The sequence below is a fragment of the Littorina saxatilis genome, linkage group LG12 (assembly GCF_037325665.1).
Source record: "Littorina saxatilis isolate snail1 linkage group LG12, US_GU_Lsax_2.0, whole genome shotgun sequence".
NCBI lineage: Eukaryota > Metazoa > Mollusca > Gastropoda > Littorinimorpha > Littorinidae > Littorina > Littorina saxatilis.
The window spans coordinates 79,463,332-79,607,510 of NC_090256.1; the positions used below are offsets into that span (position 1 = coordinate 79,463,332).

At 42.6% G+C, this 144,179-nt stretch overlaps 6 protein-coding genes and 1 long non-coding RNA gene across 13 annotated transcripts in view; 5 read left to right on the forward strand and 2 right to left on the reverse strand.

Annotated features, from left to right (window-relative positions):
* The window catches only part of LOC138982869 (hephaestin-like protein), a 34,235-nt gene extending 29,820 nt beyond the window's left edge, over positions 1-4,415 (reverse strand). Inside the window, exon 1 of the mRNA XM_070356257.1 lies at positions 4,164-4,415. Within this exon, the coding sequence (XP_070212358.1) occupies positions 4,164-4,330 (167 nt within the window). The 5' untranslated portion in view covers positions 4,331-4,415. The remainder of the gene's footprint in view (positions 1-4,163) is intronic.
* An 8,798-nt stretch (positions 4,416-13,213) lies between these two features.
* On the forward strand, positions 13,214-30,802 carry LOC138982870 (mitotic checkpoint protein BUB3-like). Its single transcript, XM_070356259.1, has 7 exons — positions 13,214-13,288; positions 13,660-13,891; positions 15,888-15,957; positions 18,359-18,510; positions 19,326-19,509; positions 23,062-23,281; positions 25,820-30,802. Exons 2-7 carry the CDS (start codon positions 13,688-13,690, stop codon positions 25,977-25,979), a joined length of 990 nt encoding a protein of 329 aa, XP_070212360.1. The 5' UTR covers positions 13,214-13,288; positions 13,660-13,687; the 3' UTR covers positions 25,980-30,802.
* A 658-nt stretch (positions 30,803-31,460) lies between these two features.
* On the forward strand, positions 31,461-44,139 carry LOC138982871 (nucleolar protein dao-5-like). Its single transcript, XM_070356260.1, has 2 exons — positions 31,461-32,337; positions 32,487-44,139. Exons 1-2 carry the CDS (start codon positions 32,138-32,140, stop codon positions 36,463-36,465), a joined length of 4,179 nt encoding a protein of 1,392 aa, XP_070212361.1. The 5' UTR covers positions 31,461-32,137; the 3' UTR covers positions 36,466-44,139.
* A 164-nt stretch (positions 44,140-44,303) lies between these two features.
* LOC138982872 (solute carrier family 49 member A3-like) lies at positions 44,304-66,111 on the reverse strand. The gene is made up of 10 exons (XM_070356261.1): positions 65,939-66,111; positions 59,858-60,016; positions 59,029-59,245; positions 58,123-58,199; positions 57,007-57,141; positions 55,406-55,522; positions 54,851-55,003; positions 51,225-51,382; positions 47,304-47,440; positions 44,304-46,764 (listed from the first exon to the last, which is right to left on the reverse strand). The coding sequence occupies exons 1-10, from the start codon at positions 66,098-66,100 to the stop codon at positions 46,565-46,567; spliced, it is 1,515 nt and encodes a 504-aa protein (XP_070212362.1). The 5' UTR covers positions 66,101-66,111; the 3' UTR covers positions 44,304-46,564.
* Positions 66,112-70,460: 4,349 nt separating this feature from the next.
* On the forward strand, positions 70,461-116,244 carry LOC138982873 (cytosolic purine 5'-nucleotidase-like). 7 transcript variants are annotated; one of them, XM_070356262.1, is made up of 19 exons: positions 70,461-70,592; positions 81,432-81,613; positions 81,867-81,940; positions 82,359-82,476; positions 87,015-87,110; positions 87,415-87,503; positions 87,780-87,837; positions 89,500-89,593; positions 90,023-90,102; positions 91,073-91,133; positions 97,582-97,617; positions 98,158-98,262; positions 99,201-99,267; positions 100,229-100,451; positions 102,085-102,135; positions 104,885-104,945; positions 111,979-112,036; positions 112,364-112,482; positions 114,273-116,244. In XM_070356262.1, the coding sequence occupies exons 2-19, from the start codon at positions 81,483-81,485 to the stop codon at positions 114,555-114,557; spliced, it is 1,806 nt and encodes a 601-aa protein (XP_070212363.1). In that variant the 5' UTR covers positions 70,461-70,592; positions 81,432-81,482; the 3' UTR covers positions 114,558-116,244. The 7 variants fall into 7 exon arrangements, with proteins under 7 accessions (XP_070212363.1, XP_070212367.1, XP_070212366.1 ...); XM_070356265.1 differs by lacking the exon at positions 70,461-70,592 and adding an exon at positions 80,284-80,377; XM_070356264.1 differs by lacking the exon at positions 70,461-70,592 and adding an exon at positions 80,577-80,790.
* Positions 116,245-125,558: 9,314 nt separating this feature from the next.
* On the forward strand, positions 125,559-127,239 carry LOC138982875 (uncharacterized). The gene is made up of 2 exons (XR_011460994.1): positions 125,559-126,649; positions 126,713-127,239. It is a non-coding gene; the product is annotated as an uncharacterized lncRNA (long non-coding RNA).
* Positions 127,240-133,485: 6,246 nt separating this feature from the next.
* LOC138983214 (probable chitinase 10) overlaps positions 133,486-144,179 on the forward strand; it is a 34,686-nt gene continuing 23,992 nt past the window's right edge. Inside the window, exons 1-6 of the mRNA XM_070356626.1 lie at positions 133,486-133,754; positions 138,229-138,334; positions 139,951-140,155; positions 141,002-141,094; positions 142,630-142,789; positions 143,860-143,984. Coding sequence (XP_070212727.1) covers positions 138,289-138,334; positions 139,951-140,155; positions 141,002-141,094; positions 142,630-142,789; positions 143,860-143,984 — 629 coding nt within the window. The 5' untranslated portion in view covers positions 133,486-133,754; positions 138,229-138,288. The remainder of the gene's footprint in view (positions 133,755-138,228; positions 138,335-139,950; positions 140,156-141,001; positions 141,095-142,629; positions 142,790-143,859; positions 143,985-144,179) is intronic.

A 144,179-nucleotide genomic window follows, 5' to 3' on the forward strand; every position in this document is an offset into this window, starting at 1 on the left:
TGGTGTAACTGTTGATGAAGAAATGAAATGGCAAACACACATAAGCAACCTGTGCAAAGTGTTATCAAGGAATTTGTATTTGTAAATGTTCGTTCATGCTCATATAATGCCTCATATTAATTTTGCTTCGACATTGTGGGATGGCTGCAGTGATGTTCACTTATTAAAACTCAATTCTCTGTACCGTCGTGCTGCAAAACTTATCCTGTATGAATCGCACATGTCTACAGAAATGAAGTTAAACAGCCTTAATTTCCTTCCCCTAAAAACCCACCTTGCATACAATAAGGCTGTCTTTATGTATAAATTAGTTCATGGTGATGTGCCCAGTTATGTGCAATCCTATTTTACACATGTTACGAAGAGGTATGGGTCTCAAAATTTGCTTCCTCCAATTCCTCGTATAGATCTTTATAAATCCAGCTTAGCTTTTTCAGGATCATCTCTGTGGAATTCTTTGCCAATAGAAATCAAACGATCCGCATCATTAAAGGCCTTTAAAAGGCAGTTGCACACACATTTGATCACACTATAAACTGCCCCTGATGTCTAGTTTCCATTGTGTACTCGGATAATGCATGCAATGCTCTTAAGTGCTTTGTTTTTTATGTTTATACTCGATCATTATTTTGATGTTTTACTAGTTTAATACTTTGATTAGATACTGTTCCTTTTAGGTATGAAATGATAGCATGTGCATGTGTGTAGGTAAGCGAGCGCACGCTCGCGCGCGCGAGCATATGTGTGTGTATATGTGTGCATGTGTGTGTGTGCATGTGTGTGTGCGTGTGTGTGTGTGTGTGTGTGTGTGTGTGTGTGTGTGTGTGTGTGTGTGTGTGTGTGTGTGTGTGTGTGTGTGTGTGTGTGTGTGTGTGTGTGTGGATGTGTGTGTGTGTGTAAGTGTATGTGCGCAGTCTTCGCTTTCGTTTACAATTATTCTCTGTAGTATGTTCCAAGGACAGGTTGGAAGATTAGGCTAAGCCTAAAACCTTTATCCTTATGTAATAAAGTTCTGAGTTCTAAAGTTCTGAGTTCTCTCTCTCTCGCTCTCTCTTCTGTAAATCAAAAAAAATTTCCTCTCAGCTAAATATTACTCCGCTTACGGTGCCTGAAGTATTTCAAGCACTCACTCATTTATAGCAAACCGGGGGATCGACGGGCTTGATGGAAGGGTGCTTAAGTTATCAGCCCCTATAATTTCCGAAACCCTCACTTAGATTTATAATCTCTGTAATACTCTCTGTTTAGACAAAACATATTTTCCAATAGCCCTCAAGCAGGCTAAAATATTTCCTCTGTTTAAACCTGGCAAAAAGAAAGACCCCTCAAATCATAGGCCTATTTCTATACTGTCTGTATGATCAAAACCACTTGAAAAACATATAAACAAACACATATTAGCGCACTTTGACCACAGTCAATTATTTCACCCTAACCAGTCTGGATTTAGAGTTCATCACTCGTGTCACACTGCCTTAGTCTCTCTTGTTGATCAGTGGTTGGAAAAGATCAACGATAATGAATTTTGTGGAGCTGTTTTTGTAGATTTTGCCAAAGCTTTTGATGTAATCGACCACAAGTTGTTGCTGAGGAAACTCACATTATATGGACTCGGGATTGATTCAGTTAAACTTATTACTTCTTTTCTCAGTGACAGGCAACAGGCTGTATACGTAAACGCCTCGGCATCAAGTATGCAGGGTGTACGATATGGCGTACCACAAGGGTCAGTTTTAGTCCCTTTCCTTCTCTCTACATACATAAATGACCTTCCCCTTCACATTGGGAATTTGTGTGAGCTTTTTGCAGATGACACTACCATACATTCTAGTAACACCAATTTAAGTCGTTTATTAGAATCACGGCAAGAAAGTTTAAACCAATTGAGTGAATGGACCGAGCTAAATCACATGCCCCTTAACCCGCAAAAAACAAAATGCATGATAATAACAACTAGGCAAAAACGCCAGAACATAACCTCAACATTTCACGATCTAACGATTATTGATAAACTTGTTGAAAAAGTCGATCATCATAATAAAGTTTTGGGAGTGACCATTGATTACAACCTGCCATGGTCACTTCACATCGAACAACTTTTTAAACTCGTGTCCAAGAAAGTTGATCTATTATCTAGAATCAAATGCTTTCTGAATTTGGAAGCCAGGAAATTATTCTTTAATGCTCATATTCAGTCTGCTATTGATTACGCATCTAGCTTGTGGGACTCGGCAAGTGATAATTCATTCAAACCACTTATTAGATTACACAAACGAGCGCTCAAAAGACGTCTTATCAAAGAAAACAACCCTATCTGAGTTTGACTACATACACTTAGGCATTCTTCCTCTGAAGGCAAGGCTAGGTTATAATAAAGCATACAATTATTCATGGATGTGTACCTGAAACCATATTTTCCAAATTCACGTTGAGAAATTCACGCCAATTGATGAGATTGAACACTCCTCTACCTAGGATTGACCTATTCAAGTCTAGTTTAGTTTATTCAGGTAGCAGTCTCTGGAACACTCCCGAGAAGAAGAAGAAGGAACACTCCCGACAATCCTGTGGCAAACTACCAGCATAAACGTTTTTAAGACCATATATACATCTTATCTCATGAAGTCAAAACAAATATTATGTGTCGCTAGAAAGGTTGTTAAAACCAACAACCGGTGCTTGTCAACAATGTATTATTTTATTCTTTTGTTGTTTTCTTCGATTCCAGTGTATGTCAATGGGCATGGTGTTTACAGCTTTGTTGCGTCAGTGCAATATACTCAATACTACTTTACTCACGTCAAATGAACTCACATGTTTCACTTATGCAATGTATTGTATGTAAATGTATAATATGTTCTTACTTCAGTATATTCATACACATGTAACAGTTGTTTCCTTTACTTGCTTATTCTTTAGCCATTTTAGACTAGTCCATCTTTAGGGCGAGAGCCAATTGTAAAAAAAACACCCAGATCACTGCTTACTCTATTACCCTGGTTAAATAAAGAATTGTTCTTGTTCTTGTTCGTGCCCCCCACCCCCCCCCCCCCCCCTCTCTCTCTCTCTCCCCCCTCCCCCCATCTCTATTATTCGCTTACAATCACGTAATCAGTTGTGAAACTCAAATCGAGCTGTCAGTTTGTGTTTGTTCTGGCCATTCTTGTTGTGAGCCGTGACTATGTGAGGCACGCATTGCCTTTTCTGGGCTTCAGCTAGCTCAAACAAGGGAGTATTCGTCTTAGGATTTCAATCAATTTCGACAGAAGCTTCACTCAAACCCATTGTGCTATTTTGTTAGTCCTGCAAGATCATTGTTACACAGGCCCAAAGTTCTACTTTTATATTTATTGTGAATTTTTTTTTTAAAGAACATCGCACATCGGGCCTATATTCAAGTGCTAAAATGTTTTCGAGTGCGCAAAAAACAGACAAATTGAAAAAAATAAGCAGAAGAAAAAATCATAGAAAAAAAAGTATTTCGAATCCTTGAATTTGACTACCAAAGTACCATCTCCTGGTTGTCGATATGACGGAGTTTTTATGAAGTTGCTCGAAGATTACATCGTGGTCGACCGTTGGTGGTTCAGAACCAAATATAAACCATACAGATAAACACACAAACAAACACAGTCACGGACACAAACAAATAAGATCACCGCCAATGTTAAAAAAGCCAAAAAACAACAACAACAAAACAAAAAAGTGAACTATAAACTGAGTTTATAATAGCTGTTCTCTGTCTTTCCTTTTAAAAGATTTAAACAATCCTCCTCACGACATCTTAAAACAGGAAAGAACATTTTAACTCATTTTGTAAATTACTACATGTATCACATTGTTCTCAAATACGTAATACTGCGAGGTTTTTTTATAGAAAATGCTTAACATTGTCCTTACCAGGACACGAAGTTCTAAGTAGGTGACTAAATGCAATGGTGGTGCAATGGAATGCAACAGGATATCATCAGTTCACAACGCGATAAAAATATAATTATGCTGCATTTCACGACTTTTCAAAGGTTCTCTTTTCGATCAGTACATAATCCAACCCTACCTCCAACACATACAACCCCACACCTCCCAGAAAAAAAAGGGACGAACTTGTCTTTTTTGTCAACAACCACAAAAATCGGTCGCTCATTCAGTCATCTATAACTCACGCCTTGGCAGGGTCGGAAGACCGAAAGGAGGCGAGGTCCCCACCCCCAGGGGCGTAGTCCCACTCCTCTTCCACCACACCCACAAAATACTCTCGCGTCCTCCCCTCCACCGCCAGCGTCGAGAACACGACGACAGCGCAAACACATCGGAGACACCGCAACAGCATCTTGGTTACGGCGAATTTTCTTCGAGTGAAAAGGGCCCTTTCTCGGGAGAGAGAATACAGCTGATTCGCTGTATGAGAAGGAGTTGCGAAAAGCGAGCGTTTATATCCTGATTGCTGCCACTGCGAGTGTCTTGATGAGAGTTCCTTTAAAGACACAGTCCTTCCTGTGCAAACTGAAGTTTGGCTCACTATCTGGAAAGTGAGAATGCTTTGCTAAATATTTCGCCTCTTAAGGACATGATATGGGTTATATGATAATTTGAGGTTTTGTTTTTTTATAAGAAACACAACTGTATGCGTGTTTAGGTGGTATCGGCCATCTGCACTTATGGCAGAATGACCGAGATCTTTTACGTGCCATTGTGGTGACACGGGGGTGGGACATGGCTTCCGTCTCTGGGTCTTCACAAGAGTGACGTTGCCGTTGGTGGGGAAGACGCCCGACAACTCAGCACGACGACAAGTGACAGTGATCTTTTTTCCCTCTCACACAGTCGGGATTGGGCCTTTGCGAGCCGTTCCCACTGGAAAATGGAGCAATTTGTCGTCGTCGCCAAAACGGAAGATAGAAATTGCTCTTTGCTGTTAAGTCGAGTTCACTTTAATCCAAATATGTGTTATGGACATATAGATTTTCATTTTGTAAATAGCTTTTGAAGAGAAAAAAAGTCTTTGATAGGCGTGGATTTTCAGGTTTTTTTTCCGGGTACCATCTCAGATGCTCATAAGTGAGGGCCCCAAAGGGGGGGTATCATCACGATCACGGGAAGGGAAATTTTAGCTTTCACGATCACAGTTACCTTGATTTTTGTTTTCACGATCACGAACACCAGTGGCAAATCACGGTCACGGTAAAAGTTGCAGGTACAGAAAGCACGTGTCAAAGTAAACACAACCACACAGTTATTCGCTCCTCTGGATCTATTGTTTATTCAACACAAAGTGACAACTGTTGCACTTTTTTATTTTATTTTTTTAATTATCTTTCATTCACACATAGAAATACATACGTATCATGATTTGTAATCAGTAACAAGAATGTTGTTTTCATTGGGTTTTTTCTCTCGCTCTCTCGCTCTCTCTCTCTCTCTCTCTCTCTCTCTCTCTCTCTCTCTCTCTCTCTCTCTCTCTCTCTCTCATATCATACAGACACTCACAGGAATATACACTCCAGGGGCGGAGCAGTTAAGCCAGGGGGGGTTACAACCTGGGGTCCAGGGGTAGACCATGTGGGGTACATGGGCAAGGCCCCGTTGGGAGGTCTGGGGGCCCTAGCCCCCCAGAAGCTGAAGAGTTTTAGCTATTTTATGAACAATTTATGGCTTATCCTTGATTTTAAACATGATCAACTCGTGTCAGCAGCCACTCATTTTTTCTTTTAAAGTTAGTATTAAATTTGGTTTTGACAGCCGGGGGGGGGGGGGGGGGGGGTTCCGGAACCCGGAACCCCTGTAACCCCTCCCCCCTAATCCGCCCCTGCACTCATACACATTCAACTCCCTCACTCACACACACATATACATATATATACTTGCACAATTTCACATTTCACATTTCCAGAGCTAAATCTTTTAAACCCATTTTCTCAAAAACTATTGGGTGGATTGAAATTAAAGTACATGTATGTGTGATGGTAGAGTCTATAATCCTGACTAAAGGTCAGTCTTGGAATCATGAAGGTGGGTGAAGGAATATACACTCATACACATTCAACTCATACACATTCAACTCCCACACCCTCACTCACACGCAAGAATACATACTTGCACAATTTCACATTTCCAGAGCTAAATCTTTTAAACCCATTTTCTCAAAAACTATTGGGTGGATTGAAATTAAAGTACATGTATGTGTGATGATAGAGTCTATAATAACAAAATCCCCAACGAACATGACTTTGATCGACTTTGACATGAGGATCAAGTGACCCAAACTGGCACGTCTCCCCGCCATAGTTCCTGAATTTAACCCATTGATAATAAGTTTACAGGCGCTAAAATAAATCCAAGCTTAATGCAAAGAAGCGACAATTAGAATCTATGCCAAGCGTGTCCACGTTGCTGGGATGAAAAACACATTTTTAGTTTCGGTTTTGGCTACACCATAGACCAAATAGCCTGGACCGCCGAGAAATCGCACCTCTCACTCCCTTTCGAAAGACATTTTTCTTCAACGATTTTTGTGATGAAAAGTATGAGTCCTTACAATCTCAATTCTTCTTCATTGCCTATACAGCTTGCTGTCGAATTTACCTTTTTCGTTCAAGGAGAGGCTTCCTTTCCCTCCAGAAACATCAAAAAACGTTCAGCTTCACCCCTACCAAGGGGGCTTCGCCCCCTGGACCCCCACCAAGGGGCTATGCCCCCTGGACCCCCATCTGTAACCCCCCCCCCCCTAGTACCTTCCTAGTCCGGCCAAGAATAGATCAACATACCTTGACATTTCGTCTTCGGAAAGACGGACCCGTAGCCTGACCTTTCCATCAAGGAAGGCATTCTCGCCGCCTGCTTTGGTCTGGTTTGAATCCACAAAATATAACAGAGGTTCGATGACAGTACCGCTGCACGCCATTTTTGATCTTCGGATTCGAATTTGACTGAATGCACTCAAAAGGCTTTAGCACGAAGCCCTTCCATTGGATGAAGTTTGGCAGACCTTTGCAATTAGCCTTCTGATTGGATCTCTTTTTTGTGTGTGATTAGTTCTCTTAAAGGGAAGCAATCGCTGTCAAAATCATATTTCTGAATGTGTTGTTGCTTCCCTTCAATCAGGATTGGCTCCTTGACGAATAGAGGATCATAGAGTGATACAGCTGTGAAAAATGTACGTTGAAAATAAAATGCTTTGCAATAATGCCCATCACGATCACGAAAACAAATGACGATCACGATCACGAGACTTGATTTTTTTGTCATCACGGATCACGGGCAAAGTCCCATCACGATCACAGAAATGGAAATTTCGGCAATCACGGTCACAGAAAGGTCAAAAAACGCCAATCACGATCACGATTTTAAACCCTTTGGGGCCCTCATAAGTCTTTGCAAAGTAGCCGCTATAAAACCAAGACTAATGTGACGTCACATTTCCGCGCAGAGGTCCGGGACGCGTGTAAATCAACGCCTGCGAAGGCAAAATTTGGTGTTTTTCACGTCGGGGCCGAACGAATGCATACATGATTCGTTTTTCGTTGACTCAAGGGTGTTTGGGTGGTGTTTTCAATTCTGTTTTAGGTTCCATCATTATGTGGTCTGTTAAAAAGTAAAACATGTTTTTGAAGGGGCAAAAAGCGGACTTATGAGGTGGGTGGCCAGGGTACCTTTCATTGTGGTAGCAGGGATATTCAATTATATACTGTTCGGTTATTTAGTATGAAAAGAAATCTTGAGAAAAAGGCCAGAGAGGGAACTAGGTTTGTTTGTTTGTTTGTTTGTTTGCTTAACGCCCAGTCCACCACGAAGGGTGATATCAGGGCGGTGCTGCTTTGACATTTAACGTGCGCCACACACAAGACAGAAGTCGCAGCACAGGCTTCATGTCTCACCCAGTCACATTATTCTGACACCGGACCAACCAGTCCTAGCACTAACCCCATAATGAAAGACGACAGGCGGAGCAGCCACTAGATTGCCAATTTTAAAGTCTTAGGTATGACCCGGCCGGGGTTCGAACCCACGACCTCCCGCTCACTGGGCGGACGCCTTACCACTAGGCCACCGTGTTGCGGTAACTAGGTGATTATACTAATAATAAATAATAATAATGGACATTTGCTATAGCGCATAATCATATATATGCTCAATGCGCTTTACAATAACTAGAATAAGTTAACGCAACTAATAATAAAACCATACACAATGAACAAGACCCACAATCTACATAACATAGCATACTCAGCATACTCCATGCAAGTAAACACAAAAGTTTAACACACTCCAAGCACGCAAGACCAAGCAAATGGGGTAAAGACAAAATAAATGGACGTTGTGCCAAAACAAAGGCAATTAACGTTGTAACTGGATATTATTAATGAGAGAAATGAGTACAAATGTATTCGACATTATTGTATGGGTAAGGATGGTTTGGGATCGCAAGCGGGGGTGTGGGGCTGGGGGGGAGGGGCGTTGGTTGGGGAGGGGAAGAGGACTCCTATGGCTCATAAAGGGACAGTAAGCTTGCTGAAGTTTAAATTGTGATCATTTAACTGATGTTTCTACTTGGTCATTCATCTTTCACTGTATATATAAACTCATTTTTCTGTTCACACACACACACACACACACACACACACACACACACACACACACACACACACACACACACACACACACACACACACTAACACACACACTAACACACACACACTAACACACAAATACACACACACACAAACACATACACACACACACACACACACACACACACATACATACACACAAGCACACACACACACACACATACACACATTAAACACAACGCGCGCGCAAACAAACAAACTAATGAACGAACAGACGCACAATTTCACACGCCGCGCAGGAACGCCCGAACACACAAGCAGGCAGGCACTCACACACATACGCACATCCACTCTCCATCCACTCCCCCCCCTCCATTCGTCCAACAAAAAACATTCTGCACGAAAAGCATCAAGTATGTTGATTGGTGGTATGTGTACAAGTAGAAGAGTGGTCTTATTCCATGTAAAAGCCGGGACAGATCTGACTAGAACAGTGGTCTTATTCCATGTAAAAGCCGGGACAGATCTGATAGGAGAGTGGTCTTATTCCATGTAAAAGCCGGGACAGATCTGATAGGAGAGTGGTCTTATTCCATGTAAAAGCCGGGACAGATCTGATAGGAGAGTGGTCTTATTCCATGTAAAAGCCGGGACAGATCTGATAGGAGAGTGGTCTTATTCCATGTAAAAGCCGGGACAGATCTGATAGAAGAGTGGTCTTATTCCATGTAAAAGCCGGGACAGATCTGATAGGAGAGTGGTCTTATTCCATGTAAAAGCCGGGACAGATCTGATAGGAGAGTGGTCTTATTCCATGTAAAAGCCGGGACATATCTGATAGGAGAGTGGTCTTATTCCATGTAAAAGCCGGGACAGATCTGATAGGAGAGTGGTCTTATTCCATGTAAAAGCCGGGACAGATCTGATAGAAGAGTGGTCTTATTCCATGTAAAAGCCGGGACAGATCTGATAGGAGAGTGGTCTTATTCCATGTAAAAGCCGGGACAGATCTGATAGGAGAGTGGTCTTATTCCATGTAAAAGCCGGGACAGATCTGATAGGAGAGTGGTCTTATTCCATGTAAAAGCCGGGACAGATCTGATAGAAGAGTGGTCTTATTCCATGTAAAAGCCGGGACAGATCTGATAGGAGAGTGGTCTTATTCCATGTAAAAGCCGGGACAGATCTGATAGGAGAGTGGTCTTATTCCATGTAAAAGCCGGGACAGATCTGATAGGAGAGTGGTCTTATTCCATGTAAAAGCCGGGACAGATCTGATAGAAGAGTGGTCTTATTCCATGTAAAAGCCGGGACAGATCTGATAGGAGAGTGGTCTTATTCCATGTAAAAGCCGGGACAGATCTGATATTGTGAGTCAAATTGTTTTCACTACAAGGAGTATGCCCTTATTGAGTTATCGGCGACTACAAACGATCTGCTGGACTTTGACACTAAGGCATGATTTCAAATACTTCAGTTTGAAGTCGTTGACAACATTGGTATGGGATACGTGCCTTGAAACAAACGATGCGAAGGTAACGCTTGCATGGATCAGAACTCCTTCCATGTGGCATGTAAATCAAGCTCAAGAACCTAAACTCTGTAAACCTTCCAGTATTTTTTAGCACAATCGTTTGAATGATTCCACGATACTGCACCAGCGTTTTGGACACACAAAAACCACTTCCACAGGCAATATCTCGTTAAGATTTTTGTTTCTCTTTCGTAGTCTTCGTACATTTCTATTCCAAAAGAATGATGTGTGCATGGTAGGCCTATATAAACTTAAGGCCTTGATGAGGAACTTAAACAAACATGCACTCGACAGTTTGCAGGGATACCCGGATGCAAACAGAGGTGCAGTTATGGAATAAACAGGCTATCCCACTTGAATTAATGGAAGGGGGGAAATGCCCAATTGTGTCACTGACTTAAAGGCTGAGTCAAGGACTACTTTAGTAGTCCTTGGGCTGAGTCCTTCCAGTGTAAACAATTCGACTCACCAACTCAGACCGCTGCTCAGGCTTTTACATGGTATAAAACTATTCCTTCACTTGGACATATTCCAAAATTTAACAGCCTTGGTGCTTTTTCTGCAGTCTGGGAATTTGTTCATGATAAAATCTATGAAATTAATTTATTAAAAAAAAATCTGCGCAGGGACCAATCAGGACGTTGAATGTTGGTATATGTCCAAGTGGGTCATGTTCTTATCCATTACCAAACGCGGCCTGTCCAGATCTGAGATTGTGGGCGGATTGGTGCTAAGTGTATACCGATAGAGCCAGCCTACATTATGTAAGCTGCACAAGATCGCCACAATAGTAAGTAGTATTGAAACAGCAGTTTTCCGCTCATGGTTTTGCTTGTGAATGCTCCCTCGAAATCGGCGTATGCTGCCTGAATGGCGGGGTAAAAACGGTCATACACGTACAAATCCACTCGTGTGAACATGGAAGCCTAAGCCCATGAACGAAGAAGAAAAAAAAGAAGAAGCTTCTGAATGCATATTTCATACCACCATATCATTTGTTCCACTCTACATGAGCCTTAACGGCGCTCAGTGTGCAGACAGCGGTGTGCATGTGGCTCGGTGAGATAAACGCAAGGAAGGAAGTCAGAACGGACGTTAGGATTGTGTTAAGAGTGCTGCCATCAAGCCTGGCTTTTCAACATGCATGACTGACGACTCGACACACACACACGCACGTACGAACGCACACACACACACGGCACACGCATGAACACAGACACACGCACACGCACACACACACGCACGCATGAACACAGACACACGCACACACACGCACGCACAAACGCACGCACGCACACACACGCATGCACACACACACACACACACACACACACACACACCGTCACACACACACACACTCCCACGCATATACACACACACACACACACACACACACACACACACACACACACACAAACACACCATCAAGCCTGGCTTTTCAACATACATGACGGACCTCCAGGAATAAACCCTCTTGCTGAACGAGGCGGGGAGTCCATACTAAGCTTGGTACTGTTCTAGCTTTTGAACCCGAGTCACGACCTCCACAAATTAAACCTAAAGTCTATAGGCCTACCCTGTGTAGCCTGACCTTGGAACCTGCAAGCATTTTTTCACGAATTATTTTAAGCGACAATTGGTTTAAATCAAATGTTTTTTAGAATACATGACAATATACAGACTTTTTAAGACTTGATTTTTGTACTTGACATTGATGGAGGTCTGAAAGGGGACTCCACTCCACACAGGGGCGGATCAGTTCATTTTATGGGGGGGGAGGGGTTCAAAAGTATATTGTGAAGATATGGGTGTGAACTTGGCGCGAAGCGCCGAGCCGACGGCGCGAAGCGCCTATAGCTTGCTCAGTTTGTGCTAGGGGGGTTTTGAAAAAAAAGGATGCAAAATGGTGCAATCTGGTGCATTCTGCAGGATATGATCATTACCAGTTTCAGGCAGCAGATTTTGTCACTGATTAATACCCCCAAAATTGAAACTCAATGTAAAATAAAGAAATGCACCATACAAATATTTTTATTTTTCACTGAGGGGGAGGGGGGTTCCGGAAACCCCGGAAACCCCAGAACCCCCCCTCCCCCCCTCGTCCGCCCCTGCCACATCAAACCCATCAGCCAAGCAGGATGACGCCAGTGATAGGAAAAGAATCTATAGGGGAGTGGGGGTAGGAGTACAATGGGGAAAGAATTCGAAGAGAGGAGTAAGGACGAGTGATTACAAAGAGTAATTGTGGTCATGTGAGTGCCCTCTCAAGTTTAGTAAAACGCACAAAATGACGTCATCACATGAAGCTATCCAAAAACTGAGAAATACGGGATACAAGTAAATGATCCCAGGAATGTGTGGATAATTTTCTTGTCAAAAGTCAATCATTTCAATTCAAGTCTTTATTATTTAGCACATTTTTGTTCAGATACAACAATACTCTATTTTTCGGATACAAGAAGTAGTAAGCAACACAACCAATGTAATTCAAATTCCAATTCACCGTTAATACAGGCTTAAATTAATGCCGCTTGAATTCGGATCCTCATATGATGTCATATTATTGTGTCACAAGAACCGAAACTGACGAAAAGGTAAGAGAAACGGCGGCGCGCACACACACACACACATACACACACCTCACCTCCAACTGACCCCGGACCCACCGGGCCCGGCCGCCCCCCCCCCCCCCCCCTACCCCCCCATCCCCAACCCCGCAAAACATAAAAGCAGAGACATAGATAGAATAAAAGTAAAGAAATCGGCAAACTTTGAGTGAACAGTCCATAAACGGCGTATTAACCTCAAGGTACCAAGCTGAAATTCAATCCCATGGTCCGGATCGAACCAATTAAGACTATTTGGTAAAACTAAAAACTTCGCACTGAAAATGTCGCCGCTGTATTTTTTAAAACGCAAAAATGACGTCTTCAAATAGCGTTGTTAACAAAGGGGCTAAATGGCACGAGCAAATAACCTCAAAAATGTATGCATTTATTTTCAATACTAAAAACGAACACGTTTGGTAGTTTTTAAAATCGTTGTACACAATTGGTTCGCTTCGGGTTCTTTTCAGTACCGGAAAGGAGGGCTGTTAATGTTATTCAGGAACGGTTACTCTTATTGCAACACGCTCAAAAGACCGACGGCGTTCAAATTTGTGTGATTCTTTCTTCGATTTACCGAAGTAAGTAGCATACATCCATAGGAACATTGATAATAATTAGGGGTGATGTTGACAAGTATTACCTTCAGATAACTAAGCATGATCAGAAATGCTGGGCAGTCCAGGAAACGTCATACCGTTCGTCTGATCGCAACACGATGAAGAAAAGTACAACTACAACTTACAAGTCCCCAAAATATTTTATTTTAAATTTGACTAAAGTTATAGTATTTAAAATATTTTTGCTTCTTGTGTAAATATTGAATCCCTTCTTAACTCAAGGGAGTTATATAATATGTAGGAGGAGAGAGTAAATGTGGGACACTGTACTGTGTTCTTGATATGTATAATTTACCACTGTTGTATGATTCTGATTTGTTTTCGATCAACAGTTAGCGCAAACGATCTTCACATTTCATCATGAATATGGGCGAGTCTCCCCATGAGTTCAAGCTGAATAACCCACCCGGGGATGGCATTTCGGCGGTGAAGTTTGGACCAACCTCCAGTCAGTTTCTGTTGGTGTCCTCTTGGGATGAGAGTGTACGACTGTATGATGTGGTGGCCAACACATTGCGGCTGAAGTACAACCATGCTGCTCCTGTTCTAGACTGCTGTTTCCAGGTAAGGCCAAAAAAAAAAATGCTTTGGTTACGGTTTCATGGCCAAAAAAAATAGGGTAGGTAGGTCGATTAAACTTTTTTTGTTTTTTGTTTTGTTTGGGGGTGTTAAACGCCTGGATCTGTCAAATTTAAAAGTTTTTGTTTGGAGGGGGGGGGGGGGGGTAACGCGCGTTGTTTTTTAAAAGTACAAAAAAAGACCGTTAATAACACGGGCGACGGGGCGCAGCCGCTAGTAGCTATTTAAATTTGAACTCACCTGGAAACTTTCAACGAAGGCAAAGATCGTACTTTCGCTGCTACCATCAGTACATCAAATGCAGATTTTTGCTTCGTTTTCTGCACTTCTTCTGCAGCTAGTTCGTCCGCTTCACTGCCATCAGGAGTCAAACGAACACACTTGAAGTGAAGTGATTTGATGTGGAAACTTTCCAAGTTTTCGAGAGTCATGCCAAAGTCCAGTTCGAAAGAGTCTTCGGGCTCGGCACTTATTTTCGTCGACCCAACACATTTTATCCCGAACAGTTTGCCGTCCAAAGTTGGATGAAAATCATGAAAAATGTCCACCAAGGTTGCACTCTTCGAGTACCGACTTATCAGTCGTGTTTGTTCGATATGAACGCACTTTCCGAATACGATTGCAAATGCAGACGACATCTTTTTACGTTCGCGCAACGAACGAACGCACGAGACTGACTTCCCTTGGATATGGGAGTTGTAAAAAGCGGAGTGGTGTCCCTTGTCGGGCTTGTTGTTGTCTGCTCGCCGGCGATCGATGTTTTCTCTGTGCCGTGGTGTTGTCGTTTTCGGTGGGTTTTTGTGTGTGTGTGTGGGTTTTTTTTGTGTATGTATGTGTTTGGTTCATTTTATTTTTAGCTTTAGGACCAAAAAAAAAGTTTAGGGTCGGCCCAAAAAGTTAGGGTCGGTTGGGAAACCGTAACCAAAGCATTTTTTGTTTTGGGCCTAAATGAATAACAGATGATATGTAATAATACACCTGTCCCCTCTTTGTTTGACCCAAGATTTGTCAAGTGGGCAGAGGAAGTAGCGTTTCTTCAGGAATTTTCGTCGTGTTGAACCCAAGGATTTGGCAAGAGTAGACGGGCATGCCTTGCTACATGAGAAAAAATGGCGGCCACACAACTGTCAATCCGATTTACTGATCAAGGCGGGCGTGGTGGTAAGACATTGGCCTCCTAATCGGGAGGTCGTGAGTTCGAATCCCGGTCGCTGGTGGGTTAAGAGTGGAGATTTTTCGATCTCCCAGGTTAACTTTGGTGCAGACCTGCTAGTGACTTAACCCCCTTCGTGTGTACACGCAAGCACAAGTCCAAGTGCGCACGGAAAAGATCCTGTAATCCATGTCAGAGTTCGGTGGGTTATAGAAACACGAAAATACCCAGCATGCCTCCCCCGATATCGGCGTATGCTGCCTAAATGGCAGGGTAAAAACGGTCATACACGTAATGCATCAGAATCTTCAATATGCTGAAGGCGGGTGTGAACTAGAAGAAGAAGAAGAAGTGGCTGTTTGCTGACCAGTGCAGATGACCTTTTCAGTATCACTATCAACCAAAGGTGTTTAATTCTTCCGTAGCCATCCATCAAACCGTTTCGATCGTATACACTCTCGCTGTTTTGTATAGTGAGACTCAGTCAGTGAGAGGCTAAAATATGAAGCAATTCTCATGTATGACCTATGCAGGCTAGATAAATACCTCTCTTTAAGGAGATGTCCAAGAAGTTTATCTTTGTAAAGTTTGCAAAGTACAGTTTGGTAATTTTTTTAGTTAACTTTTGTTGTTGTTGACAGGTTAAAAAAAAGTTCTGGAGTCTGGGAACCAAAAGTTGGTCTGAGCACCATATTATGAAATGTTTAGGATGACTTATTAAGTTATTATACTTCTTGGGTATGTGACAATGTGTTGAGTCATTAATTTTTATTTTGGATAAAGTACTGCGATACTTATTTATTCAATGTGTCATTTTCTTCATAACAGGATGCAGTTCATGCATATAGTGGAGGCCTTGACAAGCTGTTGAAAATGTATGACTTCAATACCAGTGCAGGTAGGTACACGCCTGAGTTTGAATCTGACTTTATTTGTTTTTACAAATTTGTAATAATTTCGTATAAGGCCAAAAAAAAAAAAGGTCTGTTTACGGTAACATAGGCCAAAAAAATAGGGTCGGTAGGTCGGGATTTTCTTTTTTTTTTTTTCCCAAAAAAACTATATTTTTACGTTATTTTGCAAAAAAAAACAAAGAATTTTTTTTTTCCCAAATGCCAAAAAAAAGTCTAGGGTCGCGCGAAAAAAATAGGGTCGGTCGGGTTACCGTAAACAGACTATTTTTTTTTGTGTGCCTAAACTCAGTAAAACTTGGTATTTTTAAGAATGATAAGACCCTGTTTCCCCCAAAAAATTCCCCAACAGTATACGTGCAGACACTACAGTGAAGTTAACGGCTAGCAAAATTGTTCAGAAATGTTTTGTCTCAAGAGTAAGACAATAATTCTGTATGATTATGAAGACTTGAAGAAGCTGCACACAAATCTTCTTTGTATAATTTCGTTTCATGAACTTGTAGTTGGTTTTAAGTGCCACAATCTTGATATGCCATATTGTGAGTTAGTCTTGAAGGGGGAGAGGGGGGCAACTGTCTGAGACAAATATAATTTTTTTTTATTTTATCAAAAATACTTAGGCGAAAAAAAAAAAAGGTCTGTTTACGGTAACATAGGCAAAAAAAATAGGGTCGGTAGGTCGGGGTTTTTTTGGGTTTTTTTTCCCAAAAATCATATTTTTACGTTATTTTGCCAAAAAAACCAAAAATATATATTTTTTTTCCCAAATGTCAAAAAAAAAGTCTAGGGTCGCGTGAAAAAAATAGGGTCGGTCGGGTTACCGTAAACAGACTTTTTTTTTTTTTTTTGCCTAAAGACAACACTTTGTACAGCAGTCCCTCTCATGAACGGACACCCTTGGGCCATAGCAAAACTGTCCGTACATTGCAGGTGTCCGGTCACGGGAGGGGTCACCACACCACCCCCTCCCCCATACACTCACAGAGACACACAAACAACAGGATTGAGTCTATGCTAATCACTTCTTGTGGCTACTAAACAATAACAAGAAACTCCTAATACTTCTTTAAACGTTCTGTAAAAATGATTTGTATGAAAAGTGTTGAAAAGAAGAGATAAAATAAATCCTCAAGGTAGTGAACACACTCACCATGCACTGACATACGAAAGCAGCCACACAAACACAGCACAGAGGAGCGTGTGCAGATGCTTTGCAAGAATAAGCTTGAAAACCAGTTTGAATAAATAGCAGCAGATAGAGCTGCATGTCATAATCATGTAATTTATTTTTTTCTTGTCTGGCTTTATTGACTGCATGCCGATCATGTGGCATGGCAGTGACTTTTCACTCTTCAGTCGGAAATACACTGTACATAACACAGCTCCCACTCTCCCTCACTAATGCCTACACCAAGCCGTGACAACTGATGCTTGGAAATTGTGTGGAAGAGTACACCTCTCTATTTCTCTCCAATGCTCTTCCTGCTGACATGCAGTGACACCGGATACCCACAGAGTTTAGCCAGCTACCCCTCCACCCCCCACCCCCTCCCTCTCTCTCACTCCCTCCAGCCATGTACTGTTGGGGACTGTGGACAGAGAGGCCAGCTGCACTGTTCACTCAGAGCAAAACCAGTTGACTGTGTCGTAACTTTTGACAAAGCAAGACAACTGAAGGGTTCATAGATTAGGCAACCGACTCACTGGTCAAGGCTGAGGGGAAACAAGAGTATCTTGTCAATGAAAGAGGTTACACACAGACACACGATGCTGAGAACTGTGGCCGGTTTTTCACTCTCTTTCGCTCAGGACCTTTATCGACTGTGGTTTCTGTTGTTTACGTCCAACAGACAAGAATAAAGAGCTCAATGCAGTTTCATGTTGGCATCTTCGCATGTACTCCACTCCTGCCCAAAACTACCCCCCCCCCCCCCTCCAGATGGGTACACGGGCGCTCAAGTTATCAGTGACTGTCATCACGCCATTGCGGCTGTGATCTTTGTACCAAGAGCCGGACTGCTCTGTTATCGAATTTGTTGTGGTGAAAATTTGACGATGGTCTGTCCGTACATTGGAGGTATGACCTGCTGTTGGGACCGAAAATGAGTGTCCGCGTCCACGTTTTGCAGGTGTCCGTTTAAGGGGGGGCAAATATAGAAGGAAAACACTCCGTGCCCAGCAAATGTGTCCGTACATGTCAGGTGTCCGCTCACGCCGGGGGCCGTACATTGCAGGGACTGCTGTATCACTTAATATTTTTTGAGCATCTTTGCCAGTTTTTTTTAAAATATGGATGTTTGAACTGGTCTTTTATATATATATATATATATATTTGTGGCTGTAAGGTTTTATGTTGATGGATGCACATCAATCTGTCTCACACAGAAATGACAGTGGGCAGCCACGACGCTGCTGTTCGTTGCGTGGAGTTTGCGCCTGACGTAAACGTGGTGGTGTCAGGCAGCTGGGATTCTACCGTTAAATTATGGGACCCAAGGGGACCCACAGCCGCTGGTACATTTAACCAGCCAGATAAGGTAATCCTAATCATGTGATAATCTGATCTAACTTGGATGACTGTTTTTAAAAAAATAATTAGCTGGGTAAAACAGACATTGTTCAGAGAAGTTCCTAGCAGCAGAGATTGTAATGCCAATATGGCTATAAAACTAAAAGCCTTGTTTTTCCCTACTTTGTCCCAAGGTCCATGTTCTTTATTTTCTGTGCAGTCTGTGAATTTGTACCTAATTCTTGCTGACATCACTAGCACTTATAAAAGACTGCTGTGTGTACTGTATGGCATATGCACAATCTGAAGGATGGGTTCAACCATTTCATATCTTGAAATGGACCATAAGTGCACTCAGGGCTTTAAGGACTACTTGCAAGCACAAGACTTAGAAATGGACTACATCATCAACAACTGTAGAATGATGCTTTGGTCTTTGAAACAGTTGTTGCAAATTTTGTTGTGGACTATTAATTAGTTCATGTAGCCTACATTGTTCTCAAAGACAGCTTGACGCAATTTTCTGAAGATGATGTTTGCACATGGTTTTGAACAAAAACACAGCATGATCCTTGTCTAATGAAGTATTACCAGTGCTATATTAATATTATCATTTTACCTTTTACCTTTGAATGTGACTTGATGATATTTTAACCTATATTACAGGTGTACACAAAGTCATGTTGCCTGCACTGTTTTCAGACAACTTGACGCAATTGTCTGACGATGGTGTGTGCGTCATACATGGTTTTGAAAAAAATGCAGCGTGTCCTCGACTTATGAAGTATTACCCATGATGTATTAATGCATGTATTATCATGATCATGTCAACCTATATTGCAGGTGTACACGCTGTCTGTGTGTGGCGATCGCTTAGTGGTGGGCACAGCTGGGCGGCGGGTGCTAGTCTGGGACCTGCGAAACATGGGCTACGTCCAGCAGCGGAGGGAATCGAACCTCAAGTACCAGACGCGCTCTATCCGCTGCTTCCCCAACAAGCAAGGCTACGTCCTAAGCTCCATTGAAGGTAACAACTCTGTGAAGCATTAGCGGGTACTTATTTTCTCCGAAAACCCCCGAAAACATTATCTGAAATAACTAAATCTATCTTCAAAGTGAAGTTTTGGACATGCTTGCGAGAAGGCATGCTTGATTCATACTTCATGTACCCTTATTTTTGGGTTTAGAGCCGGATTTTCGACGAAGTTGATGCAACAATTTCAATGCAAGGGACGTAACTCTTGTTATCATAAAACACAAGTATTGATGACGTAATACACAAATGGATACATACACGCTCGCGCACGTAAATGGATAACTTTCATCAGCGATAAACCAAAAGATGCTCTCTTTTTTCTGTCGAAAACCATGTTCAAATCATAAATGAAAACGACAATGACGCTCGCATCGTCTGGTTTCAGTGTTTTTGTGCCTTAGAGTTCACTTTCTTCAAATACTTCTGCACCTGCGTCACTCCTCTCACGAACACGAAAACACAGCCATGGACAGTGAAAGTTGCAGATTTTAGTTAGATTTCAATCAAACATGTCAATAAAACACGATATAAGGACACATTTTTCAAATTTCTCATGGGGTTTTCGGAGAAAATAAGTACCGGCATTAGCTACTGTCATTGTATTATTATTACCTCCCTTGGATCAAAGCTTGTCTCTTGTCTGTGATTTTCAGACCGGGACATGTAAATCTTGAAACAATACAGCAGACTTCCACTAACTCGCGGTCCACTAAATCGCGAATTCGGCTATATCGCGGAGACCTCTTGGACCCCGAAAAAAACAGGACCAACCTTTTTTTTAAAAAATTTTTTTTTTTGTTTTGTTTGTACAAAATTAGTCTCGTAAAGGCCAAAAAATAATACAGATCATGAAAAAATGTTCTATCATAACCACGCTATCTCTCTCTGGGTTCGATGGCCTTTCATCATGCAGTAAATTGTCATTTCATCTTATCAGTCTGTCTGTCTTTCTCTCCCTCAGTCTCTCCAAATACTGTTCTACGTGTGTGTGTGTTTTCAGGTTGTGTACATTATGGGTTGATCGAGACTTGCGAACAAAAGAAAAACAAACCTTTCCCGCGCACGTGCCCCACTCAGTCAAGAACTTTCATGCCACGATTGGTATCGTCAAATTGGCCACGTGCCTATAGAGGTTAAGTGTCTGACACTCGAGTCCAGCTAATTGCGATCTTTGTTAGACGGTCCGGGTGGCCACAGGCGCCAATCAAGTGCTTAAACTGCGCTTCAGTCTTCTGCAATCTAGTCAGGCATGCAATTTAACACTCGAGTCCCGCTAATCGCGATCTCAGCTAGACGCCCCGGATTTTCTACAGGCGCCATGAAGTGCTTCAGCTTCTTGCGTTATAGCAGGTTGTAGAAAAAGCAAACAATCAAAGAAGAAATCTACATGCTTTCTGCCAAAGACAAAACGCGTGTCAACTCAGACTCACACAAAGCAAAACAAAACGTGCGTGCGTGCGTGTTGATAATGTAACAAGTGCTCGTTTCCAAACGAAATAAAATAATGTGGTAATTCACCATGGCTTGCGTTCTGTTCATTGTCAGTTAGTGTGTGTGTGTGCAGCAGTGAGTCACTATACGCGTACAGTGTACGTCTGTGTCTGTCTGTGTCTGATTAACTAATAAGTTTGTGACGACGTATGAGTCGGAGAAGAAAGAAAAGAAATCGTCATCTGCTGATAAAAGAAAACGTGTCATCGCAGTTAATCTTTTGAGAACTTAGTTGCCAACAGAAGCGTCACACTTGCGAGAAACGCAGTAACACATACACATGAACATTGTAGCACAACCACATGACAGGCGTGCGTGCGCACGCGCCCACACATGCACGCACGCACATACACACATGCACGCACACACACACATGCACTCACACGGCAAACGCACACACGCCAACATGACGCTCACAGGCTTTTTGTGACCAACAAGGGAAATAACCGCGTTTTCTCTGACTCAGAAGAGAACGCGGTTTCTTCCCTTTAATTGGACCCCAAACTGCATCGCGAATCGGATATATCGCGATCAAAAATCTTTGGACCCCAAAGACCGCGAGTTAGTGGAAGTCTGCTGTAATTAGTAATGTGGAACCCCCTTTTCAGACTTTCTGTGTTTTATAACCTTGCTTTTCGGGTTTTCGATTCACAATATCTGTGAATATACCTCAATTGTAAGACTCCCTTCCTTTCAAAACCTGATTGTTTACGATTTTGGGCAGTCTTAAAAAGGGTTTCCACTGTACGTGGATGTTGCTAAGAATTATTTTCTTCGACAAGTTTGCTGAGATAGCAAGGAAAGTTTTTACATAAGCATTAACTACGTCCAGAAGTGGTTATTGTTGCCGACACGATTGTCAAATGATTGTATATTGTTTTGTGAGTATATAAAGAAAAACGAAGAAAAAAAATTGTTGCAATGTATTTTCTGTACAGATGCCTCCAATCGTTTGGCAATCAGCAGTCCTTCAAGTGCCTAAGCTTCTTTTTGATCACTGAAAATGTTAACAAAATATTGGCATTGATACCAAAATCTTTTTCAAAAAGGAACAGTTGTCGCCAAGGAATGCCTAAACTTACAGTCACTTTTCCTTTTATAATATCTTAAACCTTGATGTTGTGTTATTGTTGAAACCAGGTCGTGTGGCAGTGGAGTACCTTGATGTTGTGTTATTGTTGAAACCAGGTCGTGTGGCAGTGGAGTACCTTGATGTTGTGTTATTGTTGAAACCAGGTCGTGTGGCAGTGGAGTACCTTGATGTTGTGTTATTGTTGAAACCAGGTCGTGTGGCAGTGGAGTACCTTGATGTTGTGTTATTGTTGAAACCAGGTCGTGTGGCAGTGGAGTACCTTGATGTTGTGTTATTGTTGAAACCAGGTCGTGTGGCAGTGGAGTACCTTGATGTTGTGTTATTGTTGACACCAGGTCGTGTGGCAGTGGAGTACCTTGATGTTGTGTTATTGTTGAAACCAGGTCGTGTGGCAGTGGAGTACCTTGATGTTGTGTTATTGTTGACACCAGGTCGTGTGGCAGTGGAGTACCTTGATGTTGTGTTATTGTTGAAACCAGGTCGTGTGGCAGTGGAGTACCTTGATGTTGTGTTATTGTTGAAACCAGGTTGTGTGGCAGTGGAGTACCTTGATGTTCTGTTATTGTTGACACCAGGTCGTGTGGCAGTGGAGTACCTTGATGTTCTGTTATTGTTGAAACCAGGTCGTGTGGCAGTGGAGTACCTTGATGTTGTGTTATTGTTGACACCAGGTCGTGTGGCAGTGGAGTACCTTGATGTTGTGTTATTGTTGAAACCAGGTCGTGTGGCAGTGGAGTACCTTGATGTTCTGTTATTGTTGACACCAGGTCGTGTGGCAGTGGAGTACCTTGATGTTGTGTTATTGTTGAAACCAGGTCGTGTGGGAGTGGAGTACCTTGATGTTCTGTTATTGTTGACACCAGGTCGTGTGGCAGTGGAGTACCTTGATGTTGTGTTATTGTTGAAACCAGGTCGTGTGGCAGTGGAGTACCTTGATGTTGTGTTATTGTTGAAACCAGGTCGTGTGGCAGTGGAGTACCTTGACCCGAGCCCAGAAATTCAGAAGAAGAAGTACGCATTCAAGTGTCACAGGATCAAAGAAGATGGCATGGAGAAGATTTATCCAGTCAACGCCATAGCTTTTCACAATCTCTACAACACCTTTGCCACCGGTGGCTCTGATGGCTATGTTAACATCTGGGACGGGTTCAACAAGAAACGACTCTGCCAGTTTCACAGGTTTGTGTTGCTGGGCTTACACCTGCTCCACTCTTTTGCACTTATTTGTAATCAATACCTGGAATAACAGGTGATTTTTCATCTTTTTGTCCTTGTATGATATGGTGTTTTATGTTGTACTTTCTTTCTCTTCATCTATATCTATATACGGCTTGTCTGTGTCTGTCTGTCTGTCTGTCGGTCACTTCGCGATGCACGGCGAAAGTTCTCGATGGATCTGCTTCAAATTTGGTGGGCATATTCAGGTAGACCCAAAACACAATCTGGTCGAAGAAAATTTTCAACATGTGCTCTCAGCGCGCAGCGCTGAACCGATTTTGGTTTTTCTGTACATCTATTCGGCTCTACTTCTTCCCGGCAAAGCCGGGTACCCGGCGAAGTGGGTATTCATCTAGTAACTAATATGCGTGTTGTACAACTGTAGATATGATGTGTCTTCAACAAATACCACCTTTCGTATTTCACCATTAGGATGCTGACTATGCCGTTTTCAAATATAGTAATTTGAGTAAAATGCATTTGTTACTGTTAAAAACTGGATTTTAGTTAAACTAATCTGGTAGTCTTCGTAAACTGTAAAACAAAATGTCTTATCTTCTTTCTCTTCTTGTGCTTCTGGTCTGCTCAATAATCCATAAGTAAGTTGCAGAATTGATTTTACAGTGTAGATATCCAAAATATTTTTGCATAAAAAGACCAAACAAGTCGCGTAAGGCGAAAATACAATATTTAGTCAAGTAGCTGTCGAACTCACAGAATGAAACTGAACGCAATGCCATTTTTCAGCAAGACCGTATACTCGTAGCATCGTCAGTCCACCGCTCATGGCAAAGGCAGTGAAATTGACAAGAAGAGCGGGGTAGTAGTTGCGCTAAGAAGGATAGCACGCTTTTCTGTACCGATCTTTGTTTTAACTTTCTGAGCGTGTTTTTAATCCAAACATATCATATCTATATGTTTTTGGAATCAGGAACCGACAAGGAATAAGATGAAAGTGTTTTTAAATTGATTTCGACAATTTAATTTTGATAATAATATTTATATATTTAATTTTCAGAGCTTGTTTTTAATCCGAATATAACATATTTATATGTTTTTGGAATCAGCAAATGATGGAGAATAAGATAAACGTAAATTTGGATCGTTTTATAAATTTTTATTTTTTTTTTACAATTTTCAGATTTGTAATGACCAAAGTCATTAATTAATTTTTAAGCCACCAAGCTGAAATGCAATACCGAAGTCCGGGCTTCGTCGAAGATTACTTGACCAAAATTTCAACCAATTTGGTTGAAAAATGAGGGCGTGACAGTGCCGCCTCAACTTTCACGAAAAGCCGGATATGACGTCATCAAAGACATTTGTCAAAAAAATGAAAAAAAACGTTCGGGGATTTCATACCCAGGAACTCTCATGTCAAATTTCATAAAGATCGGTCCAGTAGTTTAGTCTGAATCGCTCTACACACACAGACACACAGACACACGCACATACACCACGACCCTCGTTTCGATTCCCCCTCGATGTTAAAATATTTAGTCAAAACTTGACTAAATATAAAAATACGAAGACAATACAATGAAATGACAATGTTCCATTTTTCAACCCTAGGGTCTTCCTCTGGAACACAAAACACGAAACAGAGCATATAAAATGACTTTATGTTACAGCATGCATTGTACAGTGGAACTCCCCAATTAAAGCTCCCTCTTTTTTAACCCCTTCACTGCCCACCCCGTATGTAATACGTGGTCATTTTTGGTTTGTCGTACGCCCATAACCGTATCTCATACGTGGGATTTGTGTCACCAACATTTCAGGACATTTCTGAAAACTATATGGGAGGTAACCTCTGTCCAAGTACTTGTAGGGGTTCTAAACACAGTTCTTTCCCATAGACCGTTCGGATAAGCTACTATACCATGTGTTGACAGCTCACCACTTTGCCAAGACATGTTAGTATTCACAATGGCGGCGGAAAGTCCGACCTTAACTCGTAGACCTGTTTTCAAGCGATACAGTGTTCTGGAAGCTCTACAAGATGTGATTTATGGATTACCACACAGAAGAATACTTTTATGGGCTGTAATGTGAGTACCTGATGTTTGACACCAGTTTTAGCAGTGTTTTGCATGGTTTTATGTGCTGCAATGTGTGTGTGTGTAAGTCCGGAAACTGTCATTTTTGACAAAAATGGTCATTATATCAATTTTTACTATAACAATCACAAACAAAGTCCAATGATCATGTCATCCTATAATAGCCAAGGGTATAAGCAAAACACATGCCAAAGATCTAAGAGATATCTCAATAAATGATCGAGCAGTGAACAGATTAGTGAACCTACCGAAGAAAGCTCAATTGGTAGAGCCCTGGACTTGTGATCGAAAGGTCGCTGGTTCGAATACGGGCAGGGACGGACACGGGTCAACTTTATGTGCAGACCCAGAGACGGAAGCCATGTCCCACCCCCGTTTCATCACAATGGCAGGTAAAAGACCTTGGTCATTGTACCATCCAGCCTGTTGTGGTTTGCAGGTACCCCACAAGCATCGCATCCCTGGCGTTCAGCAACGATGGCAGCGCCCTTGCTATCGCGTCATCTTACATGTATGAACAGGATGAGAAGGACAACGCCCCAGACGACACCATCTTCATTCGTAACGTCACGGATCAAGAAACCAAACCCAAATCATGAGACTTCTCCCACAGTGTACACACATCAAATATTGTTCTTTGAGGGACCAGTTTGTTTCTTGTTTTACAGAAAGATGTACATAGTCTACCCTCCAACAGACTATTTCATCAGACGGAACTAATGAGATTGCTTACTGCTCTTCAGAAGTTTACAAAAGACTTATTTTAAAAAGTGACCCGTTTATTGTGTTTATATTTTTGTAGCTGTTGACTGCCAGCTTGTGCACAAGAGACTCCATGTATATAAAGTAGTGTGGACTGATCTTAAGGAAAAGGAAGCAAACATGCGAAATAAAATTGAGACAGCCTTTTTATCAGGATACCAAGTCACAGTACTGTGAAAAGCACATCGAAACATGATGTAAAATAAACAAAGTTAGGCAGACAACAAAAACGGAAGCAAGGTCTCCAGCAAAATTGTTATTATTGCATTTCTCCTTTCCAGCATGTTTTGTTTGTTAGCTTGTATGATTTTACATTTAGCAAGTTTGGACTAAATGAATTCCGTTTGACTGGGAATTGAGACGAGGGTGGTAATGTATGTGTGTGTGTTCGTATATATGTAGAGTGATTAAACTACTGAATAGATCTTCATGAAAGCTCACAGAAAAATTCTTTCAGATGATATTGCCCCCAGTTTCTGTGAACACTGTGTTACTATTGTTGATGTGCTTTAAATGTGTAGTAATCAAAAAAACAAACTAAAAAGTGGATAAAAATACTAGTAAAGCATTTACAGGTACATACATATGTATGTACAAACAACTTCAGAGGGGCTTCAAAACGATTGCATCTGAAGTATAACAAGTCGCGTAAGGCGAAATTACAACATTTAGTCAAGCTGTCGAACTCACAGAATGAAACTGAACGCACTGCACGACCGTGTACTCGTAGCATCGTCAGTCCACCGCTCGTGGCAAAGGCAGTGAAATTGAGAAGAAGAGCGGGGTAGTAGTTGCGCTGTGTTGCATAGCACGCTTTTCTGTACCTCTCTTTGTTTTAACTTTCTGAGCGTGTTTTTAATCCAAACATATCATATCTATATGTTTTTGGAATCAGGAACCGACAAGGAATAAGACCCCCCGCGGGTTAGGGGGAAGAATTTACCCGATGCTCCCCAGCATGTCGTAAGAGGCGACTAGCGGGTTCTGTTTCTCCTTTTACCCTTGTTCAGTGTTTCTTGTATAGAATATAGTCAATGTTTGTAAAGATTTTAGTCAAGCAGTATGCAAGAAATGTTAAGTCCTTTGTACTGGAAACTTGCATTCTCCCAGTAAGGTAATATATTGTACTACGTTGCAAGCCCCTGGAGCGATTTTTTGATTGGTGCTTTTGTGAACAAGAAACAATTAACAAGTGGCTCTATCCCATCTCCCCCCCTTTCCCCGTCGCGATATAACCTTCGTGGTTGAAAACGACATTAAACACCAAATAAAGAAAAGAACAAGGAATAAGATTGTTTTTAAGTCTTCTTCTTCTTCTTCCAATAATGTTCAGCGATCAATGAATTGACCATTACTAACATGTTGGCGAAGTGCAAGTGTGTGTCCTTAACATAAAAATAAAATAAAAAATAAAAAAAAAGAGAAAAAAAATAAAAGGAGAAAAATAAAAAATAAAATAGAAAATAAGAGAAAAAATAAAAGAGGTGGGGCAGGGGGAGGGCGGTTACTGTACCTGTATGGCCCTCATTGCCCTCAAGCAGAAGGCATTATAGGAGGGGGCCTCGACAACATCTGATGGGAGGGAGTTCCAGTCGACAGTGGTCCTCGGGAAGAAAGAAAACTTTCTGTAGTCTGTGCGGCACGGGATTTTTCCCAGCTGTTGGCTGTGGTTGCTGCGACGTCCACTTCGAGGTTGCCGCTTGAGGCCGACGCAGGAGACGCAGGCTTGATCGTTGAGAATCTTGTGGAGCATAGCAAGTCTGGCGCAGCGACGTCGTTGTTGTAGCGTAGGCCACTCGAGTAGCGTCAGCATATCTGTGACACTAGTGGTGTTATGGTAGCGGTTTGTGACAAATCTGGCTGCTCTGCGCTGGACCTTCTCAAGGGTTGTGATGAGCCTGTCGGAGTGTGGGTCCCATTCTGTGCAGGCGTACTCAAGAATAGGGCGGACCATTGTCTTGTAGGCCAGCATTTTGGTGAGGCTGGAGCATACCTTCAGGTTTCTTCTCAGGAAGCCCAGCGTCTTGTTGGCCTTGGCACAGATGTTCTCGATGTGCCGGGTGAAGTCTAGTTTAGTGTCTAGAATGACCCCAAGATACTTGGTGGAGGTGACTCTCTCCAACGTCTGGCCGTGGAGGGTGTAGTTGGAGAGAGGGGGAGAATGGCTTCTGGTGAAGGGCAGCACACAGTACTTGTCTGGGTGGAAGGCCATGTCCCATTCTTTTTCCCATTGTTCTAGGCGTTGGAGGTCCTCCTGAAGCTTGGCTGGGTCTTCTGCGCAGGTGATGAACCTGTAGACGGCTGTGTCATCAGCAAAGAGCCTTGAAGGGGAAGATATCTTGGAGGGGAGGTCATTGATGTAGCAGAGGAAGAGGCAGGGCCCTAGGACAGAGCCCTGGGGGACTCCGGTCTTCACTTTGACAAAGCTGGATTGCACACCATCCACCACGACTGACTGCGTGCGGCCGCTGAGGAAGTTTGCGATGAGGCTGTTGGTCTTTCCTCGTATGCCGTAGTGGTAGAGCTTGTGGCAGAGCAGACTGTGGTTTACACGGTCGAAAGCTTTGGCAAAGTCTAACACCACTGCCTCCGTTGTAGTACCACGTTCCATGGCTGTAGAGACTTCTTCGATGAACTCGAGTAATTGTGTCTCGCACGAGCGGTGTTTACGGAAGCCGTGCTGTTGACCGGTCAGGATGTTCTTGGTTTCGAGGTGGTTCATGATGCCACTCACTAAGATGTGTTCCAAGAGTTTTGAGCAGATACAGGTGAGCGAGATGGGGCGGTAGTTGGAGGGCTTGTAATGCTCACCCTTCTTGAAGACGGGGGCAACTGTGGCTATTTTCCAGTCAGAGGGGACTTGTCCGGAGTGTAGAGATGAGGAGAAGATGGAGGTAAGGATGGGGGCCACTTCCTTTGCGAGTTCTTTGAGAACGTGGGGTGTGAGCCCGTCAGGTCCTGTGGCTTTGTGGACATTTTATTTTAATCATAATTTTTTATATTTTTAATTTTTAGAGCTTGTTTTTAATTCAAATATAACATGTTTATATGTTTTTGGAATCAGAAAATGATGAAGAATAAGATGAACGTAATTTTGGATCGTTTTATAAAAAAATAATTTTAATTACAATTTTTAGATTTTTAATGACCAAAGTCATTAATTAATTTTTAAGCCTCCAAGCTGAAATGCAATACCAAAGTCCGGCCTTCGTCGAAGATTGCTTGGCCAAAATTTCAATCAATTTGATTGAAAAATGAGGCTTTTACAAAAAGCCGGATATGACGTCATCAAAGACATTTATCAAAACAAAAAAAAAACGTCTGTGGATATCATACCCAGGAACTCTCATGTAAAATTTCATAAAGATCGGTCCAGTAGTTTACCGTACTCTGAATCGCTCTACACACACACACGCACTCCCCCCCGCGGGTTAGGGGAAAGAATTTACCCGATGCTCCCCAGCATGTCGTAAGAGGCGACTAACAGATTCTGTTTCTCCTTTTACCCTTGTTAAGTGTTTCTTGTACATGTATAGAATATAGTCCATGTTTGTAAAGATTTTAGTCAAGCAGTATGTAAGAAATGTTAAGTCCTTTGTACTGGAAACTTGCATTCTCCCAGTAAGGTCATACATTGTACTACGTTGCAAGCCCCTGGAGCAATTTTTTGATTAGTGCTTTTGTGAACAAGAAACAATTAACAAGTGGCTCTATCCCATCTCCCCCCCTTCCCCGTCGCGATATAACCTTCGTGGTTGAAAACGACGTTAAACACCAAATAAAGAAAGAAAGAACACACACTCACACACTACGACCCTCGTCTCGATTCCACCTCTATGTTAAAACATTTAGTCAAAACTTGACTAAATGTAAAAAGGAAAGATACTTCATCAGTCTTGCATACTGTGACCGATCATGTTAATTTCAGATGCATTCCCCCCGCGGGTTAGGGCAAAGAATTTACCCGATGCTCCCCAGCATGTCGTAAGAGGCGACTAACGGATTCTGTTTCTCCTTTTACCCTTGTTAAGTGTTTCTTGTATAGAATATAGTCAATGTTTGTAAAGATTTTAGTCAAGCAGTATGCAAGAAATGTTAAGTCCTTTGTACTGGAAACTTGCATTCTCCCAGTAAGGTAATATATTGTACTACGTTGCAAGCCCCTGGAGCAATTTTTTGATTAGTGCTTTTGTGAACAAGAAACAATTAACAAGTGGCTCTATCCCATCTCTCCCCCTTTTCCCGTCGCGATATAACCTTCGTGGTTGAAAACGAAACACCAAATAAAGTAAAGATCAGATGCATTCAGATTATGTCCAGACTGACACAGGGTTTCAGAGAAGCAGCATTACTTTGGTATCTCCTGCATTACTCTTCAGCTTTCCATACATTGGCTGGCTCTGGTTGTATTTTAACAACATAGAATATTTGAATGACAGTTTTTGTTTTTATTGAGAATTAAGTGAATGGGAATCAGTCCAAGTGTTAGTTGGTTATGTTTTCATATTTGCTGTTCCTGTTCTTTCAGTCACATGCCTTGTACAATTTGTTTGGTTGACTTATTGGCAAATTTAAACTTTTTATAGTTTAGGAACAAGGGAAATGATTATGAAGTGATTATAAAGTATGAATGAATTAATAAACCTGATTTGTATTGAAGTGTGAACGTTTTGTTTTAAATACTCCTTGATCGTGTCATGTATGAATGGGAGATGCATGCAGTGACAAAACATTACAACATTAAAATATACAGTGCAATATTCAAACATAATCAGTTTCACGGGATCAACAAAAGCGTACATAATCTCTTGAGGTCACATTTGCATGTATGGACCACAAAAAACAATGTTATGAAAACGACTACAGCAAATACTGTGATGAGAGTACATGCACCTCCCAAGAATAGACATTTTCTGTTGTCCCTTTGGATACTAACCTAACAAAAATGTACCTGTAATGAAAGACCAACTGCAATGTTGGGACTTATGGCTAGTCCTGAGAGTGTCCTTTCATTATAGGTACCACTGTATGTCCATTTTTTACAGCCTTCAAAATCACACAGAAAAAAGTTCAACTTCAATGGCTTACACATCTCCAAAAACCTTGAAGACAAGTCCTCAGATTTGCAAAACTAATAACCTTCAAGAAAACACACCAAGATTCATTGCAAAAGCTTTTATACTTCAGAAATTGTGATAATGAGGACAACAAGATGAAAAACGCGTAAAATAAAAATTCTCCTTGTGCTTTTGCAAGCCGGCCTAGTTTGCCAAACAGAACGATCAAACAACTTACACGCAAACACCATAAAAAAAAAGAAGGCTGACTGACAGTATGTTGTGTGGTCTTTACATGTGTGTGACTATCTTATTCTGCTATTAATCATGTAGTTATTACTATTACATTGTAACAAATTGGCATCTGCCAATAAGGCAAACAATCTGCTGACCGAGGAAAAATGGCCTACTTTAAAGGGTCCCGTTTGCCTCACTCGATGTGTGCACTCTCATGACAGGTACCACTGTAGTTGAGTGTATATTCTGCAAAAGGGGACGTAAGCGCATGCTGCAGCTTTTTTCTTTTACGCGCTGGTTGTTTCCCTTGAACTGTGATGCACAAAAATACAAAAGAATAAATGAAGCAAAGAAGCAAGGTAGTTGCATATTTTCATAACTAGAAATTGTGCGTCTCAAAGGGCCTTTACACTACCAACAATGACTGATATGAAACAGAAATTCCTCAAACCACCTGATACACGTTTATTTCGTTCGTCACAAAGGAAGGGTATCTTGCACAAGCACCTGTGACTGAGTTACGTCCCCTGTTAAATATTTTGCCATCGAATTTCAGAGAAAGGCGCAATATTCTGGGAATGTGTCTATTTCTCGTTATATGTGATCACACTTTCTGTCGATTGGAATGCATTTAACAATAAAATACTGCTGTTTGTGTCCAGTATCTACCGCACAAAATCCGACGTTCCTCTTCACTGCGCATGCGTAGTACTTCTTGTTACATCAATGTGGAAGAGAAGTCGAAAGAGAAAATGGCGGATCTAAGGCGAATGCACCTTACGATTTCAAAAGGAATGAAACTAACATGTACAGTCGAACAAGCACTCGAAGACGTCATCGTCGTTTCCCTGAAACATAAAGCTAAGGAATTCCGCGGGATTTTGATGGACGCAAGCGAAAGGTAAGCTAATAATTTTGTTGCAATTCGGTAAAAATAAGGAAATTCCCAGATGTTTTGCTTAGTTGTTTTGGTCAGTGCCCTTTGAAAAATTTGTTGACATCCTCTCTAACAGCAAAAACAGAAGCTAAAAAGTGTTCCTCCTATTTCAGGCACCTTCCGCCAGGGTTATGCTTCAATCAAGACAGTGGTTCTATCAAAACTGAAGGAGAAAATTCAGGCAACAGCAGTACAGATGGCCCAGAGCAACCTCAGATCAAGGAATTGAGAGGTGTTACCCTAGACTGCAGGTACTCCTACAACAATGATCCTGCCAAATACAACGAACAACCCCTTCCTGCCGCCTCAGCAATCAGCATCAGACCTGCTCGCGGCAAGCAGGTACGCAACATTCGCCTTAGACCCCGACAAACTTTGTGTTCTAAGTGCAAGGCTGCAATTCATGATTCCAAGTCCAAGTCTCCAAACAAGAACCCCAAAACTGAGGGTGAAGGCCAGGACCAGGAGGCCCACCCTCACAACACCCGATTCAGAGCAGCACAGTCAGGCAAGCCTACAGACGGAGCAAACGCTGCAGCGGGGCCAACTCTGCGATCAGGCGCCAAAAATAGGCGTTCTGACTCCACTCCCAAAGTCCTGTTAGAAAACATTCGACCAAAACGTGACGTTAAACCAACAGCAAAGAAAAAAGATGCAGATGCAGCAGCTCAGAGGAAGCAGTCAGAGAGCACTGCAAGGAAAAGTGCTGCATCAGAGGAACAGTCTAGTGACAGTAGTGGTGCAAAAAGTGACTTGTTGGTGAAGCAGCAAGATAGGGTGAACTTTGGAAAGAGGGAAGATGAGACTTTGCGTGTAATGATGGAACGTTCTGTCAGTTTAGACAATCCCTCAGCGCTCAGCCAGTATAACAAACAACCTGTTGTCAGACTTGACAAAACAGCAGTGAACAACATGAACTATCGTCCGGAAGTTAAAGAGGAGAAGCAGGAAAAAGCTCCCACGATATCCATTGTGAATATCAGGTCCACACCAGCAATCAAGATCTCCTATGGTGGTGCTGGTGATCGTGATGTGGTGAAGATACCGCCCCGCTTGCCGGGAGCTGAGCTGAAAAGTCCTGACAGTCAAAGCACAGCTGATGAGTCCCCTGCACCGGTTTCACCAGCCCCACCCCCCTCCCCACCCCAGAAAAAGACTAAGAAGGCCTCTAAACGAACTCGCGACAAACAGAGGTATCGTATTGTTAATGAGGGTGATTCAGCCTCTGAGATGAACGCTCAAGGTATAAAGATTGTTGGTCATCACAGAAAGCATAAACGAAAACACAGGCACCGTCATGCTAGCAGTGAAGATGAGAACTTTAACTCAGAAGTGGGTGCGCCACCACCTGCAAAGCAGCCTGCTATTATCACCAAGTTTTCTGTGGTGCCGCCTGTGAATGACATGAATGGGAATGAAAAGAAGAGTGACTCAGAGGTGTTGAAAGACAGTAGCAACGAAACACCCACGCGGCAAGACGAACCAGGGGAGGGGGTCAATAAATCTCCTCGTGAGGGGAATGAGTTGCATAGCCAGGTGCGATCAAGAAGGGAGGGTGCCGCAGAATTTACTTTTAACAGTGATCCACTCAGCCTCAGGGCTGAATTTCTGGACGCTGTACCACATGACACAAGCTCTGTGCTTAAATCCCCAAGCTGTGGTATAAACAGGCCGAAGGAATTCATCAATCAGTTCAAAGCGGAGATCAGGGATGGGTCACCTGCTAGAAGCGATACCAAGGCATTTGAAATGTGGGGCTCACCAGCCAAAATAGAAGCTCCAACTTTTGAAATGGATGGCTCTCCAGACGGCATTGAAGCACCACCTTTTCAAAGTGATGACTCGCAGGATGGACTAATCATTGGGCCTCTGACACTGGGGAATTCTCCGGGGAGAGAGGATGACCAGTTATCTTGCGATAGTTTGTCTGTAAGTCCGCCTCCTGTGCGAGAAAGCAGGGAAGACAGAGAAGTGAAGGAAGGAGATGGGGGTAGGAAGGAATCTGTTCCGTATGGTGTGGGCGTGTTTGAAGATCTGACACCAGACGAAGATGAAGATGATCACCAAGACCACAACGTAAGTCAGCCCATGTATCAACTGCCGCTAGCAAAGAAACCCCGCATGATGTATGGGGGATGGGCCAGGGAAAGCCTGTCTCCTGCGCCCAGCGTTCCCAGCTATTTGTCCAAGAAATCGGCAGCAGTTTTGTCTGAGAGTTACCCCAACAGATCTCGCATGTACCAGAACGGTCCTAGCTCCTACTTTGCTCCTAGCCCAGGATCGTCATCCATGTACCCCCCTGACCCCTCTACAGTTTTCCCCCACAACCCAGCTCCCAGGATCCAAAACAGCCCCACCCCAATGATCCACAAGAGCCCTGTGCCCATCTTCAACTACCACTCCTCACGATACCAAGGCAGTCCTAACCGACGCTTTGGAAGCAGTCCATCTCGGCGCTACCACTCTATCAATGAGAGTGCATCTTCACGCACTCATTCCATCATCGAGGGAACTATACGACACTCCAGCCACGGGTCGCATTCTCGGTACCAGGGGCATGAGAGTGAGCCGTACACAGCAGCACGGGACAGTCATTCCTCGTCTTCAGGCCGATACGTGAGTCGAGCAGAGAGTGAGATGCCTCATCCCGCGTCGTCCAGCAGATTTCACCCCAACAAGTTTGAGAGTCGGTCAACCATACGGTACCAGCCCCCCAGCGAGAAGAGCACAGGGTCCATATTTACATCTCCACCGGAGAGTAGCTCCGTGCCCAGACTCTCTGCGGTTGAAGACACGTCTAGCTCCGGCACCAAGCCCTACAGGGCCGGAGAGAGGAGCTCTACGCTACAGTACGTGTCATCTCCAGGAGACGCTGGTTCTGTGCCAAGATTTGCCGTCCCCAGGGACAGCAACCACTTAGCGTCTCAGTACCCCAGTCAGGGCAGCACTGGTTCGTTGCAGCGCTACCCTTCCCACCCCGTGGAAGGCAGCTTACCTAATCAGTATCCATCTCTAGGCAGCACAGACTCTAGGTACCAGCCCCACAGTGACGGTAGATACAAGCCTCCTAACAGTGCAAACATACCTTCCCCCCTTTCATTGCAGAGCAACAGTCGAAGCTCGTCAGGGTCGATGTATCCCCCAGAGAAGGACAGAAAGAACAGCGCATCGTCAGCTGCTTGTTACGAGACTGTTGATACATCAGCACTGTTCATGACTCACAGCCTCGGCCACAACGCTGTTCCTTCAAATGACAATAGTTCTGTGCCAAATTATCTCAGCAAGCCTTTATCACAGTCGTCGTCGTCGTCGTCTTCACAGATACCTGCTGCCAGGGTACCTAGTTCAGAATCAGCGAAGTCCAGTCACATGTTCTCAGCTATCCCTGGTCAGAGCGCCTCTGTCTCATTTCTTCGTCAAGACCCTTCCATCCCTAAACTTGTTGCAGGTGGTGATGGTGGGCAGAGTGTGGTGTTTCACAGTGCAGGCAGCAACAGCAGCAGTGGCAGCAGCAGCATCACACGTCACGCTTCCTCCTCCAGTCTCTCACAGGGTCACCTGCCTGTCATGCTTAGTGATTCTGAGGATGACTCGGACAACGCGGTTCCCGGGTTTGTACCAACGCCAGGCATGCTTGGCTCAGGCTCTCGGTCAGAGGACATCTCCCGCATGCCTATGATGAAGATCCACTCTCAGAACTTGTCCAGCTGCATGACAGGGGAGGGGCGGGAGATTCGTGTGGGGGACGTTCAGTGGGGCAAGGTCCAGGGGTTTCCGTGGTGGCCGTGTCGCATCATGACCATCAAGATGACGCACCGCGACCATCGGGAGCAGGACCTGATCGTAACTCAGGTGTGTCATGTGTCGTGGTTTGGATCTTCCACAGTCTCAGACCTTCCGCCGTCAGAACTGCGCCCGTTCAGAGAAGAGTTTATGCGACGCCACAACAAGAAAAAGCGAGGGCCGTACCAAGTGGCCGTGCAGCAGGCCATGATGGCAACAGAACTGACAACACTGTCAGCGCCCGATGCATCTCGCGCTCACTCCCAGCAACCTCTCAGCCTGGGTTTGATGCATGACTTGGTTTCATAGCCTTAGTTTGCTGGCGTGTCAGACTTTGTTGTTAATACGGTTTTGTGTGCATCAGAGTTTATTTGTGAATAATAGTGAACATTGGTTTGATTTTTGTTATACTCTTTCTCACACAAAGAGAGTGCAAAATTTCACCTATACATTTGCAACGGTGCATGTGGTTAATGCATAGTACTATACTGCTATGAATGCGAGTGTTAGTAGAGCTGGAAGCAAATGGAATGGTACAAATGTGGTTCTGTGTTGAAATCACATTAAGAGACGTATGCTGTCTACTTAGTAAAAACGGGTTCATTGTTTTCATTTCATCGTTGTGTTCTTCTCTCTGACATAAAAAAATTAATTGTTTTCGTCCCATTAAAAGTAAAGTGCTGTTGTTTTTGTTTTCAGTTTCATTGAGTATCTGTTTTTTTGTGTGCTGAAAGATGCCTTCATGGATCATTTTTTAGAAATTCAATGGTATTAATTATGGGACATGTGGACTCTTCCACAGAACTTGTTCGATTATATAATTATAATTTACCTGTATAATATTAGTCAATGAGCATTTGTTCATTTCTATTTCTAACAGTAACACTAACACTAACAGAGTAATCCATTTCAGATATATGCTGTGCAGTATAATACAAATTTCAGAATAATGGCGTGTATCTGTTTCTGCTGACTTCTACTGTTTACCATTTCTGTTCAGCTGATTGGTCAATATGCTTTACTTACCAAATTCATTCATATTAGTTGTACTTTAGGCACATTTTATACATGTGCGTAAAACTAAAAGAACAGAATTTGGTGCCACAGAATATACCAAGTTTAATTTTATTTAGAGACACTTAATAAGGTCAAATAACAGACGAATTACGGAAATTATAGCTCTGTCGTTTATTTTTTTAATTGGTTTTGAAAGAATGTTTTTCCTTGCTTTTCCATAGAGAAACACTGAGGAAAGCTACATGTGACACTGTAGGCTTGCCTCAGTTTTTCTATGGAAACAAGGGAAAGCAAATCTGTCACAACCCATAAAATTAAAAACTTGACACAGTTATTTCTGAACATCTCTATTGGAAGGTATGTAACCCAATTACCTATGCATGTACCCTTACTGTTGGGGAGTTAATTCTGTTGTAACTAAGCGCACCAGTAAACTTGAGCAGATGCAGAAATATCTCAAAGAACTCGGTCTGTTTTTATGCATTTTCCAAACAGGCTGTACATTTTTTTACAAACTACTATACATTTTTACACATAAGTTATTACTAGCAGAGGAAGTCGTTGATTTATTTTAATAACATATTCTGCTGAATCAGGAAATGTTGATGTGAAAGTCTGAAACTGAAAGCAGTTTAGTGAATAATGTGTTGCAATTTATTTATACTTGTGTTTAGTTCTTGTTACTGCGGACACTATCATGTGATAAAATCTGATAAGAATAGCACAGCATTCGGATCTAAAAGTTATAGTTTTTTTTTCTCTCCTGTTTTTACTTCTTTTTTTCCCTTTTTTCTGTTCTTTCTGTTGTTTCTTCAATTTTGTCAGCATATTTTCTATGCATATAATTTCTGTTAATATAACTGCTTGTTTAATTTGATACAATAACAGTTTTCTGTTACAGATGTCATTTCAGAAACTTCTTTGAGCTCTAACCTATTATAAACAACATCTGTGTGAGCCTTGTGTTCAAGTCAGGAATACATGTATACATGCTAATCTGATCTGCATTTGCAATGATAAATGGAATTAGTTTGAGACACACCTACCTCTTCTGCTCAAACTGAAAGCCCCAACATTTTATGGTTAAGCCTAAGGATTATCCCTTCAATGTGTAAAGGTGTATGATGAGAATTTTCAATAGTGGTCACTTATAAACCTAACAAGTCAGCATTTCTTATGTGCAATTTTGTTCGTTGTAGTTGTTGTTGTGATGAAGCGTACAATCTGCGTGAGTGTTTGGTTTGACTGGATTTCAACACGCAAAGGAGGGGAAAGAAGTTCACTTTCAGCTTCAGTCCACCCCAATTTGTGATCAGTCTCAAAGTCGGCTGTAAAGGGAGATAACCTGCAAAGTTAGCAGTTTCTGCATGCATCTCTTCATGTTCTAACAGTTTCTAATTACACTGCTGATTTCCTGTGCTAAGTTTTGATGCAAAAAAAGCACCAATGAGAGAAATGTATGAGTAATTTCAGGTTTATTGCAGGAGGCATTTTTTTTTAATGACTTGAAGCTAATTGTTCAAAATGTTACTGCTTTGGAATTTTGGCAGGCAAAAGACAATGTCATGGTAAATTGAAGTGACTAGATTAATTTAAAATCTACAGTACAAACTCTCTCTCTTTCTCTCTCTCTCTCTCTCTCTCTCTCTCTCTCTCTCTCTCTCTCTCTCTCTCTCTCTCTCTCTCTCTCTAAATCATTTCAAAGCAAAATTGTACACAGATGGACATGAAATTCAATGATAAAGTATTCATGCGTTTTCGGACACAATAGCAATATGAAATCCTCTAAGTATGACAGCCTGAAAGTAAAAGATCTACACTGAAAACCTGGGATCAGCAATCATGAAGACTACCTATGCTGGCTAGCAAAATCCATAAACCAAGATTTTATTTTGGTTTGGGGGATATGGTACTGTTATATATATATGTTACAGTTAATCTGTGAAACCAGGGAATACGTGTATTAACTAAACTATTTTAGGTAATACATGAATTAACTGTTTTTTTCCGTCAGTTAATTCATGTATTACCTAGTTAATACACGTATTCCCTGGTTTCACAGATTAACTGTAACATATATACAGAAAGCTTTTATAGTCTTTCCAGCTTGACAGATACTTGGATTTATTTGAAGAAATGTGGCAAGTAGCATGCTGAAAATGAATTATGTGTGTACATGTAGTTCAAATCTTCATATTCCTTTTTGGATTTCTGTCTGTCTTTTTCTTTTTCTTTGTTTATTCCCCTGGACAAATTACATAAGGGTGGTCAGGTTATTCAGTTTACTTTTTTGTCAGGGCAAGTTTTAGCTGACAGTCACACTATCGTGATTCTAATCAGCCGCATTATCATGAGTCTAATTAGTCATATTATCATGAGTCTAATCAGTCAGCAGTGCCTTTTGAAAAGTTGCATCACAGGATTGTCATTCACAGTTCAGCGAGTAAATGTTTGAGGAGTACATGTAGTACATGTAGTATAAGTGTTTGTGTGAAGTGAAAGACAGTATGCCGAGTGTTATGAGTATATGTGAGGAAATAGATGAAAAGGAAATAAGAGCTAGCATAATTCTGTTTGTGGGTGATGTCAGTTTCTGTGTATGCAGCTTTGCAACTTTTTCTCTCTTTATTTTGTTTTGTGTTTAGTTATTGTTGGATGAGTTGAGTCAGAAATCTATTCTCGTACTTACATCATCTTCAGGCTGTGTGAACATGAATTTCATAACGGTGGTACTGTACACACGATGTGTTTGTGTGTGTTTTTGTATGTGCCTACATGTGTCGGTGTGGGTGTGTTAGTGCAATCATGGTGATCACAATTAGTGGTTTTTGAATATATATACATGTCTGCAGCTTGTTGTGATAGGGCGTGTACATGTAACATGATTGTGTTTCTTAACTTTCTCACTTTCTCTGGTCATTTACATTATGATTAATAAAAACAATGAAAATCATTTCAAATTTGTTGGTCTCCCCATTATAACATGAATATTTGAGAACAGATTCTTCTTTTTTCTATAAAGTGATTATTCCGCACAGGTTACACATTGATCAGGAAGGACAGATATCATGTACATGTAACACATTTATCTCATAGGAAATAATCAGTTTATATGATAGTACTGTTGTTAAAAGAAACTAACACTCCTGAAATGCCTTTCTTCAATTCTTGAACAAAATCATGGTCAATTTTTCTTCTGTCCCAGTCAAATCAGAATTCTTGGTTTTATTTGTCACACATTAAAGTACTTCAACATAATAATTTCAGACTGATTTTGTGCATGGTAATTTTTTGGCTACAATACTGTATAACATTCTTCCAACATCGGCAAAAGGTTAGCTTGGATTTACGCCTGGAAGAGTGGGGAAAAGAGATAGCAAATAAAAGGGTCTGCATTCATGCATTTTATTGGGGAAAAAACCGCACTTCTACAGAACTGCTTCTAAGGGCTATGATCCATTTTGTATTTGAGAACATGCATTTGCTATGTATGTTTCTATGAGTTGTAAATTGTTAGCTGTATTTTGTGTTCTTGACTGCAAGTCTCGCGAGTGTTCAGTGTTTGTGTACGTGATAATTAACAGTGGTACCTGCTGTAATCGGCGGCTCCTCCAATACGAAGACATCTCCCTGTGAAGGAAACGGGTTGTTACTTTGTCTAGTGGTATTATAATGACTAAAGTACATACCTGTCATGCCAAGACACCTGCAATGTAGGGCCACTTTCGGCTGTTCCTAAGGGTGTCCTTTCATCATAGGTACCACTGTATCAGGAACCATCAGTGTTTCATGATCTGGTTTTGGCGTTGAAACTTTGTATGTGTGATCCTAGAGTTCAATGTAGTCAGCACAAGCTGCCTGCCAGATAAGAAGAGCATTTTGTAAGTCTTTCACAATGTATTACCATACCTCAGAATGGGTGTATGTGTGTGCGAGTCAGAGTTTCTGTGTGTTTGTTTAAAAAAAAAATGTTTTGTTAAATTTTTATTATGCAGGCCTGCATTGCTTAATCAGACCTGGGAACTGATACGATTTCGCCATATACGCTTGATTGTCTAGAATACGATCAGTACGGTCAGTAGATAAAACATACACTGAGAAAAATTCCTAGACTACTTTTCTTCACAAGCGCATTCCAAATCCGATCCAGTTTTTTGACACATGATTACAATTTCGTCAGTAAATCTTGAAATAAGCATTTTTGAGTCACTTGAGAAAAAGTGACTCTATGTAATCGGTCAGTGTTAGTCTGTCCGGCCGGCCGTCCGTCCGTAGACACCACCTTAACGTTGGACTTTTCTCGGAAACTATCAAAGCGATCGGGCTCATATTTTGTTTAGTCGTGACCTCCAATGACCTCTACACTTTAACGATGGTTTCGTTGACCTTTGACCTTTTTCAAGGTCACAGGTCAGCGTCAAAGGAAAAATTAGACATTTTATATCTTTGACAAAGTTCATCGGATGTGATTGAAACTTTGTAGGATTATTCTTTACATCAAAGTATTTACATCTGTAGCCTTTTACGAACGTTATCAGAAAAACAAGGGAGATAATTAGCCTTTTCTGTTCGGCAACACACAACTTAACGTTGGGCTTTTCTCGGAAACTATAAAAGTGACCGGGCTCAAATTTTATGTGAACGTGACTCATTGTGTTGTGAATAGCAATTTCTTCCTGTCCATCTGATGCCTCATATAATATTCAGAACTGCGAAAGTGACTCGATCGAGCGTTTGCTCTTCTTGTTTTTAAATGTATTGGTAAACGTAATTCATCAGCAGGCCTAACATTATAAGGGACACGAACGCTGAAGAAGAAGAAGAAGGTAAACGTAATTAACGGTGCGACTTCCCCCCGCGGGTTAGGCAGAAGAATTTACCCGATGCTCCCCAGCATGTCGTAAGAGGCGACTAACGGATTCTGTTTCTCCTTTTACCCTTGTTAAGTGTTTCTTGTATAGAATATAGTCAATGTTTGTAAAGATTTTGGTCAAGCAGTATGTAAGAAATGTTAAGTCCTTTGTACTGGAAACTTGCATTCTCCCAGTAAGGTAATACATTGTACTACGTTGCAAGCCCCTGGAGCAAATTTTTGATTAGTGCTTTTGTGAACAAGAAACAATTGACAAGTGGCTCTATCCCATCTCCCCCCTTTCACCGTCGCGATATAACCTTCGTGGTTGAAAACGACGTTAAACACCAAATAAAGAAAGAAAGATAACGGTGCGACTGACGCATGCGGTCCAGCATGTTTGAATCATGGATGTTCAAATGGTCTGTGGAGTACGCTCATTTTTCTGAAAATACACCAAGGTTGTTTGAGAATACTCTTTAGTGCAAAACAGGGGTTTCCAGGTCTGCTTAATCCTCACATTGGGCCTTTGATGGTTTCTCATACTTGTAGAATCTTTTCATCTTGTCGTTTTCCCCTCAAAGTTAAGTGTTTGCTGTATTGATTTTTATTCAGAAGAGACGAAGAAAAGTAGAAACTAGCTAAACATAAATTTCCTCCAAGACAAACTGATAACAATGTGATGCCAGGCTTTGATCCAGTGAACAAATGGTAAGATTAAGGAGGTTGGATTGGTGAGAAGGGGCTTGGAGAGGAAGAAAACTAGTATGATGATAGTAACCATCAGTCTTTAAATGGCTGATAGGTATGCTCTTTCTCAAAATTAAAGGAAAAAAATCAAGCCGGATTTCATAAGGAATGTTCCTTTTATTTTCTGCTTGACCTTGCCTTAATGACAGACTTAGTATGGCTGAATAGATGTGCAGTATATGGTGTACAGAGCATGAATTTAAGTTCTAAATGATGTTATTGACCCTGTCCTTCAAATCAATAGAAACACATAGTTGACAATGTGGCCATTTTGAAGCAGTCAGATATTTCTTCATTTTTGGATCAGTAACTTTTTGACTTTTCATGCAGGTGTTAACTAATTTTGGATTGTGCATAAGAATTATAAAAGGAAGATTTTTTATGATAGAAAGATTTACTTCTGTATCATATGTCAGTACAAGTTGCAGTAACTGGGTGATCTAGAACTTTTTGTATGTTGTCAAGAGCTTACTTGTTGCTGGTCTTGCCAATTTGGAGAAAAAACACAGTGCAAATAATATTAAATGTACTAATATACACATTTTTCATAAAATGATCATAGAACTTTTTGACCCTCAAACAAGTGATGAATGGGTCTTTGCTTTCATTCAGATTTTCTGTTCCTGAATATGTGCTGCTGAGTCATTAGTTAATAATTTGAAGAAACACTACACAAGATAACCTGCATAGGTTTCAAACAGTCTCTCGAATCATGGTACCCCTTAAATAAATGAAGCAAAATGTTTAAACCGGCAAAAAATCAGGATATGCATAAATGAAAAGTCAATGTTGCTTTAGTCAATTTTCTTAACTTGTGGCGGAATAATTGTTAAACAAAAAATAACTTCCTCATGTTACTCTAATACTACTGTCTTTATGGTTACTAGCTGATTTTGTTCCTGTCATTTGTTTATTGAATGTGATACAGACTGCTCCCGAGGTGAATCTTCGTGTGCAGGTCTGAAAGTTGTGTATTGTGGACAGATTGGTTAACTGTGTGTGCAACGTTTTCTGGTTCCTTTGTCAAAGGTTTTCTCGTTGTCATGAGTAAGTGCTAATACAAAACTGTGTACATAGATATATGCATTGATTTAATAGGAGTGAGGGTATGTAAGTGCTGCCACTTGAATTCTTTGTACATTTTATACAAAAGATTTGTTTGTATGAGTGCATGGTACCTTTCTTGTTCAAAGTGTTATCTTTAACTGTGTGCATGTGTAAAGACAGAAACAAATGTGCGAGATTTCTATGGTACTGTATGCTGTTGTCTGAAGAGTTTGTGTTAAGTTACTGTGAGTCAGTTTGTGCTGTTTGAAAAGTTTTGCTTCAGTAAATGAAGCAGTCATTAAACAGATTGAATCATGGTTTGGTTTATATGATTTACTTTCCTTTTTAGTTGCAGGTAAAAGGACAAGAGAGAGTGTGTGAGAGTGTGTGTGTGTGTGAGAGAGAGAGAGAGAGAGAGAGAGAGAGAATGAGTTCCCCCTCCCCAAGACTTTCACTCTTTTTCAGACAAAACAATTGTGCATTTACTTATGCTCTGGAAGACTTCGCAGATGACTTTTCATCGTAAATTAAAAGTAACCAAATTGTACAAGGTATACATTCTTCAAAAATCAAGGACTGTGCCAAACATTATTTTCATCAGCTTGAAACATCTAGTCAGTAGCAAAAAAAAATAAAAAATGAAGGAACTTTAAAAAAAAACACCACAGGAATCTTACTTCCTCATGACTGCATAATTATTTTTTGAATGAAAAATGTTTACACCCACCTTACAAACGACAAAGTAAAAGCAAGCAAAACACCCTGCTCCAAGAACAGTTCACGCATACACACGCACAGACATAATCACACACATTATAAGGTTGAGCAATGCCAACAGTCATGGGTGCATCATGATTGCGCAAAACATTTTTTTCATCAGCATAAAACAGACAGCAGAAACAACAACAACAACAACAAGATGTAAATTAACAAAAACCATCAGGAATCTTGCTTCTTCATAACTGCATAATTATTTTCTTAACGAAAGGTTTTTACCCTTCTTACAAACGACAAAACTTGCTGTCCAAAAACAGTTTGGGCACACGAGAACACACACACACTCACACACATTTAACAGGTTGAGCACTGCCAACTACTATGGTTCATTTTTGCACCACAGAAAAACAATGACATCTACAAATTAAAATTGAGTAAAAAAAAGTCCATGACTGATGGTGTCTGTAAAAGGTTGCCAGTGCATAGTATAGACGTCTGCCATCAGTCTTTGCTTAAAAGTTCTCAAACGCTAGTGCAAATGTCTTTCTTTCTTTCTTTATTTGGTGTTTAACGTCATTTTCAACCATGAAGGTTATATCGCAACGGGGAAAGGGGGGGAGATGGGATAGAGCCACTTGTTAATTGTTTCTTGTTCACAAAAGCACTAATCAAAAAATTGCTCCAGGGGCTTGCAACGTAGTACAATATATTACCTTACTGGGAGAATGCAAGTTTCCAGTACAGTGCAAATGTGGGTCATTTCAGTAGAATGAGATCCGAAACAACAGTTTGTCTTGAAAAAAACAAGACAAAACTGTTTGAAATGGCTATAAACATAACAAGAAAGCTCCAGCCACAAAAAGGACAACACAAAGGACAGACAATCAAAAACACCTGAGGATCATGTTTACCAAAGGACAGACAATCAAAAACACCTGAGGATCATGTTTACCAAAGGACAGACAATCAAAAACACCTGAGGCACATGTTTACCAAAGGACTGCACCCAGGGGACTGTAATTCAGCAGTAGAACTGATTTTGTCACAAGCCGTATGATACATAGACATCAACAAGTAGATGCTGTAATATAACAAAAGTAATAGGTTTGTGTTTAGACATGCCTTTTTAGACAGACACATACACAGTAGGAGAAATCAATTATTTCACAATGTCTGTGTAAACCCGTACAAACAGACTAAGAATGACACATACATGTGTTTCTCACAACCACACACATAAATATGCCCACATGGAATAAAATAAAAAGCACACACCATTAGTCATTACAAGAAAACCAAATTTCCTTTCTCTTCTTCATTTTCACACACACACATACTGTAACACACACACTGTAACACACACACACTGTAACATACACTGTAACACACACACATACTGTAACACACACATACTGTAACACACACTGTAACACACACACTGTAACACACACACTGTAACACACACATACTGTAACACACACTGTAACATACTGTAACACACACATACTGTAACACATACTGTAACACACACACTGTAACACACACATACTGTAACATACACTGTAACATACACACACTGTAACACACACACACTGTAACACACACTGTAACACACACACTGTAACATACACTGTAACACACACACACACTAAAATAAAATCTGACATAACTAATCACACACTCAATTTTTCAATCACAGTTGTATTTTGTTAAGGACAGACAAATACCTCTCAATCTTGTCACATGCCAGTCACAACTTTTCTCATAGGGTGGCACTTACTATAAAAGGACACCCTTGGGACCAGCCAAAAGCGTCCTAACAATGCCAGGTATGTTATGGTAAAGATAATAGACAAGGGGACAAGAGAAGGCGTCCCTTACTGGGGGGTAAACCTGGCATCAAAGGAGCCTCACATCACAGGCTGCACTGTACTTCATCAACATTTCACTTGCTAAACATGCATTTCTCAAGTACACAATTGTATGCAAATACACACACACACAGTCACAGTCACACGTTACTGCCTAACTTGTGTAACCATCTCTCTCATCCTCTTGTATTCGTTGCTCATGAGCTTCTGTATCTGAAGTCTCCACAGTCTGGTTCAAAATTTTGTCGTCCCCTGCTATACGCTCGGCCAGCAAGCGTCGGTACACAGGACGGAAACACAGCAGGAAAATGATGGTGAAGAATGTCATCGTCCCATCCAAGAACAAGCCAGGCACTAGGAGACAGAGACAAAATATACACAGCATGGACAAACATCAGAAAAATGTAAAATGTCTCTAAGAACCTCACTGCCCCATTCAAAAACAATCGAGCCAGGCACCAGAAAACAAAGAGACAACAAAAATGGACTAAATTTACAAACATACACATGGGAAGAAATAAAACCCAGAAAACTGTTGTGAAGAACATCAATGTACCATTCAAGAACAAATCAGGCGCGAGAAAACAAAGAGTAAAATATCTGATTAACAAAGGGAAGTAAGCCCTTTAAATGCAGACGACATGTGTAATGGAGTAAGTGTGAGTTATCCTGAACCAGTCTCCTGGCAACTGAGAGAATAACAAGCACTGAAATGAACAAACGACTTTCATCCTCATTTTTTTCCTTAAAGAGTAAATTATACACAGCAAGGAAAAAAAAGAAAATTGTGGCAAAGAACATCACACACACACACAAACACACACACTCATGCCCGCACACACACACACACACACATGTTCACACACATACACAATGTACCAACAAAAGTATACCTGTCCAGTCTTGGGGAATGAACTCAGCTGTGGCGTTGCCGCTGGTGCCACAGGCATTGGATAGTCCCTGTTCCGCCAGCGGTAATGGTTTAGTCAAAAACTGGGCCACCACCATGTAGATCACACCCTGGATTTGCCTGCAACAGTTGACACAGATGTGGAAAACTGCAGAGCTGAATTACATCAACTGCTCTGATGTTCTGACTTTTAATGATACAGTCGAACCTGTCTATAACGATCATCGACCACCCACTGATCATTATAGAGAGATGGCCACTATGGAAAGGTTAATGATATTTAAAAAGGGCTCGTCAGTATCGTTTGGGGTGGTCCTTGTGGGCAGGTGGATGGTACTGAGAGGTGGTCGCCAGGGTAGGTGGTTGGTACTGAGAGGTGGTCGCCAGGGCAGGTGGTTGGTACTGAGGTGGTCCCCAGGGTAGGTGGATGGTACTGAGAGGTGGTCGCCAGGGTAGGTGGTTGGTACTGAGAGGTGGTCCCCAGGGCAGGTGGTTGGTACTGAGAGGTGGTCCCCATGGCAGGTGGTTGGTACTGAGAGGTGGTCCCCAGGGTAAGTGGATGGTACTGAGAGGTGGTCCCCAGGGCAGGTGGTTGGTACTGAGAGGTGGTCCCCAGGGTAGGTGGTTGGTACTGAGAGGTGGTCCCCAGGGCAGGTGGTTGGTACTGAGAGGTGGTCCCCAGGGTAAGTGGATGGTACTGAGAGGTGGTCCCCAGGGCAGGTGGTTGGTACTGAGAGGTGGTCCCCAGGGTAGGTGGATGGTACTGAGAGGTGGTCCCCAGGGTAGGTGGTTGGTACTGAGAGGTGGTCCCCAGGGCAGGTGGTTGGTACTGAGAGGTGGTCCCCAGGGTAAGTGGATGGTACTGAGAGGTGGTCCCCAGGGCAGGTGGTTGGTACTGAGAGGTGGTCCCCAGGGTAGGTGGTTGGTACTGAGAGGTGGTCCCCAGGGCAGGTGGATGGTACTGAGAGGTGGTCGCCAGGGCAGGTGGATGGTACTGAGAGGTGGTCCCCAGGGCAGGTGGATGGTACTGAGAGGTGGTCGCCAGGGCAGGTGGATGGTACTGAGAGGTGGTCCCCAGGGCAGGTGGATGGTACTGAGAGGTGGTCGCCAGGGCAGGTGGATGGTACTGAGAGGTGGTCCCCAGGGCAGGTGGATGGTACTGAGAGGTGGTCCCCAGGGCAGGTGGATGGTACTGAGAGGTGGTCCCCAGGGCAGGTGGTTGGTACTGAGAGGTGGTCCCCAGGGTAAGTGGATGGTACTGAGAGGTGGTCCCCAGGGCAGGTGGATGGTACTGAGAGGTGGTCCCCAGGGCAGGTGGTTGGTACTGAGAGGTGGTCCCCAGGGTAGGTGGATGGTACTGAGAGGTGGTCCCCAGGGCAGGTGGATGGTACTGAGAGGTGGTCCCCAGGGCAGGTGGATGGTACTGAGAGGTGGTCGCCAGGGCAGGTGGATGGTACTGAGAGGTGGTCCCCAGGGCAGGTGGTTGGTACTGAGAGGTGGTCCCCAGGGCAGGTGGATGGTACTGAGAGGTGGTCCCCAGGGTAGGTTTGATTATATTTTTTTGGTTTTGTTGCTTGTTTCTCTTGTTCTTTTCACGGTTGTGTCAAAACAGCCATTGTACATGAATAGGTCATAAGTCTTATATTCAAAGCTATATTTTCTCAATGTGATTCAGTCTTACAAACTTTACAAAGGTACCATTTAGTTAAAAAAAGGAGAAAAACGAAATAATGAAGGGATGTAAACACTCAGAACTACAGCCTGTCTGTCAGAACACAAAAACAACAGTAAGTGATAGTTGTGCACAGCCATTGAGACAATCTTCTAGCACCTCAGGCATATTAAAAACATTAAAAGCACACTCCTTCTGGTGAAAACAGCTCGGTTCACCCGCTGACATCTAGCTAGGCTTTACATAAGATGAGACCATCCCTCAGTATTCTAAAACAATCGACCAGCCAATTTGACCGACCAGTCTTGGGGAGTGAAAAACAAAGGTCAAATTTAGACTACACACGGAAGACATTGTGGGGCCGTGCGGACCCATGTTTCTCAAACTGAAGGAACTTACATAAAAACTAGGGAGAGAAGTCACAAACCTTCAGGTATTGGCTCTAAACATCATTTTCTACGATCTGTTTAATTTTGGAGTTAATAAGCAAGTCGCGTGGAGCGAAATTAATACATAACAATGTGGGTCCACACGGCCCCACGACGTCTACAGAAGGGTATTCACGTTTTTCCTTTTTTGAGAAGCTTTAGTCCGCACGGTAATAATTAAATTAATAATTTAATTTAATTACTTCTCGTGGAAGGGGATGCACGTTTTTGCTTCTTTGGAAAGCATGGGTCTACGGAAGGGCATGCATATTTTTCCTTCTTTGAGAAGCATGGGTCAGCACGGCCCCACGATGTCTTCCGTGTGTAGTCGATTACCCGGTCGGGCAAAGGTTAACATCCATGATTCAAACATGCTTCGCATGCGTCCGTCACACAGTTAATCAAGTTTACCAATACATTTAAAACAAATGCTTCTTTCAATGTTTACTGACAATAACTGTAATCATGTGTCAAAATACTGGATTGGTTTTCGGGATACGCTTGTTAAGAAAAGTAGTCTAGGAATTTTTCTCGTCGTATTTCTTTCTCACTGACCGTACTGATCGTATTCTAGACAATCATGCGTACAAAATACGGCAAAATCGTATGGGTTCCCAGGTCTGATCCCTCCACTTGGTCACATACTGAAAATGAACAACCTGTATGCTCTCTGCGTGCACAGTTTGAATTCATTGATGAATTGATTATTTAAAAAGCCACGGGTGGCTTTATGAAATTAATTCATGAAAAAAATGTCAACTCACCACAGCAAGCAGTAAGGGTGATTATTTCTGGTATGTATATTTTGTATGTTCTTATCCCATGTAAAAGCCTGACTAGACGGTGAGCCCAACAGTTTCCACGAGAAGGAGTGTACATTTAAGTTATAACACAACAAGTCGCGTAAGGCGAAATAACTACATTTAGTCAAGCTGTGGAACTCACAAAATGAAACTGAACGTAGTCCGCCGCTAGTGCAAAAGGCAGTGAAAGTGACGAGCCTGTTTGGCGTGGTAGCGGTTGCGCTGTGCTTCATAGCACGCTTTACTGAACCTCTTTTTGTTTTAACTTTGTGAGCGTGTTTTTTATCCAAACATATCATATCTATATGTTTTTGGAATCAGGAACCGACAAGGAATAAGATGAAAGTGTTTTTAAATTGATTTAAAAAAAAATATTTGATCATAATTTTTATATTTTTAATTTTCAGAGCTTGTTTTTAATCCAAATATAACATATTTATATGTTTTTGGAATCAGGGAATGATGAAGAATAAGATGAACGTAAATTTGGATCGTTTCATAAATGTTTTGTTTTTTTTACAATTTTCAGATTTTTAATGACCAAAGTCATTAATTAATTTTTAAGCCACCAAGCTGAAATGCAATACCGAAGTCCGGCCTTCATCGAAGATTGCTTGGCCAAAATTTCAATCAATTTGATTGAAAAATGAGGGTGTGACAGTGCCACCTCAACTTTTACAAAAAGCCGGATATGACGTCATCAAAGGTATTTATCGAAAAAAAGAAAAAAACGTCCGGGGATATCATTCCCAGGAACTCTCATGTCAAATTTCATAAAGATCGGTCCAGTAGTTTGGTCTGAATCGCCCTCGTCTCGATTCCCCCCTCTACGTTAAAACATTTAGTCAAAACTTGACTAAATGTAAAAAGACAACCAAAAATTGCTTACAGAAGAAATTATTTACATAAATATTCACTTTGCAGCTACAAAGTAACACTAATAATATCGTTTAAAATTCTGGTAAATTGAATAATTGAACAATAGCTTCCATCAGTATTACCCTGAGATGAACAGCAGCCCCGAACTGGTTGCCTCAGCAACAGGGTAGGTTATTTCCACAGCCATCTCCATGCAGACAGGATACGCACCAAATCCGAAGAATCCAAATGTTCCTATTGCAATAGCTATAGGAATTTCGTTGTCTCTGTATCGACTGATCTGTAATAAAGGAAAACAACATGCAACGGCTTGTGAAGTATCAAGTGGAAATCATGTACAGAAGAACCTGCAATAAAAGGAGCAAAATTTTATTATGAAAAACTACTACAGGATGGAAAGCGTCCAAATTGTTGTACAAAATGGGAAGGTAAATTAGAAGGCGATATTGATTGGAAATTATGTTTTAAATATATAACGAACATTTCTGAAGTGAAACTTAAATGGTTTCAAATTCGAGTATTACATAGGATTTTGGCAACAAATGTGATATTAAAACAAATGGGAGTAGTAGAAGACGTGATGTGCCATTTATGCCGAGACGAGAGGGATAGTATTCAACATTGTTTGTGGGCGTGTCAATACGTAGTCATTTTGGAATGATTTGTTAAACTATGTTAAAAATGAATGTCACAATGTTGAGAACATATTTTTTAGTGAAAAGTTTATTTTGTTTGGTATTGATAAATATTTCAAAAGTAGTACAGTTTTTGATTTTATAATATTAAATGCCAATTTTTTTATTTACAAGTGTAAGTATGCAAAAGCTGTTCCTACAATGGCTGCATTTAAAAGAGATCTGAGAAAAAGGTATTTGGTAGAAGAATATTTAAGTAAAATTAATTTTACATATGTGACCCTCCACCACGAAATGAGTCGCATGTCACCACACGCGGTTCTGCGCAAGGCTTGATATAAGTCCGGAGAGTGTATGGTAACAGCGTGAGGGTCACCTTAGTCATAGGATTATAACTCAAACAGTTTTCGCTTTTTTCTAAAACGGTTTTCACCACTGGATAGAGCATAACAAACTCTTAAGGAAAATGTAAAAATATGAAAATCATGCAAAGGTGACATGCGACTCATTTCGTGGTGGAGGGTCACATATAATAAGTTTCTCCTGGAGTGGTACCCATTTAAACCTCTGATATTGTCAAATGATTGATTGTCTTTCTGATTGAGCTTGTAGGGATGAAATTTGGTTTTGGAGTTAATAGGAGGTTAAAGATGTTTTTCATTTTAGACTTGAACATAAACATTGTCTGTATATTTTGCAGCAGCTTAACGGAGAACAGGACTTGGTGGTATGAGTAGTTTTACAAAATAATCAAATAGAAACATAAACAAGAAGGGCAAAGCCCATACGACTCACATGCTTGACCTTGACCTTTACATGACCTTGACCTTCAGGGTCAAGGTCAAATAACTAAACCTAGCAATGACATCATACACTAAGAACTGCTTTACACATTTTTCCTACCAAAATACATGTGACCTTGACCCAAGGTCAAGGTCATCCAAGGTCATGCAACACAAAGCTGTTAATTCAAGACATAGGAAGTACAATGGTGCTTATTGGCTCTTTCTACCATGAGATATGGTCACTTTTAGTGGTTCACTACCTTATTTTGGTCACATTTCATAAGGGTCAAAGTGACCTTGACCTTGATCATATGTGACCAAATGTGTCTCATGATGAAAGCATAACATGTGCCCCACATAATTTTTAAGTTTGAAACAGTTATCTTCCATAGTTCAGGGTCAAGGTCACTTCAAAATATGTATACAATCCAACTTTGAAGAGCTCCTGTGACCTTGACGCAAGGTAAACCAAACTGGTATCAAAAGATGGGGCTTACTTTGCCCTATATATCATATATAGGTGAGGTATTGAATCTCAAAAACTTCAGAGAAAATGGGAAAAATGGGAAAAATAGCTGTTTTTTAGACAACATTTATGGCCCCTGCGACCTTGACCTTGAAGCAAGGTCAAGATGCTATGTATGTTTTTTGGGGCCTTGTCATCATACACCATCTTGCCAAATTTGGTACTGATAGACTGAATAGTGTCCAAGAAATATCCAACGTTAAAGTTTTCCGGACGGACGTCTGGACGGACGGGACGGACGGGGGGGACGGACGGACGGACGACTCGGGTGAGTACATAGACTCACTTTTGCTTCGCATGTGAGTCAAGAAGGAGACGAAGAGCTTGTTTACATAAGTTAGAAATGTATTGAATATGGGCTGTGTGATTGTATGCTTTAGTGTGTTTTCCCGTTGTTTTTTTACTTATTTATTTATTTTTTATTATTTTTTTGAAGATGCATAGTTTTGTATGGTTGATGTTATTTTATGTTGCTGTCTGATGTTGATGTCGTGTACCAAAAAGAAATAAAAACGTGTAATCAAAAAAAAAATAATAAAAAAAAATGCAATGAATTAATACTATGGGGACAAAAACGAAAAGTGTCCCTGCATTGCATTTGCAGGTGGCCTGTTATGTCAGGGTCTAATTTGGTAGAGAAATTAGACGAAGGAACAACAGAAGGTATCCATTTTTGAAGGGTGTTCTTTCATCGGATGAACCTTGCATTGCAGGTGCCACTATAATCGACTATTCTACTCAGTAACTTTTGAAATTGTTTTACTGTTTCCAATTCCATTGATGAAATTGAGTGCATTGTAAAAGCAGGAATCCTTGGCATTCTTTAACCCTTTTATTAGAAAAAATAGTGGCAGCTACAGATCAGTGAGTAACCTGTGTTTTGTACATCAGAAAAACCTGTGTACGTAGCCAAAATACTTATGAAGCATTGTTTAATTCTTACTAAAGTAGCACTGAAACAAGAGGCGAAGCCTTCAAGGCTCACGTAAGAAATAGACAAACAGTAACACAAACTCAATCACTCCGTCACACATACACACCCACACACACAGTAAGCTTAGGTGACACTGTGCAAGAAAGAGAGACACTAGATCTAGATCTGTCTGTCTGCATGTAGCCTACTTACAGGGACACGACTGCCAAATAGTCTCGGCCCGCTCAAAATAACAATGACCGAGACCACACACACCACGCGAGAGAGAAAGACTACAGGGAGGCATGCCGTCATGATGCATTAATTGACGTCAAACACTTTTGACCGTGACGTAATCTTATGCGAGCTTTATCCAGTCTTGGATAACCACTCACACATAGACTCGGAAATGTTAAAGTTTCTACCACAGACATATACACACGCACAAACACACACACACACACGCACACACACACGCACAAACGCACAGACAGACAAAGTTACGATCGCATAGGCTACACTTCGTGAGCCAAAAACCGTACACACTGTACTACTTTTACAAAAAAAGTAACTGTCTCTATCCGCCTCCAAGATAAACACACACATACACACACACACAGACTAATCTGTTACATTCTGTTGAAATTTCCACTTGGAACTGGAAGTGAAGTCCTTTGTTTTTGTCCTCTGTTTGAAAAATTCTTTCTGAGGTATTGTTTTCCAAAATTTATCTTCCTTACATTCTGTAAACTGACCTCTGTTTAGAGTTTCCTTCTATTTGTTTTCAGACCTTAATTTCATAGATATTTGGACATTTTAACACATAGGGAGCACTGTATGAACATTTTAATACCATGAAGATATATTACAGCACAATAAAGTGAACTACCTCAGTGAAAACGATACCCCCAAACAGGGCCACGACGTAGCAACCTTTGGCCACCTCCTCAAAGCGTTTGGTTTTATCCACAATGGCCCCACATGCGACAGCACCAACAGCACCACACACGATCAACAATGCTCCACACAGACCAGAAAATGACTGCAACAAATTGAAGCAAAGAAATAAATAAATAATAAAGAGGACCGACAAAAAATGAAATGAACATGATGATGGATACAAAGAATTCCAATTCAATCAATATGGTGTCTTCAAAAGCTATAGTTCTTGTTCTTTTCAACGGTTTTTAAATTTACATGTTGGCATTTATTTGCAAACATTCTTCTGTAATTTTTTTCAAACTTGATCCCTTACTCAGCTAATCTTATTGTTGTCAGTTATGAACAACAAATGTTTCTTTTTCTTTTTTTTAATAAAATGCACTTTTTCTATCAGGTATCCATCCACCTTTGTTATCCTGCCATTAATTTTGGGAAATAAAATATTTGTCATCATTGAATAACATTGTGTTTGAAGTAAAGAAATATGTTGCTGTATACTCACATTGCTGTAGCCTCTAGGACAGAGCATCTGCTCCAGGAAGGTGGTAAAAGCTGTGAAGAGGGCCAGCCCACAGCCAAACACCATGAACAGGATCCAGTAGGATTTCACCTTCAACAGCTGATCACACAAACACACAGCATGCACGCACGCACATACACACACACACACACACATAAACGTGCATGCACACGCGCGCACACACACACACACGCACACACACACGCAAACTTTTTACATGTCCTTTCTGTATCAAGATGTCACAAACAAAATTCCATCAAAACGAATATTGAGGACTTTACTAACAAGTTGCTTCAAACTTACAGTTAAAGTTGTCTGCTTTTTAGTAACTTGTACAATAATTTTTAGATTCCTATTTTGAAAAGTAAAGCATGACTTCAGAAAAAGTATTTCACAAAGAAAAGCCACCAAAGCACATGTAAGATGCATCATATGTCCACCTCAATAATACTGTAGTATTTTAATGGATAGACTTGCAAAGGCCAAAACAAAACAAAAATTGGTTCTGATGACTAGGCAATAGGCATACAAAAATTAGGGTCGGTAGCTGGATAACAGTTACATTTTGTTTAACTTTGTTGTTATTTAGTTAGGATTAAACCCTTTTTGGCTCACGTAAGTGTAGCCTATGCGATCGTAACTTTGTCTGTCTGTGCGTGCGTGCGTGCGTGTGTGCATGTGTGTGTGTGTGTATGTCTGTGGTAGAAACTTTAACATTTCGTCATTTGAAGACGTCACATTATGGCGTAAGAGAGTTAGACGTCACGCGAAGGAATTACTGAAAGTCTCGGTCATTGTTATTTTGAGCGGGCCGAGACTAGTTGGAAGGCACTATGGCGGAAAAGAGTTATCTTTTCATGTCTTGGCGTCTCAAATCTTATTAGTCAGAAAGCGCATGCACGTAGTCTCGACCAGCGCGTGCTGTGCTTCTTTCTGAGTACTTTACGTACTTGATGCTGACGTAAGTTAATTGTATGTGTTCTATTTCGTTGACTGAGCACGGCCGGGACCAGTTGGCGTGAGCGCTGGGATTTCGAGTTTCATTCGACATGTCAATGCATCGCAGTATGAAATAATACAGGTAGGAGGTTAGTTCTTGTACTTTGGGTCAACCAAAGTCGATAAGTGCATTCTTCACTATGGTATTGAGTCTGATTTCGTCGTCCATCTTGAATCAAAAAGCACTCTTCTTACAAAAAAACCCCAACAACTTCGTTGCGAGCTACAGCGAAGCTTCGCATGTCAAAACTTGAGAAGCGATGTTGGGGTCAAAGTACCACGCCGTAGCTGCGGGTTTTTGGTATTAAGACTTTGCGAAGCTTCGTGTAGTCGACTACGGGCTCAATTAAGGACAGGCTTAAGTAGGCTAGATCTAGATCTAGTGTCTCGCTTTCTTGCACAGTGTCACCTATGCTTACTGTGTGTGTGTGTGTGTGTGTGTGTATGTGTGACGGAGTGATTGAGTTTGTGTTACTGTTTGTATATTTCTTACGTGAGCCTTGAAGGCTTCGCCTCTTGTTTACCATTGTTTTTACCTAGGTGCTTTTGTGGTTTTAACTGGCAGGAACATGGCTTATACTGACCTGTTTGAGGCCTAAAAAGAAAGGTTCTGTCCCTTCTGCCGCACTAGCAGAGGGAGGGGTGGGGGGCCTGCTGCTGCAGATACCAAATGTTGCTAGAATTGTGCCAAAGGCTGCCGCTCCTGTGCATACCCACAGCTGAAAACAATCAAGCATATGCATTATTTTGTTATTTCGAGTTTCAAATCATCAAATAGGTTATCAAAGCAGTAAAAGCCATACACCCCCCCCCCCTCCCAAACCACTCACACACATGCGTGCGCATTAACACACACTTACAGACAGACACACACACGCACACAGACATCAACTATCTACTATTTTTATTCGACAATCACCATTCGAAATAAGCAAGGAGAACAAATCCTTCCTTTTTGTTACTTTGTACATATATACATGTAGTACAATGTCAGTAGAATAAGCATGCTGTACGCTCAACTGTTATTGCGTTGTCATTATACCCCCGGTATAGGGGTGTGTATAGGTTTCGGTCGATGTGTTTGTTTGTTTGTTTGTGTGTTTGTGTGTTTGTGTTCGCATATAGATCTCAAGAATGAACGGACCGATCGTCACCAAACTTGGTGAACAGGTTCTATACATTCCTGAGACGGTCCTTACAAAAATTGGGACCAGTCAAACACACGGTTAGGGAGTTATTGGTGGATTAAGATTCTACAAGGACTTATAGAGAAACATATTAATGGTCAAAGGGAAATAACCTTCTCAGTTGGTGGCAGTGAGAATGGGTGCAGTGAGAATGGTTATTTCCCTTTGACCAACGGGGGTGTTTTTCCTACCTCGAAGGAATTTCTTGTTTTTATTTTGTTTCTTAGGTGTTACTACAAAGCATGCAGTGGTTTGTGCAATGTCAATTTTGAGCAAATAATATCATTTATGATTATCATCATGTCGTATTTACTGGCACACACAGCTATTGCCCAGAGAAAGGAGTACAGTATGGCCTTTTGATTTCTTACTCATTCATATTCCTGCTACATGTACCCTAAATAGCAAGGACACAGTATGGGCTAGCTACTTCATGCAGCTAACACTATCACATGCATATGACTTAAGAATGGCCAAGACATTCATTCTCATAAAAAAAATCTCCAGACTCACCAGTGTTGGTAAATCCTGCACAGACTTCACCATAGCTGGAGCTATCAGGTTGGCCACCATGATTCCCAGGGGATTTGCTGTAACAACATTTTGTGTGTGTTAATATGTTTTTAAGTTTTGTCAGAGCCGTCTTGGAGTTAGTGATGATTATTGGTAATTACTGGCAGTGAACTGAACAAAATCAGTTCCACATACAAAGATAGGATGTTTATCTTTTTCAGTAAATACACCAGAAAACAATCTTACAAAACAAAAACAAACAAATCCCTTATGAGAAACCCTGACAAAATCAACTGTGCTGCAGTTACAACATTCTGCAATGACCATGTAGAAATGTCCAAATTTGGCTGATTCCAACTGATAAAGGGAAGTAACAAGGGTTAAACACATGTGCATAAAATGCATTACATTGCTTTAGTCTCTTAAATACTGAGGAGAGGCATTCAGAAGTAGATATATCGTTAAAACTTCAATGCTTATAAGGCAGCCCTCTGTATTTATTGTCCCGGTCATTTGTTCTTTGTTCATGGGCTGACACTCTAACGTACACTCCTTTTTTCTGCACGAGTGGGGTTTTACAAGTATGACTGTTTTTACCCACAGACATATGCTGCTTTCTGGGGAAGCTTGCTGGGTATTTTCATGTTTCTATAACCCACCGAACTCTGACATGGATTACAGGATCTTTTCCATGCTCACTTGGTCTTGTGCTTGCGTGTACACACGATTGGGGGATAAGGCACTAAAAGGTCTGCACATAAGTTGACCTAGGAGAGTGGTAAAATCTCCACCCTTAACCCACTAGGCGAACCCACAATCTTTCACTTGGGAGGCTGGCATTTTAATTCTTATCCACTAGGCTACTGTGCCCGTCGTACCAGAGCCTTAGAACACAAAACCACTCACACATGGAGGCCAATGTATTAGCTGTAGCACGCTGGGTGTCGGGAAACCACACAGCAGCCAGCTTGGTGGGGACGAACATGATGAAAGGCTGAGCGCATGCTGCCAGAAACTGACCAAACATCAATACTGGGAACTTGGAATCGTGTGGAATGAAGTCATATGTCGTTAAGTTCCGGAAGATGGAACCCACTAGATTCAACCATGCTGCCAAGATGATCTGTGAAAAAAACAGACACAGTTGATTAATTAAAAAGAAACCGAGAGATCGACTTGAAAAAAAAGTTATGAGTACAAAATTGACATACTGACCAGGTTACCATCAGACCAGGCTAACGTTCCAGTGAATTTTTAGGTTTGATAACTTGAATATATTTATTTTCTAGACCAAAGAAAAACATGTTTCTGATCAAATGTCTCACAAATATAGGGTCACTTGGTAAGATGAAGTTCTTCTCCTGATGGTATGCTGGTTTTCTTACTTTTTTTTCAAACAATTTCCCCTCAATTCTGTAGCACACGCGCGCACACACACACACACACACACAAATTGGCTGATGACTGGCAGCAGCAGGTATATTTCAGATTGCCACAAACTCAGATTTGTCCTTTGACATGGTGTGTCCAATTCCTAGTATGTGTAGACCGCATGACACCTTATAAAGAATCATTTGGTACGCGTACGACTGAAACAAACGTAACCTGTACTCATACAGACATACGAACACAAAAACAAACAGACAGGCAGATTGAGAGACCGATAGGCAGACAGACAGCAACAGAGACAATACACACAAAGACTGAAAGAGGACAGAAACCAACAAAGCCTTACACTTGCTCTCAGTCCAAGTGTATCAAGCAGCCAGGTTGCCACCAAACCAAAGGGTATAGTGGCCACCACGTATATTAGTGAAAGCCAGTTCACTTGGGTATCATTAATATCATAATATGCTGTGGTGTAGTTGGTGATAGGTGAAAAGCAGATCCATATCTGGAAACAGAAACACAACACAATCATATTACTTATTTATTCAATTATAGATGTCTTAACATAACAAGCAGAAACAACATTTTCAGTTTTCCAGAGTCAAGAGACTGCAGGTTCTGATGTACAATCATATATATGAGTATTTGGTGTGAAACTTCAGAATTTTTACAATATTGTTATACTCGTAGAACTATCGCTCACCATTACCTTTTATTCTGTGTGCTATTAGTATTAGGCTCTCTCTTTCCACTTGCTATTTCCTCTCAAAGAGTACATATGACAGTACTGCCAGGAGCAATAACGTACTATTGATGATATCAACACAAAACTTCTGCTGGAGGACAGAATCACTTTAACATACTCAAAGAATAAAAATAAAAAAATAAATAACAAGTCGCGTAAGGCGAAATTACTACATTTAGTCAAGCTGTCGAACTCACGGAATGAAACTGAACGCACTGTATTTTTTCACCAAGACAGTACAGCTTCGTCAATCCCCGCGAGAAGGAAATCGCTCACCTCCCACGTGCAAAACGCAGTGAAATTGACACGCCAGAATAGCGCGGTAGCGTATTGTGCTAAGCAGAAAATCGCGCTTTTCTGTATTCTTGTTAACTTTCTGAGCTTGTTTTGAATACAACCTATCATATCTATATGTTTTTGGAATCAGGAAATGATAAAGAATAAGATGAAATCATTTTTGGATCGATTTCTTACATTTTAATCGTAAGACTAATTAATCTATTTTCGTTAATTGTGATTATATTAATTTAAGAGTAAACATGACATCTATCTATCTATATATATATACGATGTGTGTGTGTGTGTGTGTGTGTGTGTGTGTGTGTGTGTGTGTGTGTGTGTGTGTGTGTGTGTGTGTGTGTGTGTGTGTGTGTGTGTGTGTGTGTGTTCGCGATGCACGGCCAAAGTTCTCGATGGATCTGCTTCAAATTTGGTGGGCATATTCAGGTAGACCCCGGACACAACCTGGTCGATGAGAATTTTCAACACGTGCTCTCAGCGCGCAGCGCTGAATCGATTTTGGTTTTTCTGTTCATTTTCCCAGATCCATTCCCAGTAACTCTTCCTTATCTTCTCCAGTGTTTAGCGTTTGATCTCCCTTCCTTCGTGTGGCGTCAATCCATATTCCCATTACTATTTTTAGAAGGTCACTGTCCACAACGCTCAATCCATATTCCCGTTACTATTTTCAGAAGTTTTCCTTCGTGTGGCGTCAATCGCGTACAGTGCGCCACTCACCCGGCAAAGCCGGGTATTCGGCTCTACTTCTTCCCGGCGAAGCGGGTATTCATCTAGTATGTATATATTTTTAGATTCAGAAAGCGATGAAGAATACGATGCAATCCATTTTAAATCTGTTTGCAAGAATTCGATTTTAATGACAACTTTAATGAGCAAACTCATTTATTAATTTTTAAGCCTCCAAGCTGAAATGCAATACCAAAGTCCGTCCTTCGTCGAAGATTACTTCACCAAAATTTCAAACAATTTGGTTTAAAAATGAGAGCGTGACAGTGCCGCCTCAACTTTTATAAAAAAAACGGATATGAAAAAAACTTCTGGGGATGCCATATTACTCAGGATTTCTCATGTCAAGTTTCATGAAGATCGGTCCAGTAGTTTTCTCTGAATCGCTCTACACACTCATACACACAGACACACATACACCATGACCCAGGGTCATCTTGATTCCCCCTCTACGTTAAAACATTTAGTCAAAACTTGACTAAATGTAAAAAGCACATTCCTCTTGCAACAAGCTGCTGCTGATGAGATCGCAGTTTTGTTCGAGTGTACTTGTATCAATTCATGCATGAAACAAACTCACACTATTAATTTACATTCTGCTTCTGTACAAAAGGATTAAATACCATCTCATTAAACACCCTTTATTCTTCCTGACTGTGAAAAAAACATTCATTGTTATAATTATTTGATAGCATGAATGCATCCCAATATTAAATGTACCAGCATTGTTACTGTCACATGTTGTTACACAAAGCCCAACGACATAAAAGCAGAACAAAACAACAACAATATAAGCCATGATCAGCACATTCTAATAATTTAAAGAAGTGTTCCTTGCCGCATGAACATAATCCTGTTAACCATTTCAGTTCAGTTCAGGCTTTTAGAAATTACATTCTAGGAGCAATAATATTCCTTTTGACTTTGCAAAAATACCAGAAATTAACAGCCTGGCTACTTTTGATGCAGAGTAGGAGTGTGTGTGTGTGTGTGTGTGTGTGTGTGTGTGTGTGTGTGTGTGTGTGTGTGTGTGTGCATGTGTGCGTGCGTGCATGTGCGTGAGTGTGTGCACATGTGTGTGTGTGTGTGCATGCGTGCATGCGTGTGTGTGTGTGTGCGTGCGTGCGTGTGTGTGTGTGTGCGTGCGAGCGCGTGCCCATGTGAACTCCGTAGCCACAACCTTCTCGGGTGATTTCAATCTCAACACTTTCTCATGTATTACTTTAATTCTGCACTGAATTATTCTTGAGTGGTAAATGGACTTGAAAATGTTGTCGTTCAGCGCATGTTTAGAAGCCGCATTCCATCATTGTTTGACTCAAAATGTTAAGTGCTAACATTTCCTGTCCGTCCCTACCCATGATCTTTGCAGACCCCTCTTAGGCCTAAAAAAAAAAAAGGTGTGATTACGGTAACCCGACCTACCCTATTTTTAGGGGCCGACCCTATAACTTTTTTTTACATTTGTCAAAAAAACAACAACAAAAACACACAACAAGAAGGGCAAAGCCCATACGACTCACATGCTTGACCTTTACATGACCTTGACCTTCAGCTAAACCTAGCAATGACATCATACACTAAGAACTGCTTTACACATTTTTCCTACCAAAATACATGTGACCTTGACCCAAGGTCAAGGTCATCCAAGGTCATGCAACACAAAGCTGTTAATTCAAGACATAGGAAGTACAATGGTGCTTATTGGCTCTTTCTACCATGAGATATGGTCACTTTTAGTGGTTCACTACCTTATTTTGGTCACATTTCATAAGGGTCAAAGTGACCTTGACCTAGATCATATGTGACCAAATGTGTCTCATTGAAAACGACGTTAAACACCAAATAAAGAAAGAAAGAAAGAAAGAATGATGAAAGCATAACATGTGCCCCACATAATTTTTAAGTTTGAAACAGTTATCTTCCATAGTTCAGGGTCAAGGTCACTTCAAAATATGTATACAATCCAACTTTGAAGAGCTCCTGTGACCTTGACCTTGAAGCAAGGTAAACCAAACTGGTATCAAAAGATGGGGCTTACTTTGCCCTATATATCATATATAGGTGAGGTATTAAATCTCAAAAACTTCAGAGAAAATGGGAAAAATGTGAAAAATAGCTGTTTTTTAGACAACATTTATGGCCCCTGCAACCTTGACCTTGAAGCAAGGTCAAGATGCTATGTATGTTTTTTGGGGCCTTGTCATCATACACCATCTTGCCAAATTTGGTACTGATAGACTGAATAGTGTCCAAGAAATATCCAACGTTAAAGTTTTCCGGCCGGACGGACGGACGCCGGGACGGACGGACGGACGACTCGGGTGAGTACATAGACTCACTTTTGCTTCGCATGTGAGTCAAAAAACCAAGAAAACGAGTGCAGAAAACGCAATGAAAGCGAAAGCGCCCGAGTCGCACACTTATTTCGCTGTCAAGTAGGTTTAATTTGTACACATTAGAAAAAAAAGTAAAAAAAAAAAAAGTGATTGCCTACCTTCCTACCCTATTTTTTTTGGCTATGTTACCTTAACCACACCTTTTTTTTGAATCACATGAAATAGATTGAATATACGGACGTTGAATATATACAAGTCATCGTCACATTTCTCTCTCTATGATCATTGTCGCTGACTCTCTGTCTCTGTGTGTGTGTCATTCATAACAGTTCCTGCAGAACCAGAACTTGGTTTTTGGTCTTGAGCGTCAGTTTCCAGCGCATTGCAGATGGAGGGATCTGAGACATGAATCACATGAAATAGATTGAGTATTCAACAAGTCATCGTCACATAGTGCACACACAGTACGGAGAGAAGACCGTACAGCCGAGTAGACGTGTTGGATGGCTGTCCAACCGTCCGTGTGGAAATATCGCCGAACTTTCATGATGGATATGTTCACGTCCAGTACTGCTGTGGGTACTGCCGAAGGTACCTGCTCCGCGGATTCTTCTGAAAGAAGTTCGCCTTTCAGAGCACGGATTGTGTCTGCCTCACCGACAAAGTAGCTCAGAATTTGTCTGTCTCGATCCACCGAGGACTTCTTTGAAATGGGAACCGGTTTGTCAACCTTGCATTTTTTCCGGCTAGGCAGTCCAATAGCATTTACTACTTTTCCTTTTGGTCTGCCTCTCTTCCGGGATTTTGGTGGTAACGTCACATTATCAAGAGACGTCGACGTAGGCCTTGGTGCGGATGAACCCTCCTCGTCAGACGTCGTAGGCCTTGGTGCGAATGAACCCTCCTCGTCAGACTGTGGTGTTGTTGTTGGTGGTAGTGGGTTTGGGGCGACTGTCATATCATACACAAGTTCCACAACCGCTACATGAGACGTCGTAGGCCTAGGTACGACTGAACCATCCTCTTGAGACGTCGTAGGCCTTGGTGCAAATGAACCATCCTCGTGAGACGTCGTAGGCCTTGGTGCGGATGAACCCTCCTCGTCAGACTGTGGTGTTGTTGTTGGTGGTGGTGGGTTTGGGGCGACTGTCATATCATACACTAGTTCCACAACCGCTACATGTTTTCCAGATCCCCACATTTTTACAACAGAATCTAACACGCTCAATTTCTCTTGGAAATCAAAGTTGTTTTCTGCAGCTAAAGAAGCCAATTGTTGTCCGAGGTGGAGGGCTCGCTGGTATTGGTCGTTTGCTGTGACAATGCGTGGACGAGGCGTCGTTTCGACTGTCACAGGTAGTCGTTCTTCAACAATGTCAGAAAGTGGCTGAAAGAATCGATGGCCGCGTTCGTAGTATTCAAGTGTCCACCGTTGGGCAATCAATTCAGTGTCGAATAAATCACGACCGCATATCTTTCTCACAGCGAAGATAATTATGTCGACACGGTAGCGACATGGACTTGTAGAAAGTACAATCACAGGATATTGGCGTCACGCAGATTTCCCCTTCTGAACTGGTCACAGAAAAGTGCCCGTTATGGCTTTTATTCGTGTATAAGACAAAGTTTTAAAAAAGAGAGAGAGAGAGAGAGAGAGAGAGAGAGAGAGAGAGAGAGAGAGAGAGAGAGAGAGAGAGAGAGAGAGAGAGAGAGAGAGAGAGAGAGAGAGAGAGCCTCTACCGTAACATATCGTTATTTTGCCGGTACCGGCAAAATAGCCATTTCGTTTAAGAAAAACAGTTGATGAAAGTATAACTATAACCTGATGTGTAACAGCGTGTTAGGTTTGCTTTAAAACAAGCCTGTGAAAGCTTCAAGTTCAAAGGATGTCCAGCCTTTCAAAATATTCATCATGCATGGATAGTGTTTTTAGTTTTGCAAGTCTGATCCATTTCACTTATGTTATACCTAGCTAGTTTTTACCTAGCTCAAAGTTAGGCTAGGATAGCAACTGCTCAAAAGATCAGACAAAGGCTCAACAGCCTAAGTACCAGTCTGTCAACACACACCTGTAGCAATAGCATGCAACCTGGGTCTTGCTGCCCTACATGGCAACCGGCATAATGGGCAGTAAGTAAGTAAGTAATGCAACCTAGGTCTGTTAATTAAATAAAGCAAGCGTAACAATTTAAGGACTTACTATCGGCTGTATGACCAGTTGTCAAGGGGGACTTTAGACTGACCAACACTTACACAGACTACAAGTAGTAGTACACACCCGGGCTAATTAGCTCAAATCGTCGCTTTCCCTTCTCACCATTGCATTCGCCATATTGATAATGCAGACGACGAAGATCACGAACCATCGCCGTGAATACACCTTGTATTCTCTGTGCGACCATGGTTGGTAATGATTTGTACTGTTGTATAAGGTCACTGTACTGTCAGAAGTTTCTGCATGCTGCGATGGCGTCGCCATCTTGTATACAACTGCTCATGTGACTCATGAAAACACCATCACGTGATCGGTTAAGGTCAGTGAGGGGTCAAGACTGAAAACACGGCGCCTGGGGGAAAAAACCACACACACACACAACTTCAGTGAAAAGAAAGACTGACAGACTAAATAAACAAAAATGATCAAACAAATACTGAAACAAACACTGAAACAAACAGACAACCAAACGTCGGAACGCCGGAATGACTGCCGCGATCAACTTGACCACTGAAACTGGCATAATTATAATACATAGAAGCAATAAAAAGAAAATAACGACATTATATTTTTTGAAAGGATGAAAAGGCCTATACAGTGAAGTTCACGGTAATTAAACGGCTGCTGAGGACGGACTGATCAGCAGAGTGAATCCGCAACTCCAGTCACTTATCTATATATATATATATATACGACTTGTGTCTGTCTGTCTGTGTGTGTGTGTGTGTATGTGTGTGTGCGCGATGCACGGCCAAAGTTCTCGATGGATCTGCTTCAAATTTGGTGGGCATATTCAGGTACACCCGGGACAGGACACAACCCGGCTGGTCGATATTTCAACACGTGCTCTCAGCGCGCAGCGCTGAACCGATTTTGGTTCCACCTCAGCTACCCGGGCCCCCATACCGACACACCAAAGCCAAAGTTCTCGGTGGATCTTTTTCAAATTTGGACACCGTATTCAGCTACACCCCGGACACAATATCATCGATGAGATATTTCAACACGTGCTCTCAGCGCGCAGCGCTGAACCGATTTTGGTTTTTCTGTTCATTTCACCATTCCCAGTAACTCTTCCTTATCTTCTTCATGTTTTCAGCGTTTACCTCCCTTCCTTCGTATGGTGCACTATAGTATGAGGGGGCATCTTCGGATATTCCCGGCGTTCTGTTACTATTTTTAGAAGGTCACCGCAGTGTCCAGAACGTAAATTGGACCCGTAAAATATCCTCACTGTAAAAGTGCAAAGGTCGAATCAATTTATAGCCACGCGAAAAATACACTGTCATCTATCTCTCTATATATACGGCTTCTCTGTGTTTGTGTGTGTGTGTGTGTGTGTGTGTGTGTCTCTCTATGTGGGCAACACCTGTGGATTGTTCAGTTCTGTTTGTGATGTGGTCTGGCGGCTTTTATGGAGTTGTACCACTGTACATAAAGGGAAAGTTTGTGTGCGTGCCTGTATGTGTTCTTAATCTAAGACAAATGTCGCCAATGTTTTTACAGAGTGACGTTAAATAAACGATTTTATCATCATGTAGTTGTATGTATTGGCCTTCCTTTGAGAAGCCATAACAGTTCAAAAGGGCTTAGAGATAAGCTCTAAATTGCTCAATCCTGTTTGAGTGGAGTTCGCCTCCAAAGGTGATTAACACGGTTACATTCGTCGACAAGGATGGGACTCGATATGGTCAGGATTGGCATTATGGCCACTGAATCATTTTCGTGCTGTTCCCATTCCACGAATCTGGGAGGGACCTAAGCTTGGCGGGTCCATTGTTCGGACCCGGCGAAGCCGGCGTACGGCTCTAAGTACTTCTTCCCGGCGAAGCCGGCTACCCGGCAAAGCCGGCTACCCGGCGAAGCGGGTATTCATCTAGTATATATATATATATATATATATATATATATATATATATAATTGGTTACACTGACTGACTGAAGCCACGAAACACTTTGATTTGACAAAACTAGTTGAATAAACATGGGAAATAAAATTTAAAAAACAGAGAGCAAGAAGAAGAAGAAGAACTAGTAAGAAAAGAGAGAGAGAGAGAGAGAGAGAGAGAGAGAGAGAGAGAGAGAGAGAGAGAGAGAGAGAGAGAGAGAGAGAGAGAGAGAGAGAGAGAGAGAGAGAGAGAGAGAGAGAGAGAGAGAGAGACTGAGAGAGAGAGAGAGAAAGATACGGAGAGAGAGAGAGAGAGAGAGAGAGAGAGAGAGAGAGAGAGAGAAAGACAGAGACAGAGACAGAGACAGAGAGACAAGACAAGACAAGACAAAATCTTTATTATCGAGGGTAATAGATAAGCAAGAATATTGCTTTTTTTACATCCAGCCCTCGCCCTAATATAGGGTCAACAAGAACAGAAAACAATATAATCAAAGAACTATCACATCAAACTTAATACATTATAACTGTATATACAGATACAAATTTAAAAATAAATTGTCATACTGCATTTTAAGTACAATTTCCAATGATAAAAAGTGTCAATTTTTAACATAACTTAAAGGCAGGGTAAGCCTCCCGTAAACCATCACAGATACGGTCAGGCTTTTACACACAGTACAAACACCCTTTCATTTAAACACTCACCAATTGAGAACATCCTAGGTGCCCTCCGTAAAGAGCGAACAATTTTCAAAGAATTTATTTTTGCGTGGTTTATCTTACCCCTGAGCCATCGTGAACCCGTGTGATCCAGTTTTCCCTTTTCACAATGCAGTCGTCATAGTTAGTCATTTGAATGCGACTCGACGTGAGTTTATCTACAATAGCACGTTTTTTTATGCACGAAACAACGGCTGTGGTTCACAAGAACTCTAGCGATGGCTTTTGACTGTTGAGAGGAACGGCGATTTGCACTGATAAACCGGCCGTCGTCTGCTACGACCCTTGCGTGACCCTGCTTCCGGGCTTTTCTTTTTTTAAACTTTCACAACTTCGAATTGTTCTGATCTTGTCTTGATGAAAAACGAATTCTTTTATGATTAAAGAATGTTTGTGTAACAAGCTGTCAATTTATTATTTAGATTTTAAAAGTTAGGTCTAGCGCAAAAACGAGGCGCCGTTGTTGTTAACGGAACAAGTCTACGAAAATAAATTCTTGGAAAATGTCTCACGCTCGACAGAAAGCAGCCAGGATGTTCCCGTTCGGTGAGCGTTCAAATGGAAGTATGCTTGTACTGTATTTAGACGCTCGGGGAGCTCTGTGATGGTTTACGGGAGGCTTACTGTGCCTTTAATTTAGATCTGCATATTATTATAATTTTGTTTAAACATGCACATACATTTTAAATGAATTGATGAACCATTCAGCACATGTTGAGTTGCATTATGTGCGACATAAGCCTATACTTTTTTTTTTAAGCTGTCTGTGTTTGTTTTGTGCTTTAGAAAAATAGGCAGTGAGTTCCATAGGACCGCACCTGAATAAAGAAGGCTTGAGTTTGAAAAGGTCAATACGTGGAGTCGGTGTTATGATTTCAAGTTTAGTCTGTTATAGTTCAAAATAAAATTATCACGTAATGTCTCCGGTGCATATCCTGACATCACTTGTTGATTGTTTTTTGACATCTCATAAAATAGAGAGAGAGAGAGAGAGAGAGAGAGAGAGAGAGAGAGAGAGAGAGAGAGAGAGAGAGAGCGAGAGCGAGAGAGACAGAGACAGAGACAGAGACACAGAGAGAGCAAGAGAGGCGGGAGAAAGAGAGAGAGACAGAGAGAGAGAGAGAGAGAGAGAGAGAGAGAGAAAGAGAGAGAGAGAGACTCAGAGAGAGAGAGACTCAGAGAGAGAGACGCGCACTGACATGACTGTCCAGTTTGCCCCTCTTCGGCTCTTGTGTAAGATAAAGAATGAAAGAAAACAATTTTTTTTTAAACTTTAAAAAAACAGTGCTCGTTTGTGTTTTTCTTTGTGCCTGTAAACGTTCTGACAAGAGCACTTCCAGTGACTAAGCACTGTTTTTACATTTAGTCAAGTTTTGACTAAATGTTTTAACATAGAGGGGGGGAATCGAGACGAGGGTCGTGGTGTATGTGTGTGTGTGTGTGTGTGTGTGTCTGTCTGTCTGTGTGTGTAGAGCGATTCAGACTAAACTACTGGGCCGATCTTTATGAAATTTGATATGAGAGTTCCTGGGTATGATATCCCCGGATGTTTTTTTCTTTTTTTCGATAAACACCTTTGATGACGTCATGCCCCCGGACCCCCCCTAGTAAGGCTAGGCGCTTCGCGCCGTCGACTTGACGCTTCGCGTCTTCAGTTAGAAATGTTCAGCCTTTTTTACAATTTTCAATTCCCATGCCTTAGCCGTCCGAAGACTGAGGCAAGAGCTGGGATAGAGCTTTTTCCGCAAGCACCGTCTACTTCGCAGTTTCCACTGTGATATTTAGCAGACGCATTTGCACTATTTTTGGCATTGAACCAAGCGAACTATGATTCTTCCAAGAATTTGAAATGAATATAATTAAAAACACGTTCCAAGGGATCAATGAAAAAATGAATACACACGTAAACAAGACGAATTTGAGCATTTTTTTTCTGTAGTTAGTAAGAGTATCCTGGATGAATTTTGTTCCTTGTAACATAGAAAGGATGTAGTGCGTACATGTTTACAATGTATTCCTACGCTCAAACAGCTGGTTGGTGAAAGATCGTCTGAAATCGCCCAAGCTAATTTCATAAATTTTGAGCTCATTTAAAAGAAACATTCCTTGAGATTTGGTTCATTCACAGAAGAAGCAGCATTTGACGTAAGTGTTGTGTTATTTGTATCAAATACGATAAAATAGCCATTAAATTTCCAGTTACGCGAGCCAAAAGCGTAGTTGCAGAGGAACAACATAGAGAATGCTCGTTGAACTGCGTCTGGTAGTAATATCGATGCGGTAGCAATGTCGCCATCCTCCTTCAAATTTGAGGAGTGTTTTCGATGAATATGAATTATTCAGACCCTGAACTTTACTCTTTTTAGAGAAAAGTGAGACTGGAAAGGTTTTTGTCTCCAACTGCGACATGCAGCTTCTTTTTGACTTGAATTTCAAATTGAAAGAAATTATCGTCTGCTCTGATCGATATGATTGAATGAATTTTCATTGGAACTGAAAGTTGGTGCCAATTCTAAAACTGTGCCGTGTTGATGTCGGAAAGAATGAATAAATCAGAAGCCTGCTGTTTTGTCTATTCCAATCAGTAATTAGGGTCAGGTGGACCAGATCATATGCATGGTTCTGGGTAGTAAGCTTACTGCAACATTTTGGGAATTGCAATTTGCACTCTTGTAGTTGTACTTGTTGTTGTGCTCTGTTTGTTGACCTTTGCATCTATATCTATATACGGCTTGTGTGTGTCTGTCTGTCTGTCTGTCTGTGTCACTTCGCGATGCACGCGTACAATGCACCGGCTGAAGCCGGGTACCCGGCAAAGCCGGGTATTTGGCTCTACTTCTTCCCGGCGAAGCCGGGTACCCGGCGAAGCGGGTATTCATCTAGTAATAAATAACTGAGCTCATGATTTACCCTATTGAGAAGGAATAGACCCTATCGGTATTCCAAGCTGCGAAAGAAAAGGTTCGAAGTTCTCGCGACGTTCAAAGCGTAACAAAGAGCGTGTCTTGCTTGAGCTGCTCAAATACCAAAAAGGTCTATTATATATTTCACGAGTGGGCATGACCAATGTTCTATTGGTTAGAGAACATTGGAAAGCAGCTGCATGTGTGTCTGAGCTGAATGTTAATGCTGATAAAACCCCATCTGACAGTAAAAATAAAATACACTCATGATGCATTGTGATGCTGGAACAGTGGAAGTTGGAGGTATATGCTCAATACCACGTAGATTAGTTTTGATAAAAGGTGACCCTAAGTCTAATGCTTGAAATATTTTTGTGTGAAATAAATACCAGCTACAATACCTTGAATCGATCGCAAATTTATGTTGAGCACTTTAAAAGTATTAGGTATATATATTGCAGTATAAGTACTATAACTTAGAATGGAACAGTTTAACTTTAATGCATTATATATATACTTCAAGTGTCCTGCAAATTGCGAGTATATGAGATACCAAGCTGAGGCAAATGGATCATCCAAGCTTACAAAATTACAGTTCAATGATCATTGGCTGATCTCCCTGATGTAAATTGTAACATTGTTAGTAGCAATGACACATGAAATTTTGAAATTAATGGTTGAATGACAAGAAACAAACCATTTTAAAGAGATCAAAATTCTGAGCACATAGCAATTTGTTTTATTTAAATCGGTGCAGTAGTTCTCGAGATATGGTCATTTTAGTTCGAAATCACTTTGCTTTGAGCGAGCCGAGTTCGCAACCTCTTCAGGCTTTAGATCGACCGAGTTTCGCATTTTTCGGGTCCAGTTTTGGGCAGCAAAATCGTTGGGAATAAGTAATTTCTTGCTCGATTCTTTTGATTTTTGGCTTAACTGAAACAGAAGTTAATGTTTTATAAACTGCATTTTAATCGTGTGGATGGAAGTTTTCAGACTAAATTTTAATGAAACTCACACGAGTAATACTCACCGACATGCTGACGGAGATGTAGCTTCCGGTGGTTCGCGGTTTTTTGTATGGGAAAGATGTAAGGCTTTCTCTGATTGGTTGCAAAATATCACAGCCCTCCAATGAAAATTACGGTATTCCGAGCAGTTTGAAATGAACTGGTCGTCTGCTAAGACTAAGAGTGACGCGAAAATGGCCGCGAGAGGCAGTGAAGACGAACACGCACTTTCACACTCAAAATATTCCAAAACACATCTTTTATTAATTTCATACAGTAAACTTTGTTTTTGAATCATTTCTTTATTCATTCCTTTTTTATTTGATACATAATATGTGACTTACAAAAATCAATTATGCCAATTATTTTTCACTCAAAGTGAAAAACAAAGTGCCTTTTCACTGTGTCCTCAGTTGACGCTGCAGCGCTGAACCGATTTTGGTTTTTATCGTTTTTCTGTACATCCATTCCCAGTAACTCTTCCTTATCTTCTCCAGTGTTTTGCGCGTTTATCTCCCTTCCTTCGTGTGGCGTCAATTGCGTACGGTGCGCCACTCACCTGGCAATGCCGGGTACCCGGCGAAGCCGGCGTACGGTGCGCCACTCACCCGGCGAAGCCAGGTACCCAGCAAAGCCGGGTATTCGGCTCTACTTCTTTCCGGCAAAGCCGGTACCCGGCGAAGCGAGTAATCATCTAGTATTATATCTATATCTATATATATATACATACATGTCAACCCCTATCAATGTTTTCCTGTATCACATTACCAAAAAACTGTATCATCAGGCCAAAAAACTGTACATAGCGCGCGGCACCGCGGTATTACCGCGTAAGGCAGAATTTGAAAGTTGTGTTTATGGTAGTGAGGTGCATAGTATAAAGATCAATCAATTTCATCATAAAATGCCAATCAATACTGATTTCAGTGCTTCTGTTCTGATAATGAACTAAAATCAGTATTGATTTGAATTGTATGAAAAAGTGATGTGTATTGAATATGCTTTCTTATTATCATTTCATGATTTATCTATAAACTATAATGAACACAGGCAAAATCCATTCTTCACATTCCTGATTTTATGTCCAGTCCCGGATTTTCCCGAATAGTGCAAAAGTTTCCCGATTAAACATTTTTCGAGTATAAATAATGACTGGAGTGTATTTTCAAGCGCCTGTACTCGGCGTAGTTTCACTTCTGAAATCTCGTTTAGCGCGAGGCTTCGTCACACAAACGCTGTGATCAAAATCGAAACTAAACGAGAATAGGCGAGATTTGTGGCTAGCGCATGCGCTTCAGTCGAATGTGGATGAGAAGCAGAAGAAGAAGCAGCAGCAGACGACCACAAAATGAAGAAAACAACGGTCCAGCGCCCGAAAGTTCTTGTAAAATTTGAAAAGAGTTACAAACAAGAGTATGACTTCATCTCCGAATCGACAAGACGCGGCATACATTTCGCGTTTTGCACCAAGTGCCGCGAAGATATCAGCATCGGACATGGACTCGGAGGCCGGGGGAATATTGAAGCTCATTCAAGAACAGCAAAACATGAACGGAACCGTGATCGGAAACCGATCTCACGCTTTCGTCCAATCGGAATATTTCTCCCCCTCTTTTTTTTTTTACAAATGTCATTTTTGAAATTTCCCGTATCAATGAAGTTTTTCCGTATCAATCCCCGTGATACGCCGTATCACTCGAAAATCACGAAAAATCCGTATCCGATACGGGAAATCCGTATCAGTTGGCAACTCTGTATATACGACTTGTGTCTGTGTGTCTGTGTGTGTGTCTGTGTGTGAGTTCGCGATGCACGGCCAAAGTTCTCGATGGATCTGCTTCAAATTTGGTGGGCATATTCAGGTAGACCCGGGACAGGACACAACCTGGTCGATATTTCAACACGTGCTCTCAGCGCGCAGCGCTGAACCGATTTTGGTTCCACCTCAGCTATTTTGGTTCCACCTCAGCTACCCGGGCCCCCATACCGACACACCAAAGCCAAAGTTCTCGGTGGATCTTTTTCAAATTTGGACACCGTATTCAGCTACACCCCGGACACAATATCATCGATGAGATATTTCAACACGTGCTCTCAGCGCGCAGCGCTGAACCGATTTTGGTTTTTGTGTTCATTTCACCATTATATTAAGTAACTCTTCCTTATCTTCTCATCTTCTCCAGGTTTTCAGCGTTTACCTCCCTTCCTTCGTATGGTGCACTATAGCATGAGTGGGGCGTCTTCGGATATTCCCGGCGTTCTGTTACTATTTTTAGAAGGTCACCGCAGTGTCCAGAACGTAAATTGGACCCTTAAATTATCCTCACTGTAAAAGTGCAAAGGTCGAATCAATTTATAGCCACGCGAAAAATACACTGTCATCTATCTCTCTATAGATACGGCTTCTCTGTGTTTGTGTGTGTGTGTGTGTGTGTGTGTGTCTCTCTATGTGAGCAACACCTGGGGATTGTTCAGTTCTGTTTGTGATGTGGTCTGGCGGCTTTTGTGTATTTGTATGTACTGGCCTTCCTTTGAGAAGCCATAACAGTTCAAAAGGGCTTAGAGATAAGCTATAAATTGCTCAATCCTGTTTGAGTGGAGTTCGCCTCCAAAGGTGATTATCACGGATACATTCGTCGACAAGGATGGGACTCGATATGGTCAGGAATGGCATTATGGCCACTGAATCATTTTCGTGCTGTTCCCATTCCACGAATCTGGGAGGGACCTAAGCTTGGCGGGTCCATTGTTCGGACCCGGCGAAGCCGGCGTACGGCTCTAAGTACTTCTTCCCGGCGAAGCCGGCTACCCGGCGAAGCGGGTATTCATTCTAGTATATATATATATACGACTTGTGTCTGTGTGTCTGTTCGGGATGCACGGCCAAAGTTCTCGATGGATCTGCTTCAAAATTGGTGGGTATATTCAGCTAGACCCCGGACACAACCTGGTCGATGAGAATTTTGAACACGTGCTCTCAGCGCGCAGCGCCGAACCGATTTTGGTTTTTCTGTTCTTTTCACCATTCCCAGTAACTCTTCCTTATCTTCTCCAGTGTTTTGCGTTTATCTCCCTTCCTTCGTGTGGCGTCAATCCATATTCCCGTTACTACGTTACTATTTGTAGAAGGTCACTGCACGTTACTATTTTTAGAAGGTCTCCAGTGTTTTGCGCGTTTATCTCCTTTCCTTTGTAAGCCGGCGAAGCCGGCGCCGGGTCCCAGGCGCAGCCTGGTATTCGGCTCTACCTCTTCCCGGCGAAGCCGGTACCCGGCGAAGCGGGTAATCATCTAGTATATATATTATCAACAAAAAAAAATCTTTATTATTTTTACAGACTGAGCAGTAACCAAAATGATATTTAGCACACAGAAATTCTGCCAGGCAGTTGAATTTTGGTATGTTTCTAAGTGGAAGGATGTTCTTATCTCTTGTGAAATGCTTGGGGGATGTGTGGTGATTCATAAGATTATTTACAGGGGAAGGGAGGAACGTTTAAACTTTCAGTCTGACTGGTATGGTTGTCTAGATGTAGGTCTCCTTCTCAGTGAACCCGCCTGACCTTGCCATGGTGAAAACGTGCTCTCAGTCATATATTGTGCAGTATAAGAAAATGGGGAACAAAAAGAAGAGGAGTGTGGCGTCACTTTGTGTTGACATTAGTGGAGTATGTTAGGATGTCATAGCCTGTTCAAGTGTATTTGGGCATTTTGGGATGGTCGGCCATGAACAAAGCCTACAATACCAATGTATCCTGTCAGAAGTCTTTTTAAGTAACACCCACCCGAAATTGTACAGGCAACCATAATCAGAGGATTAAATCGGCTCGCGTCCTAAAGCTATTCCACTGCTATGCTAGTTTGCTCTTACAATCGTGTAGTACCTACGTAAGTAAAAGCCAGCCCAACCAGCAGTCCTAGTATATATGTACAGTTCCATGGACTTTGTTACAAGTTCCATTTGTCACTGCAGCCCTTGTCTTGTCAGATGGGTCAAGTGCTAGCACAATCACTTTTCTATCTCGGCCTCTCATGTTCTTTGGTACTCGACAAGGGCTAGGTTGAACTTGAAGCAAATTACAGTTTTTACCTTCCGATAATGCTTGTGTAATAAAGAATAACGACTGTATATAATTTGTATATATAAAAAAACAACCTGGGAAAACACTATTACGTATATAGCTTGCGTGTTGTTACTGCAGTTATAAAAACACACCAAAAAACAAGGTCGCTTTGCTTGCTAAAAAACACAAAGCGAGAAGAGGAGACTGGCTGAACTGACGCTGCTTGCACATTCTTTCTCTCTCTCTCTCTTCTCTCTCTCTCTGAAATTTTTGTCTTTATTGATTTTCTTTTAAGTAGAGAAAATGTGACGCACGTAATTTATGCATGGCACGTACGGAACGTACCTTTGACAAGTTGTCCACGTGAAAGACTAACAAGTCACGTAAGGCGAAAATACCACATTTACTATTTAGTCAAGCTGTGGAACTCACAGAATGAAACTGAACGCATTGCATTTTGTCACAATGACCGTAGTCCGCCGCTCCTGCAAAAGGCAGTGAAACTGGCGAGCCTGTTTAGCGCGGTAGTGGTTTCGCTGTGCTGCATAGCACGCTTTACTGCACCTCTCTTCGTTTGAACTTTCTGAGCGTATTTTTAATCCAAACATATCATATCTATATGTTTTGGAATCAGGAACCGACAAGGAATAAGATGAAAGTGTTTTTAAATCGATTTCGGAAATTTAATTTTAATGATAACTTTTATATGTTTAATTTTCAGAGCTTGTTTTTAATTCGAATATAACATATTTATATGTTTTTGGAAATCAAAAAATTATGAAGAATAAGATGGATCGTTTTATAAAAAAAATTATGAAGAATAAGATGGATCGTTTTATAAAAAAAATAATTTTAATTACAATTTTCAGATTTTTAATGACCGAAGTCATTAAGTAAATTTTAAGCCTCCAAGCTGAAATGCAATACCAAAGTCCGGCCTTCGTCGAAGATTGCTTGGCCAAAATTTCAATCAATTTGATTGAAAAATGAGGGTGTCACAGTGCCGCCTCAACTTTTACAAAAAGCCGGATATGACGTCATCAAAGACATTTATCGAAAAAATGAAAAAAAACGTCTGGGGATATCATACCCAGGAACTCTCATGTAAAATTTCATAAAGATCGGTCCAGTAGTTTACTCTGAATCGCTCTACACACACACGCACAGACAGACACACACACACACACACACACACACACACACACACACACACACACACACACACACACACCACGACCCTCGTCTCGATTCCCCTCTATGTTAAAACATTTAGTCAAAACTTGACTAAAAGTAAAAACAAGTCGCATAAGGCGAAAATACAACATTTAGTCAAGCTCAGTCGAACTCACAGAATGAAACTGAACGCATTGCATTTTTTTCCGCAAGACCGTACACTCGTAGCATCGTCTGTCCACCGCTCGTGGCAAAGGCAGTGAAATTAACAATCCAGAAAAGCGCGGTAGCGGTTGCGCTGAGGAGGATAGCATGCTTTTCTATATCTCTATTCTTTTTAACTCTCTGAACGTGTTTTTAATCCAAACATATCATATCTATATGTTTTTGGAATCAGGAACGGACAAGGAATAAGATGAAATAGTTTTTAAATCGATTTCGCAAATTTCATTTTAATCATAATTTTTATATTTTTAATTTTCAGAGCTTGTTTTTAATCCGAATATAACATATTTATATGTTGTTGGAATCAGAAAATTATGAAGAATACGATAAACGTAATTTTGGATCGTTTTATAAAAAAATAATTTTAATTACAATTTTCAGATTTTTAATGACCAAAGTCATTAATTAATTTTTAAGCCTCCAAGCTGAAATGCAATACCAAAGTCCGGCCTTCGTCGAAGATTGCTTGGCCAAAATTTCGATCAATTTGATTGAAAAATGAGGGTGTGACAGTGCCGCCTCAACTTTTACAAAATGCCGGATATGACGTCATCAAAGACATTTATCCAAAAAATGAAAAAAAAAGTCTGGGGATATCATACCCAGGAACTCTCATGAAAAATGTCATACAGATCGGTCCAGTAGTTTACTCTGAATCGCTCTACACACGTACACACACACACACACACACACACACACATACACATACACCACGACCCTCGTCTCGATTCCCCCCTCTATGTTAAAACATTTAGTCAAAACTTGACTAAATGTAAAAAAAGACTCCACACTTCGTGGCTGGGTTTCTTGTTCCAGTAAGTCGAGCTGTTTGAACGAGGGTGATGAGAGCTATGGAGAGAAATACGTAATCAGTCGCGATGACACAGGGGGTGGGTGGGGGTGTCGGTTCCGCGTTTATCCACTAGCCGTGCCATTTTAATCTTGACAGAAACGGGACAGTCTGTTGTTTTAGACTCAAAATCCTGGCATTATTTTATTCAGTATTGTCTCAGTTGTCAATATGACTGTTTTATATGCATTTGTATTGAAACTGAAATAAAACTTAAACAGATATACAGGAGAAAGCTCTCCATAAATATTAATTTGCCTCTACGATTTAGTTTCTCACTCGATATCTGATTTTGAACGAAGGAAAGCGACTTGAGAAGTAACGAGTGAACATGAGCACAAACAAGACATTTTGTGTGTGTTGTTAGTGCGTACTCGTTCAGAAGAGAAGTCTATTAAGAAAAGGTGCGCTAGTACCACTATTTTGCGATGTTGTCCTGAGAATACTCACCCTGTCAATGTTTGTTAAATTGGCATGCTGATAAGATGCGATATGTAAGGACAGATTTTCCAAAAGATAAGACAATGTGCGTAAACAACTTCAGAATATTTTAATTTGACCCCTCTCCTTGTTTTCATGTCACTGAGTTTCTAGATTCTTTTGTTTACTCCTTCTTTTGACCTTTTTTCTGAATGTTGTTTTGAAAGATTACTTCAGACAGCCAGTGAACACAAATCGAAAACCGTATCAGTCTCACGGATCTGTGTAATTACGTGTGTATTGTTGAATGTTTGAATCCAGTCCGCAGAGTGGGTGTCGGCAAGCAACTTTCATAATGTTGCTCAGCTTTTCTCGCGAATGACAAGTGCACCATTTACCCCCATGAATGCAGACATTCAGTTCCTGTTGGTTTCAAAAATGTTCGTTTGATAAAGGAGAGAAGGGATTATCAGTGGTGGGAAAGTAATTATGTGTTTGCGGCATGCCATCAATCCTCCGCAACAAAACTTTTGTATGTTACAAAATCGCCATATTTATAGGTAATTATGGGTTGCATTTGAGACATAGAAATGTCAGAATGACCAAGTTATTTAATGAGAGGGTTGAGTTTTAAGTGACAGTAAGAGTGGAGTGTGTGACCTTTTGCTTGTTTATCGTGTCAACATGATAAGTCTGCGTCGTCAACATGTTGACATCGTGAGTCAAAAGAAGTTTGCGTTGGTGCATACAAACCTGTCATCATCATTTTGCCGTGAAAAGAGTAGGCTAGGTATCTGCTTGAAACTATGATGATCGTACTGAAAACTAGAATTACCTGTCTCTTAATTTGTAAAGGGCAAATTAAGAGCGAACAAAGAATCCTAATACTCGTGATCCTATTGTATTGGAATGAAAGGAGACGTTTCCTAAGTATAATTTTGACCTGATTTGTGTCTACTTTTTTTCCCCGTTTATCAAAGGGTTTATAAAAACCGGCTTAGCGTTTTTGATGTCGGTGCACATTATTTGTACTGGAGATTTCAGGTCGGCATAGTATGCTTCTTTCTGCAGTTGTCAGGTTTTTTTGTCACGGCTGGTAACCGAGTTTTGACGAAATTGACAGAAACATTATCGCGTTATCACTGATGCTTTAATTGTTGGTTGCCCTAGATGTTTTCTGTGACCGGGTAACTGCGTCCTAAAGCAATGGCAGTGCCAAGGCAGGCGTTCGTTCATTCGTAGTTCTTGACTGAATGAGCACAGTTTACTCGAGCAGCTTCATCATAAGGAGTGAGTGGCGCGCATTCTCTTTAATGACTGACCACAAACGTTGAACATTATTCCGCTTTGAGATTTACGTAAATGCCACATAGTTTGGCGACGGAGGGTGGTATGATAATTATATAGGCTTCGTCACTAGTGAAGGTGGGGGTCCATCAGTCACGGGTAATAAATAGGAAGGTATGCGAGCGCAGCGGCCAGCCGGCAGTTCAGCGGCTGTTGCGGTTTGCTTATACTCACGTGAAACACTGTTGCTGTGTAGGTTTTGTTGACGATGGGCTACTGATGGTCTCGTGCTTTCCACTCAAAACTTGGCCGTCTGACACCTGCCTCTTTTGGCAGCAGTTGGGATTGGATAATCTGTCTTGAGAAGTTAGAGGTCACTGCTCTGAGGGCCGGCTACAGCGCTTGCAGATATAGCAGTTAGTCTTGACGTATTTGTATTCAGTCAGTGGGATCTTTTTTCAAGTACTTCGATCTTTTTTCAAGTACTGCATTTGTAAGTTCATACTGTAAAATTATAAATACTGCTGGGATAGTTTGAAGATCGTGTTCTGCAATAATCATGTTGACATTTGTGTTTTCTGATACTGATACTGATGTGACTTGATGACTGGATGAATCACTTGAAAGCACGGTAGTGGACAGGAAGAAAGAAAGAAAAAAAGGTTTAAAGAAAAGAAGAAAAACATTGATTTGGAATACCCAGCAGACATGAGCATTACACTGCTGACTGTTAGCAAATTTTCAATGGTTGGTGAAAAAAAAAGTCTGCCAGTGCCAGCAGTTTTATTTTGAAGCTTGTTTCATATAAGGTTGCTCTAAGAAGCTGCATTATGAGGACACCATTCACGGCAGGCTCTTGATTGACATTTCTTGAACTGTTGCCTGGATGGTCAGATTGTCTACCATACTACCATGCTTATTCCTCCTGCCGTATTTTATGTTGAAAAAGAAAGTTGTGAAGGTGAATCTCAATGTCAGGAGTAGACATTTCTTGAGGTTTTTCCCTTTTGAGTGGCAGGCCACTTTTCATTTTTGTGCTTAATTTGAAATGTTTCAGACAAGGACCGTACAACTGAAAGACTGGTGTGAGAAAAACACCAAGAAGAGAATGATGAGTCAGACGGAGGTTACAAAGACTTTTCCCCACCCTGAAAATGGTGTCTGCAATGGGGACAACGGGGCTTCTGCGCTTTTTGAAGCAAATCAGAGCAAAATCTTCAAACGCGAGCCACGTAACAGGTATGCTTGATATACACGTAGAAAAGTTGGCTGGGGGGGGGGGGGGGGGGGGGGGTGTAAGATATTGGTGAATGATGAAGTTATATGGAGGAAAAAGGTGGTGAGAGATAAAGTTGGGAAGGATTAAAATGACAACAACAAACAGATGTGTTCATGTTTGTGTGTGTGTAAGTGCGGGTGAGAGTGTGTGTGTGAGAGTGTCTTTGTCGTCAGGTTCAGTCCAGTGTTGTTGAAATGTTATTTCTGTTTGCAGAATATTTGTCAACCGCAGTTTGCACCTTCAGAAGATCAAATTCTATGGTTTTGATATGGACTACACACTTGCAGGTATGTTCACACAGGAGAAGTGTATGTGTGGTGTGCGTATGAAAAGTAGGAATAATTACATGTTTGTGTGGGTGGATGAGAGAGAGAAAAAGAGAGAGAGAGTGAGTGTGTGTTTAAGTGTCAGAGTGCATCTGTTGTGGAGGGAACCGTGCTTCTATTGATGACGATTGTGTGTATTAATTAATGCTTTCTGATAAGATGGTTTCTGCAGAAAGATTGAAACAAGTCTTGTTGCTATAATTCTTCTTTTGCTTCAGCGTTCAAAAGCTGCTATAACTTTATAAGTATAATTCAGTTTGCCTCATGAATAATGTGTTTTTATTCTTTTAGTTTATATGTATGTGTGTCTGTGGTGAGCAAATGCCAGGTCTGTGTGTCTTGATGTACTGACCCTGCATTTTCATTCCTTTTTTTCCAGTGTACAAATCCCCAGCCTATGAATCAATGGGCTTCGACTTACTGAAGGAAAGGCTTGTATCCATTGGCTACCCGGCTGCCTTGAGAGAGTTTGACTACGACGCTACTTTTCCTGTCAGGTTAGTACAATGTCAATGTATTTGTGATTCTACACTCCCCTATGAAAACAACTTTTATAAGTTTTGACGAGCTGCATTTTCTAAGTCAACAGTTATATTTTGCTACATGTATTTGAAAGAATTAAAATGGTGTTTCTGCTCTCTTTCAGGTTTACTGTAAGTGAGGTTTTCTTTTACATATATTTATTAGCCCAGCTTCATTGTTGGCTTTGTAACATTGATGGTGAAAAGAGTTTCAAATAATAGAAGGACCACAAAAAGTTAACTACTGTATGACATTAACTTGGACAAACTTTGAAGAGAAAAGGCACTTTTAAGTTAGAATGTCCTTTTTTTTTTTTTTAACAAAGAGTGGCGTATACCTAAATGGCTGAACAAATTTGAGGGTGATGATGTTTGTTTAGGTACTCAGATAATAGAGTGATGCATGTATGTTGAAATATATATACAGGGGAACCCCCTCCCTTAAAAGACCTAACACAATCTGCAAAAATTAAGTCTTAAAAAGAAAGGAGTCTTAAAATGGGGGTTATTTTACAGAGGTTATGAAAAGAAAATCTGAGAAAACAAGGTCTTAAAAAAGGAGGGGGTCTTAAAAGGGGGGTTCCACTGTATTCACATAATTTTCATCTTGCCAAATTCACATATAAGTTGAAGTGTGTTTGATTTTACTAAGCAGGGCCTAGCATTGTAAGCCGTTCGGCGTATTTTACGCCGAAATAACATCTCCAGTACGCGGAACTCGATTTGGTGTACGCCGAAATGCAAAAACCTGTTATTCCCAAACGATAAATCCAAACAGTCCCAGCTTTCGTTTTGTGCGCCGTTCGGTTCAATTCTTAATCGGTTTGACAGTTTGCTTGAGCACGCACTTCCTCTGGCATCGAGTGAGCATGCTTTGTGCCGGTGTTTTGTGGCTCGATCTAGACTTGAAATAATGTCTCGAAGCGACATTGTTGAACGTGGTCAACCATTCAGTGACAAAGATCATTATCATGACCGTGGGCATCATTGGAAAGAAGAAGAAGAATCCAGGTATTCCTGGAAGTGGGAATGGCTGGATTTCGTTCCGAAGGCGGAAGGCAAGTCAGAAGAAGTAATGTGCCGATACGGACTATGGACCATGGACTATGGCATAATTTAGTTGCTCAATCTTCTTTGGGGGGGGGTCATTTTAGGTAAAAATCTCTAAAAAATCTTCAAATTCGGGGGGCTCCTGCGGCCCCCAGACCCCCGCCTTTGTAAGCTGAACTCACTTTTTCCAATGCTAGGCCCTGACTAAGAAAAACAGCATGAAGATTATGGTGTTGTTAAGAGACAATGTTTTAAAAAATTTCTTATTCTATTTATTCCTTTCACTTAATTGCTATATAAACACTTATTTTTATAACGAGGCTTTTACTTTAGCACTTTTCAGTTGGGAGCTGCAGGCTCATGACTTCTTTTGATGTGGCACGATTAAAAGTTAAAGTTGTCTGGGTGAACCTGTAAAGTTTGGCATAACTTTCAGTTCAAACCTCTTCCACAACTAATGAGTTTTCCCCAGGTCCATGCACTTACATACTCAGAGGATATACAAGTTAAGAGACCGCAATGGCATCGAGGATGGAGATGCTTTTTCATAGGAATAATGCAGGGGTGGTGGTGGAGGGGGAAGCTGTACCACACATTTAAAAAAAGTTACAATCTTATTTTCGTAAATGTGATGGAAGACTGTTGAGGGAAAATAGTAAATTTTGCTTCACCTGCTCGGTGCGGAGACGATAAAAATTCAGATGTGGCACTCTCGAAGAAAATGTAGCCCTTTCCAAAATAACCCATTGTCTCGGTGGTTGGTTTGTGATGACTTTGCCAAGAGAAATGTCAGGCAGTGAGAACAACATTATGCAGAGATCTTGTTGCCAGTAGAAACACAAGCAAGGATATTTGTTTAATGCTCAGCAGGTGAGCTGAGCTATTTACAGCTAGCCTTTGAAAGGATTTGGAAGCTCACCATGATTTAGGACTTAACTTTGTTTTCTATGTTCTTCACTCCAGCGTAAGACTTCTGTGTTTTGTAGACTTATGGTTTACATAATGTCCTGAAGCCGTGCAAGTGAAAAGATTTGCTGTGTAATTCTAAGGCTTGCTCTTCCTTTCAAACTTGCATTTTCAGTGTTATAAAGAACTGTGCTGAGTCAGTGTTAGCAAAGCCAAAGAGTAAAAGTAAAACATAACAAACGTGTACAAATGGATAGAACAATATGAATAAAAGAATACTGGTCGCCAGCAGATGTTTGGAAAGAGATAGAATGAGAGAGAGAGATCAGTGGATGAGAGAGATTATGTGTGGTGTGTGTGTGTGTGTGTGTGTGTGTGTGTGTGTGTGTGTGTGTGTGTGATGTATAGGATACTGTTTTAATGATGATGCATACATTCATATTATGTGTTCATGTATACATGTATCAACTTTTTCATCTGTGCATGTTTGTGAACAGCTGCACTAAAGACACAAGTGAATACATTCAATTTCATATATCCTGTCAGGTTGATGACATCACTCTATTTCCACCCCCCCGCCACTTCCTCACCCCAATAATAAACTTTTCCAGTTTTCCAAACTTGGCTCTCACCCAGTTCGGTGATGTCCCACTAATGATCAGCTGAAAAAAGTCCCCTAACGTTGAGTTGGTTACTGTCCCCCTAATGGTGTGTTGATTGTGAGTGAAAGGCACTAAGTAAGGGCCCGGTGGGGCCGCTTTCTCTGACCACTCGTGTATAATGTGCCAGGAAAGGGTCTCTGTGCCTGTGGCTCACTGGCTAACCGTTGTCAAGGGATGATGTACGCCCTCTGCTTCTTCGCCACCTCTCAGCCCATCATGCAGCAGCCCAGAGCAGTCTCGCACTCTGACTTTCGCTGCCAAGAGTTTCATCTCGCGCGAGCTTAGCCCACTTCTCTGTACAGCCACAAGGTTACAGGGTAGACCCTTTGATGATGTTTGCATTTTTTTTTTTTTTTACACAAGGGTAGACTCTATAATAGTGTTTTTACCAACTTTTTGTTTTTACAAAGTTTTTTTTGTTTTTTTTGTGAGGATGTGGGTGTGTAGAAGAAAAGAGTTCAATACATTACAACCTACTAGTTTTTTGTTTACAAATTCATGCCTTGCAGAATGCAATACAATAGATGCTTCAAAATGTCAAGCTGTTGCATGGTTGTTGCCCAGCTGAAATATCAAAATTTGGCACAGTTGTTGTGGCATTTAGACCGAAGCATTTTCTTCTGTATAGGTATTGTGAGTGTCTAATTTTTGTATGTAATTTCCATTATTCTAAGTTCAAGACAGTTTTGTTTTACACGAATGGTTTTTGTGTACTTCACTACTACTACTAGAATTGATAAAATCAAATTTCAACAGATATTTTGTCACTTAATATTTGGTAGTGTTTCAAAATTTTAACTCTGTTTGAGTTTTGCTAACAGGCCATACAGTTTCGTATGTGCATGTAAGAGTTTAGTACAAGTTTACCTCCTTGCATTGTGAGCTCTGGTCACATGTGCTGTATTGACCAGGTCATTTTGTATTGCCTATGCACAAAGCCTGTCTCTCCGTGGGCTCATTTTCAAAGCCCTGCAGAGTTGATATGAATATGGTTACTTTACTGAAGCTCTACTGTGACTGAAGATGGGCGTCAATATTCACCTCGCTGTTCAGCTGGAATAACTTAACATTATCACCCAGCATGTTATTGATTTATATTGCACAGTATGTGCTTTCCTTTAGTGGTTAGACAGAGGGGAATATGTTATCCACTTTTGGCCCCTTACCTGCAAAAAAGAGATGGGGGCTTGGTCAGGGTTTTGTTCATTATCTGTTTGCCTTTTTTTTTTACTAAATAAAACATTCAAAAGTTTTGAAAAGGTCACTACTTGATCTCCCAGATTTGATATTTTGGTAATTTTACACACAAAAAATGGAGAGAAAAAAACCAGAGTGAAGAATTATAATCGCCTTTTCTTTTTTAAACAGTTCTTTACCTGTTAAATTTCTCAGTAGTCACGCAAAGACCCATTATTGCAAAACTTGTGGCAGTATTCTGTTTACATCTTTTGATGAAACGGTTTAAAGGCCCGCTCTGCCTCATGAAAACAGTTCCCCTCACTGTCTCAGAGCTGGTCAGGCTTTTACATGAGATAAGACAGTTCCTCCGTCTGGACATATTATCTGTGATATGCCAAAAAGCAACAGCCTGGGTGCTCCAAGTGCACAGTGCTGTTTTTGTTCAAAGAATTAATTTTGTAAAAGGCACTGGTGCCTATATTTTGGAAATTGATTCATCAAAAAATTCCAACCCAGCAAAGCATGAAGACAGGGTGTTGATTATTGGTATGTGACAAAGTGCAGGGATGTTGGTATCCCATGTAAAAGCGTGACCAGATCTGAGACGGTAAGGCGCAGTGAGTCTTTAACTAGGAGTCAGAAATGTTTATTTTCTTACTCCATGAAGTCAGTTTTGTGCGCCTGTGTTTATGTGTTTTGTTCTAACTGTGTCAACAGAGGCCTGTGGTTTGACAAAGTGTATGGCAACTTGCTGAAGGTGGATTCCTATGGCAACATACTAGTGTGCATCCATGGCTTCAGATTTCTCAAGCGGTAACTTTGTTTTTCATAACCCTAATGTGTGTGTGTGTATGTGTGTGTGTGTGTGTGTGTACACTTACAAGAGCACAGGTGTGTGTGCGCACACGTGTCAGAGAGAGAAATAGAGAGAGAGAGAGAGCATTGGTATGTGTGTGTGTCACTGTGTTTGTACGTGCACACTCTTTGGTGCATTTCTGTGTCTGTGGTAGACTTGAGAGACTTGTTTTAACGACTCACTTCTTTTTCATGTTCTCCGTTTAATATTTACAGTGAGTTCATCTCATTTGATCAAATCCTGTTGTGTATTTTTGTTCAGGATGGAGATAGCAGAGCTGTACCCCAATAAGTTCATGCAGCTGGACGACTCACGTCTCTATGTTCTCAACACTCTCTTCAACCTGCCAGGTATGCATGCACACACCTAGAATTGTACTTTTTGTTTTAAAGGTTTGCTCCAGTTTATTGTGTATGTCTCTTGTCAGCTTAGTTATTGAGCCAAAGTAGATAGTGCTAGGTTATTTGTTCTTGTAAACTTCCTTCTTGCTTGACTTTTCCTGTTACAGTGTTATATAAATTGAAACACTCTGAAGAGGTCATTGTATTGTACACAGATTGTATGCTTTACGTAAGCTGTTCAAATGTGATGTGTCACTGCCATCTTTTTATTGGATTTTGTTCCAGAAACCTACATGCTGGCTTGCATCATAGACTACTTCACTGCAAAGAAAGAGTACAAATCGTAAGTGTAACATAAGTGCCTTTGCCTAATACAGTGGTACCTCCCATTACGATCCCTCTCTTTTACTGTCAATATTACGACCGACTTATCTCTGACGGATTTTTTCTCCTTCTATTTCTTAGTATTTCTCACCTCCACATTACGTCCCCCTCTCTGATACGACATACAACCGTCCATTAGTGGACTTATAACGACTTTTCCCAAAATTATTACGAGTTTGGTTTACTTTAACTCTTATCTCCAGTCAAGTTAGTACGCAAAACGGACGCAAAAACCGGTATCGACATCGATGTGCATGCTTTCGTTCGACCTCAGTGTGTTTATTGCAAACCTTAACCCATGAGTAGTTACAAGGTTTGATTAAACAAGCAAAAAAACTATGTGTGGGTTATTAATTTAATTGTAAACTGGTTACCATAATCGTTTAGGGAAAGAATAACACTACTTTGCGGGCGGCATCGATCAAAACGCCCATGTCTTTCCGGATCATTGACGGACCCGAACATGGACATGTATAACAAACCAAAACTCTATATTACGACCTCTCCATATAACGACCAAATTTCGGTTATATTTTTTAAAGTTGTTAGACAGAGGTACCACTGTAAGATCACGCAACACCACTTCTTCACACACTGCACTGGTAACCTATTCAAGCCCGCATTGACTACAAACTGTCCACCCTCTGCTTTAACTTCTTTTCTGGCTTGTCTCCTGCTTACTTCTCTGAACTCCTCACCGTCTATTCTCCAGCAAGACAACTCCGTGCCTCTTCTGACTGTCGCATCCTCACCATTCCACACACCAAAACATACGGACAACGCACTTTTACTTTCTGCGCACCCACACAATGGAATTCTCTCCCCTTTCACATCCGCCACTCGCAGTCACCCCAAGCATTCAAACGAGCACTTAAAACGCACTTCTTCAAGAAATACAACCCCTGATTTTGTTTTCTCAGTCCATCAGTAGGCTACATGTAGTGTATTTGTTGTTTTAGTGATAATGTGAGTATATAAACATCTAGGGCTGTTTTCAGTATTGTTGATAACATGTTCTGTTTGATTAAGGGTATTCAGCTGGTATTTCCTTGTTTTCACTACCTATTTTATTCATGTTTTTATTACTTAGTTAGTGGAAGAATCTTTTGTAATGTATGTTTGATGGTGTATGCTTTTAATTAAGCGTTGCTGACTATGAATGTAGATGTAAATGCTTGTATAACTGTGTTTTAATTTTAAATGTGTCAAGCGCAAAGAGCATAATTGTAAAGTTATGATGTTGCGCTATATAAATGCTCATTTATTATTATTATTATTATTATTATAATGCCATATTAGACCAGCTTTTCATGTAGCGCACTCTGTTTTCTGCCACTGCTTGGTGCCAGTACCTTGTCAAATCTGTTAAAAAATATTTAGGATATTTGACTTGCCCGATAGATCAGCGAGTCATATGAATCGGCAGTGTGCGTAAGTCTATATGGACGACCAGACAAGTTTAAAATCGTTCAGTGTGACAGTTTTTAATACATATGTTCTGGCAAAAACAAAACAGAAATGTTGAAAGAAATGTACAGATATTCCTAGCAATAAACAGATAACAATATTCTGAAACACAAGCACAAAGTATTAACACAGTATTTTGCACTATTATCTACAGGAAGAAGGAAGGCATTGACTGTGGGGACATTTTCATGTCGTACAAGTCCATCTTTCAAGATGTCAGAGCTGCTGTCGACTGGGCTCACTTGAATGTGAGTTTGATCATTTAGTACAGTCAGAAGAATTCATTTGACAAAGTCACAGACAGGAATAAGGTTGTGATGATTTCATTCATGTTGACTCATTCATTTGTACGTGGGACAAATTTGCTGGCATTGTATCACTTCATTCTTGTGTTGCATTGTCCTATCTTTGACACTGGATCAGATATATGGACAGTTTGCATAAAATCATGCTGGTGCCAAGAAGGAACAAGTAATAGGATAAGTAGCAGGCACAGACCTTTTAACATCTTTCATATGTTCATAGTCTATTTCAGATGTCTACAGTACATGAGTGGAGATTTTGTAAGAGTGTGTTTGATGATGACGGTTCGGTACATGTATAGAGAGGCATTTAGGTTTTGTGAATGTATCATTCAAATGATCAAGAAGTATTTACAGGTGCTAATCTATTTGCAGGGAGACCTCAAGTCGGAGACGGTCAAGAACCTAGAGAAATACGTCCACAGAGATGAGAGACTACCTGTACTGCTCGATAGGTTGGTGTTCTGATCCCACCGTTGTGAAAAGTGTGATAGACATGGAACAGGCAAGGGTGCATGTGTGACTCCTAGCCTTCACTCCCTAACCTGACCTCCACAAACTACACCAAAACCAGACAAACTTGCCAGTGGTAATGAACAGCTTGCTCTAGTATGAGTTCTTTGCTGATAAATGAAATGACACTGGAATGGAAGATATGTATAGCCTTTGCCATTAAAAACGCGACAAAGGATTGACGGAGGTTTTTATGTTACTGGTTATAGCAAGCACCTGTGGTTTAGACTTCGTCAAAAACAAAAAAAACTGCACGGAAAACTCATGCAAGAAGACACATAAAACACGTGGCGTTTCATTGAGTACAAAATTGAAACGAAACAGCTGGAGTTATGAATGGGTTAGTGTCGAGAACTGCACGTGTTTTCCATTATCGGTACTTACACCTTACGTTCCGTTACTGAGTTGCCAATGATGGAAGATGATGATCCGAAGCTTCACATCTCAGGAGGCAGACAGCCTGTGAGAGACATGTTGATTATCCCTAAGGACACTAAGTTTTTAATGATGGAAGTGGGGGAAAACGCTGGTGGTCGTTCTCCCACAATTGTGTAAAGAAAGGGAGTTTGTGTATGCATGCGAATAGCAGTCAATGTGTGTGGTTGCTTGCTTGCCTGATGACATTCCGCAGTACTGTTCCATATTGAATTAAACGCCACGTGTTATACGCGTCTTCTGACATGAGTTTTCCGTGCACTTTTTTGTTTTTGACGATGTCTAAACCACAGGTGCTTGCTATAACAAGTAACATAAAAACCGCCGTAGATCGTTTGTCGCGTTTTTATGGCAAAGGCTATATTTGTATCTGCTCCTTTTCACTTCTTTGGTTTGATAAGAGCATGGTTATAAAAAGGTGTGAATTTTGTTTGACTTTCAGCTGAAATAGGATTTTTTTCTTTGCTTACTCTACAGGTTGCGTACACACGGAGCCAAGACAGTTCTGATCACAAACAGTGACTATGAATATACCAATGTAAGTTTCTTCTTTGTTTGTCACAGCATACGCAGAGTAATTTTGTATCCATACAAATATGCTTGTCTAATTTTTAATGTAAAAATGTACAATATGATTACTGTTTGGAAGTCGGATATATTGATTTGGGGACAGCTTGTTGTAAGCTGTGGTCTAAATTAAACGAAAAGAACATGTGTAGTGTACATATATTCAATTTTCACTAGGGTTTAGGTGTATTGGTTTTGACATGGCACTTGGAGAAAATATTTTAACAAGATTTATTAGTGACAGTGGGTTCCAAATTTGACAGTTTATGGGTTCATTCTTTTAGTTTTATTTCTTTATAGGAGGTTTATTGCCCTTACAGAGTAAGGATATAAAACATCAACTACAATATATCTTGAATTTTGGGATGAAAAGAAAGGGGGTGTGGAATGGTGAGAGTGGATGATTAAATTACATATCTTAACCCGACTCACATTTAGCATTAACTTCAGATTAATAGCTTGGACACTGAACTACGCTTCACCCCTAAAGGGGAAGCAACCCCTTAAAAAAGAACGGCCTTGACCCTAACCAAGTTAACACGAGTCAAGGTCATACCGCTCTCGCGACCTATCACGCGAGACCCAACCGCCGCCATGTTAGAAACCTCACTCCTACTTCAGCCTCCGATCAGCTCGGACGTGTTTTCACAGCTACGCTACAGGCTTTCAGCCTACTACTGTTTTTCAAGCAGTTTTTTCACCCCGTTCTACAGGTCCCTGCCTAAGCAAGATTGGGTGAGCTCTTTCTAATTTGTTCGGCTCCTGTTCGTTTGTGTCTTTCTCCGTTTTGCAGTCTGTTTCGTGTTTACGTTTCTTAGACTGTTTGTTTTCGTCAGCAATGGCTGACAAAGAGAGAAAGAAGCCTCAGACTAGGCAAATGGCTGCTGAGTGTTCGCCTAGTAAGGTCGCACATAAAGAGACAGGCAAAAGTACTACCGTCTCGGTTCATGATCCAGTTTCGCAAACTACCATGTCCGTTAATATTTCGGACCCCGATAGCCCAGTCATGCCTGTACTGAAAGAAGCTAAAAGTAAGGCTCCTTCAGCCAAGAAGAGACGTAGTGGTAAAGACAAGACTCGTGCGAAAGATGATTTTTCCTCCCTTTTTGAGAAGTTTTCTGTCAATATGAATAACATGTTTGCACAACAACAGCAGTTTGCAGCTGATTTGCATGCTACTCGTAAGGAGTTGCACTCGCTCCCAGCGGGAGTGGGCGGAGTGGCTTCGCTGGCTTACGTTAAGCCTAAGGTTCCGCCTTCATGCACTATCACGTCGGCCGACGTGCACGCAGAGCAGGGTGATTTCTTCACTCAAGGGGCGGTTTCACGCTCTTCAGGTTTGTCAAGTTCACCGGTAGCCAGGTTCTCTGGTGAAAGTGTTCAAGTTGGGCCGGAACTAGTAGCCCCCCCGCCGCGGCTGGGGGGTGAAAGTTTGACTTTCCCGGAGGCTATCGCTCTTTCTAAGAGGCGGAACTCATGGGGGGTCAACACCGGACAACAAGTTGGGCCGGAACTAGTAGCTCCCCCGCCGAGGCTGGGGAGTGAAAGTTCGACTCTCCCGGAGGCTATCGCTCTTAGTAAGCGGAACTCAAGGGGGGTCGACACCGGACAACGAGACAGTGGTACTCACAGGCAGACTGTTATGTCTCCGGTGAATGTGTACAAGTCTCAACTTCCTCCCTCTGGGCAGGATGCTGCTTTCGGGCAGGCTTTGCACGGTCCTTCCGTTTTGCAATCAGCCTCGCCTGTGGTCGATCGTTTTAGTGACGCAGCTAGTCACAGTGACTTTCACGGTCCAGCCACAGCAGATTCGGAGTTCGACGATTCTCACTCGCTTTCTGAGGAGGAAGTCGATGTCAAGTTGTCACTCAGACTTAAACCAGCTATGGTTACTGCAGCTCAGGTGTCTGCCAAGTACTTCGCTGAAGGGGTGACAGCTATGACGAGCTCTGCGGCACCACCACCCTCAGCGGTGGGTGATTTCCGCCCTGCCTTAACGGAAGTTCAGGGATATCGCTTTAGCGAGTCTCCTTCTGTTGCTTACGAACTTTCCAAGGTGCTGGCTAGAACTTCGGGTTCTGAGAATAGCTTGCCTGTGGATACTGTGCCTTTACTGGCTGCACACGGTCAGGCGCCTGATGCTGCTCAGCCATGGCTTGCCTCAGGCCAGTTACGGAAGTCGAGCACTTCTGTTCATTCACGCAAGTTTGCTCTCTCCCGTCGTCACCACAGCCTTATTGAGACTTACGCTTTGCCGAGTGCACCGCTTCCGGTCACTACGGAGTTGGCTAATCTCAGAGAGGATGTCTATCGTTTGGACAAAACTTGTGCTTACTCTGAAGGCGCATTGATTGGTTTGGAGGAGACGGGAAGATACTCGTTGGAACTTGCGTCTCTTTCAGAGACACTTCTTAGATCCCTTTCTCGGTCGATCGCGGTGTCGTTGGATCCTTTCGAATTTCGAAACGACGCTAGCGTGAAAGACGTCCCCATACTCCTGGCCTCTTTGGCTAAGGTTTCAGCCGAACAAATGTCAGTCGCGGCACGGTTGTACGCACATGCGGTTTACACGCGCAGGGACGCTTTCTTGTCTGGCTCTAGAATTCAAGATAAGTCTACTTTGGACTTGCTCAAGGTCTCTCCTTTCACAGCAGGTTCTTTGCTTGGTCAACCTTCGCTTGACGCGCTTGACAAACAAACACAAAACGCTAAGGACTTAGCGATCGCCAAGCTCGCCCAACACGGTTTCGCTAAGCCTCAGGCCAAACAACAGGGTCCCCCTAAAGCGTCTTTCACTTCCGCTAATCGGGGACGCGGCTCTCAGCATTCGCAATCCTCTTTTAGGGGCAGAGGCAGGGGCGCGCCTTACCCCAAGAAGAAGCCGTCTTTCGGCAATGCTAGGGGGTCGGGGCGAAAGCCTAACCCCCAATGACGAGGCCCCGAGCTACTCATCCCCGCAGCCCCCACCCTTTTGGTGGCGGGCGGCCCCTCCCGGGCCCTTCCCTACTGGGTACAGCATGTAAACAGTCAGTGGATAGTGGGGATAGTACGTTCGGGGTTCAGGCTGCTCTGGAAAGAGGGGAAAGCGCCTCTTACCAGAACACCTCCTGCGTTCAAATTTCCGGCAAAACCAGAGGCAAAGGCCACAATTCAGTCGGAAATCGCTGCTCTTCTTCAAAAGGAAGCAGTGGAAGTTGTTTCAGACCACAACTCCCCGGGCTTTTACGGGAGGATATTTGTAGTCCCAAAGAGTTCGGGAGGGTGGCGTCCAGTCTTAGACCTGTCCCCGTTGAACAAATTCCTCAGGGAGATTCGGTTTACCATGGAGACTCCCTTTTCAGTTCGGGAGGCACTCAGACCAGGGGATTGGGCAACATCAATAGATCTGACGGATGCGTATTTTCATATACTCATGCATCCGTCAGATCGAAAGTGGCTCAGATTTCGGTGGGCAACAGAGATTTACCAGTTCAGGGCCCTCCCCTTCGGCTTGTCTCTGGCCCCTTGGGTCTTCACAATGGTGACACGACAACTTTGTTCCCTGGTCAGGCAAAAAGGCATTCGCCTGCGTGCATATTTAGACGATTGGCTCGTCCTACATCAGAACCAGCAGTCTTGCAGCCTTCACACGCAGGCAGTGTTGAATCAGGCAAACGATCTGGGTTTTCAGATCAACCAGAGCAAATCAGAGCTGATACCGTCCCAAAACTTCACGTACCTAGGGATGACCTTCGATACGGTGGCATGGTCAGTTCGTCCCTCCCTGAGAAGAGTCAACAAGCTTCAAGACCTACTCAGGTCTCTCAGGTCACAGAAGCAGGCCAAGGCCAGGGTCTTGGCGTCGGCTCTAGGACAGATGGAATCTATGGCCACTCTCATTCCGCTGGGGAGAGTATGCAAAAGGCCGTTTCAGGCTGCACTCAACTCGGAGTGGAATCCAGCTTGCCAGGGCTGGGATGTATCTGTTCAGATACACAGCTGGTTTCGACAGACCACAAATCAGTGGTTGCAAGCAGACTTGTTTCTGGGAGTTCCGATTGTGCTTCCTCCTCCGGATGTCGACATGTTCACGGATGCGTCTCTGTTAGGCTGGGGTGCTCATCTTGCACAACTCACGGCCTCGGGGACTTGGCCCGAGAGTCAAGCCCAGTCTCACATAAATGTGTTGGAGTTGGAGGCAGCCTTTTTGGGGCTTCGGAGCTTCTTCCCTGCCGTTGTCGGAAAGCATGTTCGGCTACATACCGACAACACCACGGTAGCGGCTTATGTGAACAAGCAGGGCGGTTCACGGTCGCAAACACTCTCAGTCAGAACTTGTCAGATCCTGCGGTGGTGTGCTCAACATCGGATCACTCTGTCGGCGAAGTTCTTGCCAGGTCGGCTCAATGTTCTGGCCGATGCTCTCAGCCGTTCGTCCAGTGTGTTGCACACGGAGTGGACGATCACCCACCATGCACTTCAGAGATTGTGGGTTCAGGTCGAAAAGCCTGTAGTCGATCTGTTCGCTACGAGGTTTTCCCGGAGACTGCCAGTGTTTGTCTCCCCGTTTCCCGATCCGGAGGCTTGGAAGACAAACGCGCTGGAGATCAACTGGTCGGATCTCACGGCGTACGCCTTCCCTCCGTTTCAACTGCTGGGCAGGGTACTCAGAAAGGTCGAGATGGAACGCCCGTCCCTCATTCTGGTGGCTCCAATGTGGACAAGCCAACATTGGTTTCCGGATCTGCTTCGTCTCACAGTAGGTCCTCCGATTCCGCTAAACCTAGAGAGGGGAGATCTGCTACAACCACGCACGGGCGTTCTTCACGAGAATCCGCAGGCTCTGCGCCTTCACGCGTGGAGACTGTGAGGAAATCTTTGCGTCGCTCAGGTGCTTCTGAAGGGACTTTGGATCTGGTTCAAAAGGCTCACAGGCAGTCTACTAGCTCTGTTTACACCTCACACTGGTCTGCATGGGTAGCATGGTGCGCAGATAATGGGGTCGAAGCTACATCCCCTCGGTCAATGCAGGTAGCTAATCATTTGTCTTGGTTGGCCTCACAAGGCAAGTCCCCATCATCTCTTAAGGTTAGGAGATCAGCGATTTCGTCCACCTTAAAGCAATTAGGTCGCACTATTTCCCTGGGTGGAGTTATTACAAGCGTGTTAAGAGGCGCTGCATTGGGTTTTGTTAAGACAAAGACTCCAGTCCCAGCCTGGGATCTGTTTCTAGTTTTGAACTTCTTGAGATCTTCCGATTTTGAACCTCTACATTTGGCAAGTCTCCATAATCTTACACGTAAAGCTCTTCTGCTCACTTTACTGGCTACAGCTAGACGGAGCAGCGAAGTACACGCGCTCTCAGGTCTTCCAAAAGACATCTCTGTTGAGAGTGATGGTTCTATCTCACTTCGTTTTAGACCTGATTTCTTAGCGAAAAATCAAAAGCCTCACCATCTTGCTCCCGTTATCAGGATTCCGTCTTTGTCCACTATACTAGCACCAGGCGACCCTGACATGACAAATTGTCCAGTGCGAACACTTAGCAGCTATTTGTCTAGGACTGCTCCGTTAAGAGCTAAGGAACAGAGACTTCTGTTTATCTCACTCAATACTGCTCGGAACAGAGACCTGTCACGGGTGACTTTGGCTAGGTGGATCGCCACACTCATAAAGCAAGCATATGAATGGTGGCAGAAGGGAAAAGGGGGGGGGCAGTCCGTTCTCCCCATGTCGTCTGCACGTACTCATGAGGCGAGAGCCTGGGCCTCGTCTTTGGCCGTACTACAGTCAGGAAGGCTTTCTGAAGTACTTGACTCTGCGTATTGGGCGTCTGAAGACGTCTTCATAAATTTTTACTTGCGCGACATTGCAAGTACGCGGCAAGATGGGACCAACTCCTTACCGGCTGTGGTAGCCGCAGGACAGGTTCTTCCAAGATCATAGAGTAAGTACCCGCCACCTACATTAGCAATCTGCTAAATGTGAGTCGGGTTAAGATATGTAATTTAATTTAAAATTTTATAAGTAAATTTTGATTTGATTAATATACTTACCCGACTCACATCGTTAATACCCTCCCGCCTACCCCGCTTAGGGTTTCCATAAAAAAGAACAGATCATTTCAGTAGGAGTGAGGTTTCTAACATGGCGGCGGTTGGGTCTCGCGTGATAGGTCGCGAGAGCGGTATGACCTTGACTCGTGTTAACTTGGTTAGGGCCAAGGCCGTTCTTTTTTAAGGGGTTGCTTCCCCTTTAGGGGTGAAGCGTAGTTCAGTGTCCAAGCAATTAATCTGAAGTTAATGCTAAATGTGAGTCGGGTAAATATATTAATCAAATCAAAATTACTTATAAAATTTTAGATTATAACAGATTCTAAACATTGAGCTGTGTGTGAATAAACTTGCACTACTGAGTTCGAATGTTTTTCTTCTTTTCAGAAAATCATGAACTTCCTGCTTGACTTCCCAGCTCAGGTAAGACTTCGGTGGTGTGTACATCTCTGGTTGTCTGCAACTCTGTGTGTGTGTGTGTGTGTGTGTGTGTGTGTGTGTGTGTGTGTGTGTGTGTGTGTGTGTGTGTGTGTGTGTGTGTTATTTTCAAGAGCCGATGTACACAGAGATACTCGGATAGGTCTGGGCACAAAATGGTTGCCAATCACAGATCCTATATAATTTGTTGCATCACAGATCCTAGATAATGTGTTACATCACAGATCTTAGATAATTTGTTGCATTTAGTGATTTACAGTCACTTTGAGTTTGATAAGGTTGACAAGGAGTATGTTGCAACATCTGCTGGGTTTTTAACTTTTATGAAACAATTTTGCGTACTCTGTATGATTGAATTCTGAACTGGCACCATTAGTTGTTTTAACTGTGTCTGTTTGTGTCTTAAATTGCATTTCAATTTTAGGGATGATACGAGCTCATGACATTATCAAAGCCTACTGAAATGCAAGGGCAGCGTGTGTGGTCGTTGTTGATGTGTGCTGCATTCCTTGTCAAATGTTGCAGAACCACGAGAAAAAAGACTGGACATCATACTGGGACTGTGTGGTGGTTGATGCCAGGAAGCCCCTGTTCTTTGAGGAAGGAACCAGTCTGCGGAAGGTTGACAGGGTATGCTTCTGCACTTTTGTTTGGATTTGGAATGGGCTGTTGATAGACCTCAAATCTTCATACACGTCATGCGATTTTCTGTGGGGATTTTAACGTAATAACAGGGCATCACAAAAGGGACAAGCATACACAATCAATATCAATCAATATGAGGCTTATATTGCGCGTATTCCGTGGGTACAGTTCTAAGCGCAGGGATTGATTTATTTTAAAAAAAAAAAATTTTTTTTAATGCAATTTATATTGCGCACATATTCAAGGCGCAGGGATTTATTTATGCCGTGTGAGATGGAATTTTATTTACACAATACATCACGCATTCACATCGGCCAGCAGATCCCAGCCATTTCGGCGCATATCCTACTTTTCACGGCCTATTATTCCAAGTCACACGGATATTTTGGTGGACATTTTTATCTATGCCTATACAATTTTGCCAGGAAAGACCCTTTTGTCAATCATGGGATCTTTAACGTGCACACCCCAATGTAGTGTACACGAAGGGACCTCGGTTTTTCGTCTCATCCGAAAGACTAGCACTTGAACCCACCACCTAGGTTAGGAAAGGGGGGAGAAAATTGCTAACGCCCTGACCCAGGGTCGAACTCACAACCTCTCGCTTCCGAGCGCAAGTGCGTTACCACTCGGCCACCCAGTCCCGTTAACACATAGAATGTTATAATGAATATTTTTAGGTAAAAAGTAAAAACAAAAACAAAAACAGGAAAAAAAAAGAAGAAAATTCATGCACAGAAAGCACACAAAAAAACAGCAGAGCAGACCTCCCATGCAGGGTTGGCAGATTAAAAAAATATTTGCTGCTTATTGAGATGAGAGACTTGAGAGAGATCTTCAAGTTTTGTGAGTTATATCTGGGGCAAGGGGCGTGTGTGGCAAACAGAATATTGTTTGATAGTTGCATGCATTGACTGTTACAGAAAACTGGAGCATCACAGTTAGGTCACCACAAGGGTCCCCTTCAGCCAGGAGAAGTGTATTCTGGAGGTGAGGCAAGCTACTATTATGGTTGCAACAACCCACGAGTCATTTCAACTGAGAAAGAATTTCTGAGTACTAGATAGAACAAGAGGCGAAGCCTTCAAGGCTCACGTAAGAAATCGACAAACAGTAACACAAACTCAATCACTCCGTCACACATACACACACACACAGTAAGCATAGGTGACACTGTGCAAGAAAGCGAGACACTAGATCTAGATCTGTCTGTCTGCATGTAGCCTACTTACAGACACGACTGCCCACTAGTCTCGGCCCGCTCAAAATAACAATGACCGAGACATTCCTTCGCGTGACGTCTAACCCTCTTACGCCATAATGTGACGTCTTCAAATGACGAAATGTTAAAGTTTCTACCACAGACATACACACGCACGCACGCACGCACATACGCACATACGCACGCACAGACAAAGTTACGACGTGAGCCAAAAAGCAGAGTAAACTGCATCCAACTGATGGTCAAGGGGAGACAATTACCTGATGTGGGCCAGAGGAACTATATACTTGAAAGTTGAGCTGGGAGATATTTGAGATGCCTGTCCTGCTACAGCAAATTTCCAAACTGCTGTGGCGACAGTCAGACATGGCCCTCGCCCTTTGTAAGACATTTGTTGACAGGTCTTATCCAGGAAATGTTCACAGGCAGACGTGTTTTGCAATCTGTTCTCTACCACAGTGGACACCTACAATGTTTTCTTTAGTATCTGAGCAAAGAACTGTAGAGCCTAAAAGTTTTGAATCAGGTTTGGCTTCTGTTGCTTTAATTCTGAATAGTTTCACTGGGTTTCTGTAAAACACAAGAGTATTTTTAAATCGACACAGTATTGGAAAGTGTGCCTCAGATTAACTGTAGAAACCTTCATTGGTACTGGGTTTATGGCTAGAACAAGAATATTATCAAATCTCTACACACAACATTGCCACATGTGTCTTCTCTGTCTACCAGGCTCATGCGATGTGATCTCCAAGCTGCTGGGAGCTCGAGGCAAAGACGTGCTGTATGTGGGAGACCACATCTACGGTGACATCCTCAAGTCCAAGAAAATCCGCGGCTGGCGCACGTTCCTCATCATCCCGGAGCTGATGCAAGAAGTGCGGGTGTGGACGGAGAAGGTGGATCTGTTCAAGCAGGTCAACCAGTTGGAGGCAGCTCTCTCCGACAGTTACAAGTGAGTCTCACATCTCTGGTTGACTTGCTCCTAGCTCTGCGGCTGAGCGACCACCTTTGGTTTGAAAAGCAGCTGTGCTTTGAGTATCGTGGTTCTTTGCTGAAAAAAGAAGACTGGTACAGTGGAACAACCCCCCCCCCTCTTTTTTAAGACCTCTAAAAGTTGAAAAAATCAGGTCTGAAACGGGTAAAATGTACAGAGGTTGTGTATGGAAAGTGAGTTGAATGAGGGTATTGAAAGTGGGGAAGTGTTAGATGAGGGGTCTGACAAGGGGAAGTCCCACTGTATACATGTAAGTGGGTTGTCAATGCTAAATGGATGTGTCATTTGCTCAGCGCTAGCTTTTCTCTTATTTCTCTGCTGCAAGTGTTTGATGCTTTTATGTGTTTATTGTATTATCTTCTGTACTTGGTTTTATGTGTTTGCTAGATGAGTACTTGTCATCATAGTGCTTTCTGGATTGTTTGTCTTGGTAGTTTGATACTGGCTGTGCTCTTCTCTCTCACTGTTTCTTCACATGCGCTTGAAAAGTCCTGATCTGAGCTGTATCTTTTGCTTGTCAGTCACCTCTTCTGACCAGTAGCTGTTTCACTGACTTCATGTCACAGAGTACTATGTAACAGAAATGGTGTGTTTACTACATCCATCTTGCAACCCTTTGCACTTTACCATGTAAAGGAGAGTCTAACACCACCAAACTTGATCCCGTGCATAAACTTGATGGAGACAAACACACTAGAAAATAACTGGGTGATTTGGCTTGATTTGGAGCTGAGGAAAGGTGCAGTGTCTAGCTCATATAGCTCATTGAATGCTGCAAGTTTAACATATTTGGTCAGAGAGAATAGTAGGTGCAATCTTTCTGTTGAAGGCAAAGTGCGCTTTCCGTAACTGCTTTTAAACTCGGCGTGGAATTTGTGCTTCTTAAACTTACCCATTCCGCAAAATTATGAACAGTACTAAATAAAGCAACACTAATAGCTAAGCTACAATTAAAAGTTTAACATAAAGGTACTTTACTTTCTTTCAAACATGTTAGGGTAGAAACACCTTTTACATTTTGTAGAGGGGTGTGACTGTGAGAATCCCCTAAGATTTTTACTAGTACTGGAGGCGTCAATACCCTGTGATTTTTGTGTGTGGAAATATAGAACCCTGATCTCAAAATAGCTTTTACATACATGTCAACCTCAGGCATGGGAATTGTCCGCGGAAAGGCACATTTCCGCCGAGTTTTTTTTTTCCCCATAGTAAGGCTAGGTTTTTCGCGCTGTCAACTTTGTTATTACTAACAAATTTTCAGCCTTTTTTACTTTTTTCAATTCCCATGCCTGTAACCTCTTTTAACCTTCCACTCTGTGACTCCAGTTTGCACAGCCTTAAAGCAGTATGAAACTCACCATGTACAACTAGCAGATGAAGGCATGCATGTATGCAAGTGTAAGAAGAGCCCTCAAAATTGTTGATGATAAAGTAAATGGGCAGATTTGTTTGAGGATACAGTTTGACCTTCCTCTAAAGGCCACTACATTCAACTGCAGCACACTTTGTCTCATCAAACTTAAGAATGTGTGAATAGCTTCCAAGAAATAGTGTGGGCCTTACTAATGCCATGTTTGGTTTGTTGAAAAAGGTCTGTGGTGCTTTCAAAGATTAAAGGATATGCCTTTAAAAAAGAAACACGGTAAGTACTGTAGCATGGATTCAATACAGAGGGACCGGCTGCTTGGAAAGCACAGCAACGGCCATTTTGCCTGCATTAAGTCTGACTGCTGTGTTGCTTGCTTTTCACTTCACTTGCCAATTAAAGATGACCCTCACAGTATTTTCCTCACTGCGCCATGCTTACTTTTAATTGTGTTATTTACTCATGGCTTTCCGTTTCACCCACAGCGCTTCCTTTCTTCATTAAACACCAGTGCTTCTCTATGACCATATTTGCTTTTCACCAGTCTAACCAAAATAAGGATCTCAGTTAAGACATCATTAATTCTCATTTTTCTTTCTTATTTATTTGGTGTCAGTGTGTGTACTGTTTTCTTTGCTTAGCCCAACCATTTCTGTATATATAATATTTCGATGCTTTTAGTAACAAAAGACATGAGAATGCTGTAAGTCATATGAGAACATTTGTATTGCTGGTCTAGTGACCCTGGACCTCACAAAAAGAAAGTTACGACAATGCTACCAAATGTTATGTTTTGACTAATACATGTAACCACATTCTTCATGCAAAACTTCCTAACACAGTGGAACCTTTCTTTGAAGACTCTCCATTGTCAGGGCTGCCAACTGTTACACTTTCAGCTTAGCATGCTACGTTTTAAGATAAATTGCTACGCTGTTACGCCAAGCTTAATATTGCTACGCTCAAATAAATAATCACAAGCATGCAACAGTTCGCTCCTTCTTCAGAGTCCTGGTACTCAATTCTGATTCTCACTGGGTGTAGGGGTCAGAATATGGGTCAAAAACATTGTCCACACTGAAAAGTGGCACTGCAGATAGCCAATATGTTTCTGCTTTCTAAATATTTTTTTTGAAATGTATACATTCTTGCGCGAAATAGCATATGTATATATCTGAATATACATGTTTTGTTAATACATATACTACCATTTTTTTTTCTCAGATGGAAGTCTGCATATGCACATGTATCTTGTTTATTTATTCCTCACATTATCTGTTAAGACACAGTGAAGGTTCAAACTGAATTCAAGTGATTCATCCAAGAGTTTGATAGAAACACTAATATGCATGCTTACAGCCTAATGGAGTAGTCAAAAACATGGCATTTTGCTGAGGCTGAGGAGCCATTAAGTTATTAGTTAGTTTGGTTTTGATTGTTTTATCGAAAGTGTTTTGAAGCTATTTGGACACCAAGGGAAGTTCTTGTTGAACAGTTGTGTGTTTCTGTCTTCCCCACACAATTTGATTGAAAGGAATTGCTTGATAATGGTTATATTGCAGTTAGAGGAGAACTATGAAGTACTACCTGTTTTCTCCAGAAGCAGATCAGTGATTACAATAGTTTATCAGGGGTGGGACTCTCTTGTGATGAAAAAAGAGGAAATCCCTTTATCCCCCGATTTTTTTTAAAAATGGTACATTAAATTCTGTGCAATCTGGTGCATTTTGAGACTAAACTTCAACTCGTTTGGATCAGGTAAACAAGTCGCGTAAGGCGAAATTACTACATTTAGTCAAGCTGTGGATTTCAAAGAATGAAACTGAACGTAGTCCGCCGCTAGTGCAAAAGGCAGTGAAAGTGACGAGCCTGTTTGGCGCGGTAGCGGTTGCGCTGTGCTTCATAGCACGCTTTACTGTACCTCTCTTCGTTTTAACTTTCTGAGTGTGTTTTTAATGCAAACATACCATATCTATATGTTTTTGGAATCAGGAACCGACAAGGAATAAGATGAAATAGTTTTTAAAACGATTTCGGAAATTTAATTTTAATCATAATTTTTATATTTTTAATTTTCAGAGCTTGTTTTTAATCCAAATATAACATATTTATATGTTTTTGGAATCAGAAAATGGTGAAGAATAAGATGAACGTAAATTTGGATCGTTTTATAAAAATTTTTTTTTTTACAATTTTCAGATTTTTAATGACCAAAGTCATTAATTAATTTTTAAGCCACCAAGCTGAAATGCAATACCGAAGTCCGGCCTTCGTCGAAGATTGCTTGGCCAAAATTTCAATCAATTTGATTGAAAAATGAGGGTGTGACAGTGCCGCCTCAACTTTTACAAAAAGCCGGATATGACGTCATCAAAAGTATTTATCGAAAAAAAGAAAAAAACATCCGGGGATATCATTCCCAGGAACTCTCATGTCAAATTTCATAAAGATCGGTCCAGTAGTTTGGTCTGAATCGCTCTACACACACACACAGACAGACAGACAGACACACACACACACACACACACACACACACACATACACCACGACCCTCGTCTCGATTCCCCCTCTATGTTAAAACATTTAGTCAAAACTTGACTAAATGTAAAAAGACATTCTCCTCACCCCCCCCCCCCCCCCCCCCCCCATTTCTTTGTTCTTGTGCACAGACTTGGTTAAAATGTACACTGACTTACAAATTATATGTTGTGTTTCACTAATCCTGTGATGTACTGTGGTACCTGTAATGTGATAGTGAGGCCCCTCTGGTTACAGTACGCTCTGGCACATTACTTTGTTAACTTGCCCAAACTAGACCTGTCACTGTCATGAAAAGACCACCTTCAATGTAGGGACTTGCTTGCTTTGTCCCAAAGGCGGTCTCTTCCCACATGTACCAGTGTTCTAACTTTAATGACTTGTACCTTCTCTTCATGAATGTGGTGTGAGCTTGTTGTTGCTGAAACATGCTGGTTGCATTTGTGTACACTTTGTCACTGTAATATGCACGTGTTGTGTGTTTCAGGTTCCTGGACAGCAGCACAGTGGAGGCTCCAGACATCACCAAGATCAAGCACTCTCTCAGGGTAGGGCTTTTGTGTGTGTGTGTGTGTGTGTGTGTTTTCTCTCTGTGTAGATTCCTCTGTTTTGATTTAGTTCCCCATCCCCCACTCCCACAATTTGTTCTTCTGGTTTATTATTGTCATGTCCACCATCATGAAAATGTGTGTAATTTAGTATTGTTTTGACCGAGTAAAATAAGCATCTGCTTGAGTTTGTGAATGCATGTGAACAGAAAAGCAAATGCACTGTTGATCTATCAAAAAAAATTGTTTCGGCAAAACAAATGGGGATATAATTTCATGATGCAAAATCGCAAATGCAAACAGAATGATTAAGCCATATGCAAATAATAATAATAATAATAATAATAATAATATGGGAGATTTATAGAGCGCTGGACATTCTCCAAGCGCTTTACAAATACCTGTTGTGCATTCTTCCCAGCCTGATCTCTAAACGTAAGCTATTATTTAATATCATATTCTTACTCCGAATCACATTAGCATTGAGTCACCTGAGATGCTTATCACTGAAAAACGCTTACCCGGCTAAAGAATTTAAAGGGAAGCAACCCCATCACCAAAACGAAAGTGAAAGTAGCTTTGGTAATGGGCCAGTACACCGGGAGTTACCTCCCATACGGGTGTATGCCACGTCACTTCCTCTAGGAACACGTGCCTATTATCATACGTCTTTTTCACCTCGGAGAGGACGGTTCACTTTTTGACGCTCTGTGGCTGACCTTGTGTGTTTGAGTGACACCCGCCGGCCACGTTACCCAGCTTGTCTGCTCGCCTTGCCTACAGTTTGGTGAGCTCGTTCCCGTTTGTTGTTGGTTGTTTGCGCTGTTTCGTTACTGTACGTTGTCCGTTTTTTACGGACTTGTGTGTCAGTGACTTGCGTGTTTCGCCATTTTGTTGTGTGAGTTAGTTAGCTAACTCGTGTGACTTTGCTAGTAGCTCTGCGTGCCCTCTTTCTGTTTGGGCAAGTGTAGCTTTAGTATTTTGTTGACGCGTAAGCGTGTGTGTTTACTGTCTTTTCAGTCGTTTTGACTTACGTTTCAGTAAATCTTTTTGGCTTTGCCACGTGTTGTTGACGTTTGTGTCAGTGTCTTGCGTGTCGCCATTTTGTTGTGTGAGTTAGTTTTCTAGCTCGTGTGACTTTGTTTGTAGCTCTCCGTGCCTCTGCTTGTGGGGCAAGTTTAGCTATAGTATTTTGTTAACGCATTAGTGCGTGTGTTTACTGAATTTTCCAGTCGTTTAGACTTATGTTTCAGTAAATTTTTTCGCGTTGCCACGTGTTGTTGTCAACATGTCTGATTCAGACAAGCGCCGTGGCAAGTCGGACCCCAAGGGGAAAATTAAGGCTAAGTCTTCCTCTTCCAAAGCAACTTTACTTGTTACAGACCAAGAGCGTAACACTTTGTTGGCTGTACCAATTTCGGCGCCTAGCGCTGTTACTACTTCTGCTTCTTTTGCGGCGCCTAGCGCTACTGTTACTTCTGCACCTGTCTCTACATCGGAGACTTCGTCTTCTTTGTTAGCACCTGGACAAGGTGCGTTGGTTTCCTCTCTGTTAAAGTCACTGGTTCCAGAAATCCGCAGCTTGGTGCAGGCAGAATTTCAGCGTTCCGTCGCCAGCAGTTCGGCGTTTCCGGCATCTGGCAGTGACGTCCGGGCATTGGCTTCCGTGTCTTTGTCCTCCACTTCCGGCTTGGAGCAGCGTCCTCCCTCTTCAGCGTCGGTTGGTAAGCAGAGCTGGTCCGATAGCCCTCGTGAGGCGCCTGGACGTTCTCCTTCGGGGGACACCTCTTTCGCATCGGGTCACGACCGATACCTTGCTGATCTTTCATTTCCGGCGATAACCTACGAGGCCCCGGACTTGTTCGAACAGCGGCGGCAGTCGGTTTCGACTGCCGCATTTCCGGCACTTGCCGGAAGTGATGATCCGTCCGCTCCGGCACGCTACGGCGGTCGCGGCAGGATGGAGTATTCACTGACTTCCGGTCCTTCCGGATCGCGAAGTCAACCAGTGCAGTCTTCACTTCCGCATTTTGCGGTTCCGTTGACTACACTTCCGGTTTCGGCCGGAAACGCTTCTTCCTCTTCTGGTGGTTCCTTCCGGATACCAGATAGTGGATTACAGCGTGCGCCTTCCGGCTTTCAAGCGCCTAGGCTTGAGCAGGCATCACTCCACTCAGTCGGGGGAGTGACGTCAGCTCATCCAGCTCCGGTTTTTGCGGATGGTCGTCCTGCTTACCCTTTACCTTCACAGGATTTTGGGCGGCAGGATGACGTTAGTGCTCAGGCTTTTCCGGTTTCCGGCTTGCCAGGGCATGCTTCTGCTTCCGGAACTGGTGACTTCGGTCATGGTTCCACGTGTGACTATTCTGATGCTCCATCAGTGGTCAGCGAGGAGTCGCGGGGCGTGTTTCCGTCGAAGCTCAAGTCTGTTCTTGACGTCGCGGCGGAAGTAACGTCTCGTTATTTTCCTGAAGGGGTGGTGGCTGCGGACTCTTCCGCATCATTCGTTCCTTCTGCCATGGCGGACTTCCGGCCGGCACAGGAGGATGTTTCTTCCTTCCGGTTCGCCGAGTCTCCGTCAGTGGCTTACCAACTTTCGCATTCACTGGTTCGTCCAGCACATGCGGGGAGTGGTATTCGGCCAGTGCCTGTTCCGTTACTGCTTCCTTTTGGTCCAGTTCCGGAATCAGCGCAGCAGTGGGTGGCTTCAGCTGCCCAAGCCTCTTCCTTCGTGCCTACGGTCAATAGGAAGCTTGGCATGCCCAATCAGAGCCAGAATTGGCTGGCGTCTTTTGCACTCCCTAGGGCTACCCTTCCGGTTTCCCGGGAATTGCTGCCTCTTCTGACTAAACCGATCAAGCGTGATTCGGTTTTGCCGGTTTCCGAGGCTTCCCTCCTCTCTGCTGAGGAGGTTGGACGTCGGCAGATCGAACTGTCCTCCATTGCGGAGACTCTCGTTCGGGCTCTGTCTCGGGCATTGACCGATTCGCTAGTTCCTTTCACTCTCAGTGAAGAACAGAATGCGGACGATGTCTCTGCGCTTTTGGCCGCATTGGCCAAGGTCAATGAGGAACAATTGCGTCTTTCCTCCCTGCAGTACACCCAAGCGGTACTCTGCAGGAGGGATCTCTTCCTCTCGCAGTCCCAATTCACGGAACTGGCTACTAGGGAGACCTTGAGAGTCTCCCCGGTCTCAGAGGAGTCTCTCTTCTGTCCGCTGGCACTGGATGCCAGACAGAAGGAGATTCAGTCAAACAAGGACAGTCAGTTCCTTGACTACACTCTGAAGGGGGTGAAACAGTCTCAGCCTTCTAAACAGAAGCAGGCTCAGACATCGTCTAACCCCAAGCCAGCTCAGAAGCGGCAGGCTCCGCCGGCCGCTCGTGGTGGGAAGAAGAGGACGGCATCGGGGAGGGGGCGTGGCGGCTCTGGAAGTAAGCCACACCCCCAATGAAGCGCTCCCGATCTCACCTCCCTCCCGCCCTCCACCTTGGTGATGGCGGGAGGCCCCTCCCGGGCACTTTCTCGTTGGATGTCGGTAGTAGACAGCCAATGGATTGTGGGAGTGGTGAGATCGGGCTTCCGCCTGCTCTGGCGGGAGGAAAAGGCGCCTCTTACCCGAGTGCCTCCGCGGTTCAAGCCCCCCTTCTCGCAGGAAGCACGTTCCGTCTTGCAGTCGGAAATTGCCTCCCTGGAGCAGAAGGGCGCGGTGGAGAGAGTTCGGGTCCACAGCTCCCTGGGATTTTACGGGCGTCTGTTCGCTGTTCCCAAAGCATCAGGAGGATGGCGTCCCGTGTTGGATTTATCTCTCCTCAATACTTTCTTGAGGGAGATAAAATTCAAGATGGAGACGCCAGCCTCTGTCCGAGACTCTCTCCGCCCAGGAGACTGGGTGACCTCGATCGATCTCACGGACGCATACTTTCATATTCTTATGCATCCGGCCGACCGGAAATGGCTTCGTTTCCGGTGGGGAGATCAGATCTACCAGTTTCGCGCACTCCCTTTCGGGCTGTCTCTCGCACCATGGATTTTCACCATGGTGGTGAGACAGGTCTGTGCACTGGTGAGGTCCCAGGGTATCCGTCTGCGGGCTTATCTGGACGACTGGCTCATCATGAACCAGTCCCAGAGCGGCTGTTCGCAGGATACCCTGACGGTTCTTCGAGAATCCAACTCGTTGGGATTCTCGATCAACCGGGTAAAGTCGGAGCTGACCCCGTCACAGACATTCACTTATCTGGGGATGTCTTTCGACACGGTCGCTTGGACTGTCCAGCCTTCTCAGAGAAGGGTGGACAAGCTCCAAGCCCAGATTCGCTCCACTTTACCTCTCCTGATGGCTTCCATCCGCTCGCTCGCCTCCATCTTGGGGCAGATGGAGTCTATGGCTCTTCTGGTTTCACTGGGCCGGGTCCACAAACGTCCGCTTCAGTTCGCGCTGAAGCCGTTTGTGGACTCTCCTCTGGTGGACTGGGACGCCCTCATCCCTTTGCAGGGATGGTTCCAGTCTGCGACCCTTCCGTGGTTGGACACGGAGTGGGTCTGCAGAGGTGTTCCGATCGTCGTGCCCCTCCCCGACCTGGACCTCTTTACAGATGCGTCCAGGGAGGGTTGGGGGGCACATACAGATCTTCAGACTACTTCCGGTCTGTGGACGACGGAGCAGTCCTTGTGGCACATCAACTTGCTGGAGCTAGAGGCAGTTGCTCTAGCTCTGGCCAAGTTTCTGCCCTCCCTGTACGCCAAACATGTTCGTCTGTTTACAGACAACATGACAGTGGCGGCGTACATCAACAAGCAGGGAGGCTCGCGGTCCCCGTCTCTCTCGGAGAGGGCTTGCGAGATCCTGGTGTGGTGCTTTCAGCATCATATCACGATCTCGGCCAGGTACCTTCCAGGGAGGCTGAACACTTTGGCGGATGCGCTCAGTCGTTCCGGTACGGTGCTTCAGTCGGAGTGGACGATCACTCACGGGGCACTGCTTCGCCTTTGGGCCCAGGTCCAAAAGCCTCTGGTGGACCTTTTTGCCACAAGGTACTCAAAGAGGCTTCCGGTGTTCGTCTCGCCATTCCCGGACCCTCAGGCATGGCGAGTGAACGCTCTGGACTTTCCCTGGACGGGTCTGGAGGCGTACGCCTTTCCTCCCTTTCCGTTACTCAGCCGAGTAATCCGGAAAGCGGAGATGGAGGAGCCGGCCCTTCTTCTTCTGGTCGCTCCTCTGTGGCCGTCGCAGGTCTGGTTTCCAGATCTTCTTCGGCTCGCCCAAGGGCCCCCCATTCCTCTCGCACTCGTGCGAGGGGAACTAGTGCAGCCCCGAACAGGCATTCCACACGAGGAGCCCAGTCTTCTGAAGCTTCACGTGTGGAAGTTGTTCGGGACTCGCTGAAGCGCTCTGGGGCGTCGTCTTTGACTCTGGACTTGGTGGCTCGCTCGCATAGAGCGTCCACCTCTTCAGTTTATGCTTCCCACTGGAAGGCATGGACTGCCTGGTGTTCAGCTAGAGGGGTGAGTTCGGTGGCTCCGCGCTCTATTCAGGTCGCTAACCACCTCTCTTTCATGTCTTCGCAGGGCGCCTCAGTCTCCTCGTTGAGGGTCCGGCGCTCCGCTATCTCGGCGACTCTTAAGCAGATTGGTCGTTCTGTTCGAGTCGGGGGCGTTATAGCTGCAGTCATTAAAGGGGCTGCTCTTAAGGAAGCTAAAGCTCGTTTGCCCGCTCCCAAGTGGGACTTGTTTTTAATCCTGGAATTCCTTCGTTCTGCGGATTTTGAGCCTTTAAGCGAGGCCAGTCTGTTCAATGTCACTCGCAAAGCGCTGTTTCTCCTTTTGTTGGCTACGGCCCGACGGGGTAGCGAGGTCCACGCCCTGTCGGGTCAGCCTGGAGATATCTCCTTTGAGCCGGACGGTTCCGCATCTTTGCGTTTCCGGCCTGATTTCCTGGCCAAGAATCAGTCTCCGGGGCAGGCCTCTCCGCTGGTTAGAGTTAAGGCTCTGACCAGCGCGTTGGCCCCGGATGACCCCGATTCGGTCAATTGCCCTGTGAGGGCACTTCGTCTGTACTTAGCCCGTACTCAGCCGATTCGGTCTAGTTCTTAGAAGTTGTTGTTTATCTCTCTCCTTACTAGGCGCGAGAAAGATTTGTCGAAGGTAACGTTGGCCCGGTGGGTGTCCTCGCTCATCAAGCAGGCTTATGAGTGGAGTCGCACAAAGAGGGGGGGGGTTATGCCCTCCTTGCCACTTGACTCGGCCCGAGCCCATGAAACGAGGGCGTGGGCATCCTCTCTGGCAGTTCTGCGCTCCAGACGTCTAGAGGAGGTGCTGACAACTGCGTATTGGCGTTCCGAAGATGTTTTCATAAACTTTTATCTTCGGGACGTCACAGCTCTTCGACAGGATGGCTCCAGAGGCCTTCCAGCGCTCATAGCAGCAGGCCAGTTCCTGTCCAGAACTTGATGGTGAGTTTTGATTCATTTCTAGCCCACCGCCTTGTTGATGTTATCTGCTAATGTGATTCGGAGTAAGAATATGATATTAAATGGAAAATTTCCTAAATAAATTATCATTTAATTAATATACTTACCCGAATCACATACTGTATTCCCTCCCACCTGCCCCGCTTATGGTTTTAAGATTTTTTAAAGCCGTATGATAATAGGCACGTGTTCCTAGAGGAAGTGACGTGGCATACACCCGTATGGGAGGTAACTCCCGGTGTACTGGCCCATTACCAAAGCTACTTTCACTTTCGTTTTGGTGATGGGGTTGCTTCCCTTTAAATTCTTTAGCCGGGTAAGCGTTTTTCAGTGATAAGCATCTCAGGTGACTCAATGCTAATGTGATTCGGGTAAGTATATTAATTAAATGATAATTTATTTAGGAAATTTTCCATTCACTTGTCTGTGATGACTAGGGCTCAATGTTGTTTCAAAGTCAGTCGTTGTAAAAGAATTAAATAGATAGATATATGTTAGCGATATATATATGTTAGCTTTTGGTTTTACATGCTGAGTAACTTTTATTTCTCTCCTTTCAGGATATTGCATACAAATTGGACATGTCTTATGGACTGCTGGGAAGTCTTTTCCGCAGTGGTAAGCGCCGGCTAATTTTCAACAAACTCAAGAAAATTATTAAATCACACACACACAAAAAATAAAATAAAAAATGTACTAATAAAAAAGTTAATTGCATGAGTTAGTGTGAACAAACAAAATGTTCAACAGGAGAGAGAGAAAAAGAAAAAGTGAATGTGTTTATGATTTGGAAGACAAGTTTCATTTTAATGTACTCATTTGCATGTGCAGTAAAGTGTATGTTATTGTTATCATTGCATTGTGTATATGAGGAAAAACCCACCACAACATCATCACAGAGTTTCTTACTGGCAATGTGTTCAGTATTGATTATATTGTTGGCAGGTTCCAGGCAGACTTTCTTTGCTGCCCAGGTGACGCGCTACGCTGACATCTACGCGGCCTCTTTCCTCAACCTGTTGTACTATCCGTTCTGCTACATGTTCAAAGCACCCGCCATGCTGGTAAGTATTCCATATAAAGTTGGCCAAAAAATTATTGCAACAAATTTTAAACACAAATTAAAGCCTTAATCCCCGTGTCATTTCATTAAAACTTTATATGCCAGTTACGGCCGTTCACTGAACCTTCAGGATCATCTTTTGGATTAAATATTTCTTTTACAGGGATCACGTGACCGCCGCTCAAGTAAGGGTACCCTCAAAATCGACCAGACAAAAACGGAAGAGCCGAATGAAAAATCGACAAAAAATCACAATTGCCAAAACTTTGCAACTTTGACATACGAGAAGAAAGTCAAAGCAATTATCTACCCTGAACAGATTGTTTTGTTTTGCTACCTTGCGTATTTCGCGTGCTATGCTATTCCTACTGATGCAGGTGTTGAGCGGCGGTCACGTGATCCCTGTAAAAGAAATATTTAATCCAAAAGATGATCCTGAAGGTTCAGTGAACGGCCCTAACTGGCATATAAAGTTTTAATGAAATGACACGGGAATTAATGCTTCATTTTGTGTTTGAAATTTGTTGCAACAATTGTTTGGCCAAGTTTATTTCATTCACAACTTCGTCTAATACCAACAACAACAACAACAACAAAATAACAAACAAAAATTTAAATAAGAAGAAAGAAAGAAAAAGAGGTATCAGATACAGCAGCACAGCGGTTATAACGTTGTAGGAGAATTCATTTTGGATGTTCACTGGAGTTTCAAACCAGGAGAGTGGTCGCTTTGTTAACCCTTTACAAAATGTGTATCTGTCGGTGTTAATTGTAGACCTGTGTAATTTGGTGTCTGTAAACTGCTTTTAATAGATATTGTAATTCAATCAAGTTTGCGTTTTAATGAAACAGATCCTGTGATTGGTCAGAATGCCCCAACTCATTAAAAATTACCGGTCATTAATTGTCGATAACCACTCGCTAAAAAAGCCATTAACAACCTGCTGGCGAGGTGCATTGATACAGCCTCAACTAGTCTCGGTTAGCTTTGAGGGTCATTTTACAAGTAAGAAATATGAAGGCCAACGAAATACCGAGACCATAAGCTATGCGAAGTGATGACGTCGAATACGTGACGTAAATTGATGCATGAATTCTTCCGGACTACGTCAGTCAATTCCAAAGATCGCTTTTGTGATGAAAAGAATTTGTTTTAGAGTTTGCTGTCCAGAAACCCGTCAAAAAAGAAAAGAAGGGAAAATGTGTGTGAAAGAAAACAAAACAGGAGCAGAGTGATACGATAGGAATACAGAGACATATTTCTTGGGACTTGACCCTTGCAGGTAGGTGGACTGAAAGTAGTGTGTGAACAGAACAGAACCGATTCTGTCTGTTTACAACCGCATGAAAGCAGGAAAGGGATCGTCGTCAGATTGAATTACAATAACATTAACATGCTTCCATTTGAAACTTCTCGGTCTTCATCGTGGATTGACGCCCTCCCAAAGTCTAATTGAAGCCCTCCGTCGCTTCGCTCCGTCGGGCTTCAATTACGTTTGGTCGGGCGTCAATCCCCGATGAAGACCTCGAAGTTTCAAATGGAAGCATGTTAATGTGTAATTAGCATGAAGCGATTGGTTTCTTTGATGGCCACAACAGGAAAACAATAATGATGAAAACAAGGAGAAAGAATACAAAGCAGTAAAAGTGTTTTCAGACTACACAGAAAAATGAGCTAGCAGGGGAAGGGAGATAATCATATTCAAAGCAGAAAACACCCTGCATGAATAAGTGCCCCTCTGATACACTATTGAAATGAGCTGACCCTGCGCATTGCCTGCTTGTCACCAGATGCCCCACGAGGCCACAGTGGACCACAACGCTCCCCATGAGGTCCCAGCAGACGAGCCTGCCCCTCCTGTGGTACGTTTCAACTCGGAAGTCGACATCACTGAGGAGGATCAGCCAAGCCCCAAGCGGCGAAAGCAGGAAGACGGCAAAGATCATGTGCCTCACTTGAGGGCCGTCAAGCCTCACAAAGACATCATTCCCCACGACGATGAGTTTGATTCTGACGATTCGGAGGAGAACGCCAACAAACTCGACGATACTGTATCGGCTGATTCCGTGCGCTAACTTTGCTGGAGAGTTGCTAGTCTAAGGGGGAGAACTGGAGATGGAGCAGGGTGATGACAACAATGGTGCATGATTGTATCTGTTATTGTATGTTTTATCAACAGATGTTTCTCTTACTTTTTGTATTGCTTTTGAAGAGACAACAGAGGGTTTGCAAGATATCACTACATGTTCCGTGCACAGCGAAACATTTTTTTTTCTCTGACATCAACGACATACTACAATGATATGTGCAAAGAAAACATCCTGGTGAGCCATCTTGCTTTTTTTGGATTTTGATCTTCAGTAAATATTTGTCCTGAATGGAAGTGTAGGTTTGGCTGTGTAACTGTAAGTAATTGTGTGACTATTGTGTTAGTACAGTGAAGTGTTGAATGGTGTAGCATCACTGTTGAAACAGTTGAATACCCGAGTGTGATTTTTTCCCCCCAACTTGCAATGTCAGTGTTTTAATGAGTGTGTCCGCACTAGCAATTGCAGATCTCATACAAAAAATAACAGGGTGAGAGGAGAAAATACTGAGTCTGCTGTGCATAAATCTTTTTGGCTGCGACTTTTCCCCCTTTTTTGTCGATATGGACACAATAATTAATCAAAAATTTTAATAAATGTAGCTAGTTAGTGCCATCTTGTATGTCTGTACATTGTATTAGAAGACATCAGTGAAGCTATTGTCATATTGACAGAATGACTTTTGATGTGCATTTTGTTGAGCAAGTGCATTTTGTTTGTCAGTCTGATGATGTGAGCCATTATGTGTGATAGCAATTGTGGTGTAAAATTAGCAATTATCTGCCATTAGATAGACTTTTCGTTAATTAAACCAAAGAAAATCCATTGTTTCCCATGAAGAAAACCATGTATTTTGCACGAGGCTTTTTGTTCAATTTGTGACTTTGCTCTGAAGAAATGTTCGCTTTGCACATTCAGTGAAACAAAGATTTTTTGCTGTATACATGTGACATTTAATCACTGTAAACTTCACCTGTTCAGTTTGTGATGTTGTTATGAAGAAATGTGATCGGTGGACATTCCCAGGGTTCGTACAGGTCATGGAAAACCTGGAAAGTCATGGAATTTGATTTTTAATTTTCCAGGCCTGGAAAGTCATGGAATTTCAATTCAAGTCATGGAAAGTCATGGAATTTAACAAAAATAAGAAAGAAAAAAAATTAACCTTTAGCACGCCAGCGGCTATTTTCGTCGCCCAGCCAGTGGTCCAGTGAACGATACCTTCCGCCTGTGGTCCAGTTTAGTGAAATGACAGGACCAGCAAACATTACCGATAATCTGACTGCGTTGCAAATGCTTGACTTGCTTGTCGAAGAGACACTGCGTAGAAACTGACTCAAATTCAGTGCAAAGCAAGCCAGTGTCAAAACTGGCAGTGACAAGACGTAAAAAGTTTGCGTGTTCGGAAATGGCGACCTGTGGATCTAGTCATGGAAAATGTTATTGAGGCTCATGGAAAGTCATGGAAAAGTCATGGAATTTTGTTTCTAAAAACCAGTGGGGACCCTGCATTCCGTTAGATGATTTTTGTGTGTATATAAATATTACATATTTATGCTCTGAGCTGCACTGTACAGTTGCTATCTTCTGCAATGCTTCTTGAACTAACTGTTGTAGTTTTGCATGTTCTTCTTTGTTTTTATCATCATAATAAAATGTCTTGACATAAAAAAAACCTTGTTTTTATTGTTGTTGTGATACCTTGATTGATGGATATTTACAGCCGTTCAATGGATATTTACAGCCGTTCAAGGCTGTGCCAGCTTTATTGAACAATTTCTGTGTTTATGTTGAAAAAAATAATAAGGTGTAGAAAAATGTGTGATGAAATATCTTGTGCTGGAGTATATGTGAACAGCTCAGATCATGGGTCAATAAAGTGTTACACAGATGGTCAAAATTAAAGTACAAGATATTGCACTGGAAGTGGAACTACACTGTTGCTTAGTGTCTGTATGAAGCTACAAGGTGAAAATAGAAAAAGAAAAACACGATTCTTGACTTTGATGGGCTTTTTCTGCTCGTAAGCACACATTCTTCTACTCATCACAGCATGCCAGCATGCCCCATTATTGAGTTTAAAACACCAATTAAATTTGTTTTGAATAAAACTCACAATTTTACAATAAGAATTTAGAGACCTGAATCAATTCGGTATATCCTACTTAGTTTGACTTTTGCAAAACTAAGTAATTACACATTTAATTGAATCAGTCAGACAGACGGAGACATAGAGAGACAGACAGAGGGCAAACAGAAATCTGAGAAAGAAACCCCTTTAAAAATGTTACCATGTTTGAAATGAAACATCGCAAGGTGAAGCCATAATTCATCACCTTTCAGTATGACGTCATGAGCGTGTTCCACACTTGAAATGACGTGTTTTTATCATGTTGTCAGCTGCACGGAGCTTGGAAGTATAATTTCCATTCAACGATCCGAGTTTGTTAAGTTTTAGCCTATTTTCAACGTCAAACACCATGAAACTATATATATTTGGAATCAGAAAATGGTAAGGAATAGATAGAAGTTGTTTTTAAGTGTCTTTTTTCATAAATAAAGATAGTGGTTATTTATCGGTTTTCTTCATTTGTAAGCATAATTATCAATACAAAACAACAAAACTATACAGTTTTAGATACAGGACGCAATAGGGAATACACCAATAAAAATTTTTGTTTCAAATATTAGTTTTTAAAAATTTGAAAAAATGACATATTTCGAACAAACATTTCAATAACAAAACTTTAAGTGACCAAACTGAAATGCAATCCCATAATCCGGCCTAGATCTGAGATTGTGTGATAAGAAATTCGATAAAATTGATGAAAAACTGTAACTGTGAAAGTGCTGCCTCGACCTTTTGGCAAACGGTAAAATATGACGTCATCAAACTGTCCTATCAATAAACGGAAAAATCTTCTATGAGAAAATCCAGTCACAAATATCCATATCAAATTTCATAAAGATCCACTCCGTAGTTTTTGAGATATGATCTGCAGTGTGAAAAACGCCCATAACGCCCAAAACGCAAACTCATTTGTCATGATTTGGTCGTGTTCTGCTGATACTATAATGTTTTTCTTTCCTAAAACACACTATAATAGTAGCCTTTCCCAATGTCTATGCTAAAACTGACTTGTCTGTGTTGTCAATGATTTTGCTACAGTGTGAGAACACAATCTCACGCCCATAACGCTGTGACACGAAAACTCATTTGGTCGTGTTCTGCCGATACTGTAATGTTTTTCTTTCTTAAAACACACTATAATAGTAGCCCTTCCCAAATGCAATGCTAAAAATGACTGGTCTGTGTTGTCAATGATTTTCTGCGAGAATGCGATCTATCTGTTTGTCGCAAAGACCGTGTGACACGAAAGTTATGAGCGGAAGACAAATCTGCTGAGTGCAATTACGTTTCAGAAGATAGTTGGTTAAAACAGTTTATCACTCAGACACGCAAAGGAACACTATAACTTTATTATTCAGGCCATATTTGCTTTCCTTTGTCATGTATGAAAGTACTGGCCTTGGTTGAAGAAAGTGACCTGTCGCTGTGCAACAAATTTGTCGCCATTTTCCGCCGTGTTTTGTAAATAAAACGTGTTTACTACCCACACATACAAAACGATGCTGTTGGTTCTTTTTATTTTCTTATTGTTTGATTCATGCTTAGCAGTTCAGTATGCTTTGTTTTCTTCTCAATTCAATGGATGGCTATAAAATAACCATTAAAATGTGAAGGTGTTAAAATTACCCATGATCTGAGCTGTTCACATATGCTTCTATTCATTTTTAGTTGATCATTTGTGATTATCCTTTGAAAAGTTCAGCCTGTTTGGTGGTATAAATGTTTATTATTTTTACACAATGATTTGTTTTAGTTGATTTATACACTTTGTCACGAAATGAATACATAACCTTCGTGGTTGAAAACGACGTTAAACACCAAATAAAGAAAGAAAAGAAAGTCACGAAATGAATAGCCATGAATGTGCAATCCTTGTTTTGTTTTATTAATTGGTACTTGTGAATAAAGTATATTTAAGAACCTTTAGTCTTTGCCTAAGTACTGTTTGTTGTAATCATAATGATTTATCTTTTGCTCACCTTTGTTGATGATGGACTTAAATTAATCTTTTTGAAGCAATTGAAGGGACCACAATTGTTTTTAACATATGCGTGTTTGTGAGTCTGAAAAGAATTTCTCTATCTTCTCCCACATGAATAAGGAACTTACCTCTTATAGGTTTTTAGTGAAACATATCGGTTCATTCTTGTTTTAAAGGAGATCAGTGCTTATTTACCGGACGCATCTTTATTAGACCTCTCAGGTTCTTTTTGTTTTATGATGATAAAAGGCAAAAGTGTGAAATTATGACAAGATGTTGAAATACCCAGGGGTGGGACTTTTCCGCGAATCCGCGGATTTCCGCAGACACAACTTACGAATTTCGCTGGAGTAATCTATTTTTCCGCGTCCCATTTCCTCACATTATCTAAAACTTGATGACTGAACGATATGTAGAGACGTAAAGATGGAACAGAACACTGGAGGCTTGAGAGTTAAATTGTGCTGACTGAAAACTCCTGATAACTAATAGTCATTTTGAGCTTCAATGCATTGGGGCGTTACTTGGATCATACTATTGCCAGTATTGGAGTAAGTATGCACCATTACAATGTTACCATTGTTGTGTGAAAGTGTGGTTTTTGTTTGGTTGGGTGGGTTTGTTTGTGGGTTTTTTTTTGGTGGGGGGGGGGGGGGGGAGGGAGTGAGGAGAATGCTCCCCCGAACCCCCCTAAAAAAAAGGAGATTTCCTCTTTTTTCATCACAAGAGTCCCACCCCTGAATACCAAAGGACCTACGACTTCCTCTTGTTACGAGAACATCACAGAGCACAGTTGTGCCCTTAATTTGGCTTTGCGGAAACTTGACCATTTCATGCATGCATGATCAGGAATCTTTATCAGTGTGTTGTTTAGCCTAAATTTAATATCATATTCTTACTCCGAATCACATTAGCATTGAGTCACCTGAGATGCTTATCACTGAAAAACGCTTACCCGGCTAAAGAATTTAAAGGGAAGCAACCCCATCACCAAAACGAAAGTGAAAGTAGCTTTGGTAATGGGCCAGTACACCGGGAGTTACCTCCCATACGGGTGTATGCCACGTCACTTCCTCTAGGAACACGTGCCTATTATCATACGTCTTTTTCACCTCGGAGAGGACGGTTCACTTTTTGACGCTCTGTGGCTGACCTTGTGTGTTTGAGTGACACCCGCCGGCCACGTTACCCAGCTTGTCTGCTCGCCTTGCCTACAGTTTGGTGAGCTCGTTCCCGTTTGTTGTTGGTTGTTTGCGCTGTTTCGTTACTGTACGTTGTCCGTTTTTTACGGACTTGTGTGTCAGTGACTTGCGTGTTTCGCCATTTTGTTGTGTGAGTTAGTTAGCTAACTCGTGTGACTTTGCTAGTAGCTCTGCGTGCCCTCTTTCTGTTTGGGCAAGTGTAGCTTTAGTATTTTGTTGACGCGTAAGCGTGTGTGTTTACTGTGTTTTCAGTCGTTTTGACTTACGTTTCAGTAAATCTTTTTACTTTGCCACGTGTTGTTGACGTTTGTGTCAGTGTCTTGCGTGTCGCCATTTTGTTGTGTGAGTTAGTTTTCTAGCTCGTGTGACTTTGTTTGTAGCTCTCCGTGCCTCTGCTTGTGGGGCAAGTTTAGCTATAGTATTTTGTTAACGCATTAGTGCGTGTGTTTACTGAATTTTCCAGTCGTTTAGACTTATGTTTCAGTAAATTTTTTTTTCGCGTTGCCACGTGTTGTTGTCAACATGTCTGATTCAGACAAGCGCCGTGGCAAGTCGGACCCCAAGGGGAAAATTAAGGCTAAGTCTTCCTCTTCCAAAGCAACGTTACTTGTTACAGACCAAGAGCGTAACACTTTGTTGGCTGTACCAATTTCGGCGCCTAGCGCTGTTACTACTTCTGCTTCTTTTGCGGCGCCTAGCACTACTGTTACTTCTGCACCTGTCTCTACATCGGAGACTTCGTCTTCTTTGTTAGCACCTGGACAAGGTGCGTTGGTTTCCTCTCTGTTAAAGTCACTGGTTCCAGAAATCCGCAGCTTGGTGCAGGCAGAATTTCAGCGTTCCGTCGCCAGCAGTTCGGCGTTTCCGGCATCTGGCAGTGACGTCCGGGCATTGGCTTCCGTGTCTTTGTCCTCCACTTCCGGCTTGGAGCAGCGTCCTCCCTCTTCAGCGTCGGTTGGTAAGCAGAGCTGGTCCGATAGCCCTCGTGAGGCGCCTGGACGTTCTCCTTCGGGGGACAGCTCTTTCGCATCGGGTCACGACCGATACCTTGCTGATCTTTCATTTCCGGCGATAACCTACGAGGCCCCGGACTTGTTCGAACAGCGGCGGCAGTCGGTTTCGACTGCCGCATTTCCGGCACTTGCCGGAAGTGATGATCCGTCCGCTCCGGCACGCTACGGCGGTCGCGGCAGGATGGAGTATTCACTGACTTCCGGTCCTTCCGGATCGCGAAGTCAACCAGTGCAGTCTTCACTTCCGCATTTTGCGGTTCCGTTGACTACACTTCCGGTTTCGGCCGGAAACGCTTCTTCCTCTTCTGGTGGTTCCTTCCGGATACCAGATAGTGGATTACAGCGTGCGCCTTCCGGCTTTCAAGCGCCTAGGCTTGAGCAGGCATCACTCCACTCAGTCGGGGGAGTGACGTCAGCTCATCCAGCTCCGGTTTTTGCGGATGGTCGTCCTGCTTACCCTTTACCTTCACAGGGTTTTGGGCGGCAGGATGACGTTAGTGCTCAGGCTTTTCCGGTTTCCGGTTTGCCAGGGCATGCTTCTGCTTCCGGAACTGGTGACTTCGGTCATGGTTCCACGTGTGACTATTCTGATGCTCCATCAGTGGTCAGCGAGGAGTCGCGGGGCGTGTTTCCGTCGAAGCTCAAGTCTGTTCTTGACGTCGCGGCGGAAGTAACGTCTCGTTATTTTCCTGAAGGGGTGGTGGCTGCGGACTCTTCCGCATCATTCGTTCCTTCTGCCATGGCGGACTTCCGGCCGGCACAGGAGGATGTTTCTTCCTTCCGGTTCGCCGAGTCTCCGTCAGTGGCTTACCAACTTTCGCATTCACTGGTTCGTCCAGCACATGCGGGGAGTGGTATTCGGCCAGTGCCTGTTCCGTTACTGCTTCCTTTTGGTCCAGTTCCGGAATCAGCTCAGCAGTGGGTGGCTTCAGCTGCCCAAGCCTCTTCCTTCGTGCCTACGGCCAATAGGAAGCTTGGCATGCCCAATCAGAGCCAGAATTGGCTGGCGTCTTTTGCACTCCCTAGGGCTACCCTTCCGGTTTCCCGGGAATTGCTGCCTCTTCTGACTAAACCGATCAAGCGTGATTCGGTTTTGCCGGTTTCCGAGGCTTCCCTCCTCTCTGCTGAGGAGGTTGGACGTCGGCAGATCGAACTGTCCTCCATTGCGGAGACTCTCGTTCGGGCTCTGTCTCGGGCATTGACCGATTCGCTAGTTCCTTTCACTCTCAGTGAAGAACAGAATGCGGACGATGTCTCTGCGCTTTTGACCGCATTGGCCAAGGTCAATGAGGAACAATTGCGTCTTTCCTCCCTGCAGTACACCCAAGCGGTACTCTGCAGGAGGGATCTCTTCCTCTCGCAGTCCCAATTCACGGAGCTGGCTACTAGGGAGACCTTGAGAGTCTCCCCGGTCTCAGAGGAGTCTCTCTTCTGTCCGCTGGCACTGGATGCCAGACAGAAGGAGATTCAGTCAAACAAGGACAGTCAGTTCCTTGACTACACTCTGAAGGGGGTGAAACAGTCTCAGCCTTCTAAACAGAAGCAGGCTCAGACATCGTCTAACCCCAAGCCAGCTCAGAAGCGGCAGGCTTCGCCGGCCGCTCGTGGTGGGAAGAAGAGGACGGCATCGGGGAGGGGGCGTGGCGGCTCTGGAAGTAAGCCACACCCCCAATGAAGCGCTCCCGATCTCACCTCCCTCCCGCCCTCCACCTTGGTGATGGCGGGAGGCCCCTCCCGGGCACTTTCTCGTTGGATGTCGGTAGTAGACAGCCAATGGATTGTGGGAGTGGTGAGTTCGGGCTTCCGTCTACTCTGGCGGGAGGAAAAGGCGCCTCTTACCCGAGTGCCTCCGCGGTTCAAGCCCCCCTTCTCGCAGGAAGCACGTTCCGTCTTGCAGTCGGAAATTGCCTCCCTGGAGCAGAAGGGCGCGGTGGAGAGAGTTCGGGTCCACAGCTCCCTGGGATTTTACGGGCGTCTGGTCGCTGTTCCCAAAGCATCAGGAGGATGGCGTCCCGTGTTGGATTTATCTCTCCTCAATACTTTCTTGAGGGAGATAAAATTCAAGATGGAGACGCCAGCCTCTGTCCGAGACTCTCTCCGCCCAGGAGACTGGGCGACCTCGATCGATCTCACGGACGCATACTTTCACATTCTTATGCATCCGACCGATCGGAAATGGCTTCGTTTCCGGTGGGGAGATCAGATCTACCAGTTTCGCGCACTCCCTTTCGGGCTGTCTCTCGCACCGTGGATTTTCACCATGGTGGTGAGACAGGTCTGTGCACTGGTGAGGTCCCAGGGTATCCGTCTGCGGGCTTATCTGGACGACTGGCTCATCATGAACCAGTCCCAGAGCGGCTGTTCGCAGGATACCCTGACGGTTCTTCGAGAATCCAACTGGTTGGGGTTCTCGATCAACCGGGTAAAGTCGGAGCTGACCCCGTCACAGACATTCACTTATCTGGGGATGTCTTTCGACACGGTCGCTTGGACTGTCCAGCCTTCTCAGAGAAGGGTGGACAAGCTCCAAGCTCAGATTCGCTCCACTTTACCTCTCCTGATGGCTTCCATCCGCTCGCTCGCCTCCATCTTGGGGCAGATGGAGTCTATGGCTCTTCTGGTTTCACTGGGCCGGGTCCACAAATGTCCGCTTCAGTTCGCGCTGAAGCCGTTTGTGGACTCTCCTCTGGTGGACTGGGACGCCCTCATCCCTTTGCAGGGATGGTTCCAGTCTGCGACCCTTCCGTGGTTGCACACGGAGTGGGTCTGCAGAGGTGTTCCGATCGTCGTGCCCCTCCCCGACCTGGACCTCTTTACAGATGCGTCCAGGGAGGGTTGGGGGGCACATACAGATCTTCAGACTCCTCCCTTTCCGTTACTCAGCCGAGTAATCCGGAAAGCGGAGATGGAGGAGCCGGCCCTTCTTCTTCTGGTCGCTCCTCTGTGGCCGTCGCAGGTCTGGTTTCCAGATCTTCTTCGGCTTGCCCAAGGGCCCCCCATTCCTCTCGCACTCGTGCGAGGGGAACTAGTGCAGCCCCGAACAGGCATTCCACACGAGGAGCCCAGTCTTCTGAAGCTTCACGTGTGGAAGTTGTTCGGGACTCGCTGAAGCGCTCTGGGGCGTCGTCTTTGACTCTGGACTTGGTGGCTCGCTCGCATAGAGCGTCCACCTCTTCAGTTTATGCTTCCCACTGGAAGGCATGGACTGCCTGGTGTTCAGCTAGAGGGGTGAGTTCGGTGGCTCCGCGCTCTATTCAGGTCGCTAACCACCTCTCTTTCATGTCTTCACAGGGCGCCTCAGTCTCCTCGTTGAGGGTCCGGCGCTCCGCTATCTCGGCGACTCTTCAGCAGATTGGTCGTTCTGTTCGAGTCGGGGACGTTATAGCTGCAGTCATTAAAGGGGCTGCTCTTAAGGAAGCTAAAGCTCGTTTGCCCGCTCCCAAGTGGGACTTGTTTTTAATCCTGGAATTCCTTCGTTCTGCGGATTTTGAGCCTTTAAGCGAGGCCAGTCTGTTCAATGTCACTCGCAAAGCGCTGTTTCTCCTTTTGTTGGCTACGGCCCGACGGGGTAGCGAGGTCCACGCCCTGTCGGGTCAGCCTGGAGATATCTCCTTTGAGCCGGACGGTTCCGCATCTTTGCGTTTCCGGCCTGATTTCCTGGCCAAGAATCAGTCTCCGGGGCAGGCCTCTCCGCTGGTTAGAGTTAAGGCTCTGACCAGCGCGTTGGCCCCGGGTGACCCCGATTCGGTCAATTGCCCTGTGAGGGCACTTCGTCTGTACTTAGCCCGGACTCAGCCGATTCGGTCTAGTTCTCAGAAGTTGTTGTTTATCTCTCTCCTTACTAGGCGCGAGAAAGATTTGTCGAAGGTAACGTTGGCCCGGTGGGTGTCCTCGCTCATCAAGCAGGCTTATGAGTGGAGGCGCACAAAGAGGGGGGGGGGTTATGCCCTCCTTGCCACTTGACTCGGCCCGAGCCCATGAGACGAGGGCGTGGGCATCCTCTCTGGCAGTTCTGCGCTCCAGACGTCTAGAGGAGGTGCTGACAACTGCGTATTGGCGTTCCGAAGATGTTTTCATAAACTTTTATCTTCGGGACGTCACAGCTCTTCGACAGGATGGCTCCAGAGGCCTTCCAGCGCTCATAGCAGCAGGCCAGTTCCTGTCCAGAACTTGATGGTGAGTTTTGATTCATTTCTAGCCCACCGCCTTGTTGATGTTATCTGCTAATGTGATTCGGAGTAAGAATATGATATTAAATGGAAAATTTCCTAAATAAATTATCATTTAATTAATATACTTACCCGAATCACATACTGTATTCCCTCCCACCTGCCCCGCTTATGGTTTTAAGATTTTTTAAAGCCGTATGATAATAGGCACGTGTTCCTAGAGGAAGTGACGTGGCATACACCCGTATGGGAGGTAACTCCCGGTGTACTGGCCCATTACCAAAGCTACTTTCACTTTCGTTTTGGTGATGGGGTTGCTTCCCTTTAAATTCTTTAGCCGGGTAAGCGTTTTTCAGTGATAAGCATCTCAGGTGACTCAATGCTAATGTGATTCGGGTAAGTATATTAATTAAATGATAATTTATTTAGGAAATTTTCCAATAGTAGATGTTCAAGCTAAAGGCGGGGGTTTCCGGAACACCCCCCGCCCCCCCCCCCCCCCCCCCCCCCCCCCTAGCCTAAAAAAAAAAAATCTCACACAGTAAACTCTTCTTTCAATATGTGACGTCATTTTCAAAGGGTTAATTCGGAACTATGCCAAGAAGTTTGCGTTAGCAGTGACGGACAAGGGATGATTCAAGCATTTTGTTTTGAAGTTGTCCACCTGGTCGGTTACTTTGAGCCACATATATATATAGACAAAACCCAAGTAGGAACATTGTTTGTTTTTCTCTGATTAATTTTGATCTGTCAGGACCTGAAAAACATAACTCGAAGTCTCTTTTGTCTATTTATTATTACATTGATCTCTCTCATGAGCAGACACTTTTGGGCCATGGTACGTACATGCAGAACCAAATTTGAACAACACTCTTTATTTTTCAATCCTGCCTCCTTGTTTGTAACGCTGATAGATAAAAAAAAAATAAAAAAAACAAAACAACCCCAGCTAGTCTTCATTTTAATCATTTTCCATTTACATCGTAGTTTTAGATGATTTTGTAAGCTTTTCATGAAAGCTATAATGCTTTCAGCTTGATTGCTGAATCAGAAATTTGTAAAAAAACAAGGTCAAGGTCGCAGGGGCCATAAATGTTGTCTAAAAAACAGCTATTTTTCACATTTTTCCCATTTTCTCTGAAGTTTTTGAGATTTAATACCTCACCTATATATGATATATAGGGCAAAGTAAGCCCCATCTTTTGATACCAGTTTGGTTTACCTTGCTTCAAGGTCAAGGTCACAGGAGCTCTTCAAAGTTGGATTGTATACATATTTTGAAGTGACCTTGACCCTGAACTATGGAAGATAACTGTTTCAAACTTAAAAATTATGTGGGGCACATGTTATGTTTTCATCATGAGACACATTTGGTCACATGATCAAGGTCAAGGTCACTTTGACCCTTATGAAATGTGACCAAAATAAGGTAGTGAACCACTAAAAGTGACCATATCTCATGGTAGAAAGAGCCAATAAGCACCATTGTACTTCCTATGTCTTGAATTAACAGCTTTGTGTTGCATGACCTTGGATGACCTTGACCTTGGGTCAAGGTCACATGTATTTTGGTAGGAAAAATGTGTAAAGCAGTTCTTAGTGTATGATGTCATTGCTAGGTTTAGCTGAAGTCAAGGTCATGTAAAGGTCAAGCATGTGAGTCGTATGGGCTTTGCCCTTCTTGTTTTATGTTGGAAAGATTACTTCAAATCTGTGTGCTTCTTGCCCAAGTAAGGAAGGTACTTGCATGATTATTATGAAAAGTTGATATGCTACCATAGTGCCATCGCTTGTGTCTGGATCTGATTGGGAATAAAATATGCATGCACGAAAAGTGAAAGAAAAGGCTAGATTGCCATAATGGGTCAAACTAAAAAAAAAAGATAAATGTGTGAAAGTGGACGAAAAGGCTAAATTGCAAGAAAGGGTAAAAAAAGGAAAATAAAATAAAAGCTGTGAATATTATTGTGCGCATAGGGTGTGATGTCTTCTGTGATTATTTTTTCTTTCCTCTGCATCAGCCATTGTATGATGCATGGATTTACAAAGCTTGTGTTACTGCTGGGCATTAATTCTGTCAGGTACAATTAAACAATAATTACACATTTATTTATTTTATTTTATTTTGGTTCCAAAAAGTGCAAAGAAACAAAATAAAAGGGTTTTGAGATTAATGTTTTTAATTGTTTTTAATTTTGCCTTGTTGGTCAGTTATGTCTTAGCTGTATTTGTGTGTGTTTGTTTTGCATGTAAGCAATACAAACAATAATTTTGTTTTTAGAGAGAGAGGTACACATGTGCCAACGCACACAAACAGACACACAAACACACAGTGGGAAATACACAAAATAAATGTAGAGGTTGTTTCAGTGCGTCACAGAAAAGCGAGGTTCAAACCAAAACAGAAACGCGAAACTTCTTCATGTCTTATTTCAGCTTTCAAATTAGCCTTTCTTAATAAGTAAATATAGCAAGCTGGACTAAACAAAACTTAACATGTGTGGTCCACAGTGTGTGTTTGTGTGTGTGGAGAGAGAGACAGCGGAGAGAAAGAGTGAGAGGTGACGCCCGGATTCGCCCCCTTCCATGTCGGCTCCAATTATCCGACGTTTGTGGCATTTCGTCCCGCTCATCAGAATACGTCTAGTGTCACTGGCGCACACACTCACTATGTGACAAACACGCACGCATGCACGCGCAGGTAAATTGAAAGCCGCTGTATTCTAATTTTTCCTCCACATTGGGTAGTCTACACTTGAAGAGCAATCATTGTCTGGATAGTTGTGCAGTGATTTTCAAACTGAGGACTACCGAACAAAAATCAGGTAAACTCAGGTAACGTGTGATTTAAAAAACAAAACAAAAAAACTTCCACACAAAAAACCTAAAAAAACTAACGTGGCCTCGTTGTATGGAATAAAAGGGGGCGATTTGAAACCACTGATGTGCCGCGGCGATATGACACACCTGACAGGTTGAAAGCAAGCAGAGTGTGAAGTCGGCTACAGGGGCGATTCTGTACCTCGCCGAGAAAGGGGGATGAGGAGATCGGTCTCGTGGAAAGCATGCACCTCTGTGTTTGTCCTTTTAATAGCACAAAATGATCGGCAACATCTTGTCAATAGACAGGAGACTGAAGCTGTCGAAAACAGAACTGAGTCGTTTGGAGCTACTGATATTGCTGCCTCATCATTGACATTGGGCCAAATCATTCACGTGGATATCATCATAATACAGTTGTTTGATGGTCCTACGGGATCGAATAAAGCCGTAGAACACGTGGTTCGACTTCACGCCACTTGTGGCCGGAGTGACTTGATGAAACCCGCATCATGCCACCAACGTTGAGACAGAAACAGCAAGAGTCGTCAAATATATCCGTGCTAAATTACCACCTTCTGTCGCCGAATTTCTATCGGCTCCGTACCCCTTTGCAAAGGTGAACTCGAAGAGAATAAAGAGAGGAAGACGATGCTCACAGGAAGACACGCCAGGAGAAGATTCGTCAACAGTGTCTCCCTCAAATTTATTGTGTCGGTCTTAAAACACTCGTCATCAAGCTGGAATAGTTCGATTTTATATCAATGAATGAATTGAAATCAGATTTAATTTTTTGTGGGTGCATATTTTATTGGTTTTGTAGAAAATAAAACCTAAACTTATTTACAATAACTTCCGTGTCTTCTCGTATCTCCGTTGGAGAAGAGTGGCAATCATCATACCGCCCCGCCCCCTCCTCCTCCCCCCCCCCCCCCCCCCCCCCCCCGCTCACCCTTCAATTGTTTTTGTCTGCTGCACAATCAACAGTCTGGAGTGGTTGCAGACGTCATCAAGCGCAGCGCCGAGCAGACGTCCCGTCCCTATTAAATGCCCTTGACTGATTCTCCCTTTTTGTACAGACGGATAGCCCGGAAAGACAGGGCCTTAATTGACAGACGCAGAATCAAAAGGGGAAAGAACGAAAGGGCGCGAGACGCAAGAAGAAGAGGATGAAAAGAGAATCCGAAGAGGTAATGCTGTTAGCCAAAGGGCTTAAGCTCCTGACATTATACCCCCAAGTTGCATGTGCATGCATGTCTTCAATTAAAGGAGCCTTCACCGAGCGAGAAAGACAAAAGAAGAAATGGGTGGACAATATCGAACAATGGACTGGGGCTGACCTCATCATAGAAAGAGAAAATGTAAGTTTTATTTACGAGTGGTAAGCATACGAGAACCGTGGTTTGGTTCAATCGTGGCTTCTTCTTCTTCTTCACAATTTTGATACAACGATACCAAGACTACCAGATCAAGAACATTGTGACCAAACCGGCTGGCAAGAAACAACAGCCTGAGTTATGTTCCAACAATAGCTCAAACCGCCCAGTGTGAGTTCTCCTTCTTCCCAAGAACAACAGCTGACTGAAACAACTTGCCTGGAAGAAGAGACTGCCAAGAAAACATCAGTTGACAGTTTTCGTGCTGCCTTATTAGAAGGCAGTACGAACCCTAATTAGTGCTCTCCCCAGTTCCGCCGGTACTAAGCCAAATTGTAGGATTCTACCGGCGTTACCCATGCAGATGCAGATGATGAAATGAAAAAGCAAGCCAACTGCGGTAAATCGTGCTTCCTGTCGAATAATACCAGCGTTACCGAACATTGCCAGCACGACTTCAGTCTAACAACTGTCCACACAAAACCGAGTGATCCTGATGAATGGGTGCATGTAGATAAGGGGAGATATATAAGGCGCCCGCAAGACGTTCAAAGGTACCTGCCTTCTCATGTGGATAGGACTGGTTAGGTAAGTCGCCATGCCATTCTGATAAGCATCGCTCCACGGCTATTGCCAGTTGTCTCTCTGACCGGACGCTACAGTCCTACGCGAATCTATCAAAACAAGAATACAGAGTTATCTCCCATTTGTTTTTCGCGAGCCCTGATCTAAATTTGAGATCAGTGTTCGCGAGACGAAAATGATTGCAGATTGGCCGACTTCGACAGTGATCTCCGTTCTGTTCTTCACAGTTATGATAAAGACATCGTTCTAAGGTCAAAACAAGTCGAAATTTTGGGACTGCTGCCGGAAGGTTTCATCACTGTCAACTGGTTACAGAAAAAATCCAGTGAGCGCCGAAACCAAACGGTTGATTATCACGTGACACTTTTGCCATATTTAGAGTTGTTTGCACAGTAAATAGGCTACAGCCGCGAAAAATAGCTCGCTTGAAACTGTCTTACATATCAATTCCTTTGTAATCTAAAAATTACACAACACCATGAAAAATCATTATCGACGATCGCGAATATGCTTACATCCATAACACATTACGAAAAGATCTAAATAATGTGTAAAAAAATCGATTTCCTCGCCAGACAAGGAAAACCAAGGCATCCTGTCAGGTAGAGAATGAGCCGAACTCATTTTGACCTGAGTTCAGGATGGTCGCCATGCATGGACCTGGGCCTTTAAGGCCTTCTGAAATGAGCCCGAAGTTGCCTTCGCGAAGACTACGTGAGTCTTTTTACCGAACATTCAGTGCCAAAGCTTCGTTCAGCAAGCTTCGTATACGCATAACCCAGGATGAGAGCACCCCTTTCCTTGGCCACACGCACAATCACAATCTTGTGATTTTTGGTTGAATCAGTTGTTTATTCAAAGGGATTATATCTAACAAGAAAACTGTCTCAAATCAGTCGCCCCAAGAGCTATACAGTTGAGGTTGGGGGTTGTAATTATGTGACCACACACCAGGGATATACCTTGAAATAAACGTTTGAGCGCTGAGTTACTCAAATTGAAAACGGTTGTATTTTGAGTGGGCATCCCAGACTGAAATTTTCATTGTGACGTTCTTCGCATGAGTCATATATTCCTTCCTACATTTCGACCCTGAGTATTTCATGCACTATTCCTAGAGATACAAATTTGAAATTGAGCCGAGAGCTACATAGTTCGTTTTGGGAGTTGAATTTATGACAACACACACGAGGAAGGTCTTAGAATTAGTGCTTGAGCGTTCTATTTTTCAAATCTAAATGCTGTGTTTGGTAGTCATTGCAGACCGTAATATTCTCCAACTGACATTGCGTTCGTTTCTGCTGTGCGAAGTGTTTTAGCCCTGTATGACACGGAACTGATTTGCATGCGTAAGCTAGACTGTAGGTTTGACTTCCTCAATCCAACAGTCTTAATCTGCTTTGACGAATGGGTAGAGATGAAAACCAAATAAATAACGATGACGACCGGAAGTCCGGACTCTTGACAGGAGAGCTGGTCGATGCAAACCCCTCGCTGGTGAAAATTCATTTAATTATTTAGCACAGATTCGGGGAAGTTTTTAGCAAATCATTGCAGGTGTTTCTAAATTACAGTACAGCGAATGTCCCTTGAACTTTTTAAGGTCCAAATTGTCAGAAAACTTTCCAAAATGGCGCCTTCGGTATACCACCTTTAACCGACACTCGTCAAGTATGTACTAGTAACATGCGAAATGAATCATGGCTTGGTGGTCGCAGTATCAAAAATATGTAAAAAAAATAAATAAAAAAAAGAACATGATTGTTCATGTATGTTTAACAATCGAACGGCTGACAAGTTTATACCGAGCATTACTTCGTTAGTTTTTTTTCTCGTCATAAATGTGGACAGAGTCTTTTCTTTTTATATTTGTACTTATTTGAAAAAATAATCAGACTAATAATCTCCAAGACAATAAGTGGATGCAACAGGAAGATAGGTGGCAGGATGGGTGAGGGTCCCTTTCACATTGCAGCAGCCGATAGCAATTGCGTGCATTCGTCTGTCTGTCTGTATTACCGACGCGGGTTGCAACATTCAAAATGTCAGCATCTCCGCCAGTCTTCAGGTGGCAAAACTCACCTGTTTGCCCTCAGAGAGAGAGAGAGAGAGAGAGAGAGAGAGAGAGAGAGAGAGAGAGAGAGAGAGAGTGTATGTGTGTGTGTGTGTGTGTGTGTGTGTGTGTGTGTGTGTGTGTGTATGTATGTATGTATGTGTGTGTGTGAGAGACAATGACAATGACAGTGACAATGACAAATCTTTATTTTTCGAGGGTGACAAGAATAAGCATAGATATGCTCTTTTGCATCTGGCCCTCGCCCTAAAGAGGGACTAAACTATTTTACTATAACTATGACTAGGGAAAAAAAAACCAAAAAAACCCTTGTTGTATTTCTGACATCAGGTGCTTATTCTAGATGTGGTCACAGGATACCTGACAGTCCAGAACACCCCCTTTAACGAACAGCACAACAAAGCATAAACAAATAAAGAAAATAAACACACAAACCAACAAACAGACCCTCGCAAGAGACACACTACTCACGAAGAAGAGACAGAGTTTGGGAAGAAGAGGCAGCAGAAGTGAATGGGAAGAAGAAGACGAAGGAAGGTAGGAGGAGGAGGAAGGTGAGTTTGAGAAGAGAGTAATTAAAATAACCATACACAAACCGTGTCAGAGAAACAGTGTGTGTGTGTGTGTGTGTGTGTGTGTGTGTGTGTGTGTGTGTTGTGTTGTGTGTGTGTGTGAGACAGAGGCAGAGGGAGCCATAGATAGAGACAGAGAGAGAAAGACAGACTGAATGAAGCTGAAAAAGGCAGCATGAATTTCCATCAGAAAGTCAAGAAGGCCAAATAAAACAGAGTTAAAGGCACACTCAGCTTCACGTAAACCATCAGTTTCTGGCCGTCAGGCTTTTACACACAGTACAAACACCCTTTTGTTTAAACACTCACCGCTTGAGAACACAGTGCCCTCCGTAAAGAGCGAGCATTTTTCAAAGAATGTATTTTTGCGTGGCCAGCCGGATTGTCTAGAACCACAATCGGATCTCAACATCGCCTCGTTTTGGCGCTAGAACTAACTTTTAAAATCTAAAGTAATGAATTGACAGTTTGTAACACAAACATTCTTAAATCATAAAAGATTTCTTTTTTCATCAAGACAAGATCAGCACAATTCGAAGTTTTGAAAGTTTGAAAAAAGCCTGGAGCCCGGAAGCAGTCACACAAGGTCGTATTTCCCCAAGCAGACGAATGTTCTGCATATTGCTTGTGTGTGTGTGTGTGTGTGTGTGTGTGTGTGTGTGTGTGTGTGTGTGTGTGTGTGTGTGTGTGTGTGCGCGTGCGTGTGTGTGCGTGCGTGTGTGTGCGTGTGTGTGTGTGAGTGTGTGTGTGTGGGTAATAGCTACTTCTGTCTGTTAATTTGTACTCGTTTTAGAGGAAAGCTGTGGTATCGTACATGGCTATCCCCTTCCAAGTGGCTTATCTCTGTCAACTGCTGCCTATTGCTTATCTGTGCAGGTCAATGAAATGTACCGACTTAAAACCTGTTTTGAGTTTTGAACGCCAAAAGCCACAGGGATGCAGGCACCCTCAAAATGAAACAATAGTACAAGTGATATTTTTTTCTTCTTGGCACCGTAGTCTAAAGCCGAGACGAAAAGAAGCATTGGATGAACAAACAATCTTCCTCTCCTTAGAGTTTACATAGAAAAATATTATCGCTTGACCAGGTCTATGCGCGTTACGCATGACTCTGAATGCCTGTGACCTCATTCTACATTTCTCTTATTTGACAGATAACAGCGTGAAATGCTTCATTCAGTTTACTTCAAAAGTGTAGACTAGTGTTACTGGCAGCTGTGCCGAGTCCGTTACTGTGACTGTGAGTTGAAAGTACCATCAAGGTATGGAAATATTTACTTTGTCAGTAGGCCTACTTTAAATAATCTAACATGTTAATTACGGCATATAGACATAATACTTCGTCAGTGGCGTAACTAGTGCATTTAGGAAGTTCGTGAATCGTTCATAAAAATACGTTTCAAGGCGTGGTAAAGCTGAAAAATGAAATCCTGAATATTAGCTCTGATTTTATTGAGATTTTCCCCCACATCCAAAGTGTTAGATGCTTGCTAAAATTGGACATCGGGCTTACACAAACCTAAAACAGAAAACAGAAGCCTCCTGAATTAAAAAGAGATAAAAGAAAGAAAAAGAAAACGTTCCGAAGAATTATGTTTAAAATCTTCACAGCAACTGTCCAAGCAAGACGGCAGCTTCAATTCCGAACGACATAAACAGACTTGGCAGAGGCAAAGATAGCCACAGAGAGTCATTCAGACACACAGACAAACAGGTTGACAGACAGAACAGAAAAGTCTGAAGTCAGGATTAGTTTGATTGCTCAGGCTATAAGCCCATTGCAAATGAGGAGTCATTAAACATTTTAGGAGGGGCATTCGAACACTCAAAATTGGGGAGGGATATTCGAACACTCAAAATATCGAAACCGCATCCGAAAGTACAAGTGCAGCAAGTAATATGAAAGGAGAGTGTTCGTACAAACTGACATGTTCAATGGCTGATCCACATCCGCTGTGCTGGGCACAGTAAAACCTCCTAATGCGGCCTTCAAACATCTAAGAAAATCAGACCTTAAAAGGGAGGGAGTCTGAAAATCGAAGTTCCTTGACAGAGGCTATGAACATCTAAGAAAATCAGACCTGAAAAGGGTGGGAGTCTGAAAATCGAAGTTCCTTGACAGAGGCTATGAACATCTAAGAAAATCAGACCTTAAAAGTGGGGGAGTCTGAAAATCGAAGTTCCTTGACAGAGGCTATGAACATCTAAGAAAATCAGACCTTAAAAGGGGGGGAGTCTGAAAATCGAAGTTCCTTTACAGAGGCTATGAACATCTAAGAAAATCAGACCTTAAAAGGGGGGGAGTCTGAAAATCGAAGTTCCTTGACAGAGGCTATGAACATCTAAGAAAATCAGACCTTAAAAGGGAGGGAGTCTGAAAATCGAAGTTCCTTGACAGAGGCTATGAACATCTAAGAAAATCAGACCTTAAAAGGGGGGGAGTCTGAAAATCGAAGTTCCTTGACAGAGGCTATGAACATCTAAGAAAATCAGACCTTAAAAGGGGGGAGTCTGAAAATCGAAGGTCCTTGACAGAGGCTATGAACATCTAAGAAAATCAGACCTTAAAAGGGGGGGAGTCTGAAAATCGAAGTTCCTTGACAGAGGCTATGAACATCTAAGAAAATCAGACCTTAAAAGGGGGGGGAGTCTGAAAATCGAAGTTCCTTGACAGAGGCTATGAACATCTAAGAAAATCAGACCTTAAAAGGGGGGGAGTCTGAAAATCGAAGTTCCTTGACAGAGGCTATGAACATCTAAGAAAATCAGACCTTAAAAGGGAGGGAGTCTGAAAATCGAAGTTCCTTGACAGAGGCTATGAACATCTAAGAAAATCAGACCTTAAAAGGGAGGGAGTCTGAAAATCGAAGTTCCTTGACAGAGGCTATGAACATCTAAGAAAATCAGACCTTAAAAGGGGGGGAGTCTGAAAATCGAAGGTCCTTGACAGAGGCTATGAACATCTAAGAAAATCAGACCTTAAAAGGGGGGAGTCTGAAAATCAAAGTTCCTTGACAGAGGCTGTGAACATCTAAGAAAATCAGACCTTAAAAGGGGGGGAGTCTGAAAATCGAAGTTCCTTGACAGAGGCTATGAACATCTAAGAAAATAAGACCTTAAAAGGGGGGGAGTCTGAAAATCGAAGTTCCTTGACAGAGGCTATGAACAGCTAAGAACATCAGACCTTAAAAGGGGGGAGTCTGAAAATCGAAGGTCCTTGACAGAGGCTATGAACATCTAAGAAAATCAGACCTTAAAAGGGGGGGAGTCTGAAAATCGAAGTTCCTTGACAGAGGTTATGAACATCTAAGAAAATCAGACCTTAAAAGGGGGGGAGTCTGAAAATCGAAGTTCCTTGACAGAGGCTATGAACATCTAAGAAAATCAGACCTTAAAAGGGGGGAGTCTGAAAATCGAAGTTCCTTGACAGAGGCTATGAACATCTAAGAAAATCAGACCTTAAAAGGGGGGGGAGTCTGAAAATCGAAGTTCATTGACAGAGGCTATGAACATCTAAGAAAATCAGACCTTAAAAGGGGGGGAGTCTGAAAATCGAAGTTTCTTGACAGAGGCTATGAACATCTGAGAAAATCAGACCTTAAAAGGGAGGGAGTCTGAAAATCGAAGTTCCTTGACAGAGGCTATGAACATCTAAGAAAATCAGACCTTAAAAGGGGGGGAGTCTGAAAATCGAAGTTCCTTGACAGAGGCTATGAACATCTAAGAAAATCAGACCTTAAAAGGGAGGGAGTCTGAAAATCGAAGTTCCTTGACAGAGGCTATGAACATCTAAGAAAATCAGACATTAAAAGGGGGGGGAGTCTGAAAATCGAAGTTCCTTGACAGAGGCTATGAACATCTAAGAAAATCAGACCTTAAAAGGGGGGGAGTCTGAAAATCGAAGTTCCTTTACAGAGGTTATGAACATCTAAGAAAATCAGACCTTAAAAGGGGGGGGAGTCTGAAAATCGAAGTTCCTTGACAGAGGCTATGAACATCTAAGAAAATCAGACCTTAAAAGGGGGGGAGTCTGAAAATCGAAGTTCCTTGACAGAGGCTATGAACATCTAAGAAAATCAGACCTTAAAAGGGGGGGAGTCTGAAAATCGAAGTTCCTTGACAGAGGCTATGAACATCTAAGAAAATCAGACCTTAAAAGGGGGGGGGGAGTCTGAAAATCGAAGTTCATTGACAGAGGCTATGAACATCTAAGAAAATCAGACCTTAAAAGGGGGGGGGGGGGGGAGTCTGAAAATCGAAGGTCCTTGACAGAGGCTATGAACATCTAAGAAAATCAGACCTTAAAAGGGGGGGGAGTCTGAAAATCGAAGTTCCTTGACAGAGGCTATGAACATCTAAGAAAATCAGACCTTAAAAGGGAGGGAGTCTGAAAATCGAAGTTCCTTGACAGAGGCTATGAACATCTAAGAAAATCAGACATTAAAAGGGGGGGGGGGGAGTCTGAAAATCGAAGTTCCTTGACAGAGGCTATGAACATCTAAGAAAATCAGACCTTAAAAGGGGGGGAGTCTGAAAATCAAAGTTCCTTGACAGAGGCTGTGAACATCTAAGAAAATCAGACCTTAAAAGGGAGGGAGTCTGAAAATCGAAGTTCCTTGACAGAGGCTATGAACATCTAAGAAAATCAGACCTTAAAAGGGGGGGAGTCTGAAAATCGAAGTTCCTTGACAGAGGCTATGAACATCTAAGAAAATCAGACCTTAAAAGGGGGGAGTCTGAAAATCGAAGTTCCTTGACAGAGGCTATGAACATCTAAGAAAATCAGACCTTAAAAGGGGGGGAGTCTGAAAATCGAAGTTCCTTGACAGAGGCTATGAACATCTAAGAAAATCAGACCTTAAAAGGGAGGGAGTCTGAAAATCGAAGTTCCTTGACAGAGGCTATGAACATCTAAGAAAATCAGACCTTAAAAGGGAGGGAGTCTGAAAATCGAAGTTCCTTGACAGAGGCTATGAACATCTAAGAAAATCAGACCTTAAAAGGGGGGGGGGGGGGGGGGGAGTCTGAAAATCGAAGTTCCTTGACAGAGGCTATGAACATCTAAGAAAATCAGACCTTAAAAGGGAGGGAGTCTGAAAATCGAAGTTCCTTGACAGAGGCTATGAACATCTAAGAAAATCAGACCTTAAAAGGGGGGGAGTCTGAAAATCGAAGTTCCTTTACAGAGGCTATGAACATCTAAGAAACGAGGGTCTTTAAACGTAGAAAGTCTTAAATTGGGAGGGAGGGGGGGGGGTGTCTTTAAAGGGGTGTTCCAATGTATCCACAATGATCTATCCAGTCTTTAAGAGGCAACATGTTAAGCCTGTGGGGCGGGCATACACATTCCTGGTGTTGTATCCACAATGCCACACCGGCACGGTTGGCCTAGTGGTAAGGCGTCCGCCCCGTGATCGGGAGGTCGTGGGTTCGAACCCCGGCCGGGTCATACCTAAGACTTTAAAATTGGCAATCTAGTGGCTGCTCCGCCTGGCGTCTGGCATTATGGGGTTAGTGCTAGGACTGGTTGGTCCGGTGTCAGAATAATGTGACTGGGTGAGACATGAAGCCTGTGCTGCGACTTCTCTCTTGTGTGTGGCGCACGTTATATGTCAAAGCAGCAGCGCCCTGATATGGCCCTTCGTGGTCGGCTGGGCGTTAAGCAAACAAACAAACAAACAAACAAACAAACAAATCCACAATGCCACGTGGGCTGGGTGTTCTTTTTTTTGCAAGGCACGAGAGCAAGGCACGAGAGCAAGGCACGAGAGCAAGGCGGACCTGACTGTTCTCAAGATGCTGGTGATCCTGTTGGCGTTGGTCATTCCCGGGGCGCTGGGCGGTAAGTAAAATACCTTGCCATTTTCATTTCCATTACTTTATCATCCCATGAGGGCCCCAAAGGGTTTAAAATCGTGATCGTGATTGGCGTTTTATGACCTTTCTGTGACCGTGATTGCCGAAATTTCCATTTCTGTGATCGTGATGGGACTTTGCCCGTGATCCGTGATGACAAAAAAATCAAGTCTCGTGATCGTGATTGTCATTTGTTTTCGTGATCGTGATGGGCATTATTGCAAAGCATTTTATTTTCAACGTACATTTTTCACAGCTGTATCACTCTATGATCCTCTATTCGTCAAGGTGTTTGTGATCGTGAAAACAAAAATCAAGGTAACTGTGATCGTGAAAGCTAAAATTTCCCTTCCCGTGATCGTGATGATACCCCCCCTTTGGGGCCCTCTCCCGTTGCTGGGGAATTCGGGTCGCTTCCTCCCAGCGGAAAGGTACCCGCAACAAGAGTCGCGCTACCCAGGTGTGTGTGTGTGTTTAAGTGTAATCAGCCACCTGTACTTTTGGTAGAATGACCGAGGTCTTTTACGTATCACCGTGGTGACAAGGGAGTGGGACATGGATACCGTCTCTGAATCTGAGTCCCGCGACCCAAGGATATCCCCAGACGGTTTTTCCATGTTTTCGATACATGTCTTTGATGACGTCATATCTGGCTTTGTGTGAAAGTTGAGGCGGCACTGTCACGCCCTCATATTTTAATTAAATAGATTGAAAATAATTAATGTTGGTCACGCAATCTTCGACGAAGCCTGGACTATCGGATTGCATTTCGGCTGGGAAGCTTAAAAGTTAATTAACGAATCTGGTCATAAAAAATCTAAACATTCTAATTGAAATTTAGATCCAAAAGCTTTATCTTATTCTTGATCTTTTCCTGATTCCTAAAACATAAAGATATGCTGGATTTGGATTAAAAACAAGGTCAGAAAATTAAAAACATCTAATACAAATAAAATTTCAGAAATCGATTTAAAAATAATGACATTTTTTTTGTGGGTATCATTTCCTGATTCTGAAAACATATATATATATATATGTTATGTTTGGATTAAAAACAAGCTCAGAAAGTTAAAAAGACAAGAGAAAAGCGCGCTTTCCCCTGAACCGCTTTACTCTGCGCTAAACTGGTTTGTCACTTTAATCGATATGCGAGCAGGCCATACGCTACTGCGCTACACTGGCTTGTCACTTTCCGGACGCTTTTTTTTCGTGAAAGGGCCAAAAGCGTTCTTGGCTCAAGGCCTCGGGGGAAATGGAGCGCGTTCATTTCATTCTGTGAGTCCGACGGGTTGACTAAATGTTTCGCTTGTGAGCAGAATATACCTGCGCAGTTTCAGCGGCACAGACGACGCACTGCCTATTATTTATGCCGCGATAGGGATTATGACGAGTACTTGGCCTGTTTTCCTTTCACGCAACGCGTAGCGGGCTGGGATAATCTGCAGTGCGTCGTCGGTCCTGCTGAAGTTGCATGAAAGAAAAACAGGCCAAGTACTCGTCATAATCCCTATCGCGGCATAAATAATAGGCAGTGCGTCGTCTGTGCCGCTGAAACTGCGCAGGTATATTCTGCCTGTTAGCGCGCCTTGTTTTCTTCCTCAGCCACCACGACCCACGCGCCTCACCATCATGGCCACCGCGTAGTGTGCTACACAGCCGGGTGGGCACGCTCCCGTCCAGACCCCGTGCAGTTCCACCCGGAAGACATTGACACCTCTCTCTGCACCCACCTGATATATGCCTTCGCCCTCCCGGACAAAACAGGGGTCAACATGATCCCCGACGACCTCACCAGGGACCCCGAAATGTCAGTTGACCCCGCTTTGCTTATCCCTTGATGTTAAAGATACTGGTCTTCCCATGCAAACCATCTTACAAACCGCTATGGATCCGCCCAACTTGTTCACGGGATAAGAACATGGGGTACATGCCAAATACCTACAGTTCGAGGATATGCCAGTTTTATGTATAAAGAAGGTGATACTCGATCTTTCAGCAGAAGGACAGTTGCTATGGTGTCTTTTTCAAAGTTCCTTTTTTTCTCGCTCCCTCTCCTCCCCCCCCCCTCTCTCCTTCTCTTAGTTTTTGTGTGCCGCGAACAAAACAGAAAATAAGATCGACGCAGAATCGGTCTCGAAAGACCCCCTGTGTCTTCGAAAGAGAAATACAAGCACCAATATGATAAACACCCTCTCTATCGCACACACACACACACACATACACACACACACACACATATACACATACACACACACACACACACACATACACACATACACACACACACACACACACACACACACAACCTCACATACACATACACATACACTCACACACACACACACACACACACACACACACACACATACACACACACACATACACATACACACACACACACACACACACACACACACACAAACACACTTTCTCTCTCTCTCTCTCTCTATTTCATCTCTTTCTCTCTGGTGTATACCCTGTACATTGGACTCGACACTTGGATAAATGGGTCTAATTATAAGAACACACATACTCCGATTCAAAAAGGCCAAATTTGTCGCTACTACACAATTGTCTTTGGAATGAGTGTGTGAATTTTAACGTATTTAACGGAGTTAACGAATGACTTTTATGTCTGACTGTGTGGTTGCAGGTACCAGAGACTGACGTCATTGAAGCGCGAGAAACCCAATCTGAAGGTCATGCTCAGTCTTGGCGGATGGACAGCGGGCAGCGATCAGTTCACGTCAGTACTCTTTTTTCTTCTCTTGATTCTATTTCCGTTTCATTCTTTATTTTGTGATCCTTTTGTCAGGAAAGTAAGGTTGTTTCTTTCTGGGGAAAAACTAGCCCCCACAAAGGTCGCGCTATGCGGGTATGTTGGTGTTCAGGTGTAATCAGCCTCTTGCATTTCTAGCAAAATGACCGAGGTCTTTTACGTGTCCAGGCGGCGAGTCATCACACAAAACTGAGATCTGAGGATAATAAGTCAAGTGACCTAGCAGTTGACCTCCCCCCGTTGATATCAGGTGTTTGTCCTGAAATTAAAATGTGTAGCTGGGCGCGTTATTCCCTGTAGCACTACTTTCAGTAAACATAAAATGATATCTTCCCAGCGTCAAAATAGGTCGATGAATTCAGGGATGTCAACAAGCGTCGGCAGTCGGAGTAACACCAAAACTTATTTCAAATCTTCCGTCATTTTGGCAGAATGTTCACAATAGGAGCAACAGTCACACAAAGTACTTCCGAAAATTGCTGCAACGTTAACGTTATTGGCCATTTCGACACATCCGCCGAAGAAAATAAATCTTAGGCCTGGCGCTCACCTATGTAACTTCAGCAGGACAGACGACGCACTGCAGATTATCCCAGCCCGCTACACGTTGCGTGAAAGGAAAACAGGCCAAGTACTCGTCATAATCCCTATCGCAGCATCAATAATAGGCAGTGCGTCGTCTGTGCCGCTGAAACTGCGCAGGTATATGCTGCCTTTTAGCTTCATCCCTCCGAACAATAACGCCTACATTTGACACAGAAGTTCAAAAGTTTTTGTGTTTGCCGAAACGTTTTCATTGTGAGGGAAATGTCACACTGTTATTGTGTGATTTCTATATTTCAACAACTCTTCTCTTTATAATCTATCATTTATAAAATACTATCAAACAACTTTAAAATGATAACATTTACTATGCGATAGAAAGATGACGCCAACGACGTAAAACATCGGATCAGTCCAGAAACTCGTATACTTGTATGTAGCCATTTCGGCAAATTTGCCAAACAAAATAGGAGCAACATCTGTGTGAACAACAACAGTTTAATTACACACAGAATGTCAAAGGCCCACACCGCCCCGTGAGCACCGTTCGCCTCACTGTATTAATACTATTATAGATCTGAACCAGTGCCTTTTATAAAATTATGAAAAATCCAAAAACAAAGAGACTGCCAACGTTCCAAAATTCAGAATAAAAAACCAAGAAAGGTAGGTTGTTGGAACGTTTGTTATTGACAAAACAATACATTCACAGATATTGTTATTTTGTCAATAACAAACGTTCCAACAACCTACCTTTCTTGTTTTGATTTTATTCCACATTCTTAAAAAACAAAAACAAAACAAAGAAACATGTCTGTGCACAGAGAACAGCCAGGTTGGTATGTGACCAAGTGGAGGGATGGTCTTATCCCGCGGACACGCCTGACCAGACCTGAGACCGCGAGGCGAACTGTTTTCAGAAGGCGGAGTGTGCCTTTAACGTGAGTTTGATTTTGCAGGTTGACCGTGTCGAGTGTTGCCAACATGCACACCTTTGCCATGAACGCTATCGCCTACCTGCACCGTTACGGCTTTGACGGTCTGGACTTAGACTGGGAGTACCCGGCCGCCAGGGGCAGTCCTCCCGCTGATAAACAGCGCTTCACTCAGCTTCTCAAGGTCTGAATCTTAATTTTCTTTGTTTATCATATTCTCAAGGTCTGGTTTTACTCTTGAACGCGAATCTAAGAATTACATATAACTATGCTATCAATACAATCAATTGAAACAATGGAGCACAACAAGCTAAACTCACAAACGTGCTCTTAAAAAACCAGTATGAGATCGGATTTGCTGGATAGGACCAATACGACGTATGTCAAAACGATGAAGGAATTTGCAAAAGGGACAAAAAGGGTGGAAACAATAGTTTAACATGGTATAAACCAAGAATACACGACGGACATAACAGCCTAGTGGTAAGGATGTCTGTCTTAGAGCTGGGAAGTTCGGGGTTCGAATCCCGGCTGTGCCTTTTGGATTTGAAGACGATTCAAAATTTCAGGATTTTAGTGGAGATTTTTAAAACTCTTGCAGGTCAAATTGTGGGCTGACCTGCTACTGCTTTATCCTCTGCGTGCGTACGCAGAAGTAAAAACATTCGCACGAAAAAGATCCTATAATTCATGTCAGAGTTCGGTGGAGTACAGAAACATGAAAATATCAAGCACTTCCCCTCGAAAACGGAGTAGAAGAAGAAGAAAAATAATAATAAGAAGAAGAAGACAACTTTTTCAATCAGTGTACACACCCTTCTTAAAGGGGTGGATATGTGGCTCAAAATCACGTGCTCAATTTGGCCGTTGCTTTACTTTCCCATTGCCATAAGATCGTATATACCCAACCTCTCGACGCAAACATGTCAAGTGGTTGACGTGTGTCTACTTTTGTGAAGATTATACAGAATACGTAAAACACAAGAATAGCAAGTATAACTATTGAACGTTTTTAAATCGACCTAGCAGAAGTTAACGTTTAATTGGCAAAGCGAGAGTCAGGGTACTTGTCGTGAATTGTCAATGACACTTTCCATAATCCTACCATTCTTGTTTTTGATACTTAAGGATTGGAAATTTAGCAGTCTACCTTTTTGGTTGCTATACTAATTTGTTATTTCTTTCCCCCAATTCAAGAGACTATTTAGGACAAGTGTTAATACGCGAAGACCTGTTTGATATTTTGTGTTGCAGATCGTAAAACAAGAATTCAACCATGACCACTCGGTTACAAAGAGGAACCGCCTCCTGCTGTCCATCGCCATCGGAGCCACGCCCTTCAGAATCAACGCGTCGTATGAGCTGCCAGACATTGCCAAGTAAAGTACTCTTCACACGGGACATTTTTCACCGACTTTCGGCAGAATTTTGAGCGATTTTTTTTTATTCTTACAAAAGCACTGGCAGCTTGACGCTAGCTTGCGAACAGTTAATGAGATACGTCATCGAGTAAACAAACCAAGACGTCTTTTTTTGACTCTCACTTCCAAAGTGACATTTCTGACGTCCGTTGA

What these genes read in the sequence shown, in the direction of transcription:
- LOC138982870 (XM_070356259.1), top strand. Translation starts at nt 13,688, where the DNA reads ATGAATATGGGCGAGTCTCCCCATGAGTTCAAGCTGAATAACCCACCC. An exon ending in TTCTAGACTGCTGTTTCCAG is followed by an intron (nt 13,892 to 15,887) that starts GTAAGGCCAAAA and finishes TCTTCATAACAG; the next exon opens with GATGCAGTTCATGCATATAG. An exon ending in CGTCCTAAGCTCCATTGAAG is followed by an intron (nt 19,510 to 23,061) that starts GTAACAACTCTG and finishes TGTTGAAACCAG; the next exon opens with GTCGTGTGGCAGTGGAGTAC.
- LOC138982871 (XM_070356260.1), top strand. Translation starts at nt 32,138, where the DNA reads ATGCGTAGTACTTCTTGTTACATCAATGTGGAAGAGAAGTCGAAAGAG. An exon ending in TTGATGGACGCAAGCGAAAG is followed by an intron (nt 32,338 to 32,486) that starts GTAAGCTAATAA and finishes CTCCTATTTCAG; the next exon opens with GCACCTTCCGCCAGGGTTAT.
- LOC138982872 (XM_070356261.1), bottom strand. Translation starts at nt 66,100, where the DNA reads ATGGCGACGCCATCGCAGCATGCAGAAACTTCTGACAGTACAGTGACC. An exon ending in GTCCTAGAGGCTACAGCAAT is followed by an intron (nt 55,004 to 55,405) that starts GTGAGTATACAG and finishes AATTTGTTGCAG; the next exon opens with TCATTTTCTGGTCTGTGTGG. An exon ending in CATTCCCCAAGACTGGACAG is followed by an intron (nt 46,765 to 47,303) that starts GTATACTTTTGT and finishes TCTGTCTCCTAG; the next exon opens with TGCCTGGCTTGTTCTTGGAT.
- LOC138982873 (XM_070356262.1), top strand. Translation starts at nt 81,483, where the DNA reads ATGATGAGTCAGACGGAGGTTACAAAGACTTTTCCCCACCCTGAAAAT. An exon ending in CTACCTGTACTGCTCGATAG is followed by an intron (nt 90,103 to 91,072) that starts GTTGGTGTTCTG and finishes CTTACTCTACAG; the next exon opens with GTTGCGTACACACGGAGCCA. An exon ending in GGGAAGTCTTTTCCGCAGTG is followed by an intron (nt 112,037 to 112,363) that starts GTAAGCGCCGGC and finishes TATTGTTGGCAG; the next exon opens with GTTCCAGGCAGACTTTCTTT.